This window comes from Sceloporus occidentalis, unplaced genomic scaffold (assembly GCF_023333645.1).
Source record: "Sceloporus occidentalis isolate IW3139 unplaced genomic scaffold, rSceOcc1.0.p SCAF_88, whole genome shotgun sequence".
NCBI classification, from domain to species: domain Eukaryota; kingdom Metazoa; phylum Chordata; class Lepidosauria; order Squamata; family Phrynosomatidae; genus Sceloporus; species Sceloporus occidentalis.
This window is the reverse complement of record NW_028317068.1, coordinates 3462107-3606285: the sequence shown is the minus strand read 5'-3', so window position 1 is coordinate 3606285 and position 144179 is coordinate 3462107. Positions and strand designations below refer to the sequence as shown.

Genomic DNA, 144179 nt, shown 5'->3' with positions numbered 1-144179 from the left:
GTTAATGGCGACAGAAGCAAACAAAGGTGTGTGTTTAGTCAAGTAATTCCTCACAAATGAAGCAGAATAATTTTTATAGGGATTATTTTCTCTTTTCTTGACTGAGTTACCCAATACACCAGTTTGGCAGTCACATATAATATAATCACATTAGAAGTGTGGCAAAAGAAATGCCCAAATGTGTGATCTGGTCCAACCTGTCTAGAAAAACATCTTTTCTTGCTACACGGATGTTAGTATATCAGCCTGTTGAGATCATTCTCCTCCTGATATATTTATATGACATGGCTGCTCACGTGCAAACATTTTCAAGACTGGAAATCATCAAGGGACTTCAAGGTAGCTGATGTAATGCTTCAGAGCCTTCTATGTTCCCTGCCCTGAAGCAGCACAGACATCTGTTTTGCTTTACACATGAAAACAACTTGGTTCAGAATTTAATAAGATGGCTACACGATTTCACATTGAAAATATACTTATATATATATGGTCAGGACACATAAGCTCCGCTGATTGAAAAACTAATTTACAAATTTTCATACCACTTAAAATGTTTTATGATTATATAATGTATTCATCTAGGCTGGAAAAGCTTGTCATGACCAGTGAGCTTCCAAAAACATAAAAGCATTGGATATTTCTATTCCAGGACAAATATTTAAATTTTTCACCATATTTATTTTATAGTAAATTAGATTATATGAACAAAATAATATCTAAAGATAAAACCTATATATTATATATACATACAATTTGTGTGTGGGTACACTAAATGGAAAGAAGAAAATGTTAAAACAGCCTTGGTCACGAGGGGTTAAAGGAGGTGCGGCAGGGGAAGTCTCTGGGTTTCTTCTTCTGGGTCGCGGAAGCAGGGTCCTAAATCCACTCCCATTTCTCCCTCAAATGGGGGTGTGTCCAGCGACATCAGCAGGAACACTGACACACCCACTGTCAGGCCCTGGGCCAGCAGGTCTGGTAGGAGCCCAGTTGCAGGGGATACGAGGGGCTCTGTCTGTACCCCTTGATGCATCATGACTGGTAGGAAGGTACAGACAGAAAAGCAGGACTGGAATCAAAGAATAAAGGGGAACTGTGGCGACGACAGGGGAACTCAGAGTGGCAAGGCACACGGCTTGGAAGCCCTCAGGCAGGGCACACAGCTAGGAAACAGCTGGACAGGTAGTTGAGTCTGGGACACGCCGGGGTCTGGTATACTGCTTCTAGTTATTTAAATGCAAATATTATTTATTAAGCACATTGAGAGGTTAAATTACATTGTTCCCAAAAACGAGACTCCAATTTCTTGTAATGATGTGTCAGTACATTTGTTCCTGAGTCTTGAACCAGGAAGGGGTTCTGAACCTAACATGTATGTGTGCAGCGGTAGTTATTTCTGCATCAGCCTATGCAAATTCCTGTATAGCCATTGTAAAGGTTACCTTCTTCACCCTAATAATTAATACAAAGTTGCACAATAGGAACAAAGACATTAATGTGAATGTGAACAATAGATTGCTATGCAATCGATGGAAAATAGCTCACACTAAAACCAAAATTCTAACTTCTGTGGAATACAGACCTCAAGCCCAAACTTGAATAAAGTATTATGTTGGAATAAAATGTCATTGTCCAGTGGTGTAGATATGCAGAATGCTTCTTTGTCTGGTTCTGATGTGGCTTGCTGTCCAAATTCTTCAGCACAGTTATATCGAGAAAGCAAGAAATATGTAACAGCCTTCTTTATGATAACAGCTGCCAATGTACTGTGCAAGTCTCATATGCTAAACAATAGATATATTCAACAAACCACAGTGAAAGAAATTGGCATCTATGTAACACATTAAGATTCCTTGATATCTCTTTTTTTATTTCATACTTTATTATTAATATTCTTTCCTGTTAATAGATAATACCATGTAAACAGGGAGGTTAAAAAATGTAAATGTTTTGGATCCGAGTCTGCTATATAATTCTGCATGTGCAATTGAATCAATACTTCTGTACCCTTTGGGCATCAGTAACACCCTCTTGTCTGAGGACGCAGGGCCGGCCCTACAATGGAGCCGAGCGGGGCTTGTAATGCTGAGCGCCGGAAGTGACGTCAATTTCCGGCGCTCAGCATTACAAGTCGGCACCGGGGCAGAGCAGGGAGACTCGCCGCAGGACTGTTTAACGGTAAGTTCAAAGGGGGCAGGGTCGATAATGGCGTCAGCGAAGTTTAAAATGCCGCCCCCCCGCGCTTTGGCAGGGGTAGGGGCTCCCTTTTAAACATTAAGCATTAAGTCTTGGGCCGGCCCTGTGAGGACGTATGTGTGTGAGTGGATTTTTTCTTTAGTTAAGTCAATTTAAAACATGTGTGAACTGTGGGCAAGGAATAGACTCTTTTTGGAAGCTGAAGTTTTGTTCTTTCAGTTTGTGCTGCAGTCTTATTTAATGCATATTGAAGTTTATTTTGTATGAACTTCAGTACATTTTAAATATCAAAAAAATACATACATTTGTATGGTATTGGAATTAGAAAATGAGACTTCTGTCTCTTTTTTCCTCGTTTGTGGATGATTTTGCCGCCTGGGCATCTTCCTCAGGTCATTTATTTCTTTAGGATCTGATCAGTCTATGCAACAAGCTCTAGACTCTAGGAAGATGGAATTAAGGGTGTTAATGTGTAGTTTCATAGGTGTCCTTAAAGAGGTGGGTCTTGAGGGACTGAAGGCAGGGGGGGGAAAGACAGATAGGTCGGTGGAGGGCATTCCAGAGGATGGGGCAAGCATGCATGAGAACTAGAAATAAAAAAACAGGAGAGTCGGAAATCATCGGATGAGCAGAGAGATCAGGTAGGAGTGTATTTAGAGATGAGTGAGGAGATGTAAGTAGGTGAACTGTTATTAAGAGCTTTAAGTAAGGGTCAGGGTTTTGAAACGAACCCTGAAGTGCAAGGCATCCAGTAAAGAGACTGACAGTGTGACGAAAATGTGGATTGTAGAGGGGTGAGAGGGGTATTTGGGAGACCAGCTAAGATAGGGTTACAATAGTAAGTAAAAATAAGTGCATGAACAAGAGCCTTAGGAACATCTAGTGTTAGGACGAATGCTGGCAATGTTCTTAAGATCAAGGGTGACACAAAGGTAGGAGGCATGAGTGGTTGGGGAGATGAGCGCACCACTGATATTGACGGGACTGTTGAGGGAATTGAAGGGAGGAAAGATAAGAAGTTTGGTTTTGGACAGATTGAGTCTTAGGAATCGTGCAGACATCCAGTTAAAGCTAGAGGCAAAGCAGTTAGTCACATGATCTAAGAGGGAGGGAGTTTCCCAACTGAGGCAGCATAAAATGAGAACAGAAGGGTTCCTAGACGTAATCCTTGTGATATACCAAGTAAGAGGGGAAGAGGAAGTGTTACTGGAGAGGGAGACACTGAAGGTATGATCAGAAAGGTAGGCTGTGAACCAGGAGAGCAGTGTCAGGGAGACCAAGATCGCAAAGAGTTAGAAGGAGAAAAGGTTGGTTAAAAGCAACAAAAAGGTCCAGTAAGGTTAGCATAGAGTAGTGACCCTTGGATTTAGCAGTGAGTAAGTCATTAGTTACTTTAGTAAGGACGGTCTCACTGGAAAGTAGTTTGCGGAATCCAGATTGAAGAGGGTTTGTTAGAGTTAGTGTGAAGAAACATTTTTGGATGTTGTAAGAGTCTACTCACGTTTTACAAAGTAGAGCCCGGATGAATGAATGAACACACTTGTTGTCATGGAACATACTATGAGAGACTTGGGGTTGGGTAACAGGACACTCTTGTGAGTAGCCATAGGCACGGATGAACAGGAGAGATGGAGAGTAGCTGAGGGCCAAACTCTATAGAGATGAGCACTCTAGGTATTCTCAGTCAGACGTAATACATCCAGAACAGGATATCAGTGTTCGTGGATAGTCACCAGAAATAACCAGGGTCAGGACACTGGAGGTCACGGGTAGTTACTTAACAAAGTCAAGGTCAGGATACAGAGATCATAGATAATATATATCACAGAAAATATCCATGGAAAATGTTCAGTGCTGCAGAGAAGCAGAATAAACTACAGGGGTGCCACAGTACAACTGAGCACCGGCATTAAGGTCGTAATTAGCAGGAGGAAGCGGTCCACCTTATCAATATTCATGGGACAGCCACCGATAAGCAGAAGAGGAGGATGCTTTTGGAGACCTCAGTTTCTTGAAGGTATGTGCCTTAAAGGTGTATACAATTTGTTCAAGAAGCCTGAAGGAGAGAGAAAGTAGAGAGATTGGACGGTCGTTGGACAGACCCGTCAGGTCCAGGGAGGGCTTTATCAAGAGTTATAGTAGCATGCTTGAAGGAGGATAGGACAGATGCAGTAGAAAGGGAGAGGTTGGGGATATGAGCTAATGTAGGGACAGGATTAGATTAACTATTAATTTTTGATTAATAGTTTTCAAAAACGTGCTGTTTTCTTTAAGTTCTACATTTTGCATATTTTCAGACATTGGTATATGTCCTAGCTCTGTACCCTTGGCTCCATCTAAAAGACAATCACTCTGACTCCTTACTATTCTGTTTTGTGGGAAACAAAAGAATGGCGCAGTCTTAATTACCCACTCAGACTAACGAATGTCCGTGAGAGAAACATTTCAATAGACAAGCAAAACACAGGCTAGCTAAGAGGGAGAGGGAAGGGGAGAGAGCCTAGGGTTAGTGTCCCTTTGGAGAGTGAGTGTTTGTGTATGTATGCGTAAGTTTATGGTATAACACTGCATGTTGTTGGAGTTTTCATGTAACCCCTTCACGACAAAGCCCGTACATGCACGTGCTGCTTTCAAATACCTTTGCGGCATCCACGGAACCCTCGCAAGTGAAGCTGTGGATCATGGGAGGAAAGCCCTCCCCCCACAAAAATGCAGCTGCCGGCTAAAACAGAGCTTAGCAAGCGATCAGCACTCGCTTCCTAAGCGTAATTGGTGTTGCTGACAAGTCTCGATATTGAGGCATTCAGCAACACAACCCCCCCTACCCTGATCTACTTGTGATTGCTCCGAAGAGCAACCACAAGTGCCATGGGTGAATGACATTGCTGCCACTCAGAAGATGGAGGCGCCAACTCACACATCAATGAGTTCACATAGAGTACTGCATTCAACCATGCAAGTCAATGGAGCCCAGCTCACTAATCCACATTGTGATTAGTAAAATGAAAAAAAAAAAATATATTTATATAAAAAGTTTTTTTATGAGCAAGTCCTAAAATTAGCGTTATATCACAAATATTGTCACATGGAAAGAGATAAGTGTCACGGACTGGGTCCCAACAGATGACTGAAAGGACCCAGCGCGTCCGAAGATTGTATGCAGGAGTCACAGTGCAGTAGTGGAGATGGACAGGGCCTGGTTGCAGGGCGACCACACTCACCCAGGAGTTGAGCACCTAGGGTTGTGCAGCCAAACACCAGCGCCCTGATATGGCAGCGGATGAAGTCCAGAAAGAAGTGAAGTGATATCCTGCAGGCACCCTGGAGCAGGCATGAAGCAGATCACTAGAATCACGTGCAGGATGCTGCAGGCTGGGAGTATGGAAGCTAAGCAAAGGGTATAGCAGAAACATAACAAGCAAGCGAGAGGGAGACCAGGCACGAAACATAACCAGACAAGACATACATGTTACAGGGCACGACAGTGAACCAGACAAGGAATAAACATTACTAGACAAGATATACATGATACAGGGCACAACAAAGGACAGGGAACAAGGCAAGGAACACAGGGGAAGGAGTGAGGAGCCGGAATCCTCGGACGCTTCTCCTTTAAGCAAGGATAGGCCATATCGACTAGGACAAAGGGAGAGGAGAGAGGAACCAGAATCCTCAGATGATACAAGAAAGAAGGGCAAAGGTTCATAAGAGACAAACAAACATGAATACAGAAACTAGCCTAAGACTGTTTGATAACAATTGGAGATTCCGTCACATGATATGGCCATAGTATGCTTAGCCCACCACTACGCCAAAGTACTCCAATGACGGTGGGTCCTAACGCTAATCCCTGCTGACAGTGGTACGAAACAAACCAAACATGTAAACCAAACACATAGCACTGAGACATACCTTTAGACTGAAGACTGAGATAAACAGAACACACGGGTGGGGCACACCTTATAAAGGAAACAGAGTTGAAGCAAAGAGCTGAAGCAGAAGCAAGGAATGGGAGATCAGAACAGAGCAAAAGGAAATCCAGGAATGGATCGAAGCAAAACAGGGAAACTGAAACAAGACAGATATGCAGCTCCGCAGCCTGGGTAGGATCATGACAATAAGTATTGTCAATTTAAATGCCCTTGGGCTGCCTAGTTTTAAAAAGTGTATGATTTGGTGGGGTAAATCGAATTCGGCGGCTTCAAAGATGTCCCAAATATAGGACATGGGCACAGACTAACCAGATGTCCAAATTCAAAAAAATGCACACCTCACAATGACAGTGACACATACAAGGAACGGAAAATTCATACATGAAGTAAAATGTGTGTGAAAAAAAATATTACGGCAAACTATAACAAAGGCTGGTGGTAAAATGTGTGCATGAAAATAATTAAAATACCAGCATTTGAAATTCCCAGGGGTATATATTTTTTCAAAAATATATGATCCCAAATAGGATTTTAAACATTTTCAAATTTGAAAAATGCACACATCCCAAATGTGGCCTTTAATTCACCAAACAACCCGACAAACACATGCATGGGTGGTTTCACTGTACTCGGGAGATATTGCTGAACAAATATTGGGAAGTTGCTTGACAGTGACTTATACCAGGAGTGGTAAATCCATACCTGAAGTACAATGTGTGTGAATTAAAAAGAAATGTACTACCATAAATCTAACAAAGGCTGGTGGTAGAATACATGGAAAGAGTTAAAATTCTAGTATTTGAAATACCCTGGGGTGTCTAGTTTTCAGAAATACATGCCCCCCCAAATGTCCCCATTTGGACGGGACAGTCCCAATTTTGGGTATCTGTCCCGCATATCCCTACCTTTGTCCCGCTTTGCAGGGGCAGAGGTAGGGTGAGGCGACAGCCGTTCTCACCTCAGGTGCAGCTGCGGGGGGCGCACAGCTGATTGATCAGCAGCTGCAACCCGCAGGACTAGTTGGGAGATCATGATCTCCCTCTAGTCGGCTCAACATTAGGGAGTGCGAGGCCTGTCACTTCAGACCTCGCTTTACTGCTCCCTCATCACTACACGCTGGCAAATAATCCCGAGCGCCGGGATATGACGTCATCCTCTGCAACAATAACCTGCGCGTAGTGATGAGGGAGCAGTAAAGCGAGGTCTGAAGTGACAGGTCTCGCACTCCCACCACAGGATGGAGGATGAAGAATGAAGGATGGTGGAAGAAGTAAGAGATGGGGAGACAGGGGTGTAATATATATATATATATATATATATACACCGTATTTTCCGGCGTATAAGACGATTTTTTAACCCGTGAAAATCTAATTAAAAGTCGGGGGCCGTCTTATACGCCGGGTACTGAAACTTACCGAGCCGGACTGAAGAATAACGAATTTCTAGGGGAGGGGCAAGCGGAGAAGCCGCCTCCCCTGGGCCGGTCTTCAGGGCCACGCCGAGGTAGGTGGAAGATCGTGATCTCCCCAACTAGCCCTGAACTAGCCCCATGAGCAGGGCTGGTTGGGGAGATCACGACCTCCCTCTAACTAGCCCAACATTAGGGAGCTCGAGGTCTGGCACTTCAGACCTCGGCTTCCGTGCTCCCTATTCAGTATGTGCCAGCTATTGATGCCGAGCGTGGGGATGACGTCATGTCCCGGCGCTCGGCATCAATTGCCGGCGCGTAGTGATGAGGGAGCAGTAAAGCAGAGGTCTGAAATGACAGACCTCACGCTCCCACAACTGGATGGAAGATAGAAGATGAGAAAGGTAAGAGATGGGGACAAAGGGGTGTAAGTGCAGTGTATGTGTATATATGTTGGTGTGAGATGGTCAGTGTATGTGTATGGTCAGGTCTGTGTAAGAGCAGTGTAGGTATTTTTGTATTTGTAAGCTGGTGTGTGTGTGTGTGTAGACAACGTCCGCTGCAGCCGGAAGGAGGTGTGGCTAGCAGCGGGGGTTGTCTGCGTCTGTCGCGCATACCTTCCCCGACTGTCAGAGATCAGAGTTCCCCGCACCGGTGCGGGGAACTCTGATCTCTGACAGCCGGGGAAGGTATGCGCGACGGACGTAGACAAACCCCCGCTGCCAACTCCACCTCCTTCCGGCTGCAGCGGAAGGAGACGTCAACCCGCTGCCCCGGCAATACAGCAGGAAATTGGAAGCACCGGTAAGTGTGTGCGTGTTAAATGGGGGCATAGGGCATTTCTGGAATGCCTTATACCCCTATATGCCACTCTGGCACTTAGGGGGTTAAAAGGCATATTATGGGGCAGAGTGGCATATAGGGAGGTATAAGGCATTTCAGGAGGCAGAGTGCTCTATGCAATGCCTTTTAACTCCCTTAATGCCACTCTGCCTCCTGGAATGCCTTATACCGACCTATATTCCACTCTGCCCCATAATATGCATTTTAACCCCCTAAATGCCAGAATGGGATATAGGGGTATAAGGCATTTCTGGAGGCAGAGTGGCACATAGGGGGTCAAAAGGCATACCATGGGGCACAGTGGCATATAGAGGGTTAAAAGGCATTTCATGGGCCACAGTGCCATATTGGTGTGGCAAGCCTGGGGGCAGATGTGCGTAACTGGGGGACAGGTTGGAAAATACAAGGAAATAAAAACTAAAAAAATATTTTTCTCAATCATAGCTTTTATTTAAAAAAATAGTTTACATGAATTAACATTTACTGGTAAAACTTTTTTCCTTTAGGGTCGTCTTATATTCAGGCTTTTTATTTTTTTCCTAAGTTAATATTCAGATTTGGGGGGGGTCGTCTTATAATCGAGCAAATACGGTGTGTGTGTGTGTGTGTGTATATATATATATATATAATGTGTGTGTGTAAAGGCAGGGGTGTGTGTGAGAGGGCAGTGTATAAATGTGTATGTATGGACAGGAGTATGTTAGTATGTGTAGATATATATATATATATATATATATATATATATATATATATATATATATATATATATATATATATGTGTGTGTGTGTGTAAGGGCAGTGTATGTATCCATATGGCTGTGTATGGGCAGTGTATGTGTATATGTGTGTTTGTAAGCTGGTGTGTACGTGTATATCTGTACATCTGTAAAGGTATATCTGTAAAGTGTATATCTGTGTAAAGGAAGGGGTGTGTGAGGGCAGTGTATGTCTATACATGTGTGTGTGGACAGGCATATGTTAGGGAGAGCTGACCCACCCAATCCAAGCAGGCTTTGTATACAACAACCAGCCAATCACCGGTAAAGTACATCTCTTGCCATGATTGGCTGGTTGTTGTATCCTGGGTAGAGGGGTAGTCTTATACGGCGAGTATAGCCCAAGCTCTATATTTTAACTGGAAAAGTTGGGGGTCGTCTTACACGCCGGAAAATACGGTATATATATATATAGACAGTGACCGTGGGGAATTATTTTTACACGTTACCATATTTTTTTTTAAAAATCACACTGATTAGTGAGCTGGGTGCAAGAAGAAAATTACAACTAAACAGCAACACCGGAAAAATGTTAAAACAGCCTTTGTTCCAGAGTGTGTTGTTGTTAAGGGAGGTGGGCTCTTAAAAGTACTGCACAGGACACCAGTAGCGTACCTAGCGGGGGGCGGGGGGGGGCGGTCCGCACCGGGTGCCGCTCATCAGGGGGGTGCCAACTTGCCGGCACCCCTCCAGAGACGGACACTCCCAACCCTTGAACCCGGCTTAAAACCACTCAAGGGAGCCGGAGGTCTGTTAAAGACCTCCGATATCGCTCCCTTGCGATCCGCGCGGCAACAGCTGCTGTGCGCCGGGATTTGTTGTCAGATCCCGGCGCACAACACTGAAGCTGCGCCCCCTGCCGTCCGTGCCCTCTGACTCGGAAGAAGACAGAAGACAGAAGAACTGAAGAAGAGGAGCGAAGAGGAGGAAAAGAAGCTGTAAGGAGAAAAGAGGAAAGGTAGGAAAGCATTCAGTGAGTGAGAGTTGATTGGTATGTGTGTGGATTGGTATGTATGTGTGGATTGGTGTATGTGTGGATTGGTGTATGTGTGGATTGGTATATGTGTGGATTGGTATATGTGTGGATTGGTATATGTGTGGATTGGTATATGTGTGGATTGGTATGTGTGTGGATTGGTATGTGTGTGGATTGGTATATGTGTGTGGATTGGTATATGTGTGTGGATTGGTATATGTGTGGATTAGTATGTCTGGATTGGTGTGTGTGTGGATTGGTATATGTGTGGATTGGTGTATGTGTGTGGATTGGTATGCGTGTGGATTGGTATGTGTGTGGATTGGTGTGTGTGTGTGGATTGGTATATGTGTGGATTGGTATGTCTGGATTGGCATATGTGTGGATTGGTATATGTGTGGATTGGTATGTGTGTGGGTTGGTATATGTGTGGATTGGTGTGTGTGTGGATTGGTATGTGTGTGGATTGGTAAGTGTGTGAGAGTGATGGGTGTTATGCTGTACCATTTCCAATGTATTTTTCATTATATAATTATGCTCTAGTACATCATAACTCCCATCACTCTATACTGTTCCATACAGTGGCAGAGCTGGGAGACAGAGGCCTTGCACCCCCACCGCAGGACTCCTGAAAGGTAAGTGAACTTCAAAGTGGGAGAGGGTAGATAGTTAGGAGGGGGTAGATAGGGAGAAGGAAGTCAGACGGGGGGATAGGGGGTAGATAGGAAGAAGGGAGTGAGAAGGGGTAGGTAGGACAAAAGGGAGTGAGAAGGGGTAGATAGGGCAATCATACTCCTATCATGCCAAGTCTGCGAGTACATCCTGGAATCTGGGTATGCCTGGGCATGATAGAAATGTGATTGCTGTTAACAATTATATATATATATATATATATATATATATATATATTAATATTGTTATTTAATTGTTTTGTCCTATTTTGGTGTGTTACTTACTTGAAATAAAAGTGTTAGAATTTTTTTTATGGTGTGGGGGGTAAATGCTGCATTTTCGGTTTCAGTCCAGAATTCGTTTCGGTGCATCCCTACTACTAATGAAGTGGTAGGCCTACACCACATCAGTGTTTGGCTTAGTATATAGTGATAGGAGGTATGCTGCACTATTGTCAATGTCTGGCTCAATGTATAGTGATAGGGATTACGCTGTACCATCGTCAATGTGTGCCTCAGTATATAGTGATAGGTGTTATGTTGTACCACCGTCATTGTCTGCCTCAGTATATAGTGGTAGGTGTTATGCTGTACAACCGTCAATGTCTGCCTCAGGATATAGTGATAGGTGTTATGCTGTACCACCGTCAATTTCTGCCTCAGTATATAGTGATAAGTGTTATGCTGTACCACCGTCAATGTCTGCCTCAGTATATAATGATAACAGTAAGTGTTATGCTGTACCACCTTCAGTGTCTGCGCCGGTATATAACAGTAGAAGCTATGCAGTTTTAAAGTGGGGGGGGGGGTGCCACATATAGGATCCGCCCCAGGTGCCAAATACTCTAGGTACGCCCCTGCAGGACACCATTATCCCTAGGCTCACCCCTAGGTAGATACAAGCTCCCATGATCTTGATCCTATATGACTACACTAATCCTAACGCTGACTCTCAAGATAAATGTTCGAAAATGTTCTTATCTTTCCCTAACCCAAGCTCTTCCTGCAGCAGAAGTCCCTTGGGGTTCGGACGCACCTTATATAATATATATAGTGAAGTCAAGAACTTGAAACAATTCTCCTGTAAACTTTCCTGTCAACACCCTATTGTCTGTAAATACGTGCACACGAACACTCATGGGGTATTCCGAAGACAAATACATCTTATGATACTTGGTTCATACAATTGTGAAAAAAAAGCTGAGGAAAAAAGAAAGAAAAAAGAGCAGTCACTCAACTCTTTAGTAAACGGGCGAGGCCAACTCGGGCGGACCAAATGTGTTTGAGTGGCAGCTGAATCAGGTAATAACGTCCCCCTCCCCTTTCAGGTACAGACCGTATGTTTATAACACAGACCTGACGGTTCTACGACCAAGTGGAAGCCGGGGGAGCGGAAGGTTGTGGCCGCCGCCGCCAATTGGTAGGCGTGGTTGAAAACTAGTTGGTTAGCCGGCTTGGTGGGAGGGACTTGAAGAGGATGGAGGCGTGGTCACAGTCTCCATCAGTAGTCCCTATTAGCTTGCGTGTCTGAGAATTTAAATAGTAATGGTAAGATTGCTGTCGCTCTGCGGTTGGCGGTTCGAGTGTTGACGGACTGTCCGTTACTTGTCGCGTCACAATTAGTCCACAGACATCAGAAGGGTGGTTTTACGTCACCATCGAGACGTCACAGAGAGAGACGGACGGCGGTAACCGGTTCCTTCACTCTCGGTAAGTGCTTTGGTAGCTGATGTGAGATTTTGAGTGCTATTTATCACCAGGTAATGCGCCTTTCAAACAGCTTTCAGTGGCCAGGCAGGTAGAAGTTATCCCCGGTCTGATTTAATGCAAATTTCGCTGGGGCTGTGGATGGGTTTATCGATATAGCTCTATCTATTCCTCCATTATGCTCGTTTGGCAAGCATGTACCGAGGAGCGATGTGGCGAGTGCGAGCTCTCGAGTTCATGATTTTAGTGAGCATTTTCAAACGTTCGTGACGTGTGGTAAACAAGGCACATGCGATACTATATAGGACCGGGAGGGATTTGTCGCCGGGTGGGGGGAGCTACAGGATCCTTTTAACCATCTCATGCCAGTAAGTCTTCCCTATTCGGTGGACGCATAACATGTTGCAGCCATTAACCTTAGCGGTGCCGGGCTCAGTGCTGCTGTGGCCCTTTTACTTTCACTACTCACTTCATTAATGTGTGGCAGGCTGGGCGTGCGTTCTAGAAGCATACGTTGTAAAGAACACTAACAGTAACTGCTAAGTGGCTGCAGTGTGTGCAAACTATTATTTTTACAAAGTTTATTTGTGTTCGCGAAGGGCAGTTTTTCTTTTTATTTGCGTCTGAAGAAGAGACCTCTGTGGTTAAAGCTTAGCTTCTATGGGGCCAACCTAGAAAGCATATCAGCATCCTTTCATGGACCAATGGATGTTTCTATAACTGCTACAGTTTTTGTTGTTATTATTGTTATGAAGCATTGTATCAATAGTAAAAAAAAAAAATATTCTGTACACCAAAGAGGCTATGGGTGAGAGTTTGCGGTGTTTGGCAGCTGTAACTACCGGTAACATTGTGGACTGTTCTGCATTGTGTTTTGTATAAGATGGCGGAATAGTTTGCTCCTCTTTAGAAACACATTGATGATAATAATAAATATATATATATATATATATATATATATATATATATATGTGTCATCAACATTGTTTCAATGTAATTCACCATGTGTCTTGTAGCCTTATTCTTAGAGGAGCTACTGAATGGTGGCTTTTTCATCATTGATGATGCATCTTGTAGGGCAACCATGGTTGTAATGCAGCAATGTGTCCCTTGAAGAAGAGGTCACTGTAGGCACGCACTACCTTTATCCACACTCCGTGACATGGCCTGGTTTTAGAAACAAGGATCAGGTTGTGTGTTGAGTGTCTCTGGATTAACCCTTGGCATATCACTCACATTCTAATTCCACATCTCTAGTATTGTCAGTGTGTCGCCTGTTGCTTCTTATCATCCTGAAGCATCTCACTGGTTGTTATGACAACAGCTGGCTGTAAGTTTCATTCTAAAAAAAAAAATCTGTAAATTATTATTTGATGTTAAGCCAACCTGTACAGTGCTTGTTTCTTAAGTCATATGGCATTTTTGGAGGCAGTATATGTTTTACGTATGTCCTGTTTATAGGCTCATGCATGTTATTGTGAATTCCCCTTAATGCTAATTAGGTTAAAGCAAATAAAATAACACGTTTTAGTATATTGGCACATAGAGGAAGTGTTTTGGATTGTAATGCTCTCTCCATTTTTCAGTTCATTTTTGGATAGAAAACAAATATGTCGTGAGTTGTGAAAATAAAAGAACTGTTAGCCAAGTCTGAAAGTATTGTGAGATAATCACTTAATGGCTGGACACATTTCTGTAGAAGTTAGGAGCCGTAGGGACAAATCAGGGAGCCAGGTGGACAACAACGTTAGGAATCTAAAAATGTAGGAGCGACGGCTACCTTGGTCCTGGGATTTGTCCTGATCTGCATGTGGTTGGTAAATGCTTATTTCTGTCTCGAGGATTTTTGTGCCGAAAATGTGCCTGTTCCCTGTATTTCCTTACCCTATTCTGTTAGAGGCGCCCCTACATATACTAAGTTTAAATGCTCACAACAACCTGTTCAGAGAAGCATACTATCTATTCTGTCGATACCATGACATTCATCCTGAAAACTAGTGTATCTGTCATCCTCACCTTCAAGATCTCGTTGCCACTGACTTCTCCTCTTGACTCTCGCTTCAATCAAATTGTTCTCACCCAGGCAGTCCCTCACCTTCTGTCTCATTACCCCTCAACCTTCCAATAGATCGTAAACTTGAGAAAGCAGGGCCCTCTTAATGTGTGTAAATGTTGTTGTCGTATGTAATGTATCATTGATTCAAAAAGAACTAGTAATAGTCATGGCCAGTGTGTTAGATCCCTTTTTTTTTTTTTTTTTTTTTTAAGTGTCAAGCTAATTTTGACATTACATTTCCTGGTTAAGCAGGTGGATGTCTTGTAAAACATTTTACTGTCGGTATCTTATTGTCTTGTTCGTGTACATATAAACGTTCCATGCTGCAGATTCTTGTAAACAGTGACTCAAACCACACATCTTGAGGTGCTTGATTTTTCATCTGTTCTTTCATTTATTAAAGAGGAACTCACTTTTTTTCTTCTTCTGCATGCGGTATATTTGTATTGTCGGAAGGGTATCTAGTAACATGTTCTAACCAGAACTGTATGAATTTTTTGCATAGGGTGTCCCTTCATTCTTGTTTTTCCCCCAATATTTACAGGCAGAACATCCATTGTTTTCTACAGTGCTACCGTTCCTAGCTGGACATCAAACATTTGGGTGCAGTAGTAGCCTGAACCTGATGTCATAAGCACTGCTTGTGATGCCACAAATACAGACGCATTTTGCTGTTTTTGCAACCATACCTGGCTGTGTTCTGCTCACCAAGAGGCCTCCAGGTGTCGAGAGCTAGCTTCTCGAATAGAGGATTGTGGGTAGATAAATACTGTCATGAAACGGGAAAAAAATAGTAAATGTACAGCCATAGGACAGTAAGAAAATTGGGGAAAAAAGCATCTCTGAAATCTTTGATTAATTTCAGTCATCAAAGTACAGCAGCTAAAGTATGGAACACACATCTCTGTGATGTCCCTATTGTAATGTAATAAAGCCAAAATGTTTTCAATGTAACTTGCCCCTAATTTCTCTATTTGATTTCCATCTGTTGTCTGTTTTCTCATACACCCATTTATTATAGTATCTAGACAAGCTCTAGACATACAGGGGGAAAATTCCCACCAGGTTCTACTGCTAAGAACCGTTACCTAGCATTAGCTGGCCTGGTAACGTTCTGTTGTTAGGTAAAGCTTACTAATATCTGGGTTGTATGAATGATGTTCTACCAGGAAGGACCATGGTTTGCCATTTAGCTTACTGAGCAGTGCATGTGGGCTCCGATGTGCTGTTGCACAGAGTGAGATTAACTGGTTTGTGTGCATGTGTCTGAGTAGGTTTATTGGCATTTAGCCTGACCGCTTTATAGTGCAGCCAGCTGTGGGAGAATTGTCACTTCCCTTCCCCTCCCCCCTCGTCTTCTCTTCTTTAGGTCCCTCATCCATCATCATCATCCTAACTGCTGCTCCCCAGAGCTTTGGCTGCATCCGGACTGTAAACATCAGCCAGCTTGAGCTTTTGAGAATGGGAGTATGGAGATGTCCTGTTATCTGTGTGAATACAGATCCTGTATCACTAGCATCCCCCAGTTGTGCGGTCTTCCCTTTCTACTTATGGGACAGGAAGAACATTCCGCGTATGTGGCAGTCCCAGAGTCTCCGTCATAGAAAATGTATACATACAGAAGAGATTTGTTTACATATTGAAGTACGGGCAAATAACCGGATGACGTTTAGCGTTCGGTTTAGTTACACGCTTTTATGGTGAACAATACAATTTAATACCTTTAGTACCAATGGATTGCCTGCCCTTCTGGCCCCTTAGCGATCCTAGTGAATTACATCATTTAAAGTGACAGTCTAATGATCCACAAATCCCCACCAACAAAAAATACGTATTAAAGTACTGTATTTGCTCGATTATAAGATGACCCCACAATGCCTTTTAACCCCCTATATGCCACTCTGCCTGCAGAAATGCCTTTTAACCCCCTACATGCCACTCTGCCTCCTGAAATGCCTTATACCCCCTATATGCTACTCTGCCCCATGATATCCCTTTTAACCCCCTATATGCCACTCTGGTATTTCTAGAGGCAGAGTGACAAAAAGGGCCTCCAGAAAAGTCTTATGCCCCCCCCCATATAACACCCCACCCCCCCGACTTATCAGTGCTTCTGACTCCCTGGTGTCTAGTGGGGCAGCGGGTGGAGGCCAGCGTTAGTTCTGGTGGGGCTTCTATGACTGAGCACCCGTGACGCCGGTGCTCCATCATAGAAGCCCTGGCGGAAGTGCCCGCAGCAGCGGGGGTTGTCTGCATCCATTGCTCTGGAAAAAAAACCTGGTTTTATAATCCAGCAAATATGATATGTGTAAGTGCTTTAATATGAATTTCGTTTTGAGGGGGGTTGTAAAATAAACTATAAAGGAAAAAGCACTTTGCTGATTAAAAAAACAGTATCTTTGGTTCTGCTGCCTAGAACCCGCTTTACTACCCGAGTTTTATACCAGCATTGGCTACTTTAGACTGCCTAGAACACCTTTGGGAGCCAGTGCCAGAGCGAATGTAAAGTTATCCCGAAGAATTAGTGTTAAATTAGATGTAAAGAGAAAAAGTTATAATTACTGAGAAGGTAGTAGATAAGTGTAAAAGCCTTCCGGTGGCACTGGTGGAGGTTGCTACCATGGTAGAGTTTATCGGACCTTAGAACCCCCAAACACAGTTTGATTTATGTTTTCTGAGAAAGGGACTCTCCTTGCCCATCTCTTGCTATTGTTATGTCAAAATATCTGGGGGAGTAAGCACATCCTTCCTTTGCCACGCTTTCCTAGTATGTTTAAGTTTTCTGTTCTTTGTAGGAAAGAGCGTGGCTTTCTGTGTTTACATACTGTGCTGTGAATGGAAAATCACAGGGCTGATCAATGCCCTAAAGCAAGCCGCACAATCGCTCGGCTTCCTACGAAGTCTCCACACATTTAAAAAAAATTTGTAAACCGTTTACACATTCTATACTTTCAATGTAAGTCTAGGTAGGGAGTTAACTTCCCACTTTCTGAAGTCCCTCCCAAAGCTAACATTAGTACATGTACATAGTGTTTGTTAGAATGTGTTCTTTTTGTGTTTAAAGTACAAATGTTTGAACAGTGGGCAGCTAAGTTAAACAATGATTGATTACATATGAGCTCGGATATGAACATGTGAACCTTCCTAAACTATTCTTTTATATGCTGAGTGAAAATGTGAACTTTATATTGTTTAGATTCATGTCTACCCTTTATGAGCTATGGCAGGTTTAAGAAAATGGTAATGGTATGGGGGCATTGACCATTAAACATTTGCTTATATGAAGTGTGTATTTCATGTTCCTTTTTTTTGAAAAAAAAACCTATTATACCGGTTTTCAGCATTGTTGTCTCTTTGACGTCCGTGCTGTTTATTCTTTGGGATGCTGTTTACAAAAATAATTAGCAAGAGATGGGAATATTTGTAATCCATGCCTTTGCTCTATATTATTAAGGACCGGCCCAATAAGAAAAATTGTGCTGTCCCGGTGTGTATGATTTGGTATATCCACTCAGGGCCGGCCGAAGACTTAACGCCGCCTGGGGCGAAGTTTAAAATGCCGCCCCCCGCCAACGCCGGGGGGGCGGCATTATCTACCCGCCCCCCACCGGTACTTACCCTTAAACAGTCCTGCGGCGAGTCTCCCTGTGCTGCCACGGTGCCGGCTTGTAATGCTGAGCGCCGGAAATTCACGTCACTTCCGGCGCTCTGCATTACAAGCCGGCACAGAGACCGAACAGGGAAACTCGCAGCAGAGGAGAGAGAGAGAGGGGCGCCGAGCGGGTAAGCGAAAACCACTCAGTGCCCCTCTCTCTCTCCTCCGCCGCTTCAAAAAAAACGAAAAAAAAAACGCTTGGGGCGGCAAAGTGCCGCCCCTTCTGAAGTGCCGCCTGGGGCAATTGCCCCAGTCGGCTCCATTGTAGGGCCGGCCCTGTATCCACTCATTTATTTATCTGCACATTACACAGGGCAGGCTCAGTCATTCTTAAGGGCAGATGCTTTCAAGTATAGCCCTTAAAGCATTTCAGGAAACTCTTGAATGTCACCTTGCAGGTTTTAATGGGATGCTGCATGGGGAAAAAAAAATATTCTCTCCTTGATCATAAAATACAGTGCTGTATATAGTAAATTAAGTTAGCAATGACAAAACCTGGATTATTTCTTTTTGTGCCAATAAACTGGAGACCTGGAGGCTGTCATTCATATCAGTTATATGGTATTTTGGATGACTTTCACTGCTCAAACACCACACTGAGCTAAATCTTTCTGACAGTGCTAATGAAGTCTGTTCCCCCATAGACTTTCATTAGTCAGTGTGTCTGGCTGGGTGGTTAAGACTGAGCCATTGTATTATTTACCACAGGCAGTATAAGTGGTCAGGGTGTTTGTCTAGTAGGTTAGGGATAAGATAACGGATTTGAACACATACATATGGTTAATCTTATTCAAAAACTGTTTAAAAAAAAAAATAAAAAAATAAAAATTACGTAAGGCAACATGACTTTATACAGAAAGACACGTATGTCGTGTTTGTCAGGCAAGTGTCCCCAGGGCACATGGATGCGAGACAGGAGTCTGACCCAGTTACATCAGCAGAGGGTGGAATGTAGCAGCATATACACACGCTGACAATTCTGTAACTCCTTTACAGTTAGAGGAGGCCATAATACTTACAAGGTTACAGATGAATATTATAAGAGTGTCGTGTGATAAGCTGGTTAGTATTCAGGGGTTGAGTACATTTTCTGCCTATTAAGAATATTATATCTATAGCCTGATAGCTCCCAATGCTTGGTGTGTGTATAAGTGTATGGAGGTGTTCCTCAGCCTTAAAGTTTACAATAATATGTATAGAAATGTCTGAAAACTATAATTTTTTTTGTGTAAATAAAACCCCTTGTTCTTCTAAATGCCTTGGTTACCGAAACAGCCAAATACCGTATTTGCTCGATTATAAGACGAGGTTTTTTCCAGAGCAAATGCTCTGAAAAATACCCCTCGTCTTATAATCAGGGTCGTCTTATAATCAGACCTCAAATAGGTCTGATTATGAGACTAAGATCCAGATCCCCCGCAGCGATGCAGAGGACCTGGATCCTCCTGTGTTAACCCCCCCCCCAACTTACCGGTGCTTCTGAGTCCCCGGTGCTTAGTCCGGGCTGCGTGTAGAGCTCTACACGATACAATCGCGTAGAGCTCTACACGCTGCCCGGACTAAGCACTGGGGACTCAGAAGCACCGGTAAGTTGGAGGGGGGGGGGCATAACACAGGAGGATGCAGGGGACCTGCATCCTCCTGTGTTATGCCCCCTCCAACTTACCGGTGCTTCTGAGTCCCCGGTGCTTAGTCCGGGCAGCGTGTAGAGCTCTACGCGATTGTATCGCGTGGAGCTCTACATGCTGCCCGGACTAAGCACCGGGGGCTCAGATGCAGGGGACCTGGATCCTCCTGTGTTATGCGCCCCCCCAACTCAGAAGCACCGGTAAGTTTGGAAGAGGGAGGGGGAGTGTTAAATGGGGGGTGTAAGGCATTTCTGGAGGCAGAGTGCTCTGTGAAATGCTTTTTAACCCCTTTAATGCCACTCTGCCTCCTGAAATGCCTTAAACCTCCCTATATGCCATAATATGCCTTTTAATCCTCAGAGTGGCATATAGGGTTAAAAGGCATATAATGGGGCACAGTGGCATATAGGGTTAAAAGGCATATTATGGGGCACTGTGGCATTTAGAGGGTTAAAAGGCATATCATGGGGCACAGTGGCATATAGGGGGTATAAGGCACTTCTGGGGCAGATGTGCATAACTAGGAGGCAGGTTGGAAAATAGAAGGAAATAAAACCAAAATATTTTTCTCAAGCATAGCTTTTATTAAAAAAAGTGTTTAAATGAATTAAAATTTACTGGTAAAACTTTTTTCCTATAGGGTCGTCTTATATTCAGGCTTTTTCTTTTTTTCCTAAATTAATATTAAGATTTGGGGGGTCGTCTTATAATCAGGATCGTCTTATAATCGAGCAAATACGGTATACTCCGACTATTCCGACTATTTGAAATATTGGAAGGTATGGTACAGTGCAAGTAGGAATAGGTGTGGTTATCTGAATCTATGATATTGTACTACATGTCATAGAACTATGCTAAATTAATGAGTCCTTTTTTATGTACCCATTGTCGATGAAACCCTACAAGGTAACCCATAGAGGACCTAGAGTTCAATATATCGTATCTCATTGTACTCCATAGATAAAGAGCAAGTATATGTCCACTAAGGTTTCAGCCTAGTACATCTGAAATTTGTCCTAGAGATTTGTCATTAAACTGCTATGTTTTGAGGTTTTACTTTTTTCCTAGTTCTTAAATCCAGTCCGATTATCTTTCACCCTGGAGCATTACCCAATCCATTACAAAGGTTTTAAATTATGTAGTTAAAGTGGACCTGTCATTATCCCAGTGGAATCGTTAGCACATGTTTCTATATAAACAGTTATGCATACCTGAACATTGCTGGCACCTGTTCTGGGTCCTGTCTGGCTCTGCATGCGCATGTACCGTAATCTAGACTGCCTTCTATTCTATTTCAGTATTCTGTGATTCTGTGACATACTGCAGATGATTGTGGGCAGCTCACTTAGTGGCCATGTTTGTAGTTCACATGCTTTCATCTGTATGCTTTCATATCAGATAATAGTGGAAAATGTCATCTTTCAATTAACTTTTCACCTATAAATTTGCTAGCACAATGTGTAGGTAGAAAGTTACCCTCTACAAAGTTACACTTAAGTGACAGGTGCATGTAAACAATTGAAAAAACTGGATTTAGATGAATTTGCTGAAACCTTCCAGATACCCTTTTTCTTTAGGAAACGCTTAGACATTGTCTGATGATTATTATGCATACATTTTACTGTGGTCAAACCATTGGAATTTGATGCTAAATTATACTCTTGACTGGATTAGGAAACTTCCTAATGATTCTGACATTATAAGAGCATATAACGTATTGGATCAATATCAATTATCCATTGGAGCTGCTGCAAAACAAGAGGATGTTCATGTGCTGTGTGACCTTTCCATGTGTTCAGAAAGAGCGAAAAAATAACAGGAAGACTAAATGATATCACGCAGAAAGATTTCAAGTTGGTTCCCAGATATTTTGTAAGACACATAAACAGTAATTATTGGTTTGAGTGTTCTCTCCAGTGGACTGTTGCCTGCAAGCAAAGCTGGACAAACCCAGTGGCTCTTGAATTTATTATTACTGATGTCTAACTTTTTTGAGTCATTATATTGACCCCTACAGGTTGTCTCCTTATGATATTTGCCTAACATTTAAGGTCTACGCAAATGTTTTCTGGAGCCACACACTTTTTTGTAGTGTCTCTCCTATTGTCTTGCATGCAGGTATTTCTTTTTTTAATTAGAAATATTATCTTTTATTTACATAGCGCCAACAATTTACGCAGCGCTTCAAAAAATACATCTGATCAAGGGGAATGACATGACTAGAATTGACAGACTAAGACAAACCGATACATTGGGTGGAAAGAGCCCTGCTCGCAAGCTTACAATCTTGAGAATACATTAGTAATTAAGTATTTGTATTTGGTTTTTAGGATGAGCTTCTGAGATAACCAACTTCCCTTTTTTTTTTCCTCCCCAAGAATGAAGCAACAATATAACCATTGATCTGCAAAACAAATTTCTGTTGCAGGTCACAAAGGATGAAAAAAATGAGAAGTGTAAATTATCTTTTAAATAGAGCCTTATATTGCCCATCCTTGATATTTGGTCAGTTGTAATACTGACCGAACCAATTACAAATGTGCACATTTTCTTTATTAGGTCTTGATATCAACATTGTTTTCTAGTATTGCATTTGGAAGGATGTTTTTAACAGATAATGTTTAGTTTGACTATGCAGTAGCTGATGCTGAACAAGTGAATATTTTGCTTGGGGCAATATGGTTGGCATCACAGGCAGCTAAGATTATTAAAAAAAAAAAAATTGGACAAAATGTATTCATAATGCATAAATGAAGTTGATTGTCCACTTCCACTTGTGCAGAAGTTGCAAGTAGTACAGTTTTCTTTCTCTGATTGGTCTGTATAGGCTGTGAAGACACAATCTGGCTCATGGGCCAAAAGGAAAACCAGTATGTTATATTTTGATAATGGGGAAATATAGAAACATATAGTGGCAAAACATTCAGACGATAATGTAGAAAGATTAGACATATCTGAAATACATGCAGCTGTTTACAAATTTTTTCTAAATATTTAGGCCTAATGACTTGACCATCTGAAAGTGTTCAAGATGGTTCTGGCTTTGGTATTGTAGTGTTTTTACAGCAGAATTCAGATTCTGGACAATCTCTGTGAACCCCATGGGAGTGATCATCACATTAAGTTCTCTGGTTTCTGCAGTGATGTTTTTCTTAACATCTTGGCTGTGGTTTTCTCTTTTGTGAATTTAGCTCTTTACTTTGTTATTTTTTCTGACTTTTTATGAATCTCAACAGGGTATTTCTCCTTTCTGGTAGTTGCTTCTGTTAGTATTGCTATCACAGAAATGTTTGTGTATCTCTATAGTTTAATTATGCAAATTTCCATCAGTCTTTACTCTCCCCCTTACCTACTTACTACCATTACGTGCATCACCATTGCACTTGGGTGTTCACATTCAATGTATAAAAGTCAATCAAATCTAATGCTGGAAATTTTTTATTCTATTTAGGGTTGAAAAATATCAGGATTGTCAAATTGATGGTCTGCGGTCAGTGTAGCTGTATATACTGGTTGTGTGAATGTATGTGTGCTTACCACTACGTGTGATATGAATAACATGCAAATATAGAAGGTGAATGATATCAGTGTTATTCGTGCATACTAAAAATAGGATCAAATATGGGTATTACCGTATTTGCTCGATTATAAGACGACCCCCCAAATCTGAATATTAATTTAGGGGGAAAAAAAAGAAAAAGCCTTCATATAAGACGACCCTATAGGAAAAAAGTTTTACCAGTAAATGTTAATTAATGTAAACTATTTTTTTTTAATAAAGGCTATGATTGAGAAAAATATTTTGGTTTTATTTCCTTCTATTTTCCAACCTGCCCCTCCAGTTATGCACATCTGCCCCAGAAATGCCTTATACCCCTATATGCCACTGTGCCCCATGATATGCCTTTTGACCCCCTATGTGCCACTCTGCCTCCAGAAATGCCTTATACCCCTATATGCCACTCTGGCATTAAGGGGGTTAGAAGGCATATTATGGGGCAGAGTGGCATATAGGGAGATTTAAGGCATTTCAGGAGGCAGAGTGGCGTATAGAACGTTACGCTGCACCGGTGCGGGGAACTCTGATCTGGCTACCAAACCAGATTGTGCTGGGAACTGTCTGGTTTGGTAGCCAACCTGTGTTCGCCTCTGATACAATCTTTATAATTATGTCATGGAGTAGAGTATAGTAAAAATGATACAATCCCATTTTCCTCATCACAGTTTACCAACTTTATAATGCATATAGAAAGGCTATACATTATGCAAAGCCAACATACCCCTACATTTAGGGGGACGTCACTTTAATGCATATGCTAGCTGGAAGGTCCCTTTAGATTTTTGTGGTGCCCCCTTTGAAATTCAAGGAATGATTCTGCAGAATCCCCATACACAAATAGACATCTTTGCACATGCTTTGCTTACCACAAGTCAGCTTCAGGGCTGGTTCGATGAATGCTAACAAGACCCTTGCGCTCATGTGCAGAAGGCTCTTGCATTGACGTCGGTGAAAACCTCAAGCCGTGCGGGGGATTGCAGCTCCTCCCTTAGGTAAGGTAGGCTTTTGAAAGTACTTAGAGCAGGGCTTGACAAGTTTGTTTTCAATCTAGGAGCCAGCTAAAAAAGTTAGGAGCCAGGATTTTTTTGCCATGCACCCACACTTTGCCCCCCCCCTGCACCCACAGTCTCACGCTTTGCCCCCTGCACCCACAGTCTCACGCTTTGCCCCCTGCACCCACAGTCTCACGCTTTGCCCCCTGCAATCACACTCCTAGCAGTAATCACACTCCTATTACGCCCAGGCAACCAGTACATGCTGAAACCTGGCTTGCTGCCCCCTTTGTGACTCCTGCTTTCTGTGGCCAGTACAAGAGACGCTGCTCGCACAGTAAGAGCAATACACAGTTAAGCAGTTCGGCCCTGCGGGGATTATTTTCTGCCTTTTTTTTTTTTTTTGGGGCCGATATGTTTCGCTCACCGATATATCAGTACTGGATACAGTGTTCGTTGTTACACCATGGTGAAAACTTTGACCGGCTGACAAACACCTAGGATTTGTTGAGCCCTGACTTAGAAAGTACCTTCATATGTGTTCTTCAGGGGATATGCGCCTTTATTAGACTAGTACATACTGAAGTTGCCAAGTTCAAATGTTTAATTTTTTACAAACAAAAATTCTGTTTCATTAGCAGTACAGCACATCTAAAAATATGCCTTTGACCTGTTTAGGTGAAAATCTCAGTTCTGCTGTCTACCATTTTCAGTTAGTGCTTCTTTTTGCGAGCAGAAATCCCACATTTATATTGTATGCTTCTATTCAGCTGCAGACAGCATTGCAGTATGTTGGTGCTTTGGTTCTCAAGTGTGCTTCTGTCCTTAAATGCCACTAACAGGCCAGGTTTTAGGATATCCTCGTCCGTACACAAATTGGATAATCACCAGCTTAATCAATTAGACTAATTCACCTGTGCACAGACTAGGATTATCCTTACTGCCAGGCCTGTTATAGGGGTACTTGAGGAGAAGGTTGGCTAATAGTGTCCTAAACTAAGAACTTCACTGGCCAACGCTGTATGCAAAACTGTACAGATGCGGTATATAAACAAAAAGTGTAAAACTAATTACTAGTATGGCAGTTTTATTGTAAGAACATTGATATTTAAAAGGGAAATGTCACTGTACAGCTTTTAGCATAACTAAATTCATGAATTAGCTTTAGTTTTGTTTTTGAAGATACTTAGTTTAAAGAGGATCTATCTGGATAGGTATAGTAGTGGGGCAAAAAAAAGTACACCCTCTTTGAATTCTATGGTTTTACATATCAGGAGATGGTAACAATCATCTGCCTTAGCAGGTCTAAAATTGAGTAAATACAACCTCAGATTAGTTCTCTCCAAATGTGGCGCTGTCCATTATGCCCAAACATAATTCCAGAAGTCTTGTGGTTTGTTCAGATGCAATTTGGGAAACCTAAGATGTACTGCCATGTTCTTTTTAGAGAACCGAGGCTTTCTCCTGGCAACCCTTCCCAAGAAACCATACTTGTTCAGTCTTTTTCTGATTGTACTAACTGAGGCCTGTAGAGTCTGAGATGTAGCTCAGTTTTTTTTTGTGTATTTATTTTTTTTTTTTTTGCAATTACTCAGATTGCACGATCTGACTTTGGGGTGAATTTGCTGGAATGTCCACTCCTGAGAACACTGTGGAATGATGGTGTTTTATATAGAGGTGGACTTTGCGGATAATCAATTAATCAAGGTCATTTGATTTGCACCACCTGTATGTTACTTAGCATCTTAATTCCTATTGAAACGGTAAGGATCTACTTAGTTTTTTACACATCTCCATTTTGTGTGTGTTTTGTTTTGTTTTATGAAGCATGACTTGGTGTAATATGTCATGTGGTGGTGTTCACCTGAGTTTGTATTTATAGATTGTCTTTAGACCTGCTAAGGAACAGATGATTGTTATGGCCTGATATGTAAAGCCAGAATTCAAACAGGGTGTACTTTCTTTTTCATGCAAATGATGTATATAATATATATGTGACATATATGAACATATTTGTTTGGTCAGTAATGCATCTACAAATAAACCTAAGGATACATTGACAGATAATTATAACAAAGGCTTACATTTATTTTTAACAAAAAAAATGGGGGGGGGGTTAATTCATTGCAATGTAAAAGAGGAAATGGAGCATTCCCCTGAATAATGCAGCAAATTTCACGTGGCATTTCTGTGCTGACTTGGAGGTTTTCACAAAGTACACAGTCAGCACACGCACACCCAGTCAGCTGAATGTGGTCGGGAAAATCAGCATTGCATAAAGTTTTTTAAATATATCAGCTACCATTAAATCAAAGGATTTTATCATATACAGCATAAATGTAACAAAACCCAACAGCAAGTAATAGTAACGGCAGAGGTTATAATCTAAGTTAGCAAAATACCACTAACCAGAGTCATGTGCCATTTACCAAACTTTTCAGGGTATAATCAATCTTGCAGTCAACACGTTTATACTAGTGTCCCATCAATCAAGCAAATAACCACTGTTTCTATAGTTAGAACAAGAAAAAGAAATCCTTGGATTTGCGGCTTTGTGAGCAGCCGGAGAGAAAGCTGCTGGAGCGAAGGTAAGGGCAGGTGGGGCTATGTATGTATGTATGTATGTATGTATGTATGTTTGTGTGTGTGTGTATATGTGTATGTGAGCTTGGATGTGTAAGTGGTGTGAAAGGAAATGCATGTGTTGGCATAATTGGTGTGAGAGGTAATGTGTGTGTTAAAATGAATCGGTAAGTGTATGTTGGAAGGGGGCAAGGGGCAAAGAAGCCACAGACAAGTTTTTGGGGGCAATGGTGGCACAGACAAGCTGTTTGGGGCCAAGATGGCAGAGATGCTATTTGGGGCACTAACAAGCTAGGTGCATAGATGGCACAGACAGGGTGTTTGAAGGTTAGGATGGCACTGATAAGCTGCTAGGGGACAGAGGCACTCAAGCTGTTTGGGGCAAAGGTGGCACTGTGGGACATGTTGCTTAGTGTCACAATTTGCAGCAGTAATGTTTACATGACTTCATTGCATGCAGCATTGTGTGTGGCATAATTGAAGCTGTATTCTGATCGCCAAGAGGTTTCCAGATAGTGAGAACTAGCTTCTAAAATAGCAGAGGATCATATACTCCTGGATACTACCGTATTTGCTCGATTATAAGACGACCCCCCAAATCTGAATATTAATTTAGGAAAAAAGAAAAAGCCTGACTATAAGAAGACCCTATAGGAAAAAAGTTTTACCAGTAAATGTTAATTCATATAAACTATTTTTTTAATAAAAGCTATGATTGAGAAAAATATTTTGGTTTTATTTCCTTCTATTTTCCAACCTGCCCCCACCCCAGTTATGCACATCTGCCTCAGAAATGCCTTATACTCCCTATATGCCACTGTGCCCCATGATATGCCTTTTAACCCTCTAAAGGCCACTGTGCCCCATGATATGCCTTTTAACCCTATATGCCACTGTACCCCATGATATGACAGGGGGATCTGGATCTTAGTCGTCTCATAGTCAGACCTATTTGAGGTGTGATTTATAAGATGAGGGGTATTTTTCAGAGCATTTTCTCTGAAAAAAACCTCGTCTTATAATCGAGCAAATACGGTATTTTTGAGACTTTACCAATATTACAACCAGGGGTATAGCTAGCGTTTTTGGCAACCGGGGCTGATCCTGTATGTGGCACCCCCCAAAAACAAATTTTTGGCAAGAATATTTATTTCACACACTTTGTAAACTATATGTCAACTGGGAAAAAACTTAGAAATCTGAAAAGAAAATTAAATTGAGTTAAATAAAATGTTTAAATTAAAAATGTAAAAACATCAAATATAAATAAATAACATTTACTGAACAGATATGTTAGAGCATAACTCCTATCATTATATACTGTCCCAGACATTGATATACACTTAGCCAAACATTGACAGTAGTGCAGCATAACCCCTATCACTATAGCCTTAGCCAGCCTCTGCCCCTGAAGCTGCCTACCTGTGCCACCTCTGCCCCCCCATCAGCCTGCCTCTCCCATTTCTGTGCCTAAACACTCACTCACCCTTTTACTCTGCTGCACCCTTTTAATTCTCTTGTAGATTTCATTGGTCCAGGGGCCAGCCAAACATCACTGGGGCCATAGAGACATTTGTGTGGCCTGGTGGCCACCCAACATAAGCCCGCAGCTTACTGCTGTGGCGCCCACGTACTGTGTGAGGAAGCTCTTTTTTCCTCGCACAGTGTGTGAACTCCACAGCAGTAAGCTGTGGGACCGTGTTTGGTGGCCACCAGGCACACCCCTGATTGGCACCCAGGTAGGACCGCCCAATTTAGGTATGCTACTGATGAGATGTTTTACCCAACTATAGCTTTTGGCTTTTGTCCCCAAAAATAGTTATTACAGAACCACCATGAATACATTGGCATATTGTAGTGCCATCCTGGTCTCCGTTGCAATTCCCATTATTTGTAGATGTTTATCACTGTTTGTGTGTGTGGATACATTCTATGAGTTTGATAATGATTTCAGGTTATGGTGTTTCTGATTATGGGTATGTGATGAAAGGAACAGAGAACAGGCATGAATTCCATTTTTGTGTGGGATGTAAATTTTTCAACTTTCAAAATGTTAATACATTTTTGCTATAAGCCAACCATTACTGTGGATAAAGGTGCAAAGAGGAACTGCTGTTTATACTAGACCTGTACATTCAAATTCGCACAAATTGAAAATTTGGAAAATTCAGGGATTTGTACAAACCATCAAAAAAGAGGCCAGACCCCCCACAAATAGGATGAAAGCTAAGCAAAAAGCTCAGAATTTTCATCCGAATTCCGAGGGCTCCATGTTGGCCCGATTATAGGCCGCACTTCGCGCAGATGTTCACCGTCTGCCAGAGCGGAGGATCCCCAGGAGCTGCAGGGGACCTATATCGTCCTCTCTGGCAGCCGGTGAACATCAGTGCGATGCGCGCAGACAACCTCTGCTGCTGCCAACACTTCCACTGGGGCTTCTATGACGGAGCGCCAGCATAAAAGTCCCGGTGACTGGCAAGCAGTAGCAGAGGTTGTCTACACGCATAGCACAGACATCCACTGGCTGCTGCCACTAGACACCAGTGAGTCTGGGTATGCATTGGTAAGTCGGGGTGGGGGGGGGGGGGCGCGACGACGACAGAGTGGTCTGTCTGGGGATATAAAGCATATCGGGAGCAGAGTGGCATATCTATAAGGTGCATTATCAATTAAGGGGAGGACCTTAAAAATGGCTATTGGTTTTCCAAATTTCTGTTTTAACTGCATAATAGATACCAAAAATGTTAAAATTCATGTATTCCTGCTCATTAGATAAAATTAGGGATTAGGGCTGAAACAACGAATCGATAAAATCGATAATAATCGATAACGGAAATCGTTGTCGACGATTTCCGTTATCGATTAATCGAGTGATCGATTCGTTGTTGGAGCACTCGGCTCCTTTTACTTACCTCTGTGAGCGTTCCCCGCTTCTGCTACATGCTCTGCAGTCTCCGCCTTCTTTTAGTTGCGTGACGGATGTGACGCGTTCCGGAGGTAAGTATTCTTCATGTCTGTGTGAATCGCTCTGTGCGAGTGGCTCCATTCGCATAGAGCGGTTCGCTCTGTGCGAGTGGCTCCATTCGCATAGAGCGGTTCACTCTGTGCGAGTGGCTCCATTCGCACAGAGCGGTTCGCTCTGTGCGAGTGGCTCCATTCGCACAGAGCGATTCGCGGGGGTGGGGGTGGGGTTTCAGGGGATGCAGGGCAGAGTGGGGGTGGGGGGGCAGGCCAGGGTAGGAGACTGAGTGCAGGGCAGAGTGGGGGTGGGGATGCAGGGCAGGGTGTGAGTGTGGGGGCAGGGCGGAGTGGGGGTGGGGATGCAGGGCAGGGTGTGAGTGTGGGTGCAGGGCAGGGCAGAGTGGGGGCAGGGTGTGAGTGTGGGGGCAGGGCAGAATGTGGGGGCAGGGCTGGGTGCAGGGCAGAGTTGGAGACTGGGTGCAGGGGCACAGTGCAAAGGGCTGGGTGCAAAGTGCCAGGGCTGGGGCAAAGTGCTGGGTGCAAAGTGCCAATGGCTGGGTGCAAAGTGCTGGGTGCAAAGTGCCAGGGCTGGGTGCAAAGTGCTGGGTGCAAAGTGCCAGGGCTGGGTGCTGGGTGCAAAGTGCCAGGGCTGGGGCAAAGTTTCTTGAACAGTAATAGTCCACCTCTTTTCAGAATGTTTGGGGTTATTTTGTTTCATAAATATTGTGTTTGGGTTCTTGTACTTTGAAAATATTGTTTTTTATTACATCATAACAAAATAAGAATGTTAATGTAAATTTTAAGTTGTTTTTTAACATCCAGTTCATTAAATTATTTTAAATAAACGAAAAATTTGCATATTTTTTTTTTATCCGATTAATCGAAAAAATAATCGGCCAACTAATCGATTATTAAAATAATCGTTAGTTGCAGCCCTATTAGGGATGCACCGATACATCGGTGGCTGAAATATATTGGCCGAAAAGGGCATTATCTGCAAAATGCCAAAACAAAAAAAAAAGTCCAGAAATAATCGTCCGCAGGGGCTGGGATGCTTACTTGTGCGTTGGTCGCACAGTATGCGAGCAGCGTCTCTTGTACCGGCCAGGAAAAGCAGGAACTCAGTGGAGTCATGTGAATGCACATCACATTACTCTGCTCCTTTCTTTCTTCCACTGGGGGCGGGGCCAGAGAAGTTGCTCGTACAGCCGGGACCCTGCAGAAGTCTGCGGGTGACAGATCTGCAGTTCAGGTTAGGGGGTGGGGGAAGGTGTATGAGCAAGTATGTGTGATTAAGGGAATGAAGTAACTGAATGTTTGTGAATGAGTGTGTGTGATAGCATGGATGTGTAAGTGTGGGGGGATAGCATGGCATAGGGAGCCTGTAATCATACTGCTATCATGCCCAGGTTCTAGCATGTACAGGCTGTCTGGGCATGATAGGAGTGTGATTGCTGTTGGCAATTATATATATGATTATTATTTTTTTTATATACAATTTTGGTGTGTTAACCACACTTTTAACCCCTTCGCGACCTTTGCCGGTTCAGGACCGTCATAACAAGAAGGTCACTAAATGACCTTTGACGGTCCTGAACCGTCAAAAAATTAAATAAGCTTAGAAAGTGATCAAGGATCACTTTCTTCGCTTAAACGGCCTTGCTGCAATGCCTCGATGTCGAGGCATTCAGCAAGTCCGAGATCGGCATCGGGGGCCATGTCTGGCCCCTCCCCGGGGCGTCAACAGCCGCCATACATTGTATGGCGGCGGACGCCCGTTTTAAAAGCGTTTAGGAGGCGATCAACGATCGCCTCCTAAACTTAAATGGTGTCGCTGGAATGCCTCGATCAGGAGGCATCCAGCGACACCAAACACTTACCTCTGGGTGGGCTGTGACCTCCAGAAAATGCCTTATACCCCTATATGCCACTCTGGCATTTAGGGGGTTAAAAGGCATATTATGAGGCAGAGTGCTCTATACAATGCCTTTTAACTCCCTTAATGCCACTCTGCCTCATGAAATGCCTTATACCTCCCTATAGGCCACTCTGCCCCATAATATGCCTTTTAACCCCCTAAGTGCCAGAGTGGCATATAGGGGTATAAGGCATTCCAGAAATGCCCTATGCCCCAATTTAACACACACACACACACTTACCGGTACTTCCAATTTCCTGCTGTATTGCCGGGGCAGCGGGTTGACGTCTCCTTCCACTGCAGCCGGAAGGAGATGGAGTTGGCAGCGGGGGTTTGTCTGCGTCCGTCGCAGATACCTTCCCCGGCTGTCAGAGATCAGAGTTCCCCGCACCGGTGCGGGGAACTCTGATCTCTGACAGTCGGGCTGCTAGCCACACCTCCTTCCGGCTGCAGCGGACGTTGTCTACGCGGATCGTCAACCCGCTGCCCCGGCAATACAGCAGGAAGCACCAGTAAGTGTGTGTGTGTGTGGGGGGGGGGGGCAGGAGCATCCAGGTCCCCTGCAGCGGTGCGGGGGATCTGGATCTTAGTCTCATAATCAGACCTCTATTTGAAGTCTGATTAGAAGACGACCCCGATTAGAAGACGAGGGGTATTTTTCAGAGCATTTGCTCTGAAAAAAACCTCGTCTTGTAATCGAGCAAATACGGTACTTTGTTCTAAATATTTCCTTGGAGGAGCCACAGTTTCATGGATCCTGATCCTCCTTACTAGAAAACAGACTATGGTGTAGGGTCCACATTTATACATTAGATATATAAATCTGGCCAGTTGCATAGCCAGAAAACTGAACCAATAAGAAATTGGCAGGCATTGAAAACATGTCCCTGTCCATGCTGTGCACAAGAAATGTGGTTCATTTAGCAAAGGAAAATGGCCACTTGTATCTAATTACATGTTTGTAGATTAATATGTAAGGCTCTGTTTTGGGAATAATTACTTGCCCTGAAAATAGCCAAAGATGTAGTCTGTAATTTTAAATTCTTTCCAGAAGCTCTTTTGAAATAGTTTGAAGACTTGTGACTCTAGGATGGAGACATAACCGAGGTTTGTAGGATTACCCCCACCATCTGTATATTTCTGAGTTGTAAATTGTCTGAAGAAGAGTAATTAGTCCTTAGACTAAGGTACCAGCACAGTAAGTGCTACTATAAGTTTCTGCGTAAGGTATATTTAGGATTGAGCAGTGAATGCATGCCTCTAAAAGGATTGATCGTGATATAGGTTGAGTGTGTATGAAATATTAAGATGGGGTTAGATAGGGCACCCCTACCTAATTCAAGTAATATATGTCCATGTAATGACAAATTGGGTTTCAACTGCTGCGATGATAGAGCAAATAACAAGAATGCCCAGTAGATATTAATAGAAATGTGCAAGAAATTATTTATATTGAGACAATTAACTGTAATTTCAAAGAGTAGTGTTTTGCCTCTGGCAAGGAAGGTAAGGATTATGTTGCTCAGCGCCTCTTGTACCCACGAGGGGGTTCCTTCTGTTACAGCGCTGAAACTATGGGACCTTTTATAACGCATGAATTGCAATTTGCATCTCACATAGGTGCATCCTTAATAGTTAACTTGCTTAGAGGTTGACAGTGGCAGTATAGAGCAGGGCCGCATATTAACACTGACCCTCTCCAGAATTACACTACAGCATATGATGCTATATAAAACAATAAATAATATAATAACCGATATATTTAAGCCCTGACTGTCGCCTTCAGCATTTTGTTTTTTACCTGCTGTTTCATGTTGCTTTCCCTTTTCACCTACATGTTTTGGTGCCCTTTAATGTGCTCCCAGTGTCTGATATTACTTTCATTTGACTCCTGTGTTATAAATTTCATCAATCTCTTACTGTGCCCTTTGTTTTCATTCTCTTACAGTACACAGAGCCTTTATATTGTATTACATGAAAAATGTTAACATTTTTATTGGAGCACTGTTTGGCTATAATTGATATAATATTACTGTTCTGTAGAGCACAGTATCATTATTGTGTCGCTACACCTAAGCCTGTGATCATGGCAGCCAGTCACTTCTGGAAATATCTCTGCTGGATGTAGAACTGTGAGGGTGTGTGTATATGTATGTGTGTGACACACCAAAATTGGACAAAAAAAAAAAATGCAACAACAGTGTGTGTGTGTATATATATGTGTATATATATATATGTTGTTGTTGCATTTTTTTTGTCAAATTTTGGTGTGTTACTTACTTTTAATAAAGTGTGGTTAAGACACCAAAAAAAAAAGCAATCACACTCCTATCATGCACAGGCATACCTAGATTCCAGCATGTACTCTCTGACTTTGCATGATAGGAGTGTGATTGCTAACAATCATGTAAGTAATATTGTTATTGAAATCACACTCCTATCATGCCCATGTACTATAAGAGCCAGATCCCCCGCAGCGCTGCAGGGTACTTGGATCCTCCTCTCTGACAGCTGGCGGGCAATGCGCGCAGACATCCTCCGCTACTATCCTCCACTTCCGCCGGAGCTTCTATGATGGAGCACCAGCGTGACGTGACCTTCCGGTGCTCCACCATAGAAGCCCTGGCTGAAGTATCGGCTAGCACAGCGGAGGCTATCTGCGTGCATTACGCAATGTTCGTCGGCTACCGGAGAGGAGGATCTGGAACTCCTCTCTGGCAGCCAGTGGGCATCGCACAGATGTTCACCGGCTGCTCTTACTAGACACCAAGGAGTCTGGAGCACAGGGGGTAACACTGGGGTGACATATTTGGGATTATGAGGCATATCGGAGGGGCAGAGTGGCATATAGGGGGTTATAAGGCATATCAGGGGGGCAGAGTGGCATATCTGGGGCTATAAGGCATATCAGGGGCTATAAGGCATATCTGGGGGGGCAGAGTGGCATATTGGGGGTTATAAGGCATATCAGGGGCAGAGTGGTATCTGGGGTATAAGGCATATCATAGGGCACTGGCATATGGGGGATATTGTGGTGACATAAGTATTGTTGTCAATGTTTTTGCCAGTTGAACTTTTCCTGTATCACTTGTCTTTTGATATGTTAACGAGGGCACACCTACAGTGATTCAGTATGCCTGTTGAATGCAAAATCTTAGTTCAGTCTCTCTCTGCCCACCATCCTGCATGGATGGGGTAATCAGTGGTGTGCTGGGTTATGTTGGACATTTAGGTTGCAGGTTAGTCTTGGAAAGTGTTGCATTGTATGTTGGGCTGTCACTCATTTATTGTATGTTACAGTGTTTTTGTCTCTTATTAAACATCTGTTAAAGTAGATAAACGTTTGTTATATTTTTATATTTGGTTTAAACACCAGATAAGGCATATCTGGGGGTATAAGGCATATATGGGGGGGGGGCAGAGTGGCATATCTGGGGGGAATAAGCCATACATGAGGTATAATGGGGGGGGGGACAGATCAGGAAATGTTTAAAATAAATAAATAACTTCTGTTTTTAAAAAGTTTGTTTTTAACATCCTGTTTGTTTATTATACACTGCTCAAAATAATAAAGGGAACACTAAGATTACACATCCTAGATCTGAATGAATGAACTAATCGTATGACATACTTTCGTCTTTACATAGTTGAATGTGTTGACAACAAAATCACACAGAAATTCTCAATGGAAATCAAATTTATCAACCCATGGAGGTCTGGATATGGAGTCACACTCAAATTCAAAGTGGAAAACCACACTACAGGCTGATCCAACTTTGATGTAATGTTCTTAAAACAGGTCACAATGAGGCTCAGTAGTGTGTGTGGCCACCACGTGCCTGTATGACCTCCCTACAACGCCTGGGCATGCTCCTGATGAGGTTGCGGATGGTCTCCTGAGGGATGTCCTCCCAGACCTGGACTAAAGCATCCACCAACTCCTGGACAGTCTGTGGTGCAATGTGGCGTTGGTGGATGGAGCAAAACATGATGTCCCAGATGAGCTCAATCGGATTCAGTTCTGGGGAACAGGCGGGCCAGTCCATAGCATCAATGCCTTCATCTTGCAGGAACTGCTGACACACTCCAGCCACATGAGGTCTAGCATTGTCTTGCATTAGGAGGAACCCAGGGCCAACCGCACCAGCATATGGTCTCACAAGGGGTCTGAGGATCTCATCTCGGTACCTAATGGCAGTCAGGCTACCTCTGGCAAGCACATGGAGGGCTGTGCGGCCCCAAAGAAATGCCACACCATTACTGACCCACCGCCAAACCAGTCATGCTGGAGGATGTTGCAGGCAGCAGAACGTTCTCCAAGGCGTCTCCAGACTCTGTCACGTCTTTCACATGTGGTCAGTGTGAACCTCCTTTCATCCGTGAAGAGCACAGGGCGCCAGTGGCGAATATGCCAATCCTTTTGTTCTCTGGCAAATGCCAAACGTCCTGCACGGTGTTGGGCTGTAAGGACAACCCCCACCTGTGGACGTCGGGCCCTCATACCACCCTCATGGAGTCTGTTTCTGACCGTTTGAGTGGACACATGCACATTTGTGGCCTGCTGGAGGTCATTTTGCAGGGCTCTGGCAGTGCTCCTCCTTGCACAAAGGCGGAGGTAGCGGTCCTGCTGCTGGGATGTTGCCCTCCTACGGCCTCCTCCACGTCTCCTGATGTACTGGCCTGTCTCCTGGTATCGCCTCCATGCTCTGGACACTACGCTGACAGACACAGCAAACCACCTTGCCACAGCTCCTGGATGAGCTGCACTACCTGAGCCACTTGTGTGGGTTGTAGACTCCATCTCATGCTACCACTAGAGTGAAAGCACCACCAGGAAGCATAGGAACTGAGAAGTGGTCTGTGGTCACCACCTGCAGAACCACTCCTTTATTGGGGGGGGGTCTTGCTAATTGCCTATAATTTCCACCTGTTGTCTGTTCCATTTGCACAACAGCATGTGAAATTGATTGTCCATCAGTGTTGCTTCCTGAGTGGACAGTGTGATTTCACAGAAGTGTGATTGACTTCGTTACATTGTGTTGTTTAAGTGTTCCCTTTATTATTTTGAGCAGTGTATTATTTTACATAAATTAAAAATGTATTTTTTTGATCCGATTAATCGAAAAGAGTATTGCAGTATGCAGTGATACCTTTTTATTTGATTAACATAATACTTAAAAGACAAGCTTTCAAAAGTTTTCTGTCTTTCTCAGGTATCGCTTCAGACCTGAGAGAGAGGAAAACTATTGAACATTTCTCTTATATAGTTTATATAAGTGCAGACACAGAGCGACAGGCTCTTGCTTTGCCTGGTTGTTGTGAGCAGAGCTGTAGTTACCTCCTTTTGCGCCCCACCAGAAGATTAGAAAATTTTAGTTTTTATTGGCACTGCCCTTATACACTGCCTTTACACATACATGCCCATAAACACACAAACCTGCCTGTAAACACACATATACATATACCATGGCCTTACAAACACCTATCCATGAATACATACATACACACAGCCCTTTCAAATGACTGCCCATACACACACACACACACACACACACACACAGCCCTAAAACATCCCAGCCTTTACCCACACATATACACATACACATTTACCTACACTGATCTTACACACACCTGCCCATAAACATACACTGACCTTACACACCAGCTTACAAACACACACATATCACTATTGATGCAGAGCGCGGGGATGATGTCATATCCCAGCGCTCTGCATCATTTGCCGGTGATTAGGGAGCACAGAAGCTGAGGTCTGAAGGGACAGACCGGTTGAGGAGATCTCAATCTCCCTCTAACCAGCCCTGCTCATCGGGCGCTCGCTGAGCAGGGCTAGTTGGGGAGATGAGACTCTTGCAGCTGCCTCCGTGCGGCCCTGAAGACCGGCCCAGGGGAGGTGGGCTCTTGGCTTGCCACTCCCCTCTAGATATGCTGTTTTTAGGGTGGTTCATCATGGAGCCCCCAGAACGTGTAGGGCACATGGGCAACTGCCCAGTATGCCCATATGTTTAGATGGGGGTTCCAAATTTGGAGGAAGGGGCAAGGAATAATCTCGGGGGGGACATTTATAAAGAACTATAAAGCAAACCATGTTAGTGTTTTGTGGTCCTGGTCCATGAGTTACAGATTTTCATATCTGCACTAGGACTGCTTGCAGTTTGTATTTCTTGCAATCAAGTTTAGCTAGGTCTTTGGAGCATTTAATGTGACCTCTAGAATGACTTGTCTTATCTGATAAGATGTGGACGTTGGCTTTGGTCTGATGAAATACGCTCAGGTGGAAAAGATTTCTTCAAGTTTCCTGTGTCTCTAAGACTAATGTTGTTACTTCAGAAAATGGCATTATAGACATCTGGAAGTAATTCATGTTATTGTATCAGTGATAGCCAGGACAGCCCAACCAAATAATCATCTGCTGAGGTTTTTTTTTTTTTTTTTTTTTAATACTGTACAGTACCAAAGGCCAGGAACGCTTGCTGCAAAGATTCGTATTTAGGGAGGCTTACAATCTACAAAAGAGAACTACTACTACAGCATACACATAGCATGTAAGATAAAAAATAAATTAGAAATGGTTAGAAAATAACTCCATTAACCAGGTTCAGCATTTGGTTTAATAGCATACTATAATCTTTCAGTATTTCTGTATAATACTCATCTAATTTAGATTGAAATATTGTTTGTAAATACAGGTCACCCATGCTTCAGTTTTGAAAACAAATTGAAAGACACATGTATTGTATTTTACCTTTTACTATTATCTAGCCTTTATGCCACCAATTAATTAATCTTTAACTTAATCTATAATCTATAAATAGTGCTGGGCAAAAACAAGATTTTAACTGGCTGATTATAGGCTTTACACCTGGGGTCAACAACTTTGATATGGATATAGGAGCCAGCCAAAAAATGTAGGAGTCTGCTTTTTTTTTTTTTTTTTTTTTTTTTTTTTTTTCTCAATCATGTTTTTATTTTCCTGGTTCCCGGGGTTTGTCAAGCCTTGCCATACAATAACATACATTTACACACACTAACTTACAGTAAGACACATGCTAACATTCTATGCTCATGTACACACATACTAACATAATACAGTGAGACACACACTAACACTATATGCGGACATGCACACTTATGCTAATGTCATACAGTAACATAAACAACACCATAGAGGCTAGCACAACAATCATATGCGTGCGTGCATATACACACCGCCTCCAGCACTAAGCCTATACACACACTGATTCTAGCACTATACATATACATGGACTCTAATACACAACTCCTGTTTCCTCTCTTCACTTCTCACCAGGAGACCAGCCACACCACTGCCTGTTGTGAATCCGGAACCCTATGCTTTCATGCGGGGGCATGATGAGGCGAGTGCCGTGAGGCACCCAGCAGGGTCACATAACGTGCATTAAGTGACCCTGCTGGGAGCCTTACACACCCACTACACCACGGCCTGCAGGGTTCCAGATTCATTTCAGCCCTGCAAAACCCTTAAAAGCCCCTCAATAAAGGGTCAATGTTTAGCAGCCTAGGTTTTAGTATCTTCTGTATTGAAACTTACTATATAGTTACCAGTATAAGAAACATTGACATGATCAAAATCTGAAAAGTTTACAGGCACATCAGCCATTTAGGATTGCCCATGTTACTTTAGAACATCATGTAAGCCTCCATGATCTCGTAGTGCTCTATAGTGACTTCTAGTGGTGAATTATTTTAGTAATGCTACTAATTTCTTGTGTTGCTTAAGTCAAATCAATGCAGTGTCCGAATATATTTATCCCAAACAAATTCCACTTTTGTGGCTATTTTAATTTGAATTAGTTTAGCTGATACATCATTTCTGTGGGCTTTATTCCCAATAATTGTTTTATGAAGTTTTTTTTATTTGTTAAATATTGATAATGTATTTTAGTCACGGGCGCATACAGTGGATTAGCTAAGACTCCTTGCATTGACATGCTTTATGTGACAATATTATTCTTCTGTAAATATTATAGTAGATGCATTTTATTTTCAGTGACGTGTTCCTCAAAGCAAAGATATTTTCCCTTTTTCAGGATCATTCATGTGTGCACATTTTAATTGCTATTGTTGGTGGCTTTGGTGCCAATTTCCCTTCTCCCTCTGTGGATTGTCAAACATTCAAAAGGCGTATGTTTCGCAAACTCTGTTAACTTCACCTTTTTTCGTTCTCCAACAGTTTGTTTTGACTATTAAAATGTTAGGCAATTTAGGAGTAGTGATGTGATTTGAAAACTGTTATATATATATATATATATATATATATATAAAGTTGTCATGGAGGCCCCTACACACAGTAACAGGAGCAGGAATCACTCTCTGCCTTGCTGTCTCTCACTATGACGTTACAGGGACACGGGACTGAAAGAGTAAATGATAAAAACCTGCACGCCCAGGCTCACTTGCCACTCTTCCTGCATGGCCCAGAGTCTGTGCCATGCAGAATGACAACAGCTAGAAGTTTTAGTGGACCGTGGTGGATTCATGGTCTGGTCTAGAGCTCCAAAAGAATCCTGCTGCCCTCTGGTCAGTTATAAATTGCGGTGCCTCGCGATTCCTGACGCCAGCAGGTGGAGCAGGAGTTACAGGGAATTGGGAATAAGGATAAGGACATTGTGGTGGCAGTACACCTGTGGAAAGAATTGATGAGCAAAAGGGGCAAACACATGTATAAAACGCCCACACTTTCCAGGAAAATATGGAGCTAGGTCTAGCCAACGATTTATCAGGCGGGGGGGGGGGGCAAGATGTTGAAGGTGGGTGCAAAGGGTATCTTCACACACCTGATCTACTCAAACTATAGAAAAACTCAATTAAGGCAAAAGTAAATTTAATTTGGTAAAATACAATTTAGAAAATCATGATAACTCAGACTAGACACAAGATATGAGTTCAGAATTGGAGCGCAAAGACATAACTTTCTTTGAGCTTTTCCAAGCCTCACGTTTTAAGCCATTATTACAACTTCAAGCTGACGAGTCCCATTAAGGACGAAACAGCTGTCCATGAGTGGTGATCTGGCTACTGCACCTCTTTACGTAGCTCTAAAGGCTGTGGTACAGCGGACATTTGCTCTCAAGGGATCTATGTATAAAGTGGATATAGAGGCGAAAGTTGATCATTGTTGACCTTATTTGCATACGCCTACCAAGAATCCCTTGTGGTTGCGGCTGCACCACAAGATTTCTGAGGGGAACAAAAAGGTGGATGCGGATTAGTGCTTGATAATGCTTCTGCTATCTCCTTAATTTTAAGTAAATGGGGTTTTCCATCACCTTTAGCCCACCATAAAGTACAAAAGTAGTGATTACAGGGGACATAGAAAAATACATACAAAACACTATGAAAATAAACAAGGATAAAACACAAAAAACAAAGTGAAATAATTTGCAGGAATCTTCAGATGTTGAATTCCCCTGTCAAAAAGGTGTTCAAAGGAAATACAAGTTGTTTTTCTCAGATTCCCATTCCTACAGGAATCTCTCACGTCACGTGTAATGATCGTTGATTGCTTTCTAAGCTTGTATAACCCCATGATGTGCCAGGAACGTATATGTATATATTGTATATATTCCTTCATGATTTGTTCTTTGCCACCGATTGGCTGCTTAAGCGGTCAGTCAGTAAAAGTAAAGTAAATTATGGGAAGACTTATCAGACCCCTGCACATAACATTCATTAGAGCCAATGCTGGATCTGACTAGTGGTGTGTATATCACATGCAGGGAGATACATTTGTTTAAATACATCTCTTAAGGGCATTTAAGCTGGGAGGAGGGGGCAAATACATTTGCCAAACGCTCCACAGGAAAATGTAAGGGTACCCCTTCAAAAATAATATGTAGCTCAATTATGCAGCTTTGTTTTCCCAATATAAACATGTTAAATTATATGGTTGGAACGGTTTATGGACATAAACAGACTCTTTAAAAATGTTACGGCGGTTCTAGAATAATCTTACGTGATAATAAAATGGCAGGTAAACATGGCATATTTAACTACAGTTTTTGATCCCTTATTCTTAGAAATAGATCCAACAAATTTTGTAGGTTTTTTTTGTAATCACACTCCTATCATGCCCAGGCAACCAGTACATGCTGGAATCTGGGTATGCCTTTGATTGCTGTTATATATTATATATATCGTTGATTTTTTTTTTTTGTACATTTTTGGTTTGTTACTTACTTTTATTAAAAGTGTGGTTATTAACAGTGTGGGGGGGGTCATTTTCTTTTTGAGTGAATCCTGAATTTTTGGTTTCGGTCCAGAATTTTCATTTCGGTGCATAAATAGAACTATAGAATAAATTGAACATTTTAATTTTTACTTATCCAGAATCCTGAATTTGTAGTTACTTCAGAGGACAAAACTTTCTAGGCCCCGAAATCAGTGAGAGGAAAAGTAAAGGTTTTGTGTCATTTACTTTATTTCAGTCTGCATATCTTATTAAAGGCCATATTTTCTCTCCGTGAAAAATAAGTGTGGCCCACGCACATATATATTTCTGATGAAGTGGCCCAGTGCAGAAAAATCTTGGACACCCCTGGTATAAAGGATTGCAGTCCAGTAAATTTAATTGAAAAAATAGTCCTGATTCCTGAGACACCCAATATTGTTCATAACTCTGTGGCTTTGTTGACATTCCTTCCAAAATGTGTAGCCAAGAATGAAGAATTCTTTTGTTTTGCTGACCTTTTTGTGCGTCTTTTTTGTTGTGCAAAAGGTCCAGGGTCCAAAGACTATATTGTCCACATCTGTTAGAATTGGTTCAGGGTGCAGCCGATATCACAGAAAACACAGTTCTTGAAAATAATATAAGGTTGTTGTTGTAAAGCTGGAACATTGCCAGAAATGCATATTTAGAAGGGTGTTAAACAAGGTACTTCTTTATATCACTATAGCAAATGCTTTCATTTTTGTATATTCCAATATTTATTTTTGGTTTATTTGTGCAAAGAGTTGTGCTATTTTTAGTAACTTATAATGACCAGTTTGTGTGGTATTTTTATTTCATATTTTATGTAGCGCTGTACAATTGGGGGGTGTGTGTGTTGGTCCCAATGAGATTATATCAACTAAAATCAAACTTAAGTTCACATTCTTATACTCCATTGTTTACTTACAGAGTTAAGTTTTTCTCATAATAATCAGTATAATGTATGTATATTTCCTATTTAAATATATCACTTTTACAAAGGCTATTTTTATACATGTTTAAACCACATACCATCTATAATGAGAACCTGAAAGTACAATTTAAGATGGACATAGATCTTTGGCTTCCCAAGGATCATTGGAGTTACTCCTAATTTATATAGTTTATGATCGCCAGTGACTAAGTTGATAAAAGAAGTTCAGCCTCAGTGGGTCATGCTCACGCTGGCACTGTTGGTTGGAATGCCAGTGAGGTAGAATCACTGGTGAACAAGCATTTCCAATTGGCTTTACTGACCACTTAAAGTAAGCACTATTTTCCTTTTAATTGCAGATATGAAGATAGATTTGTTAATTTTATATATACATGTATGTAAGTGAAGGTGTTTGATCCCCTTTAGTGCACCAAGTATGATGTAGGGTCAAATAAACTGGACTTTCTACTCCTTCTTGGAGAATTCCAATCTATTGAAAAATCAGCTCCCAGGAGTGGAAATTCCACTTACAATTTGTTTTTTTGTATCGTACACTTGAACTCTCTTCTGGAACAGAACATAAAGTATACTAAAAAGGCCTGTTCCTGTGAGATGGGAGGGGATACTTGGGAAAGCAGGTATCCAGCCACATCTGTTCTTTAAATGCATTTACTGAGGCTAGGACCTTTTTATGATTAGTGACTGAGATTAAGTAACCTTTTATGACATTACATATACACCGATCAGCCATAACATTATGATCACCTGCCTTAAATTGTGTAGGTCCCCTTTTGCTGCCAAAACAGCCCTGACCTGTCCTCTAGCCCTCTGAAGGTGTCCGGTGGTATCTGGCACCAAGATGTTGACAGCAGATCTTTTAAGTCCAGCAAGTTGCGAGGTGGGGCCTCTATAGATGCATCCTGGTGCCATGTGTTCTCCAGGTAATGACACACATGCAGCCGGGCATCCACGTGATGTAAAAGAAAACATGATTTATCAGACCAGGCCACCTTTTTCAATTGCTCTGTGGTCCAGTTCTTATGCTCATGTGCCCATTGTGGACAGGGGTCAGCATGGGCACCCTTAATGATCTGCGGCTACGCAGCCCCATACACGACAAACTGCACTGAACCGGCTTTTTTTTTTCCAGTAGTTTAAGCTTTAGTAGATTGACTGTTGGATTTGATTAAAGACAGGTGGACAAGATAACGATTTTAAGATAAAAAGCTGTCTGTCAGGGGACTTGGTCCATGCAGACGACTGTAATGACCCAGAGCGCCCAATGATGGAATTCAGGAGTTATTGCGCAGTAACAGAGTTGGACAGGGTCTGGTTCAGGGCGACTGCTCTCTCCAGGGTGTTGAGCACCTAGGGTTGTGCGGCCACATACCAGGGCCCTGACATAGCAGCAGATGTTGTCCTGCAGGCAACCTGGAGCAGGCATGAGACATGGCTCTAGAGACGAATGTGCAGGATGCTGCAAACTGGGAGTAGGGAAGCAAAGCAGAGTAACAGCAGAACCATAGCAAGCAAGGGGGACAGAGCAAGGAACAGGGAGACCAAGTAAGAAACATAGCCAGACAAAACATACATGGTGCAGGACACAAAAAAGGACAGGGGACAAGGCAAGGAACACAGCGGATGGAGTGAGGAGCCGAGATCCTCAAACGCTTCTCCTTTAAGCAAGGATAGGATATCTTAAACTGTGACATGGGGAGAGGAACCGAGATCCTCAGATGATTCAGGGAAAAGAGGGCAAAGGTGCAAATAAATACAGGACTAGCCTAGGACTATATAATAACAATTGTCGATTTAGTCGCATCTTATGGCCATAGTATGCTTAGCCCACCGCTACGCCAAAGTACTCCAATATTTGGTGGGTCCTAGCACTAAACCCTGACTACTGAATTAGACTGCTGACTGAGACAAACATAACAAACGGGTGGAGCACACCTTATAAAGGAAACAGAAGCTGAAGCTAAGAGCAGGACTGAAACAAAGTATCAGAAGTAAATGGCAGAGCACACGAAAAGCCGGGACTGGATTACAGCAAAAGGGGAACTGTAGCGAGACAGGGGAAACTAGAGAGAAGCAGTCTGAATGGGGCCTGACACTGTCATTGGCAGTTAGCAGATGAGATGGCCCACTAATGCCTTTCTGTGCTTGTTATTGAAGTCTCCAGTGGCCACTGCACTGTTCATGAACTGAATATGGTTGGTTGCGCCAATGATAAGATAAAATGGGGAATTGTGCTTTGACGATAAACAGTGGTGATTGATGGCAATTAATTAGATGATGATCACAGGCCTCATTCTTTCAGTAACTCGGTGTGTACCAAGATGAGGTTTAGCATCTTTTGATAGAAAAATAATTAAGATTCTGTAATGTGTGATGTTTAATGAGATGTGATCTACTGTGGGATATTTTATAAAGATTTTATGGAAATATGTTATTGAATAGTGCAAAAGCCTGGAAAATTATTATTCTTTATTAAGTGGCAACATATTACGCAGTGCTGTACAATTTAAAGATGAGCCAGTTACAAAAATACACAAGGACACAGCAGAAGTTGAGGAGAATGAGCTTGCCAACTAGTCCTATACTTTTCATACACAATCCCTGGCAAGAATGGTAGGTAACGAGGGCCCTGCTCGTGGACTATTACCTAGTAACTCATGGAATGGTCCAATCAGCACTTCACTGCATTGGTTGACAGTGATAAAACAGCTTTTAAAACTTTTCACAACAGCTGCTCTTTATAAATAAGTCCCATTGTGCCTACCATGGTTCTGAAGTAAGACACCCATCATTGGGATTATCAAAAATATCATCTGATGGTGAGGCCCAGTGCATATTCGGATTGATTTCCACCAGATGATTGCATCCAGCTGAGGATATTAAGCTAGGCTCCTGCTTGTTATAGTGCTACATAAATGATATATACAAATAATAATAGTCTTGCTTTATGGATTGCATGGATTTAGATTATAACATTAAAAACTGCAGTATATTTGGTTCATATGAAAACCAATCTCTTGCAGATATGAATGTTGTGTTCTCTTCTGTGGCATGTTGTACGCTCTGAGCCATCAAAGGTATTAATTGCTTCGTACAAAGTCTGTCAATGTTGCTATACAAAGCACCTTACCAAATTAAGGTCAGTATCCTCAAATAGCATTTAAAAAAATCATAGTATGCTCCTATATAAAAAAAAAATAAAAAAAAAATTCTCATGGGTTTAATCAACATGGACTCACTTCCCTTAGATATTGAGTAACACTGCCTTGTCTCTAGGAATTGAAGGCTGGCTTACTTTAAATGACCATGGATACCTATTGTGGTATTTGCTTTACACAAAAAATAATTGTGCTCTTTCTTGGTGCCCATTCTAAAATATGTTGACATTTTGAGTAAGATTTTTTTAAAATTATTTAATGCTATGACTTGCCAATGTTTAATATGGTTGTTTATTGTAATATATCCTTGGTAACACATGGTCAGTAAAGGAGGGTTGACAGAAGAGTTGGTGTTTTGAATACTTGACTTGTATTATGAAAGTCCAACCCCAGTGTACTTCTGCTGCAGAATGAACTTGGTTGCCTAATGTGTAATGCATAGGTATTTCACTGAGATTAGTTTTTGGTCTCCTCATCCATTGAATAATGAATTATACAAAGTCAGTTCATAAACAGTGAACCAAGAGAGTAGCAGTTACAACTCTCCTGCAAACTTTTCCCAACTCTCCCTTCATTCTGTGTGTATTAATAAAGAACTATCAAATATGATGTTTCAATCCCTCCTTAATGGGATTACCTACCAGGATTTATTGCCACTTTGTCTCTGCATATCAGCCAAAAAGTGGACCTTCTGCATTGTGAAATGGTTTAGACATTTTCTTTAAAGAGGTTGGCCAAGCATCAGGCCCAAGCTGGCCATACAGCATGCCAATCAAATGCCCAGTGGGCCACTGCCTAGTGACCCTACCCTCCATCAAGGCTGATGTAACAATATAGCATGTGATCAGACAGCTGCATGCTTGACACCTATAGGCTACTGAGAGTTCTAGTTACACAATTGTACAGAGCTACCTGTGAATAGTCTACACATTTGTTCCTGACTTTGCTGGTTTAGGTTGTGAATGAAAAATCAATCTCTTTAAGATGCGCCCAAACATTTTTTTTAATAACAGAATACTTCAGAACTGTTAAATTACTTGAATTTTGACAGTATGTATATTACCGGTAATTACAATTTTTTTTGTACCTTTAATGGGAAAGGTGTAAATTCAACACATCAGTACAACCTGTCCTGGACTGCTGTTTGTCTCTTGCTGTGTTAACTAAACTTTATTTTTGTACTTGGTTACTAAAAAGTCATTAACATTCCAAAATAATTCAGGCTTCTCTATGGGATGGTATTTTAAATAGTATAAAGATTTACTCAATTTTATGTGCTTGCTGTACCTCAGCTGATGAGCCTGGTTGTTTTTGCTTCAGATCTAGGGTTAAATTGAGTTGTGTAGGTAATAGAATCAGTCTACATCCAGTAATTGCTTTGGCCTCCTCATATACGGTAGTTTGTAGGTTTTGTAGGAATTTTGGACTGGAAGGGTTCTATTATGGTATGCAATCTTCTGGCAACCTATGGAGTTGGCCCTGTTGTTTGGGAGGTGGATGGTTTATTTCCACTCAATCCACCTGTATATTTACCTTTTAGTGAATAATGCCAATGTTTCCTGGAAATTAGGAAAACATGGTGGATATAAATCAGAAGGCTTTGGAGTCTATTCATCAGGGGGGAGTTTTGGTTGTAACTCTCTCACTTCACTATTCATTTTTAAAGGGCCATCCTTGGCAAAGGATTTAAATGGCACTGGATAGTGCGTAATTAAGTGGGTGAGGAGACTTTGGAGAAATGTCCCTGATTTAACTATATGTTAAACAGGGCCAACCAAGCTCTTCCTACAGCTCACTATACGTGGACCTTCAAATGTATTTCCAATTGTATAGTGAAGTATAGCAGCTCATCCACAACTGTCCTGCAAACTCCCTGACCACTATCGCTTTAGTGAGTAGACTCCCTTTCACGAGTCTAAGCTACAGCCTGTGTTGGTTTTATATCATAATATTGGGAACATGGTACCGGTACTTACTTTGCTCTTTGCTGTGTGATGAACATTAGACACTGGAATTGGACCTAATTGAAATGAAATAAATTGGAAATACATTTTATACACATTTGTATAACAAGTAAATTCTGATGCAAAGCTTGAAATGTGATCTTGGCACTATAGTAACTAATGAAAATGTCCTGTATTCTCCATTGGATGCTGCAGATTGCCACATGATATTTTATACATAACCTCGATTTGTGCTATTTGAGTCTCTGTCACACGTGTTGTGTTTTCCGCAATGTTGCTTTTGCAATTTATATAATAAAATGTTTTGTGATTGCCCAGTGTTAAGCATCACTTTATGATGGTGGATTTGTGCACTTACCTTAACATATTAAACAAACTTTAGCAGTTCTAGTTTTATACATACCTTTGATTTGTGTTACATAATTAATCATGAGTACTGTTATATTTTACATGACTAAGAAGTTACTTCTAGAAAGGGTTTTGACATTCAGCTGTACTAAAAGTATTTGTACATAGACATTACGGTCAGTATAATGCACTCAGCCATGGAAAATGAATTCTATGTGCATTATAAAATGTAATGGCCTCAACAATGATTTGGCATCATGACCTCTTTGAAATGTTGATGATACAGTCATAATTAGACCCTTCCTGCTTTGATCACAATCTCTAGATAAGTAATGAATTCACATGATTTTGTACAGATGTCACAAGGGGCAACTGTAATGATGATCCTTGTGATGTTGAGAAGTTAATTTAGGGTGTTATTAACCTTTTGTAATTTCTGTTTTTAAGTTTCTTGGTAATCTGATGAATGCATTTCCTGTTCTCCGATAACTACAAATGATACATTGATACGAATCATACATTGATACAAATACAATTTCTATTGTGTATATTATTTTAAAACATAAATTTTTTTTTTTTTCCTGGTAAAACTTTAAGAAGAATGAAAGTAAAATATGCATTCGTAAGTATTCAACGCCCCATGTTCTGGAAGCTCCCCGTTTGCCGAGAGAAATTATCCATTTGATCACTAATCGGAAAGTGAAAGTTGCATGACACCAACCAAGCGCTTCTAAGTAGTGGTCATCCCCCAAAACTCACTGTTCTATCTTGGGAATTAGCTGTCTCCCTTTTGACATTACTTTTTGGTCTGAGTATTTTATATGCAAACTCTCAAACATTACAGCCTCTTACTCGACAGTTAAAAAAAGACATAAAAGTGTGTCCACTCTTAAAATGGCCTGCTAATAGAGTATTTAATCAAGTTATAATTGTTATTGGTCTAAAAAAGATAATTTATAGGGCCTCACACCTTTCTTTCAATTTACTTTGCAGCACTAATCAAAGTAAATAGTTTCATTTCTAACTTAATTTTCACTAGCAACAGTTCAATAGTATATAATGGATTTCAACCCACTTGTTGCCTTTACTGCACGTTTTCAGCAAAGGCTATGCCTCTTTTACCTACCTATTAAGAATTTTTTATTTATTTATTTGGGGTCAAATAATGAAATGAACAAGGTGGACTTTTGTGCAACATTTACCAGTTAGTAGCTGATTAGTTTTGTTTATTGTGAATAGTTCGATGTCGTTCTGTTACCTTGAACATTGGCATTGATTGTTTTCGGCATCATTTATAGCATAATATAGGATTTAACTGTAGCTATAAATATAAGCGTCCATCTGCATCTTGAGCCTTGAGGTTATTGCCACTCCTGCTTTGGCTGTGGATCATAAAGGGACAACCACAGAAAGTTTCTCCAATAAGAAGGGCTGAGCTGGCCCTCCATAATAAATAATGACACCATTGATATTTTGCTCAAGATATCTCCCAAATCTCCTGTCCCATTAACTATGCATAATATGCATTCCAGCCTCACTGGGCTCACGGTGCTGGGTCCACTCAGTGTATATCATGGAATTGAAATGCTGAACTGTCTTCCAAACTTGTGTTTTAATCTATGGAGTTTCCACCCTTTTTGTAGCACAAGGGTTTTGAATGAGAAAGAATGAAAAAAAAAAAGGGTACAGGAGGATTGTAGAATTCTGATGAAAAATGATTATTTAAAAAATAAATAAATTAATAAGCCTTAAGATGATTTTCATAATTTGCTTACAAAATGCCTTACTAAGATACATGACAGGACGACTCTTTATTGACAGATGCATACATGGGGTGGTTTTACAGTCTTTTACATAACTGCTCTAACTGTCCAAAGTGTTCACTGCCCAAAAAAGTTGACTTAAGGAAGTAAAACAAAGTATAGTTTAAACATGTTGTAAAAGTTCCCAAGATATTATAAATGTACGTGTTTTATTTTTTTGTTTTTTTTTTTAATTAGTGTTCCTTTTAACCTTTCTGATGTTTAATCCTGAGAATCAAATCCATAGTCCAGCTACAGAAGTAGCTTGCGTTATATTCTCGCTGCTTCCAGACCAAAATGTGCTTTTGCTATTTCTGTTCTGAAAAACTTATTCTCATTAATGGGAAATATTTTTCTCCATTAGAATCTGACCCCCCCACACCAAATTATTTTCTTCTATTGAATCATTTCAATGTTCTCCAAGATTCTATCCTCCACCCCTGAATTATTGTGAGTCTAAAGTAATTCTCAGCTGCCCTTTCGAATTTCCATGTTCTCTTCCTCCTCCTCTGTTTCCAGCAATGTCAGTGTTTGGGTGGGGTCTGTCTTGTTCACTAAGCATCCCATTCAGCCTCTATGGGATTTGCTTTGCTTAGCCACAGACATCTAATTACTGTGACAGTGTTCAGCAGGCTGCAAAGTACAGAATACGGATAAAGCTGACTTCTGTGGGCCAGCAAATTGTCGAATGCAATAGGTAGAATTATCTTATTGTGTGCTCTACGATTTCTTATACGTAATTTGCTGTCTTGTAAATACCAATATGTTTCTTGTCACACATTTAATTGATTCTAATATTTTTTCTAAGCTCCTGTATACTATGGTCAAGTGTAATTAACCAGTATACCTTCTCCTTCTGGTAACATTGCTTTTAATAGTTTTTGCGTTGATTGCCTGAATGTTTATGTATGAATGGAATCTGTTTAATTTTATTTATTGGGTGTGTGAATGTTAAGTTGCCATAGATCCTATAGTGTGTGCTTATTTGTGCTTTTTCTGGATCACCCAATAATCTGCACTTTGACCCATGGGTGAGCGGATTTTTTTTTTTTATGCATCCCTTTGTTTTTTGTTATTTATTAGATATACTTAGTGGTGTTTATGTACTTCTTCAAGTCAAATATAGGTTATTAAGAGAATTGACCTTTTTAATGGCTTTGCATATTTTTTTCTATGCATTATGTCTATGCTATATAAATGTTGCCAGATCAGTTTAGTTTTAAAACGGTTCCTAGTTTTGGGAGAATGGAAGTTTTGTGAGTTTGCATTATTTTACTGTGATTCTGCCAGAGAATATTTATTTGTTTAGGATTTTTTTTTCATTTCACTGACAAAATAATTCACGTATTGAATCATTGGTGATCCTTCTATATAGTAGTCTTTGCATTTTTTTATTTTTCCCCACAAATGTTCATGTAATGAGTTTTTTTTATTTTTCTTATTTGGAACTACTAAGGTAGATTTAGTGAGGCAGGCGTTAAATCAAACCGCTAAACATATTTTGACAGTGTTTTGTATCTTTTCATAAGTACCTCTGTCTTTTCATGTGGTGCACATTTATTAATAATTTAATATAGATGAGAAGCTGTTCTCTGACATGACAGAGGCCATGGAAAGGAATGAATGTCCACAGAGCGTCTGTTGAATAGAATTTGTGCAATTCAAGCTAACAAGGTTTAAACCAAAATTACAAATATGCAGTGTTTTTAGCCAATCCACATACTCAAGCATTGATTACTTACTTTTTCCTGATCTATACTCTTCCACCCATTATTTGTGTGGTCTACTTTTCTCTTGTCTCTCTCCTTTTTGTTCACATTCTGTGGTACAGTCCCTTTGGGACGAAACCTGGGTCATTTTCTCCTTTTAATAATTATATTCTGTATTGGTTCACCATATTGTTGCAATCTTTGTTGAGTTTCCTTCGTTGTGAGCTCTATGTTGGTCTTTACTCTCCTACCGTCACTTGGTGTCTCTGGTTTCATCCAGTGATTTCCCATCCTGTCTGAGACGTTGTGAAACATTTCTCATGTTCTGTTTTGGTAGCATCTCCTAAAAGAATTGCACTTCAGTGGCCATCAAAGCCCCTTCCTCAACATTGGTCAATTGTTTGAGGCCCTTTACTTATCCAAAGCCTCCTGGGTCTTCATGTAAGCCCTCCTATTGTGATCTCCCAGGCCTTGCCCTCTAAAGACAAACATGAAGACCGTGAGAAGAAAAATTATACAAGACTAGCAGGATCTTCAAAGCTTGTGTGACCTCTGCAATTGAGAATGTAGAATGTATGTTGCATCTTGAGATACCCATTTATCTCAGTGAGCTACTTATGCTGTAGTTGAAGATGTCTCTTCACAGAACCTATTTGTATACCTGTGTACTGTTCCATGGAAATGCTTGGTTTACTTACATTATTTCTCTGTATCTTTAAGGGTTTTTTTTTAATTTGGTAGTTGTATATTCTGTTCTATATAATCTTCATTAGCGTTTTTCCTTTTTTTTTTGTATACAATGGTCTTCAACATTTATTGTATAAAATTGATAGAATTGTTCTAGTGAGAGAAACTGATTGACTTTGGCATGTGTCTTTTTATGGCTTACATTGTAAGAATAACAATAACAGATCCAGGCTGTAGCCGGAAAAAAAACTTTGCTCAATTAACTTTGGAAGTGTTATTATTTTGACTATGGGAAAAAGTACTACAGACAGTGCACAGTAGCCATTAAATAAATATTTCTGCTGCCATTGATGTTGATTGACGTTTCATCTCTGTGTATCATCAGTAGTGTCACGTTACCCATTTCAGGCTTTAGCATAATGTGTGCCAGAAGTTCTTGTTTGAAACATTTTGTACAGGGAAATCCCTTTAGATAGGTATAGAACCTCAAGGACCATGTCCCTTATGTGTCCCTTTGCTTACCCATTCTACCATTATGCAATAACCAATGTTGAGATTCACCTTGAACAGCCTCTAGTTGTCCACAACTTGAGAACTGGCGCATGCATTTAATACATATTTATTTTATGTTTATTACCTTACCTAAAAATGTTTTCCACTGGGGCTGGAGATTCAGTTTCCTTTACGTACCTCCATGGGTTTACAAATGGGGATTCTTTTCCCCAAAGAGGGACCTTTTGATGAGTGTGAACTGCAGTTGTACAGAAAGTCCCACTGAGGCAAATCCAGACTGACCACACCCAGCCACACTGATGCACACGTTATTATTGGCCAAATAAAAAGCACTCTAAAATACACCTCACATTGAACCACAAACACATCTTAGTTTGTAGAACACATATTTACCAGACTCTTGGATCATAGAACACTCCCTCTTGCAGTTGGTCCCATCTACCTTGTTAGTAGCACAGGGTCATGTGCACCTGAATATTGATGCAATAGTAATCATGTACAGCAATTCATTCTCAATGCAAGTATGTGTATATGTGTGTGTATGTATATATATAATTTTCTCCCCATACCATTCGGTGGATCTTGCTACTCTATTTAATTACTTTTAATTTCCCACTAACTTGATCTGAAGTATTATATCAAATTCTAGTAGTGGTTTTCATATATATATATTGATTGTCTATAATATGCTCCTGGCTATACTATTTTATTCAACAAGTTTGTGGTGCTACAACATCATAGTGGAGTTATAGTTTGATAACATAAAGGATACAAATAGTAATAGTAGCATAAGCAATTCTGAATTTATTGTATACATGTTATTGTAGGTGTGGACAATTGAGTTTACTTCAAGAGCTGAATGCATCTTAAGTTATAGTGGTCTAGCTCAACATATACAACTATGGCTGTTGAGGCAAAATAATTAGTGTATGTGCAAGTTCTACATTCTTATATTCTACATTATATTTATATATATCTTTTTTATATTTGACAACAGAAATATTCAAAATCTGCAACCCATATGCATATTCTCACAGGCTTGAAACAGACTTGGGCTGGATGCTGTGTTCCTTTTGTGGTGTGTGTGTGTGTGTATGTATGTATGTATGTATGTATGTATAATATATATAACAAAAGATATGGTATGTAACACTCACTTGACTGGAGACAGTTGTAATATGCCGGGTGCTAACAATCCAAAAAGTATATACAGCATGCAAATAAAGTTGATGCACTCAGCGGGTCTTCTTCTTATAAAGTTTATTAAGGCTTAGTGAAGGTCCAACGTTTCGGCTCTCACTGAGTGGCAAATACTGTATTTGCTCGATTATAAGACAGGGGGTTTTTTTTTTTAGGTTTTTTTTTAGCGCAATCGCTTATATTCAAGGTTCTCTTATAAACAGACCTCAAATAGAGGTCTGACTATAAGACTAAGATCCAGGCTTCTGAGGCTTCTATGATGGAGCGCCGGCGTGGCATGACCTTCCGGTGTTCCACCATAGAAGCGCCGGCGTAAGTGTCGGGTAGCAGCGAAGGTTGTCTACGCGCATCGCGCAGACGTTCACCAGCTGTCAGAGAGGAGGATCCCCTAAAAAGGCTGCAGGAGACCTGGATCCTCCTCTCTGGCAGCCAGTGAATGTCTGCGCGATGCGCGCAGACAACCTCCGCTGCTACTCGACACTTCCGCCGGGGCTTCTATGAAGGAACACCGGCATGACGTGACCTTCCTGTGCTAGGTGGAAGCCCACTGGCTGCCCCACTTGACCCTAGGGAGTCTGGAGCACGGGGGACAAGTTTACGGATGCATCGGTAAGTTGGGGGGGCATATCACGGTATAAGGCATATCTGGGGGGCAAAGTAGCAAGCCGTGGGGCAGATGTGCATAACTGGGGGGGCACGTTGGCAAATTAAAAAAAAAAACAAAAAAAAAAAACAAATGCATTTTTCTCATCATAGTTTTTATTAAATATGAAAAGTTAGTTTGCATGTGAATTAATATTTTACCAATAAAACATTTTTCCTATAGGGTAGTCTTATATTCAGGCTTTTTCTTTTTTTCTAAATGTTCAGATTTTTGGGGGGGTCATCTTATAATCGAGCAGATATGGTAATTTCAAGGGAACTCCAACCATCATATACACTTTAATACATATAATTTATTATATATCCTTTTAAATAATTTCCCTATAGCAAATGCATAGAATGATTCTACAGAAACCCCCAGGCATATGCAGAAAGGACTCCCATTATTCAACACTACGGGTTATGATACATAATGAAGTACTTACAAATTATTTACCTTTCATTCTTTGGTTGAGCTGGAGGGTCCCTTGAAGTAGAGGACTGCATTGCGGGCGGTCTTGCTGGCACAGGCGGTCAGACACTGTACCTGCGGGTCCCGGTAATCCCGCGCAGTCCCACGAGGCTGCCTTTGCGCTGCTCCCTCACAGCATCTCTTCTCTTGCTCCGCCCAGGAACAGAGCTGAGTCACATGATGTGAACGGGATTAAAAAAGCAGTCCCGCGCAGGGCTCTACTTTGAAGGCAAACTCAACCTAAGTTCACAGTGTAACTTGTTGTCTACCTTCATGTTAATTGCATAAAGTAGTCTTAAAAGGTAGAATTTTTTGAACTGACCAAACAATTTTTTAACTGGGTACATCTGTAACTAGTTATATCTGTAAATGCCTTGACATTCCCATTAAAATTTCAAGCTTTGAAGCATGTGTTTTAATCTCAGATGGTTCCTGCTGTGAACCTTTCAGAATGTCATCATGGGGGAATATTACCTTTCATGCTTCACTAAGCATTACTATGTAGCCATGCCAGACTCTGGTCTATGAGCAAAAGTTATCTATATGTCCATATCCTTTTCTTTTTTTCTATTTTTTTTTATATATAGAGAAAGTCTCCATTAGCTTGGCGTGAGGCAAATGTGATTTATTTAAGGTTACCTTCAGACATTCACAATGACTGCTAAGTCGCCTCTGTACGCACCGGATTAGTACCCCTACTATGAATGTACCCTTAGCAGTTGTGCACAAAGGACCCTCATCGGTTTTATTGGTAGGAAAGTACAAGGAAGGTGATTTTAACATAATCATATTATGGGGATCAGATACTTAAAAAAAAAAAAAAAAAGAAACAAAAAAAAAAATTATTGCATAAGCAGCTTCCAAAAATAGATTACACGGGGTATATTCTTGAGCGTGATGGCAGACATGCTGGTAGGAGAGTTGCGCTTTACTATCTCTAACATCACTATATTCTTAGAATCTAACCTATTTGAGCTTCTCCTGATCCTTCGTGAAAGTCACGGTTAAAGTATGTATTATGCAGGGCCAGATCAGTCTTTATAGGAGATGTTTTATACATCTTTTTATATAAGCAGCCCTTTACCATGCTTAACAAATTCAGTGAATTATAACTAAAACGTTCCTATCCAGGGCAGAGCCTAGGCCCAGCTACACCATGAATATACAGTAGAAACTATAAAAGATTGGCCCTTCAGAGTGTGCAATTAATAAGAACATGAACATTCATCACAGATCAATAAATTATAATTTTTTTATGTTAGAATAAAAAGTGCAATCAAGTGAAAAATGCACATATATATTCATTGACCCACATAGCAGGCATAGATCACAGGTTGCATGCCCCAAAGGCAAGCCCAGCGCCCAGATTACACAAAGTGGATTTGTCCATTCTTGTTATCTATCCCTACCCTTTTCTTAATCACTTACCTTGCTGAAGTCCTGTGGTGGGAGTGCAAGGCCTCTGTCTGACTGCTTCGACACGGCGCTGGCGCTTGATGCTGAGTGCCGAGATATGTTGTTGTGTTCCGGCACTTGGCATCAAGTGCCAGAGGTGCGATGGAGCTGTGAGACAGAGGCCCTCCGCTTCCACCACCGCATTTGGTGCCACACCGAAGCGTGTGGAGGAGAGAGACGAGCACGAAACGGTTGCTAACATGGCTCGGCGTGGCCCATTTAGTGTATAAACCTTTATGTCTTATTGGGCATTTTAAGTCAAAATAAGACTTTGTTATATAAGCTTGAAAATGGTTAGCCGACTGACCCTTTATTAAATATTAATGGAACTTTTCCACTTTCAAATGTATCTTAATATACAGAAAACTAAACACTGCTTATAAATCACACACACACACACATATATATATATATATATATATATATATATATATATATATATATATATATATATATGTGTGTGTGTGATTTATAAGCAGTGTTTAGTTTTCTGTATATTAAGATACATTTGAAAGTGGAAAAGTTCATGTTGGGTCATTTCTCTTTTAGATTACGCTAGTATTAAAAATTAAAATTATTGAACTAATAACCTAACCAGCCTGAAAGGCCAGCATATGAAGTGTGACAATGACTTTCTTTAATTGCTGAATAGGGCTGTGTCTAGATGCCCAATGATGCATGGTATGCTCTCCTGTGGTGCCGTTACTAATGAGGACTGCTCTAATCACTCAGGAAGCCTGCCAAGATTGTAATTGGGCAGTAGTCACGTGACCCTGGATAGGATGTTGTGTTTGCTTAGATTTTCACCATAGAGAGAAGCTTTAGAATACTAAAGCCTTAATGATAACACTCATTTTTATATTACAATAATACAGATGTAGTGTTTTCCTTTATTTAAAAAAAAAATCTAGTTTGAACAGATCAAGACAAGTTAAGCAATCGGAGCCCTCGATCACATGTTATAATATTAAAACAAGTTTATAATTATTCAGCTGTATATGCAAAACCAAATCTAAAAAGTAACAAAAATATTTTTTTTTGTGTAAAACCCTCATCCCCTTAAAAAATGTACTCAACGAATGTTCTTATACATACACACATACACACACACACACACACACACACATACACACACACACACACACATAGACCTTGCATACCAGCCCATGTAGGTGGAAGTACATAATATGACAAAAAAGGAGGGGTTCATGTGAGACTCTCCAGGCATCAAGTTTCTTTTCCCTGCATGCTAGCTGTCGGGTCCATAGGCCAATCAAAATTAGGTGTATTTTTATTAATGGGAGTCTTGTCTGTACACCTAAACACACAACTCTTCTGCTGGGCAGGCAAATAAAAGCTGCTATCAACTCCAAAGCTGATGGTCAATCCCAAGACAATATTAAAAGGATTACTATGTAGAGCATACGCAATGCATGTAGTTATCCAGGGGCGTAACTAGAAACCGCAGGCCCTGGTGCGTGAACACACAAATTACACACACACTTACTCATGCTCACACACACAATTATAGACCTCTGCTGTGTTTTTTCAGTCATGATATGGCTAAATTGCATAAGGTAAAATGTATGGGATGATGTTATATATCTAAGATTAACATTGTATCTTATGTTTCTAGCATCATCTGCGACCATGACGACTGAAGCTCCCCTGGAGGTTGAAGTAAATGAGAATGAACAGCCTAAAGTCCAAAATGAGCACGTAGGGACCTCTATTGAGCAGGATCAACAGGGAGAAGAAATCACAGCAGAAAAAAACGAAAGCCCAGAAAACAAAAACCCTGAAGAAACTGTAACAAAGTCACCCTCGTCCCCATCCAGTGTAGGAGAGAGAAGCCCTGGAAAACAGAAGAAAGAGAGAGAGGCATCTGAAGGCAAAGGGATCTCTCGTTTTTTACCACCATGGCTTAAGAAGCAAAAGTCACAAAGCTTTTCTGAGCCTCAGGAGGATGATGGCAAGAGCAAAGCAGAAGAAACAGTAGAGCCAGCTAAAGAAGATGACAGTGAAGGTGTTAAGTCAGGTGAAGATCAGCCTGTTGAGACAAAGTTGGAAGAGAAGGAAGAGAAGCGATCTGTTAGCAGTGCAGAGACACAGGTAATATTAATATATACTATTCTTATATGACAGGTAACAAGTGACTGGTTTAAAAGCCGTTTTTACAAAGATATAATCTGGGTAACAAGTGGCGAGCATGGTGTGAGTTAACGATTTGCTGGGCAAATCACAAAGGTCAATGCATGCTTAATTCATATCTGGGAAACTCCCTCTACCTGACTTCATTTTATTTTTTCCATGTTGAGAATGTAATAAAAAGGTTTCTAACTTTTTGTAAGGACCCCTGGCAAGTATCTTACCTGAGTTTGGTTGTGCTGGGCTTGACGTAAGTTTGGCAGATACACAGATTTGGCAAAGGTGGTAATAAAACAAATATATTTTACCACTAAATAGTTACCACTGGGGTAACTCAGCAGCTGCCATTGTATTGTTAGGTTGTAAAGAGACATACATTAAGGCTTTTGTACATGTTTATTTTTGAGATTAGTGCTTCTTTTGAAGCATGTCATCTTAAAATGAGACTTATTTTGAAGCTCACTTCATTTGTGTAATTGTGTCTGTCTCACATATACACCAGTACACCTTCTATAGAGAATGAAGTATGTTTCATTGTTGTGTACAAGTTTTTGATCTATTGCCATATATTAATTTTGCAGTTGTTCAGTAACTTTTATATCTATATTTTCCTTTGTAACATCTTGAAATACACACACCCTCCTGTTTTTATTGACCAGGCAATTGTATTAGACTAGATTTGTTGTCAAAAGACAAACAGATGAGGTAACAGGTTACCAGCTGTGACATCATGGCTCTAGAAAATTCCTTGAGAAAATATTTACTGTATATGATAAGCACTCCTTTTATAATACAAGTAACAATCTTTTTAGATGTATTAAGACATATTTTTTTTTCCTGTCAGTTTTATGTTTAAGGATACTGTGATCCTATGTTTGTAGGTGAATGTATCCTTTTCCCTTAGAAGCTTAAAAATTTACTATTTGAAGACGCAATAAGAACAATTCGGTCCATCTCGTCTGCCCCACCTCCCGCTGTAAAAAAATACTTAATTTGGTCATTGGTCTGTTCCTACAGACCTCTGTTTTAGCCATCTCTCACAGTGTCTGCATATACGGTATTAAGTGCTGAGATACGGGGGAGCACTGAAACAGAGTTTTGTATGAGCAGAGCTTTTGATGTTCCCAACCGGCCCTGCTCCTCCACTGGTGGGCAGGAGAGAGCCGGCAAGGTGTCTATCATTAGTGACGGGGTGGTACACTGTATTGTTGCATATCAAAAAAGCCCTGTCTTCACTAACATCAAAAGGGGGGGGTGGTGTACATAAACGCGCGCAGTGGATTTTAAATACACAATTTAAAATAAATCATGTGTATTAGAACTATACAGCTACAACCGGAATTTGAAAGGTTACTAAATGTTTAAGGAAGGTGTAAACAAATGCTGTAGCTAAGAATGCTTTAAAAAATGGACATGTTAATAGTTTTTTTTTTTTAACTAAACAAAATGCTAAGTGATTGAACAGAAGAAAAATCTAAATTAAATCATAATTTTGTGTTACCATCCTTTGCCTTCAAAACAGCATCAATTCTATGTAAGCTTGCACACAGTTTAACGAACTCAGCAGGTAGATAGTTCTAACCATCTTGTAGAACTAACCACAGTTCTGTTGATTTAGGCAACCTCAGTTCCCTCTCTCTCTCTTCGTGTAATCCCTTGATGATGTTAAGATCAGGGATATATGGGGCCATGCCATCACTTCAGGACGCCTTGTTCTTCTTTACATTGAAGGTAGTTCTTAATGACTCTGGCTGTATGTTTGGGGTAGTTGATTAATTCTAACCAAATCCTCAAGTCCATTTGAGGAAATGCAGCCCCAAACATCAAAGGAACCTCCTCCATGCTTCACTGTTGCCTGCAAAAACGCATTCTTATACAGCTCTCCAGTCCTTTGGGAATACACTACCTTTTGCTACATCAGTGTAGAGCACTTGTTGCCATTTTCTGCACCTCAGCTGTATTTTTTCCATGAATAGTTGAGGCGCTTGGCATTGTTTGCATGTCAGAAGTATGGTCTTTTTTGTAGCAAGTATTCCATGAAGATCACATCTGACCAGACTTCTCCAGATGGTAGATGGTAGTTTCCCACTGCGTTCTGCAAATGCTGATGGTACTGCTGAAAATCTTCCAATTGCCAAGGAAAGGAAGCATGATTTGTGTGTTTCATCTACTGAATTAAGTTTCCATGGACGCGACCACTGCGTTTACACTTCTCAACATTGCCTTTTTTTGTGCTTCTTTAAAAGATCTTAGACAAAATCCCTATCCACCTGGAGATGTCTGTATGGGAGAGACTTTGCTGCTGCAGTATAAGTACCTTGTGTCTTGTTGCTGTGCTTAGTCTTCCCATCGTGTATGACTTTGACATTAAAATGTGTTCAGCAACCTCACCTTTTTTAGTGAGTTCAGCTATTCCTCACCCAGTTTTATTCCTTATACACAGCTGTTTCTGTTTATGATTGTGTTTCAACCTACATATTAAATTGATGGTCACCACCACCTGTTGTATGTGTTGTTTAATCATATACCTAATTATACACAAAATCCTTGACTTTGTGCAAGTATACTTAGAATTGATGCTGTTTTGAAGGCATAGGCCACACCTACTATTAATTTGATTTAGATTTTTCTTGTGTTCATTTACTTATATATAAAAATGTCTATTTTAGAAATCATTCTTAAATTACAGCACTTTCTCTCATCTGCTTAAAACTTTTGCACAGTACTGTATATAATATAACACATTTTAAGCAGAGTTTGTTTTTTTTTGCTTTATAGCCTGCTAAAGAAGAAAACAAAGAGGAAGAGACACAAACTGTAGTTGAAGACAAAGTAGAAAATGAAGGTGATGTTGGAAAGGAAGAACATGTTCCCAAGCCTGCAGAACCAAAGAAAGAGATTCCTCTCAAATCCCCCAAAAAGTTGAAGACTGTGCCATGTAAGGTGACCTTATTAGATGGAACTGAATACAGCTGTGATCTGGTGGTAAGCTTGCATTTAAATACTTCTGCATCATAACAAAGGTGTTTATTGATCTGCTCCTGGAATACATCATGTGCTATTGAATGCAAGTTTGCAATAATCATCGTAGTCACCTACAGTTTAGTGACCTGTTTTCGTTTTATTATGAGTCCTGATGGGGTTAGATTATAATGACTAACTTTCCTGTGTGACTGACTGCACCTGTGCATGCTATTTGTACACACACAAACGGAAATTCTGCTGCAACGTAGAACATTTCACAGAAACAGGCCATTACCTGCTTACAGCAACTGCTCCAGAACAGTTTTTCCCTTTTCCCAGTGATGAGTTTTGGTAAGAGCCTATTTGTTCTATATGTCCTATTTTGTATTTTGCAAAGACATATACACTGGCTTTTGTAGGCAGGGGTGATCATGGTCCTGTTAGGGAGATTGCAGTACTTACCCTGACCGCATATGTAGCTGGAAAATAAATCAGGGTCTGCGCTTTTGCACCAAATACCTCAATCACAGTTTACATGCTGTCACCTTGTGAAGTATTGAAATAAAGAGTTGCATTATGATGTCCTGTCTTGGTGTTCTACTTCAAGTGGTACTTGTCTACTTGCGTGGTTGCTGAATGGGTAAGGTGGTGAGCTGGCCCGGACTGGGACAAAAAATAGGCCTGGCATTTAAGCCCGAGCAGCCCATATTTATTTATTGTTAAAGCCCACCCTTCATGTACCATCTTTGCATTAACTCATTCACACAAATCATTAACACATTCATTAATGCAGTCTCACAAATCATCCACACATTTATTAATTCATTCATTCTAATACGCATTCACACTACCCCCTCTCCCCATCTTATCTGCCCCTTCTCACTGTTCCCCATTTCTCACTATCTAACCCCCCTCTGCCCCTTCTCACTGCACCCCCCTCCCTCACCCTACTTACCTTGTTGCCGGAGCAAGCAGCAACTGCGGCCGGGCCCGCGGCAGGACCGGACTAACTGGGCCTATGCGGCCTCTACGGCCGCATTAACGCAGGGCATAAGGGGCACCTGCCCCTTAAGCCCGCCGCAACTGCGACCGCCACTCTAAGGGGCCGGGAAGCCCCCACCAGGGCCGGCCTTAGGGGTCTGCGGCCGCACAGGGCTTACATTAAAACATCGGGGGGTTTTTTTAACTTTATTTAACATCCTCCATGTTAAAGTTAACAAAAACTTTATTTAACATGGAGGATGTTAAATAAAGTAAAAAAAACAACAAAAAAACCCCCGATGTTTTAATTTAAACCCTGTGCGGCCGCAGACCCGTAAGGCCGGCCCTGGTGGGGGCTTCCCGACTCCTAAGAGTGGCGGACCCCGTCGCAGTTGGGGCGGGCTTAAGGGGCAGATGCGGTCCTGACTGGGCCTATTTTAAGGTAGGGGCCTGGAGCTGCAGCTCCATCAGCCCCTAAGTCAATCCGGCCCGGCCCCCCGGGCAAACGGTGGTGAGTATTAATGCCCCTGGCACAGCTTCCCCCATGCCCTGGCCCTGCCTCAAATTAGGCATCAACGGTTTTGCCTAATTTCTAACTGTTGCCGGGCACTTAAATGTCATATGACATGAGCAGGCATTGATGGGTTGTCGCTATAGAAACCCGCTAAGGTTAACATGCTGGACAACTTATCTGTAATAGTATTTCATAGGGAGCAGACCCCCACAGCTGTACCCTTCTTTTGTATTGACAGTAATGGTTGTTCTTTATAAATCACTGTTGATCTGGGACCCGAAAAATTAAAATATGCTTATGATACATAAGAGAAACTTACGCTTACTGTGTAAGTGCATTAAAGATGCTCGGTCAGTGGCCTTGACCTTCAAGCACATAGATCTGTGTCTTCTTATATCTGCTTCATTGTAACTTTATCCGTTCTAGATGTCACGTGTTACAAATAAGATCTTTTTCGTTCAGCTGTTTTTCTGTTTTGCCTAAATAACCAAGGGATCGCTGGCCAATTCAAAAAGCAGTTACGTATGCAAATAGTAATAGCTTTTCAATGAAGTAATTTCCTGCTGCTTTTTACTCTTAATGTGATTTATGTGATTATTACATCTTTGCCTGAGGCTGCACAGCACTGCTATGAGTTGGAAATTCAGTTTTCCAGCAAAGCCAAGTGTATTTACATTTCAATACTGGACATATGCCACTACATTTCATTAATATGACCATATTACCCAAGTTGCAATAATAAACTGAATTCTGGAGTGCTATTAATCCTATTTCCACGTTTACCACCGTACTATTTTGAGTTGTATTTTATGTAAAGTGAGAACCTTTTTGTTATACTGTTATCCTGTATTGTCAATTCAAGTAAACTGCACAGTACATATATTTCAGCAAAAGGACCTAAGATGTCGTCACTCTTAGTGCTAATTTAAGAGTTTCTTTAACAAAAGTATATTGAGTAGAAGAAGGAAATATCCCATCAAAAGAATTATTTGTTTTGGGTATATGAAACACCTGCCACTGCTGTTATTGTTTGGGATTTTCACATTGGCTTAATACCCAACTAAGGCATGTGTGCAGCACAGTATTTAAATATACAAAAGGTGTAGGATTTGGCCTTACCTTATGTAGTATTCCCTTATTTTGGCTGAAATATATGTCAAACTCCCTATTCAGCTTCTTTATATTGTTTTAAGAGATGGAGGCTGATGCATAGGATTGTAGCACGAGTTTGTAATGTGTAAAGTCCCCAGTGAATTGTCTTAGCTTGTGTCTTTTTTTATGTTCAAAATATTGTAACGTCCATCCTGTGCCAGATACACGAACCATGTAATAGGTGTTTCAGATAACATCATGCTGTGGACCACAAAGGCTGCATTGTTTCCCACCTGCTGAATTGCCAGCAGTCCTGCATTTCTTCGGACATTCCTGACACATGAAATTTGTACTGGCAATTGTCTTCAGTTCTCTTGACTTCTGGCAAGTGTGTATGAGCAGTGTCCAAATTAGCTGCTTCTTCCAGAATCTCAGAATACATGAACTATGCTTATTTGTGCTTCCACCTACTACCTGTGGTGTGTGTATCTTCATTGCTGCCCTACATACTGTGCCCCACTTTTTAAGGACACAAGGTGCCAGACAGAGGGAGTTGGTACAACTCACTATAGTGTCTCCCTTTTTAACTGGCCATCTGAGCAGTGGTTCTGCAGGAGGCCTGATCACTCAGTATTGCAGTTGGTTCCATATTTATTTGGCAAAGGGGCTTCCTAAGACTTAGGCCAGAATAAGCCTACGCTGCTGAATTGAACATTGCCAGTAGCATCCAATGTCCAAACCTGTCAAATCAATAACTGACAATTCTGCCTTATAATTCTGCCACGTCAGCGACATATTTGAGACGTTTCTGGCCCTGGCTACCCCCTTGTGTGATGCGATTGGGCAATCCCTGTGCCCTCATGGGACACGTTATTTTTAATGGGGATGTGGGTGGGGAGTGAGGCATGCCGCTCCCGCAACCCGGAGAAGCGGCAATTCCCAGGTATGGTAAGGAGGAACTAACGGAAACTGTTTCTTAAAATTATTTGCATATATTTTATGTAATTAACTTTTCAGGGGAGATGATAAAACAGATCTGCTAAATTTGACATGCATTAACGTTGCCTTATATGGAGTTTATTTGCAGTCTGTACTTTATAATCAGGAACAGGATAACACCTGAGCAATAAGCCTATAACTCGCATAACTGCTCTAGTAGTAGCATCTCTTTTAAATCAGGACAGGAGGATTGCCTCTTTTTAAATGCATTTTCATGTCCCCCTTGTTTGATAATTGACTCCCATGAACTTGCACCTGTTTTTCTATGTAATATGAAATGCAATTTCTGCTTTGGTATTGACAAAGCTTCATTTTGCCAAAAATGCAACAAAAAAGAGAAAAGCAGAGTATTGTCAAGGAGACACTGCCTGACCTATTTTTATAAAGCCCTTGAAAAGCTTTTAAATGCGGTGCATCCACCTGGAAACAGCCAATTGTGCAATCTCATTATGAGACAAAGTGCTGGCTTACTAATGACCGCTGATTGCTCTGAAGTCTGCTTGGTTTTCTTTTTCCTTTCCCTCCACTTTATGCTCATACATTGCTGAGATAAATATTTTATTGAAGAAAGCATTAAAAGGGCTGCCTTGCATGATCATGTTTTAGGCACGTCTGAGCAACTGATGCATATTGAAGCTGACACTAGCTTCTTCGCAGCTTACAGTTCAAGAGCATTTGTTGTGTCCCCCAAGGAAATAGCTACCCTCTGAACAATTTCTTTTAGGAGGAGCTAGCTAAGTTTCACCGTGTATATCAAGTAAGGATAGTACACTGCTTTTATATTTTATTTTAACCATGTAGTGCTTACACACATGGAAATCTCCGATTTGATGGTATCAATAAATCTAGAGCCCTTTGCCAACAACACCATTTCTGATCTGAACTTCTAGCAGACTTTCTGTTTTGGGGACCATATACCATTTGAAAAATATTTATTGTATACACATTGTATAATATATTGTTACTTCGAACAGTTATTCCATGTTTAAATGTTAACTGTATATGATGGTAAGATGCTTTGGGTCTTTATATTGTAGGTATATGTTGCTGACAGTTCAGGCTTTGGCAGCACCTATAATGTGATGTTGGTTTCTCACGACTAGCTCTGTCCACAGAGAGGTGACACACTGGAGAAATTTAGTTGGATAATGTTACTCCTTTATAATGATGATTTAGCAAACCTTTTCATATAAGGTTTGTCTAAAACATTACCCACACTTTAAGGGTGTTGATATGTGGATTGGTGAAAAAGAATTATGTTGGGCTCCTTAATTCTACATGATTGTTGCCTTCACACATTCTCCATGTCTCCATGTGGTAAATGTTTAAATCTTTTTGAAACACATGTACATCTGTGAATGATTTCCACCTGAATTTCTCTGCAGATGCCAGTGTTTCTTTTGACAAGCCGCTGCCAACAAAAATAAATTATACAAACGTTTAAAAATGTATGAGATTCCCCATATGGTGAACTCCTGTTTAGAGAATAGTATAAAGATATAGTGGTTTTATCTTTAACTTATCTTTTAGGTACAAGTGGAGAGACACTATTAGTTTATGTAATTTTGAAATTTTCCACATTCAATTCTAAATTCTCATAAAGGATTTGTATTATGCCCAACAGGTAACTGTCCAGGCTATTGGAGCTCATGTGTTACTCACTCAGACTTTGGTGGGGTAACCTGAGTGTTACAATTTACACTTTGGCGTTCCAGCTCATTCCATAATTATTAAACCTTTGTATAACTTATTAATTATAGCTTTTGACTTAAGTCTTTTTTCTTTTTTTGTAGTCGTGTGTGGAAGTTGCCGTCTTGCCACCACATCCTGTTTTTCAGCTGCTTCCTTGTCATGAGATGTTTGTAGTTATAACTTTAGAGGGGCTGTGATAGAGGATCATACAGTCTTCTAAAATAATGCAGCCAGGAAACATGTTACAATGTCTTACTGGGGTGTGAAATATTTTATAATGTAATATTTCCTGAGGGTTCATTTGAAATTAGGGATAATTAGGATGTTTTATTATTGAATACATGTCTTTTAGTGGTTTGCGAGTCAAGCCTGATCAGTGCCTGTTACTGATTCGGGTAAAACGGACACCTGTATTCCTATAACTGAATATGTGAAACACAGCTCCTTTATTGTACTTTTTAAAGCCATTTCTGTGTTGTAATGTTAATGCACCTACTTTAGTCTTCTGTTGTCCGCAAGTCTTCTAATTCATGTATTCTATTCATTCTTCTATTGTCTTCAATATTCAGATTTATTTAAGACCCTTTTTCCTTTGTGCTATCTATCTTTGGCATCTAACTATGTGGCTGCATCTAACTTTTATGTTTTCCCTTTGTATTAGAAGATATGTTGGCACACCACAGCCCAAAAGGCATGAAACACGTATTTAATGTGGAATGCTTTGTTTGTTCCATTGCAGCTTTTTCATCTCTGTCAGCTAAGAGCACAATAACTTTAGTGTCAGGATGGCCTACACATACACAGAGTGCAATGTTTTCTTGGAATGACACTGTCTCCTGAAATCAGTTCAGAACAGCAGACTAAGCATCTAAATTAATACTTTACCACAAAGTGTTGTATTTTTGGGCGAAATTTTGAATGCTGCAAATAGCAAGACAGACATGTAGGATTCCACAGGAGTCTGCATTACTTCTGTTTCAGACAGAATTGTTTGTAGAATGCAAATGCTTGGCACTGTCATTAGCTGAACTCGGTTCTATTCCTAATGGGGTTTTTTTAACCCATAGTTATGTCATGTTTAAAGACGCTGTTCATCCTGCTGAATTTAACGTTTTGAAGCAGGCAATCGGTGGCAGAAAAGTTCTACCATAAAAGTTAATGGGAGCACTTTCCTCGCACGTGTCCAGACATCTCTGCAACGTTAGACGAGCCAGCACTCAAGCTGGTTGGAGCCAAGTATGTAATGTGCATGGGTTTGTGTTCAGGATGAACACATCTCCTGCACAACTCATAGCGGTGGGTGACGAAAGGGGAAAATACGTACATATTAGGGGATTCTCTAGAAAATGTAAATGAAATGCCCCACAGTGCTATCATATGCATTAAAGTGCATATTAAGTCTGGAGTGCCCCTTTTAATCTGTATGATTTCTTCAACGTCATCTGACCGGTTCAGCTAAGCTTTATGAAGGGCTAACAAAGCCCATACCTTACTGACTAAACCCTGGAGAGTCCACTTCTTAAAAACCTCAATGTACCTATATTTTGAATCCAAATTCCCTAACATGCTTACTGTTTATTTTATAAAACTCTGCCGTAACTATGTATTTTGGTGTATTTATTTTAAAGCAGGGGATGAGTATAGGGATTGATCTATTGGGTAATAAGCAACCATTCTGTCCCTTAAAGTTTATTTTGTGATCACGTCTTTTATCCTGTTCATACTGTTGTAATTTACGAGTACTTGTACTTGAGTATGTTAGATGGAATTGTGGCATTCAAAATTCAGTCCTTTTTAAACAAGGTTTCCCAGGGATTGTTCATGCTACATACAGACAAGTATATTCCCAGCCATTGCTTTACCACCAATCAATCATTTATTAAATTGTATTATTGAATATGTTTGTTTTTCTCATTTCCATGTAACCTTTTCTCATTTGTGTTAAAAAGCCACATTATTCTGTAGTCTTTAGTATTCTTCTCATTTAGGAATTTCCATTCTTGAGACTTGACTAGACTGCTCTTGTCTTAACAAAAAGTTCAGTTTGTATTACTTTTATAATACCTCTTTAAAACATTTCTGAGTAATAGTTATAAATAGCTAGACTTAACAGATGAAACACTATTATTTTTACTCATTATTTGTTCACTCGTATTGATGGAGCAGATGTTTCTGTCAGGGGCACTTTCTCGCTCTGTGTAAATAAAGATGTACTTATACTGTACAAGTCAGCCAGTACATGCTGGTACAGGGTGGCTGTAAGTGATGTGCAGACCCCATACTGCTGGCAGCATCAATGCACAAGGGGGGCAGCTAGCTAGGTTTCAGCATGTACTGGCTGACTTGGCATGATAGGAGTGTGATTGCTAACAGCAATCACAGTCCCATCATGCCTAGGTTCCAGCACTTACACATCCACTCATTCATTCATATACTCATTCATTCCCTCAATCATGCATACTCATTCAAACACCCTCCCCACCCCCTTACCTGCACTGCAGCTCCTCGATGCCGCTCACAGACTTCAGCAAGGGGGCGCGGCCTCCCTCTGCGTTCTCTGGTTCTGCACAGAGGAAGCAGGACTGGAGCAGAGTCATGTGATGTCAGGTGAACTCTGCTGGGTTCCGCTTCCTCTATGCAGTACAAAAGACCCTCCCACAGGTAAGTAACAGGGCTCTTGTTGTAGCAGGGCTCGAGGTGCGGCCCGCGTAAGATCGGTTGCCCTTGCTGCCGATCTTACGCGGGCCGCACCTCGAGGACTCGTGGGCCGCATTTGGGCCGCGGGCCGCATGCTGGACGCCTCTGGCTTAGGTTGTTATATTGGCCGATGTGTAATCAGTTAGATTTTTGGGTTTAAAGATAGAGTAGAGGACAGAACTAGTTATAAATGACAGTTTTCACAAAGGTTTATATAAGACGGCAATTTTAATTGCATAATGATTCGCTTATCAATAATTTATTGATTTGTTCTAAAGTATTGTGCCTTATGCATGCAAGAAGTACTTTCGTTTTATGTCGCAAAATTGCTGCAATACAAGGTTAGAGGGAAATTTCTTCCTTGGGTTCTCTGATTTGAAGATTTTGGGTCACTGTCGGAACCATTTTTGCATGTTTAGGCAACTTTAACACCCTGCCTGTTTTTATTGATTTTCAATATTTTTCCTTGAGGCAGATATGTGTTGGACAGCATATAACATGTTTAATTAAATGTTGAGGGACACTACTGCTAATCACCTGAAACAGGGCATACTTCATTGTAGTTTTTCACCTTGTGTCTATAATGAATGGCTGCAGTGAAAGTGATGTCTTATCTCTTCTTTTATCAGAAACGGGCAAAAGGACAAGTGTTGTTTGACAAAGTCTGCGACCATCTCAACTTACTGGAAACTGACTACTTTGGATTGACCTACCGAGATAACGCTGATCAGAAGGTAAACTATGATTAATTCATATAGCACAATCGTATTCTTCAGCAGTTTTGGTTGATACAACTAGAATGCCAACATAAGAATATAGTAATTTAGGTTAAAAAAAATAAAATAAAAAAAATATTCAATAAAGTTCTGCCTTGCTGTGGATCGAAAAGAAGGCAAAGACTTCACATTGAAGGAATTTCCAATTGTGCCTCCAAAATGGCAATCTAGTTTCTCACTGGATCAGCAAGTTATAACCCTGCATATTCTTCTTTGCTAAAAATTAATCCCCCCCCAACTTTTTTTTTGCCATTTTCTATGTTTAGTGTACTAGACAAATTATACATTGTTTTTTCAAACATTGATATGGCTTTTTTCTTAAAACCACGTTGTTTGTATAGTCTGTCCATTTTAATATGTAAAAAAAACAAAAAAAAAACTTACGCATCTCTGAGATATATAATCTGTAAAATTTCAAGTTTGCTGACTGCATTTATAACTAGGCTTCTCAAGGATACGTTTGCCTTCTCACCAGAGAGATGTTTTTAATATTTGAAATGCAGTTGTTCATTTCAGTTAAAGATCAGTGTTCTCCAATATTTATCTAAATATTAACATTGCATGTACAGAGTGAAATGTCTTTCTATTAATTGATTTTGACACATGCTCCTCGAACAGATCAAAACAACTCTGCAGGTTAGTTAGTTCCTCCTAGTACATCCAAGGCAAAGTCTCTCTAGATGTGAAGACCTCGCTGTCTGCATGAGTAAAAGCAGGAATGGGCAGCTTCTAGCTTATTTCTTTTGCTGTTATATGCTTTTATACAACCTACAGCATTTCTGTTCATGTTGCTCAAATAGCGATTTTAATTTTTATTTTTTATTTTTTTTTTATTACTTTGCCAGGGGAAGCTGCAAACTATTTCACATTTGAATATGACACATTTTAATGCTTCAGTGCTTTTTTGTGTGAGATGACAGAATGCCGCTTGACATTTTTTTATTTGTTTTATTTATATTTATCATAAGATGAACCAAATAACACATCCCCTTATACTGGCCTTTCCCCAATAACATTCTTTTGGCACCAGTTCACTCTGATTCAAATTTTCCTGTTCTGGCTGTTCTTTTGTAGATTAAAATGTCTTCGTTTTGTGACCTCGTGTCCAAGTTGTATTGAACGCTGAAAGATGTTTTTTTCGTTCTCTGTTCAGCCAGTACAGTGACCCATTTATGAGCCAGCTGTTGTGTTAGATTGCAGCTGCAGTGCGTATTAGCTGAATGCCAGGCACTCTTGTGTGTACGTAGCCATAGGAGTCCCCCACCCGAGACACAATGCCAAATGTACCAGAAGATGGGGTTCCAAGCAAACATTGACATCCGTATTATGAAAATAATTCTTAGCCACGTCACAGCCATCCCAGCATTCCTGCTATATTTATATATATATATATATATATATATGTTGCCTATGTCACTAATGGACAAAGCATTTTTGGGGGAATTATGTAAGCATAGGGCAGATTAGGGTTGTAGGATTAAATTTTTGTCAGTAGTCATGTAGCAAAGATTTATGTGACATGCTGTATAGAGTGAGACTTTTTCGTAAATTGGGATACAAGTATTATCAAACGAGGTGTGATTACCCCTATAAATTGTGGTGTACTTGTGCCTACATAGGGGTCCTGAGTAATGTAGAGGAATATTTATAAAGCACATATACCCAGTTGCTGCACTGTCTGAGTGGTGTTCTTTCTGCTTTTCATCTCATTGCAGAACTGGCTGGATCCTGCAAAAGAAATCAAGAGGCAAATTAGAAGTAAGTACTTCCTCACGCCTTATCTCTGCATCCTAAAGCTATGAAGGTTTGTGATTGTTATTAATTTACCAATCAAGGAACACTTGTAAATTAGGAACAGATGTAGACCAGTTCAGGATGTCTGAATTTTCCCCTCTTACTTGAGGCAGGATGCAGTAGGTTTGATAATAGGATGTAAATTGAGCAGGACAGACTTTCATTGTGTGAAAGGGAAGTAATTTTATTCAGTATTAAGAAAATGCCCCCTCTCCCAAGAACTAAAAACACACAAGCATGTAATATTAATTACAGCTATGTGGTTTATTCTGAATGGTACAAGGTTCTGCATACACATTATATTAACTCATTGATTCTGACATTACACCAAGTGGATTAAACATGTATCTCCACAACCCCATTGATGCTTACCATTCTAAGCACAGGAATTCGATAATTACTGGAAAGGTACCTGTTTGCTACCCCTGCTTTATTCACATGCCATTTGTATGTCCTCCTTTGACTTTCTCATGAAAAATGTTTGTGTAGAATAAGTTCAAAAGTGTCCGTATTATACAGTTGTGTGAAAAAAGTACACCCTACTAAGTTCATTTCAATGATTTTACATATTATGACATAACAATCATCTGTTTCTTAGCAGGTCTAAAAATTAGGTAAATACAACTTCAGATGAACAACACATGACATATTACAATTATTCAACAAAAATAAAGCAAAAGTGGGGAAGCCATGTGTAAAAAACTAGTTACACTGTATAATTTGATAGCTTGTAGAACCACCTTCAGCAGCAATAACTTGAAGTAATTGTTCTCTATGTGACTATCAGTCTTTCGCATTGTTGTAGAGGACGTTGTTGCTTCAGTTTATTGAGGTTTGCGGGCATTTGTTTATCTCTGTTAAGGTCCCACCACAGCATTTCAGTTGAATTGAGATCTGGACTTTGACTGGGCTAATGAAACACCTGGATTATTTTCTTTCAGCCATTCTGTTGTAGATTTGCTGGTGTGCTTGGAATCATTGTCCTGTTGCATGACCCAGTTTCTGCCAAGCTTTAGCTGTTGGACATATGGCCTCCCAATTGACTCTAGAATACTTTGATATATATAGAGGAGTTCCTGGTCGACTCGATGACTGCAAGGTTCCCAGGTCCTGTGGCTGCAAAACAGCCCAAATTATCACCCCTCCACCATTGTGCTTGACAGTTGGTATGAGGTGTTTCCTGCTAAGAAACAGATGATTGTTATTTTGTCCTGATATATAAAACCAAAGAATTTAAAGAGGGTGTACTTTTTTTTTCACACGACTGTAAATGGTCTCGGCTATATAATAAGGTATTCAGTTATGTATTCAGTAGTTTGTTTATATATTCAAAAAATTCGCTGGAATGCTTAAGGTGGCACAGAAACCTCTACTGGATTTTTTGACAAAGCTATTTGTGAGGAATCCAGTGATATTGGTCTCGGGGACAATTATTTCCCCCATCATTTGTGAAGTAATCATAGGGAATCTGAGACAATAACAGGGAAACTGGCAGAATAATCTGTACAATAAATTTAAGTTTTTATTTATTATTTTCACCTAGTAATGGGTTTCAATTTGTAACAAGGAAGTTTTTTGGAGGAAAAGTCAGAATATTTACACGTTACTAGTCAGTGTTTTTTGGTTCTCATAAGAAACTATAGCTTCCTCCAATTTGTACACATGGATAGGTGTCAGCTGTGTCAGGCCCCCCCAAAAAATAATGAAGGTGGGGTGGTTTTGTACTAACCTATTTTATATCCTAGCTTTATTTCATATATTGTATATTCCCATTATAGTCCTTTGTTGGCAATCTATATACTGTAGATTCTTATTTTTTGTCGTCACTAAATGTTTGAAACTCCTTGGCTCCTACTCCATCTGAACAGAAAAAAAAGAATAAAGACAATGGAATGAGTCATCATGGGACCATGTGGTATATTTTAAAATGTGAATTTGCTATCCTAGGGTTTGTTTGAAATGTCCATTATAATCTATTGCACGTCTTGTTTTGGTTGTGTGGGCAAGATATGTTTTCAAAGAGAGGTGAAAAGTAGAATAAGGCAGTGCCTCTTTTGTACTTTGAGTAGACTCTTTTCCTACATACCCTATTCTTTATACACAGACAGTGTGGTGGAACCATGCCAGATTCACATACTCTCATCTGGAAGAAATTTGGGAACAGACTTCATATCTGGCTTGTGGGGCTGAACTTATGTTATTTCAAACAAGGCAGAGTAAACAAACTATAAGCGAATTGTTCACACAGCCTTTTTTCTTGCTGTATATAGTAATCATCAGGATGTCAAAATTTGTAAAGACTTTCTTGCCTAGAAGAATACATATTTTGCTACATACATAGTAAACAAATGTTGCCATTTTGCAGCTGCTGACAATTCTGTACACTACCTTTCAAACGTTTGGGGTCACTTTATGGAAAACATGGAAATCTCTAGTTGTGTAACATAATTGCACAAAAGTTTTCTAATGATCAATTAGCCTTTTAATCTTAAACATGGATTAGCGAACACAACGTGCCATTGAAGCACATGAGTGATGGCTGTTGAAAAAGGGCCTCTGTATGCCTGTGAAGATATTCCATTAAAAATAAACAGTAGCCATTTACAACATTCATCTACACTGTATTTCTGACACATTTGATACTTTAAGGGACAAAAATTTAGCTTGTCTTTCAAAAACAATGACATCTTCAAATGACCCAAAAGTCTTGAACGTTAGAATTTTTGTAAATTTTTGCTATGGCTAATACAGCCACATTGTAGCATATTTTTGCTGTCTACAATTTCCTATGCCTGTATGTACTGTTTGATTTTTGTTTTGACCCCTTTGTCAAAAGCAATGACATCAACGTGTGAAATTTTAGCTTCATCTGTTCTCCCTTATCCTATGTATTTTCAGACTTCTTTAATCTTACAAATGAAATTGCATTTATGACGGTTTTTTAAACATTCAATGTAAGTGGTAAATGTTGTTCCTACGTTCAGTTGTCTCTCTCTTGTTCCATACTTTTGCTGTTACCGATTCAAAGTCAGGGCTTTTACAAATACTGGCAGATATGCAGTAAGTGATATTGTACTCATTTATTCCCATGGTGTTATACCATTATCTTCCCTGTAATCCAAATCTATTTACTCACAAAATCCTGCCACTTTAACTGGTGAAGCATTTCAACCTCCATATGTGGTAAATGTATATTGTCAGTGGGTTACCTAGCTATACGTGCTTAGTATATTTTGTGATGGAAGATATGTGATGAAAGAGTGGGAAAACGTAACAATGTAAAGTTTTTATTTAGCAACTACATGGCTGGCGTAAGGGTGCTTTGATGCCATTTGTAATATCAATATTTAAATTATTACCTTGCATGCTGTGCCACAGGACTTCATGGTTGCTTCCACTTGTTGAGAATTAGTTTTTCAAGTAGCATATAGGATCATTGGTAGTTTAGTAATTGGGAGAAAAGTAGAAATACATAATAAAATTGGATTTCTGTGACAAGTATTTCATACATATCCCAAGCAACCATATGACTATAATGGTCATTCATGATTGTTTCAAACGTTCATCAGTTTTTGTCAGAATTAAAGACCCAAAGTACCCATCTGTTCAGAGAATTGTTTAACGTACCCCTTAATGTTTTGCAACTGACCCTGTAAAATAGGACCTTATTTCCATCCCATCTTTCCATTTTTTTCTGTGAGTTTTGGCCAGTTGATGTTCTTTACAATCATTTCCCACCTTGTAATTACTCTATGGAATAGGCAAGCATGATTTGTGATGTCGGAAATATTGAATTTGATGGGGGAATGATTTGGCCCATCTAGTCCACCCAATTGTTCATGTGATATTCTAAAACCCACTGGTAAAAGGTAAATGAACATTTTGGTTTGCTTTATGGATTTCTGTACACCGGTACCACAATATCTCTGAACCCTAAACAAATGTTGACCTTTGGCCTGTAGATCCTTTGTGTTTTTTAGCTAATGATATTGTACAAGACCTTCTAAGGGCTACATCTATCCCAAGAACTGACCGTTAGCAAGCCTCAATTAGAATCGTTATGAACAAGTTATGTTATCACCAAATAGAATTAACATTGTATTTAGTAACGCATGTTATGATGTGTTCATTTAAACACCTTAAAACCGCTCCTAACCCAGGTGTCTTAGTACCGTATTAGCTCGAAAAATACCCCTCGTCTTATAATCGGGGTCGTCTTATAATCAGACCTCAAATAGGTCTGACTATGAGACTAAGATCCAGATCCCCCGCAACGCTGCAGGGGACCTGGATCCTCCTGTCTCTGCCCCCCCCCCCCAACTTACCGGTGCTTCTGAGTCCCGGGTGTGTAGCCGGGGCAGCGTGTAGACGTCTATGCGATTCGCGTAGACCACTTCCGCTGCAGCCGGAAGGAGGTGCAGACCTTCCCCGGCTGTCAGAGTTCCCCTCACCGGGGCTGATCTCTGACAGCCGGGGAAGGTCTGCGCGAGAGTGGCATATAGGGGTATAAGGCATTTCTGGAGGCAGAGTGGCACATAGGGGGTCAAAAGGCATATCATGGGGCACAGTGGCATATAGAGGGTTAAAAGGGTGCAAACTTTCCCTTATTTTGCTACTAAAATACCAAAATGTATAGTTATGTTTTTCCCCACAAAGCCTGTGAGTTTTTTGGATGTCATAGACATCTGTTTTTGTTCATTGTATTTATGGCTTTGTGAGGCATTATTTGGGCCCTGAATGTAACATTGCAGTAGAGCTTCAACAGTAAGGGATTGTCCGTACTTGGGGGTAAAGCATTATGTTCCATAGTGTGTTGGCCATGAATCGTATTGATTGTTTACTGTTTTAGCGCTTGCATTCCTGCCATTTGAGAATGCAATCTAATACTATTTCTTGTGCTGTCTGGACAAATTCTTGACATTTTCTTCATTACTTTAAACAGCAGATGACCTTAAAGGCTATAAATACTTTCAAACTAAATGAGTTCCGCACCTTCATTGCCCTTATTTTAACTGGTTCTATGGACAAAGAGTGTATTGATGGTGGTTTTTATGAAGACCTTCTTTTCATTCACTTATCAATGGTTTCCCTTTAAGCTAACCATATACTGATGTGTTGTGTTATGAAAGTTGCTAACATACTTTCAGTAGGAAGTTCTGCTGATGTTTTTGTCCATAAAACGTATGTTTCATATGTCTTGGCTTGTGTTTCTAACTATAAATATGGCCATTTTTAGTGGATAAACAAAAGTTTCTTCAGAAAAATCAAACTGGAGTAAACACTGCATTAAGATATGCAATATATTAGTACAAGAACCAAAAGTAATTTATATTGTTAGATTTACTACAGTGACCACTTTTGGTTCACATAATACTGGTGTTTGAAACGATGTATGACTAAAGTAAGAAAGAACCGAGAAAGGAGCCCCAGCATTTGGTGTTTCGCCTTGGGCCTGTTGTTTTTGATATTTTTTTTTGTTTTTAGGATTTTGGAAGATGTTCGGTAATATTGATATTTCCAAGTTTGTATGTTATAAAAGCATTTATTTTGTCACATTGAGATTGTTAGTACAAGAGCAGGTCAGGATGGTCGAGTGGTCTAAGAGATTGTTAGTAGAAAATTACTTTAAAATTTTTGCAGACACTTGGCAGCTTTTTACATACAATTTTTTACAAATTGTGTTCTCCTGAACCATCGACAAAAAAAGTGAACTTCTTTAAAATTTCAACTTTTGTATTTTAGGCTCTCCGTGGTTATTTTCCTTTAACGTGAAGTTCTATCCTCCTGATCCTTCTCAGTTAACAGAAGACATAACAAGGTAACTTGTGACATTATTGTATGTGACCACACAACTGAACCCTGTTTAAAATATCTAGATCATTTAGCTCACCGCCTAGGGCTGAGTATCTTGTTCTGGTTCTACCCTATCATAAATACTGGCGTACTCCAAGTGGAGAAAGTAGGGATGGGAGAGATATGTTTCTAATAGTACTGACCCTTCAACGAAATACAATTGAATAATAAACACATTCTTAAACCTTGAAATTATGTACAGTATTTTTATTACAAAAAAGCTCTTGAGGAGAGGATAGAAACTAATTTTGATATCTTGAAATGGCACAACATCATTGCTATGCTTCAGGATAAAACTATTGCATATTGTTGATTTTAATGTAACACTATTATCTTCTGGTGCTTTATAAATAAACATGACAGCTCAGTATTCAATTACCTAGTTCTCTGTTGTGAAAAAGTACCCTGCATTCTGGTACAGAGTGAGAATAGGGCCCTGCTCTTGCAAGCTCATGATCAATTGAAGAGGAAATAAGACAGTAAGTGAGCACTGCGTGAGTGAGTAAGATGTGAGCACCTCTGTGTTGGTCCAGCAAGTGTCACTGGCAGATTCTTTAGACATAGTTCAGGGCATTGGGAGACAAGGTTGTATGCTCCCCTGGATAGGGGGTTTTAACCCCTTCAGGACCGGGATTTTGATACTAAGGTGTCGCTAAAGGACCGGAGCCGTTTTTGTGTTTTTGCTATGTCTTTCTTCAACTGTAATTTCTCTCTTATCAATTAGTGCACCCACACAAATCATATATTGTTTTTTTCAGCACAAGTAGGGCTTTCATTTGAAACCATATTAAGCTGGGTAGTACATTGTTTTGTTTGAAATAAACTGGAAAAAGTGGAGAAAAAAATGAAAACAGTTTTGTATACATACAAATTGTACACACATTGAACCAATGGGAAAAAATTATCCCAAATATATTCATTAACTTGTCCTTATTTGGAAACCACCCAATAAAGCCAAGATTTTCATCTGTTTTGACCAGTATAGGGCAAATATTGCAAGGCATGCATCACGTTTTTAAAATTTTATTTTTTTCAAATTTGGCATGGTAGTCTAATAACTGCAATAGTTGTCACTGATACTCATTATCCCCCCAAAATTATATGTTTATGAATAGTAGATAAGTCAAGGAGTACAACTAGAGTCATTTTGACACTTTTCAAACAGGGATTTTATCGCCAATTGCTGCCAAATTTTGAGGTATTTTTATATTTTTGGGGTTTTTTTTTTGCATATGTTGCAATGTTGCTTTAGATTTCATATTATATTTTGTATAGAATAGGTGCAACTGCAGAAAAAAACACCAAATTGTGTTCACCAACAAGGCCTCACATGCATGGTTCATGCATTTTTTGAGGAAGCTATGAGGGCAAAACAGGAACATGCGCATTTTAGTTTTCAAATTTGGAATTTTCAGAAATTGGTTTACTGGGCCCATATCCCATTTGGGAGATTTTGGAAGTCCCCCACTATAAATTACCCTATAAAAGTATATATTTATGAACAGCAGACAAGTCAAGGTATTCAACTAGGGTAATTTTGACAGTTTTCAGGCAGCCATTTCTTCATTGATATCTGCCAAAGTTCACAGAAAATTTATTTTATTGCGTTTTTAACGAATACATTTCAATGTTGCAATTTATTTCTTGCACAGCATAAGTGCAACAATGGAAGAAAACACCACATTTTGTTTACCAACATCCCCCGGTTCCAACAAGGCCTCACATGCATGGTTCATGCATTTTTTGAGGAAGCTATGAGGGCAAAACTGGAACATGCGCATTTCAATTTTTAAACATTTTAAACTTTTTTAAATATTTTTTTTTTTTATCAGATTACTTGTAAGTGACAGGTTTAGGCTGCTGACATCAATCAGGGAGACCGATCAGTAATCAGTGACTTAAAATGTCACTGACGAGTGATCGGGTAATAATTATGGTTTTTTTTATTATTAATAATTTGTGTTTTTTCATAATTACCCTAGATGACCCTTCTCTCTTTGTAGGGCAGGGTCATCCATGGGCTGCCACAATGATCTGATCACTCCTATTGGCCAGGAGTGATCTGATCATCATCAGCCCAGCATTTGACCTGGAAGCACCCTGGACTTTCAGGTCAGTGCTGTTATTTTTTTAATTTATTTATTTTATAATTTTTTAATTTTATTTATATATATTTTTTTTACTTTTTTTTTAACTCTTTAAATGCTGATGCTCCATTGAAGCACAGCATTGACTGATATTTAGCCCCTAATATTAACCCCTGCAATGCTGCGATGGAGGTCATACACAATCGCAGCATTGAAGGGGTTAATTGAGCAAGAGGGGGGGGTAGGGGTTAATTGAGCAAGGGAGGGGTTGGGGGCTGGTCTCCACACTCATGTGGAGACCAAAGAACCCTGTCTCCCTGTCCCTGAAGCTGCCTCTGGCAGCTGGGACACAATCTCCCATAGACTGGAGATTGCAGGGGAGGAGTCTCTTTGATCAGTCCTACAGGACTGATCAAAGGGCTTGTGGGGGCTCGTTTTTGCTGTTGCTGGTCTGCCTGGGCTTCCATAAAAAACGAGAATTTAACCCTTCAATGCCGCGATCGCATTGCGCTAATGCTGCACTGACACTCTCATGGAGCGATCAGGCAGCAGGGGGGTGTTGTGTCAGGTCCCCACACTTGTGTGGGGACCCAATCAACACACCTCCCCCTTCCCTGAAGCTGCCTGTGGCAGCTGAAAACGTGATTGCAGGTTTTTCTGCAATCGCGGGTTCAGCCTACAGAATCACTCCGTGGGAGTGATCGTAGGCTTGGGGGCGGGCTTAGAGAGGCTGTGCTGGTCTGCCCAGACTCCTGGGCAGACAGCAGCAGCAGTGCCCCGCGATCACCGCGATTGTGGCGATGTGGGGGCAGTTTTTGGGGATGACGTACCTGGTACGTCCCGGTCTACCTGTGACCTGTGACCTGTGACCAGGAAGTACCAGGTACGTCCCGGACCTGAAGGGGTTAAAGTGACTGTTAGTTTAAAATAGGAGAAAGTATGACAATACTCCATAATTCCAGAAAAGTGGTGAAATACTGAATACGCAAGTGGAAAGAAGTAATGTCAGTAGAAGATAGAATCAAGGCACAGGATTAATGAAGGAGACGGTTATAAGAGCATGGATTGAGGGAGGGGGTTCAAACCTATTATGGGCTCTATAGATCAGATTAGGGAGTTTGTATTTTACTCTGGAGGGTATAGGGAGCCAATGGAGTGACTGGCACAGTCAGTTGAAGAGCAGGAAAACTGGCAGCAAAAAGGCTCAATAAGAATACCGAACAATTTTTTAATAGAAACTCCTTATCTTATATTTCTAACAAACTGTCCTAATATTTAGGAAGATATTTGCTAAAATAATTATTTTGACAGAGGGTTTAACCATGTTAGTGTTACAGTGTCACACCCTCAAGGGTCAATATTTTGACAATTTATTATGGGCTGTGCAAAAATGAGAGGAACTCCTACAATAGGTATTTGTGAAATGCTCTTGTATCGTTTTTACTGGATTTTTAGAAATGTTTGAGCAGTTGCGTTTGGTCTTTATGTAAGCCTGACAAAAGCTTAAATTAGAATTGAGAATGAAATATTTTAAGTGAATACCAGTAGTGTCTCATTTTGCCGTTACATGCATCTGGATTAATCCATGGACAGATACTCTAAGTAGGTTTTTGTTTTGTGTTTTAATGGTTTTGGATCAGAAGAGGCACAGCCATACTGAGGCAACCGTAGCATGTTTTTTCTTTATTTTTTATGTAGTACTGTAGCATCAAGGACATTTTTTTCAGATACCTTGTTGATTCATAATAGGACTTACTGTTAGCTCCCTCTTGCTCACTGGCCCGGAAGCAGTAATAAAGTTGCCTAAAACACTATGGAAGATGACATGTTCTAAGTGCGCTGTCCAAAAAGCTTTTACAAATGTAGAATATATAGATGACACGTGCAGAAAATGCAATTTGTACTCAATACATCCATAGTTGCTATATGCACAACAGTCCAAAAAGTCAGTCGCCCAAATTTGTTAAATCAGACCAGCCCTTTGTGCCCTTGCCCCAGGCCCACTTTACAAGTCCTACCCTGTCCATCTCAATAAATAATGGGGTATATTTTTCACAATAGGTCAAGGAAGTCCACTCTGTGCTGTCATGGTCTTAGTCCACAATTTATGAAATCCTAACTGTAGTTTGCATAAACCTTGGGTTTACGGTCAGAGACCTAGACAAGCAAGTCACTATAGTGGCTATATAGATGATAGCATACTTCCTCTTTTTTTTCCATAAAGATAATAACACTTCTGCACCATGTAGGGATGAGGTGTTAATATTTTCATTGGCTACCCTTGGTTTGGATTTGTTGCATTTACCATATCAACACTCATGAATATCCAAGTTTTTTAAAATGCTTGTTTTGATCTGACACAGGGAATGTAAATCAATCAACAGTGTGTAAAAATATGGCCAATTGTTATTCTCAGTTACAGCACATTCAGATCCATGGAAACTTAATGGTGCGTTGGAATCTACAATTGTTTTATATTCAAATAACCTTTTACCCAGGGGCGTACCTAGAGTATTTGGCACCCGGGGCGGATCCTGTAAGTGGCACCCCCCCACCAAATGTAAAGACATCTACAAAATTATGTTAAGAATATTTATTGCACCAATTTGTAAACTGTATGTCAACTGTAAACAACAAGAAATCTGAAAAAATAAATTAATAACTTATAAGTAAAATAAATAAGTTTAAATAACATTTACTGAACATATAATAGTGCTTTCTTTAATAACCCTCCAAAAAAACAGCGTCCACATTGCCCACATAGAACCTGACCAGCACCCAAATTACACACACATAGGACGTGCCATCTTTGCCCCCAAACAGCCCAGCATGAGTTAGCATTGTTCCCAAACAGCCGAGTGTACGCCATCTTTGTCCCATAAACACGCTGCCTGTGCCATCTTTGTCCCATAAAAAGCCTGCCTGTGCCATTTTTGTCCCATAAACACCCTGCTTATACCATCTTTGCCTTTTTGACAAATCAACTATACACCTATGATTAACACAAACACTTTTACAGTCACTCACTAATTCACTTTCATTCACACAATTCATTCACACAATCATTTATTCTTTCACACAAATTATTTACACATATTCATTGATGCATTCTCACAAATTCATTAATTCTCTCACTCATTCAAACAATTCATCCACACATTAATCCATTCATTTTCACTCTCTCATTCTGACTCTTTATTTCAATATTCTTGCTACCCTCCTTTCTCCCTATCTACCCATTCTCACCCCCTTCTGCCCTATCTACCCCTTCTCACTCCCTTCTCCCTATCTACCCTCTCCCCCCTTTGAAGTTCACTTACCTTTCAGGAGTCCTGCGGTGGGGGTGCAAGGCCTCTGTCTCCCAGCTCTGCCACTGTATGGAACAGTATAGAGTGATGGGAGTTATGATGTACTTTAGAGCATAATTATATAATGAAAAAGACACTGGAAATGGTACAGCATAACACCCATCACTCTCACACATTTACCAATCCACATTTACCAATCCACAGATTCCACACATACCAATCCACAGATTCCACATTTACCAATCCACAGTTACCAATCCACAGATTCCACACATACCAATCCACATTTACCAATCCACAGATTCCACACATACCAATCCACTCACTGTCACTCTCACTGAATGATTTCCTACCTTTTCTCTTTTCTTCTTACAGCAGTAAGCGCCTTTTCTTCCTCTTCTTCTGTCTTCTTCGCTCCTCTTCTGTCTTCTTCCGGTTCAGAGGGCACGGACGGCGGTGGGCGCGGCTTCAGTGTTGTGCGCCGGGATCTGACAACCAACCCCGGCGCACAGCAGCAGTTGCCGCATGGATCGCGAGGGAGCGGTATCGGAGGTGTTTAACAGACCTCCGGCTCCCTTGAGTGATTTTAAGCCGGTTCAAGGCCTCCGATACCGCTCCCTTGCGAGCCTTCTCCTCCAGCGGCGGACATTACTGTCCGTCTCTGGAGGGGTGCCGGCAAGTTGGCACCCCCCTGATGAGCGGCACCCGGTGCGGACCGCCCCGCCCCCCGCTAGGTACGCTACTGCTTTTACCTTTATTTTGCATTTTAGTTTCAGTTTGTAAATAACACTCTAATTCTGGAGCTTATTTTCCAAATTAACCTTTTTGCAGATATTTCCTGTGCCTTCAGCTCCGTCAGGATATCGCATCTGGCCGTCTACCGTGCTCTTTTGTGACTCATGCACTGCTTGGATCCTACACTTTGCAAGCTGAGCTTGGAGATTATGATGCAGATGAGCACAGCATTGATTATATCAGCGACTTTCAGTTTGCACCCAATCAGACAAAGGAAATGGAAGACAAGGTTGTGGAGCTGCACAAAACACACAGGTCTGATGTAGCGAAAATATTGGATTGTTTAAAGCTTCAACATAGTTTGGTTATTCTTTGCTTAATTGTATGCAGCCAGTTGGAGTTGGGCTGCCATCAGAACTTTTGTTAATCTATGGTGAGTTAAGGCATCCCTCACACCTGCATAACCTTCTCAATTTTTAACATGCCCCCTGCTTATTTTGTGTTTCTTTTATCTCACCATTTGTAACTTTCAGGCCTAATTATCTTTTATTGCCAGTTCCTTTTTTAATTCCCATTTTCTTTCATCCAGTTACTATTACCATTTCATCCATTAGGCTCAATTTACTTAGCTCCCTGTGAAAGACTTGTAGCACACGCAATAGTTTCCAAGCAGGGGGAGAGCATCAGAGGTTGATACCTTCACGTGCTTGTCTTTTGTTATCTTTCAAAGATGTTGCTGCACAATGTGCTACTGACCCAAGATCACCATTAGGTCAAGGGCAATTTGAGTGAAAGTACCACCCTTTAAGTAAACTTGGATTGGCTTCACATGTTGGCTTGTAATGTGTTATTAAAGATATAATCAGATACACACTTTTAACAATGTCTGTGTATATGTCTCTATATGAATGTGTTTATATATTGATAGTTTAAAATATAAAGGTGAATTCGCTGTAGTAGTATTTCAAAACTTGTTGCCAGAGACATGCATTTAATGCAATAAAACAGTTGTGAACCTGTGTGCCAGATGTAGATTGAGAGGCATATTTAGTATGATGAAAGTTACAAGATACAACTGCTGTTGTACCCAGACTAATATCTGTAATATAATCATTAATACTTTCTATGGCGTTACTGTTTGTTTCCAATACAGAGGCCTGACTCCAGCCCAAGCTGATATCCAGTTTCTAGAAAATGCCAAGAAGCTGTCAATGTATGGTGTGGATCTGCACCATGCCAAGGTATGTGCATCAGTCATTATTGATGTGTCTAATGTTTGTTTGTAACATATTGTATACATATTTAAAGAAAAAGCCCTGTCAGTGATTTGCCCTTGGCTTTCCTAGCACCTTAGGTAAACTGGTTCCAATGGCCCCTCTTGCACGTACATAATGCTATTAGGTTAGTATTGGTGGCCATAGTTGCCTTTAATATATAACTGTCTTTGTCGGTAAAAGTTGAGCAACAAACTGACACTTTTCAAAGCACTTCTGACTTCCTACACACTATAGACTGATAATTTCGATTGCTGTTAATGTACAACGAAATGGAATATTCTTTATTTTTAGGACTCTGAAGCTGTGGATATCATGCTTGGTGTATGTGCAAATGGGCTTCTTATTTATAAGGATAGACTCAGAATAAACCGTTTTGCTTGGCCTAAGATCCTGAAAATCTCCTACAAACGCAGCAACTTTTACATTAAAGTGAGACCTGGAGAGGTAAGAATAAAAGCATTGCTAAAAAACCAGATTTTTCTATGTATATATCTCTCTGTACATATAAAGAACTTATAAATGTGAAAATTGTTGATCTCGCTGCATAATCTTAAAGTAAAGTCCAGGAGGATTAGACCTGTGCTGAAAGTGTTTGGTGTGGATAGTGTTTTATGGTAGGGTGGTTTGAGGGGCTATTGGATAATGTTAACTGCGTGGGGATAAGACTATGCGAGAGAGGATAGAGGAAAAAAAAAAGACTTTATTTAAGAGAGGATAAAACAAAAGAGGGGATAGAAGACAAAAATATCCATGCACATTATTTCAATTACGAGAGAGACTGCACATGAGCTAGTAGTTCAATAACTACCAGCCTTGAGTCCACTAAGCATAACTATTGCAGCTTTTATTGACATAACCTATGCTCGTGGTGTAAAAACATGCATTATATAATGAAATATATATGATGAGCAGCCCAGCTATTCTATTGTTTTCATGCAGAATTGATTTTATACATGAAAACAATCTTTGGAAGCCAATTGAAAAAACACATTTTATTTCAAGGCTTTCTTTTAACAAAAATATGCAATCTGCCCCCCCCCCCCCAAAAAAGGAAATACTGTGAGATCATTTTTTTTCATGTTCATATGGAAAATTACTTAGTGAACCCAACCAGAAGTTTCCACTAGCCTAGCTTTCATATGTCAACTTTGCTTTTCCTTTCTTAATCCGTATCTGGACCTTTTGGGTGTTAAAATTACTTTTGTTTGTCTCCATAGCAACATATTTTTCCCTCAGGCTGACATTTTCTATGTTAAACCACTAGGGGACGACATATGCTATGTTTATATAATGAAAATAGTTCACTCTACATGGGATGTAGATTCTAATTTCAGTTCGCAAACGGGGGGAAAAAAAAGTTACTTTCCCATTCACGGCATCTAAAATGTTTAAATATATATATATATATATATATATATATATGTATATATATATATGTATATGTATGGACATTTCATAAACTGGTGTTAGTAGCTCTTACTGAGTATGTTCTTGGTTTGGTTGGTATTGTTCATTATATTATTAGTGTGAGGTATTACTATTTTGGAGCAGTAAAGTTTCCATCCCTACTTTTAAAGTGAACTTGTGGATTCATTGGTAGGTTTGTTCGATACCCCCTAGAAAATCATTCTTTGTTTTGTAGTAGCATAATGACTTATTGTATAGGTAGTGGGCATCTATCCCTATCACATATCCAGATGTTTACTCTCTGTAGCATCTGCAGATAAGTTTTTTTAGGTTGTTCCTGCATACAGAACAACCTAGAACTGGAAGAGGATACATGTTGTTGGCCTTATATGTGTTTCATCTAATAGTATGGAGTAATAACATTGTAGCAGAATTACCACATAATTACCTTAGTTAATATGGACATGTATGTGAGAATTTGAGTGTCTAGGGTAAATCCTTATGTCCAACCACATAGTATTTCAACACTGGACTGAACTTCCTGTGCATGACTATTAAGCATTTCTTATAGGAAGTGATAATATAGAAATTATGGTTAAGACAATATTATGCTGGAACTCTAAGCAACGAAAGATTATTTAGTGATACAGATTCAGTGTGTTAACACGGCATGTTAGACATCTGAAATGTGTCCAACAATTAACTAGTTCAGGAACACTTGATTTGTTTTTTTGGGTCTTTTTTCAGCTGGAACAGTTTGAGAGCACTATTGGGTTTAAACTGCCAAACCATCGAGCTGCAAAGAGGCTGTGGAAAGTGTGTGTGGAACATCATACATTTTATAGGTAACTCTCGGTAGCCCTGTGTGCCATCTTGTATATTATAAAAATGCTCTCTGTTTAAAATTAACATCAAGAGAATGGAGACCAGATTTTTCTTTGAGACAAATACAAAACTGTTTTATGGAGGGCAGAAATTATGGTAATGTTTATATGGTAATGTATGGTAGCAATAATAAAGATAATATAATAATAATAGCATGCATTTTCTATTTACTTCACAAATCACAAATGAAGGAGAACAACTAAACTGAGAACACAGACGCTCAATAGCCTGCCGTATGGTGCGTCTCTGCTCAGTCAGGGCATTTGCCTTGCATTTTGGTTGTGCAGAGGCTGTGTGGATGTCAGAGATTTTTCCTCTGTAATGGCACAACTAAGCTAAAACTTGAAACGAGCAGAGATGCACCATAGGGTAGACTATTAAGCTGCTGTCCGTTTCTCCGTTGAGATATTTTCATCATACGTTTCACATGGTTTTCTTTTTAAAATGCATCCAAAACACCCAATTTACATATCATGGGGTATATTCAGTAAACCTCAAATGCAGTCAACTTAAGTTTTCAGAGCGAACGAGTTAGCAAAAAAGTCCAACTTGCATATTAACTAATACAACCTAATTCTCCTGCTTCACATTAACCTCTTCACAACCGTTGGCAAACCTGATTAAAAACACTCCCACCTCACCACAGTTGCTGACCACTCCATGACTGGACAGGTGAGTCTCCACTTCCATGCCTGTGATTGCTTCTACAGCCAATGAAAGGAAGGGATACAGTCAGGCAGGGACAGATCCAGAACCTGGCCTTGTGAGGGGCACTCACCCTAACACACCCCAAGACACATGCACATCCAGACACTCCCACTAATATATACGCAGACAGACACTGCACACTAACACACATGTCCAAACACTACCAACCAGACACACTTCATAGAACTTTAATAAAGTAACTGTCTATGGGGGGGGCAACCAGCAACATATATTAAAGGCAATTTCTTTTGGTTTATTTCTGTTCTTGTTTTGTAGACTGTCCTCTCCAGAGCAACCTCCAAAGGCCAGGTTCTTGACCTTGGGCTCCAAATTCCGTTACAGCGGCCGCACACAGGCCCAGACACGAGAGGCTAGCACAAGGATAGACAGACCTGCTCCCTATTTTGAACGCACCTCCAGCAAACGTGTCTCCAGAAGCCTGGATGGAGGTAACAACAATTAAGAGGGCTACTGATTTAGATAGATTTAAGATTTGGTTAGTGCAAAATAAAGATAATGGTAAACAATACATGCTATTTATGGTATAATGATGGAAGTAGCATCTGAGTTAAGCAATACATGAAATAAACTTCACTGGTTTTCAGTTTTTGTTTTACTCCTTTACTGATTTTAATCAATGTATTGGCCCATAATTTGAATAGCATGACAATCTAAAACACACTAGGGTAGAAGCTAGATAAAAGATATTTATTGAAACTATGCATGTAGAATTTGTTTAGCCTCTGATGAAATTATGAGCACATAGAGCGTTTTTTATTGAAATTCTCCACTTATATTTGCCTACAAACACATCTTTCCTCCTGCAATATTGTTCAGCAAAGGATAAGTAAGCTTTAAGTTGTCCTTTGTAGTGTTAATATTTTATTGTGTTGCTCTTCTCCAACAAAAAAAGACTGGGATTATGTGTACTTTGGTGCCCCTTTCTGGACAATTATTGTTACTGAAAGACTGTTAGAGCCATTTTTACTGCTACTCTAGACCGGTGATGCGTATATTTGTCATAACTTCCAACCTCTTAAACATATTCAATTTGCATAAGTTTAGGAACAGTGCAAGTCCGGTCAGCAGGAATTTTTGTCTGCATTTCTAGATGTGTGCTAAAAATTAAATGGGACTTGGAATTATAAAAAATAAAGTCTTAAAATTTACAAACACTTATACAGTGTAGTGACAGCTTGGATGCAGGAAACTAAGGCCTCTCACAGTTGAAAAGTACCGTATTTGCTCGATTATGAGACACGTTTTTTTCCAGAACAAATGCTCTGAAAAATACCCCTCGTCTTATATTCAAGGTCGTCCTTCTAATCAGACCTCACATAGAGGTCTGACTACAAGACCAAGATCCACATCCCCCACAGTGCTGCAGGGGACCTGGATCCTCCTCTCTGGCAGCTGGTGGAGGTCTTTGCCATAAGCACAGACAACCTCCCGTGCTGCCGGCACTTCTGCCTGCGTCACATGACCTTCCGGTACCGGTAAGTGCCAGCAGCAGCGGATGTTGTCTGTGCGCATTGCACAGAGGTTCACCGGCTGCCACCACTACACACCAAGGAATCTGAAGCACAGGGAGAAGTCTAGGGAAGCACTGGTAAGTCGGGGGAGGGTAAGAGTGGCATATGGGGGGATAGGTCTTTCTGGAGGCAAAGTGGCGTATCGTGGATTAAAAGGAATATCGGCGAGGCAGAGTGGCGTATAGGGGGTTAAAAGGAATATCAGGGAGGCAGAGTGGCATATAGGGGGTTAAAAGGAATATCAGGGGGGCAGAGTGGCATATAGGGGGTATAAGGCATAACTGGGGGCAGGTTGGCAAATAAAGGGAAATAAAAACAAAAAAATGCATTTTTCTCAATCCAGTTTTTATTAAATATGAAAAATTTACATGTGAATTACCGTATTTGCTCGATTATAAGACGACCCCCCCCCCAAAAATCTGAATATTAATTTAGGAAAAAAAGAAAAAGCCTGAACATAAGACGACACTATAGGAAAAAAGTTTTACTAGTAAATATGAATTCATGTTTTTTTCATATTTAACAAAAGCTATAATTGAAAAAAAAAAATAAAATAAAAAATAAAATGCACATCGGCCCCCAAGCTTGCCACTCTGCCCCCAGAAATGCCTTATACCCCTATATGCCACTCTGGGATATAGGGGTTAAAAGTAGGGATGCACCAAAATGAAAATTATGGACCGAAACTGATAATTCAGGATTCACTTGGCCGAAACCAAACCGAAAATGACCCCCCCCTCCTTAAAAAAAAAAATCAATACTTTTAATAAAAGTAAGTAACACGCCAAAATGGGACAAAAAATGCAATAACAATATTAATTATTAATATATATATATATATATATATAATTAACAGCAATCGCACTGCTATCATGCCCAGGCAACCAGTACATGCTAGAACCTGGGCATGATAGGAGTGTGATTTCAATAACAATATTATTTATATGATTGTTAGCAGCAATCACAGTCCTATCATGAAAAGTCAGCCAGTACATGTTGGAATCTAGATATGCCTGTGCATGATAGGAGTGTGATTGCTGTTAATTATATATATATATATATGTATATATATATATTGTTGTTGTGTTTTTTTTTCTCCAATTTTGGTGTGTCACTTTTTGGTGGGATTAACACACCAAAAAAATCATTAACAATAACAAATATTATATATACCGTATATCTGAACTGCAGATCTCTCAATCACAGTAGTGGGGTACCTTAGGGATCTGTACTCTGATCTATCCTCCTTTTATAATTTTATTAGTGATAGTGCTGAAGGTCTTGATGGGAAGGTATTTTGCAACAGGGTTGATGTTACTAGAGGGATAAGCCAAATGGCAAATGACTTGGGTAAATTATAAAAAAACAATCAGAGCTGATGGTTAATGTGTAAGATAATGCACCTAGGCCATAAAAGCTCAAGGGCAGAGTATAGAATATTCAATACTGTCCTAACCTCAACATCTGAGGAAAGGAATTTAGGGTATTAGCAGTAGAAAGACCTCTCACTTGCTACTGTTTAGGGTCCGGGGTAAAGAGGCAGATTCTCAGGGTCACACATTAGGGAACTGACTCCTATTCTACACTGCTTTGATTATGTACAAGTTTCCCAATTGATGATATTGGTATCAGTGTGTTATGGTTGATATCTCTGCTGGGATACATGTGACTCAAGTGTATCTCAAAATAACGACAGGTAAAGGTTTCCATGAGGACCGGTATTAGAATCTTTTAGTTAACACATTTGGCGAGTGAATACAGAGAATGTTGACTATGGGAAATCACAGGGTTAGTATTTCAAGAGTCTCAGGGTCAACTCATTTAGGCAATTTCCAGGTATGATTAAAGTTATTTCTGTTCTGTCACCAGCTCCTATTGGTAACATCTCAGACCAGAGCCTGCTAAAAGAGCCCCAGGTCATTGAGGCAGGTAGTGCTGTTGATGGAAGGATTTTGAGCACAGAAGCTTTTGTGCAAGAAAGCATGAATGGTGCTTCATCTCCAGAGTCTGAGGAGGCACAACTGAAAGATACAAAGGTAAGGAGAAAGTGCAAGTCAGAAGTGATTGTCATATGAAATTTATATTGCGTTTGAGGAATTCTCGATCCCCATGTTGGATGTAATGGCTGCTTTACTGTTTTGTCTGATGTGCTATATGCTGAAATATGTTTCCATTACAGATCGCCAAGCTGTTTCTAGAGCTCTTAATAAGTCAATGTAACCCTTCTATGTATATGTTTATATCAGTTGCATTAGTGTGGGGAAGAAGGGTATTTGATATGAGGGTGCATATAATAAATGAAATCCAAAACCATTATATTATTAATAAAACCACATACTTTATGTATGTATACATTTGTATTATAATATTAGATACACAATTAACTGATCTTTACTGCTGTACATGTTTTCCACTACATGTAGCAGAGTTATGCAATAGTAAAATACTGCAAATCAAATATTTAAAAACATATTTTAAAATATTTAAAACTTTTTAGGAAACGCTTAATTCCACTCTAAATAGCTTAACTTTAATGAGCATATTGTTAAAATGAACAAAAACACAGAGAAAAAAAATCTCATCTTATTGTTTGAATTGATTTTACAACTACCAAATTACTTCTCCTCTTACCGTACCTTTTTTATAAATAAATATGTAGATGGATGTCATAAATAAGTCCTGCCCAATAGCTGTAAGTTTTACAAAGCATCCAGTTGTGGAATTCTATTGCAAGTGATAGTGATGCTATGTGGCTGCTGAGCTACTATGTTCATGTCCAAAGTCTGCATTTACTGTGCCTCGCATAGCATGGCTTCGGAATCTCTCTGTTTACCTATATCTGTCTTTGAAAGATAAATACATTTGCATTCTGAACATTAGGATTATATCAGATTCACAATAGTGTCACATTAAAGGTATTTTGACCCCATTTTCATTGTGCTAAGCTTTTTTGAGAAACCATAAACTGCTTTGTGTTATGCTAATTGACTCCCCTCTGTGTAATTTTTCTGCCTTTTTTCCTGATGTTGGTGTGGCTTGCAGTGATTCAGTCTTAGATCCAGTGGCAGCAGCCTTATTTTTCCACTTTGTCATATAAACTGACTATAGTTTAGTGGCTCAGGTTCACAGTGTAGTCTTACGTTATATGGGCATTTTCAGTTCTGGATTTGTGTTTGCATTGATAGTGTTAGCACTGCCTAAATGTATCTCTGACTAACATTGTTTTCTCTATCTTTTTTTTCTTTCTCTGTTCCTGTTGCGTGCACATTCTTCTCACAATTTGGGTTTAAACTATATTTTAATGCACTTTCATTCCACCTGCTGCTGGATTGGTTGGTATAGCTCAGTCACCCATTCTCACCCATTCACGGCTCTCATACCATTATGGCAAGCCTGCCAGTCATTCCAGAGATGGACATTTATTCAGATACTTCAGAGGAAGACACGGGAGAGGAGCAGTGTCAGTTATCTTTCAGTGCACTAGACATTAGTTTGAATGAGTGTAAAAGGAGCGTGTCTCAGGATGGGTCCCCCACAAAATTACCTGATTCCACTTGTGATTTAGGTAGCCACTCTTCTGCCCCGGCTGTTCACGCTAAACATATGCCTTTTAAATGTAGAACAATGGGGTGTGGCTTTTTTTCATTCAGTTTTTGTAAGTTATTTCCATTTAAGGTTCCTTCAGTGCTTGATGAGGATGGATACATTAGTTTCCCCAGTCTGCCAGAGGTTTGCATCTCTTTCCTTCCCCCAGGTCTCCAACAATATGTTCCTCTCACATCTCCTTCATTCATCCCTTCCCTTCTCCTCATCTTTGTGTTGCTGCTCTCTGCTTCCCAGTGTCTACCATTTGCATTAACCATTTCCCCTCCTCTTGCTCTGTCTCTCTGCTTCCTGGAGCCTAAGACGTCTTCATTGGGCTCCTTTAATGACTATGACCCGAGTGACAAAGCAGAGGAAGAGGAGGTGTGTAATACTGTTAAAGATGCCACTTGCACCTAGATTTCACTTCTGTATCTTGGTTTAAATTTACTTTAAGAGACTTTTCGTGTAATGTCTTCTACAAGTTCAAACCCAACCTAGATTAAGTTAGCCTTGTTACCAGGAAATCTATGCATTCTCAGATCTGAATACAATGTTAATACCTCTGTGTATAGATGGAGCTTCTAGCAGTTTATAATGAGCAGCTTTGGATAAAAATGTAATTATTTTATTTAAAAAATTACTTACTGTTAACTAGTAATGTTAAAATTACTATTAACATAGTAAAAGAGTATCTTAACCTTTTATACTACTTTATTCCTAGGTTTGATTCAAATGCTCATACCTTACCTTGTATTTATATAGTTATATTGTCTTGCTTTTTTTTTTAGTAAAAAGTCCTGTTCTTCGTGTGTGAAATTAAATTTATTCATACCAGAAGACAGCATTAAGGGACACAAACTCCAATAAATATATGGTGTAATCTAGCTTGTTACATAGAAATCTAATGTGCTAACACATAAGTGTAGGCTGCACTCAACATTTATCATAGTTTATATTGGTTCTATCAGTTCCTAAATGCATATTCAAAAAGATCCAAATAAAAACCTGCACTCATATGTAATTCATATAGAATACTTATACACTGTGCAAGTGTACGAAAGGGCATCTATTGCAGCCCAATTATGCAAAAGATGCACATTTACAATAGATTTCAAAACAAATCTGCTATGAAATATATATTGATAATGAGCAGTTCTTTTACAATGGTTAAAAGAAGTCTTATTACCAAAGAAATCACTGGAAACTTCCATTGTGTTAACAAAGTGTTCTAATGCTGCTATACATAGTAGTACTTTATACACAAGCTTTAATTGCTTATATTCTCTCTTTAAGATATTCATATTAAAATATCAGATTTAGTTTGTAAATGTTATAATGTACAATGTCACATAGGGAAAAAAATTATTTACATTTGTATTAGTACCGGTATTTTTATTATTTATATATATATAACAAGCGGGATTTCAATAAAATAAATAGTAAGTAATAGCCCTTAATGTGCCATACATATTTCTCCCTGGAATTAAGTTGGCGCTTATTTACATATGTTTTCACATCCCCCTTTCCTTCTGCACTAACTAGTTTTTATTTTGTTATTGACTAATATACATGGTTCCAGATGGATAAAGAAGAGGATGAAATGCAAGGCCAACAGGTGTTGAGTGCTATTACTACTCAATGTAATCTGCATCCCATGTTGTCTTATTGGAAAAAGTTTTTAAGAAACAATAGTGGTCTCCTAACTTGCATTTGATTTTTGACTGTGCTTTTTTCATGCTTCAGATAACATGTGATAGATAGATATATTATTGAATCATAGCACAATGTAATAAAAAAAAAAAAAATAAGAAAAATAAAAAAAAATATTTGGTTTTGTAATTTGTCCGAAACGCTTCACAGTTTATCTGAAGCTTATCAGTTCTATATACCTAAGTTTGCTTGCTTCAAGTCGTGTGTTTTATTTTGCTCATTTTCCCCCCATTGTTGATTTAAATTTCACAGAGCAAGTCCTTGAGAATAGAAGGAGCGAATATTTATGTGAGGCATAGCAATTTAATGTTGGAGGTTTGTATAACTGCATTCTGTTCCCATGGGCTGCCAAGGCTGCAAGGGTCAGCATGTCACTCGCAGGCTCATAAGGATAAAGCGCATGAGATGCATGTGGGTCGGCGGGAAGAGTCTGCCAAAAAAAGACTGCATGGTGTAAAGTGTATGTAACCGCTTTTCTGAAGCTTTGACTTTGAGATTGTTTGCTTATTCTGTTTCAAATGTGGCAACAGGGAGTAAGCAACCCTGTAGTGACCTCAAACAAATTGATCTGTTAGTGTTTCCTAAACCATACCTTTGCTGAACTATCTTTAGACATTTTTCTTGAACTCAAATCAGGACAAAGGAGACTTACAGATACTAACATTCCAGGTCAGGAACCGGTCAAGCTTATTGAGATTTAGCTTGTGTGCAAGTTTACAACACAAAAAAAGTTCTACAGAGTAGTCATAGCTTAAATACTGAGAAGATCTACCTCCATTAACTTTCCCTTGAGGGAAAAGGTCAAGCTGGCCCTGCATAACACATTTCTAAATCTGTGAGATGAATTAGGCTCTTCTAAGCGTTATGCAGGGCCAACTACATGCAGAGACTTGATTGGATAACCAACCTTCATACTGACGTATTAGTGAATAAACATCATTATTATCCCCGATAACCTGTTGTTCAGGTTTTAATTCATAATTCACCACAACTGCTGCATCTTCAACTCATTTTGTGTTAGAAAAAGGCATTAGTTTCTAGTGATCTTTGCCTTATGTTACACTGTGGTAATATATTCAAAGAGATGGAAAGTTGTGAAACCTCATAAGATATGGAATGAGTTGACAGGGCTGGCCACAATCCTTGTGTCACAGTAAAAGTACAGCAGTTTAAGTCTTATTTTTCTCTTTTTTCTTTTTTTTTTCTCTCATCTTTGTGCCATTTTATTAGTCATGCAGTCTTACAGGTCCTGATAACCTGACTAATCCATTACACTGCTGTTTGCAGCTTTAGCAATGCATTCACAGTTTTGATCTGTAACCTACTAAAACAAGGTTTAATGGATTGGCTTTCTGCCCTAGCTTTGCACCAACTGAAACAGTTTTCCTCACGATTAAAGAGGAGAATATTAACAACTATTTGGTAGTGCAAAGCTCGAGATAACCATTATAATATTTTATGTAAATTGTGTTTAACTTCCAGGCAAGTGTCTGATCTGAAGTTCTTGCAAAATTCTTTGAATCTGTGTAAATGTTTCCCTACTGAATATGTATGACTTTTAACAGATATTGGATAACCCGTTAAATCTCAGGAAATTAAGAGGTTCAGGTTAACACAAAAAAACATGCATTATTTCCTTTCAGGAATCTAATGTAATGGATCTTGAGCGCATTCCCGCTTGGCCTTAACCGATGAGGAAAACAGTCCGTAATTTGGACTGACTACATTAAGTGAAATATATATTACTTTATTTAAGAAGGCTTTTCCTTATATTTCAGTGTATTTTCTGTTCATTTTCAAAAGGAAGTCCAAGAAATACAATGAAGTCCTGCATGTACTTTCTTGTTTGATGTTGAAGTGTGGCCTTATGCTCACGAAGTCCAGGAAGAAAGTCCAATTTAAAATGGCTTCCTCCTGTGCTGGGAAGGCGTAAAGGTTTCATACCTTTTTATAGTCAGAAAATGCCCTTTTTGTCATGTCTGATGTTATAGTAATAAGCTATAAACATCAGCTTTGCACAAATATTTCAGATCAGACGTTTGTCTTTTCATCTGCTCCGTCTCTAAGGGGCTCGGTTTTGTATAAAAGCCTCCATTGTGTTAGTGTCGAGCAATGTCCTGCTTGTTCATTGCTAGGATCTGGATAAGTCACAGGATGAATTATTGAAACATCAGGCTAGCATTAGTGAGCTCAAGCGCAGTTTCATGGAATCTACACCTGAGCCACGCCCAAACGAATGGGAAAAGCGATGTATCACTCCCTTATCTCTACAGACGCACGGGGTATGTCACCACCTTTTCTCATGCATGCAAAGTGAACACAATTTTTGTTTTATAAAATATATTTGGTTAAGAACCCTTTCTATTAGATTTTGTATCGGAGGCAAGCTAATCTTATTAATGGTAATATTTTAACAATGTAACCCTATTATCAGTGTACTAAACATCACCATGGGTGGTCAGTTGTCTACCCTCTTGAATGATACATTATTTGTTCACTTTTTTCCTCATTTGCTATCTGCACATTCAGATATGGTATAGTTTTGAGTGCTTCAGTTTTAATATAATTGTATTTAAGCATCATGTGTTTTATGCCTTGACTTTCACGTAGATGGTGATATGCATAAAATTAAATGTCTATCGGAGGTTATATAGTTTTCCACTTTCCTGAGTTGCCAAAAAGTACTGTTGCAGCATTATTCCGCTTATAAACGTATGCATTATTATGAGGCGAATAGAGAGGAATATAAAGAATAAATATTTAGGTGTTCCTAATCAGAATGGACCTGGCAGAAATGTGAAATATGTTTATATATTTAATTGTACAAAATGTAGATCAATTTAGGTAAGTAAGTTTTTTGTTTTTTTTCCATGTGCCACATTTTACAGTCATTTTAGTAAATGGATTGGCCATTAAATTTCAAGGCAACCAAGTCAAGGACCGTTTAAATCTGAGTTGTCATTTAGTGCATACTGGTTTTATACATTATAGAATATATTTCTGTGTTCAGCAATTATATAACACTATAATTAAAGTCAATCATGCAAACAGAATGAAAATAAGCATCCAGGAAAAGTGATTTTTCTTATTATATACTTTTTTATTTGGAATTTGGAGGACCTAGAAATACAGGAGCTGAGACGCTACTGAATCCACACTAGCTGCAGCCTTCATCACTGCCCTAGGCTGAATGCAGGGCAGTGCCACCAGTTGCCACCTCTGCCCTGCTGTCCATACTGTTGAGGGCCTTGATATGTTTTCATATCCTGGATCTCTGCATTTTAAGAATGTGCAGCTCCAGGCAGAAATTATCTATGGAAGCTGTGCCAACTTGGCAATGTCTTCCATGGCGTTAGTCAGACCGGTTGGCGGGATCATTGAACTTCCTTTTAAGCAGCCAATAGAGCAGTGAAGCTCCCATCCAATACCTATTTTGCCTGGGCCAGAATACGCCTACAGCCTTGGTTAATGTACACAGAAGGGAAGGTGGGTTATATATTATACTGCTGTTATAGACAAACGTGCAATAATTGGAGTATTTTTTTTTAAGTATATGATGCAGTGTATGACGGGACCCTCTGTACCCCGACTGGGTACCTACGTCAATTGCTGCTTCTTAGCTCTTCCAAGAACTGTATACAGGCACACTCTCCAGTCACCCAAATCACTAGCACAGTTTATTTAGAGTGACACACAGGGTTTTAATACGGACATGAATTTTGAACATCGTGGAATACAAAAGGGGGGGTGGAGAAATACTGACTTAAACAACATATTAGTGCACAATGGGGGGGCATCAGACATTAAACAGATTAATTGAAACAATGGCTTGTCACTGGTTGCATATCCTGGCTGTCTGCAAGAGTTAATCCCCTCAGCAAGTGATGGGATAATATACTGCTGGGGGTAGCTGAAAACATAGGGAGACACAGGGAAAAATTATAATACACAAATAAATGTAAAGCATCATCTGTGTTGGCAAAATACAGGACCAGTTCCAAATCAATATCAGGTCCACGGTCCTCGGTCTCCAATATTTAGGAAATATGGTAAAACCTGTACCAGAGGGAAAATCAGTTTAAACTGTACCTAAACACATAAGCCTTTACAAAGCCAGGGACAGTAGTCTGTAGGGAGGAGGCTGCATCTCAGGCCTCTCCAGGGGCCACAGTGATGGAAGGTTCCATCATAGATTGATATTTATACCTATGAATTTCCCTGGACCTCCTCTTCTCCTGGGTGTGGTTGTGATCAAGGGGTGGGGCTAGCCCCGATTAGACTTTAATTAAAAGGGTTGAGAGTGGGTAGAACCCAGCAGGCAGTGGGTGTGGCCGAACACCAATATTTGGAGACTCTGGTTGAAACCTAGAAACTGCAGCGATAAGGTAATATGACATTTTAAGGCCATTTTTGTTTACATGCATTCTAGAAAATTCTCTACCCCTCCATTTCAGGCTTTGATATCTCTTTAGGTATCAAACGAGGACCAATCCAACAAGATAATAAAAGTAAACAATTTCAAAAATGTAAAGGTTGAAATTTGTATGTTCTTTACATACTACTTTTTTGTTAATATTTATGAGAAAAGACTTATGAGTCCCAGTATGTAAAGCATTCACATCCATGACTTAATAGAGTACATGATGGAAGTATATATCAAAGGAACACATGAAGTCATTTAAAATTAGAAGAGGAATACATGTAATGCGAGGAGGTTTTACTTTACTTGCCTTACAGCATAAGTGGCAGTGAGGGTATTTAAACACACATGGGTAGAAATAAGACTATCCTGAATGTAAGAGAAAACCATGGACCAAATGAGGTTTTGATCATAGCCATTCCTATAGGAGACCTTTGCTGAAGTTGACTAACCATAACAAATAATTGGCTAATGGCTGGGGTGTAGTGCTTCAGTTATCTGGCTAGTCTGGTTCCTCCTTAACCACCAAGTAGATTGTAAGGTCGCAAGAGCAGGGCGCACTTCTTTTTCGGTACACGTATGTTTAACATCCGTTAAGTTCTAATTTACTTTAACTGTACCCTATTGTAACGGCGATACAGAATCTGCTTGCGATGTAGAAACAAATGTAATGTAGTTTGCCTATTGATCACAAGCGTTTCCTTCAATTATCATGCTAGCTTTACATTATATGTGGGTTAATGGAAAAAATAACATAATACTGAGATTTGAGGTATGCATCAACTATGTATCATATCATATATCATCATATTTGTAAATGTGAAATAGATTGTCATTTTATTGTTTCTGTATGTACATACATTGTAGCAGGAACAGTAGAATTTTTAATGTGTACATAATATAATTAATAAAACATCATTTTAGTTGGTTACATTTGTAACCACTATTAAGACAAGGCAAATGTTTATAACTATTATACACTATTGAATTATAGCACCATTATATTGTGCAGCACTGTACAATGGGGAAACAGGACATGAGAGGTAGTGCAAAGTTGTAAGAAGGCCCTGGTGTACTGAGCTTGCAATCTAGAACTAGTTAAGGTATACTACACAAGAGGTAAAAGTGCCACTCTTTGTGATGGACCATCCAGTGTATCGCATTGAAAACACTAGTTAACAAACATTGCTGGACTCAATTACAGTCCAAATTCAAGAGAGGGACTAAGAAAGGTAAACTAAAGGTAGTCGGGAGGAAGGGAGTTAACCTCCTGTTTGAAGGCGTTCATAAACAAGTGCATCTTTAGAAGACTTATTGAATTGCTTGCGTTTAGCAAGTGCATGTGAAGCTTTGTAATTTAGGCAATAAGATATTGTCAACTATTGCCAGCCACTTTTTTGCTCTGAAGCTACAATCCAACAGACAAGTGTTCTTTCTCCATCCACAAAGGAGCTTCTCAACTAGGGTATAAGGCTGTAAATAATAAAATGGTTTAGTCTTAATCACCCACCTGTACACATGACTAATAACTAGGGTCTAGGGTAGGAATGGACCTCATAGCATTGCCATAACAAATCATCTCAGTGTACTGTTGCAGCAGGGAAAGCCACCCAAAATATCACAACGTAACAATGGCAGTCACCAGGTCTGCAGGTAAAATGAGATAAAAACTGGTTATTGTCAATGCTCATTTGCATTACGGTATACAGCACTGTATAGAGCAAGTACAAATATTTTTTTTCTCCATGGGATGTCCCCTTTAAACTCATATTGTAATGATCAAAGGAAACTGTAAATAATTTATTAAAGACAACCTTTCAAACAGTGTGGCTCTTCTATGTACAACTGCACTTCTTTTTTGTTTTTAGATGTCTTTTTTTTAGCTTATTGTAAAATGGGAGGAAAATATGAAAATGTATTAACTGTATGGTCCTGTAGAACATTGTTCAGCAAGGTGTAATATTAGACCTCGTAAACTTATATATATATATATATATATATATATGTTTTCATGAAAAATGAAGGTGAAGGAAACTAATATTTCGCATGAATCAGTCCCATCACATGTACTTAAGACAATTCTTTTACTTACAGAGGAGGCCCATTAATATAGTGGTTACATTTATTTACTCGGAGATTATTAATGTGTGGCTTACAATTAGCGCAGTCATTCGAGTTAAGTAGTCTCCATCCCCTGTAGAGCTTACAGTGTAAGTAGTTACTAATTTTAACATTCATTAGTGTCCAAAGGTATTCTACAGTGAGAGCATTGACAAAACCCAGTATTGGTTTGCAAACCCTGGTTTACCAAGTTTGGAGAACCCTGGACAGATCTACCTAGACTTATTTAAGATCACTTTTCATTGTATTTTTTTCTCTCTCATAACATCTCCTCTTTTTCTTGTAGGTTACTGCTGTACTTTCCGTTTCTTCTTTGCCTTTTACCTTTTAACACTGTGCTCTCTAACTTGTTTAGAGCCTAGAAGAAGAGATTACTTCAATTTTGTTTAGTAGCTTTGCTAGCATGAAATCCAACTTCACTCCATCTTCCCAACGGACAGCAGAGGGCAGTGTTGTGAAAGATAGCTTAACTGCTGACTTACTTCCTGACTCTCATTCCCAACAGCTGCATGAGGTGCTTTTTAATTTTGTCTTCGTCTTTCCATACTTTTCATTGTTTTTTGTTTTTTTTTTGGGGGGGGGGGGTTTGCGGTTGCAATCATAACCTTAATAATTATATAAAGCTTTACCTTATTCATGGTTTAATCTGGCTCTGAAACCCTGAAACAATTCTAATTTCAACTGCTACAATAAACTAAAAGTTACTCAGATGAGATACTCTGAGAGGATCTCCTTTCATTGGTTTTCCATCTATCATAATTAAACAATAATAAAACACAGGGAAAACAAATGTTTAGTAAAATAACAATATTGGTTTGTAGTCTTCATCTTACTCTTTATAATGCCTGTGCATGAAGTGCATTGGCAGGTGCAAATGCTTTATTTAGGTTTTACATTTAATATGCTGAGAGCTTTTAAACTTTTATTATAGCTCTATTGAGTATTGTTAAAGTGCCATTGACAAGGTTCCCGAATTGAGGCAGTTAAGAGATCAGCACATTCAAAGCCGTGGGGCACCTGTGATTCATCTTGTTTGCCATCAATACCGCAAATAAATATGAAACACAAGATGCAATAATGTACATAACTTTGTAGATGTGTGAGCTGTCAATGTCCCATAACCATTTCAGTGCATCATTACTGAAATCCCTGCTGCTAAGACAGACAGTGAGTTGGCTGTTCATATTGTTCAGAAGACTGCAGTAACTGAAAAATTGTCAGTCTACCGGGGCTTTGCATTACAGAATTACTGCTTTCTACTGATGTATCGCTCAACAGAGCGATTTTAGAAGAAGAAGAAAAACTTTGCCAGCTCTGACAGTTTTCCAAAAAGTTAAGTTTAGGCATGTACAGTCAACTTTCAGTGAATCAAAGTGTCTTTTAATGTATTCCCGGTTCAGAAAGTAGTTGACTCGGCATTGCAAAACTATTGCTTTATGCTATTGAAGGGCTAACTTTTTTTCTGAGTTGCCTATCTGCATTTTTTGTGAACTTAAAGCTGAACTATTGAGCATCAATATTTAACGAAAAGTACTCTTGGTGTGACTTTTGATTTCGTACCTGTACACTATACAGTGCTGTAAAAAAGTATTTCCCCATCCTGATTACTTCTGTTTTTGCTTTTCACATTGAAATGTTTTAGATCATTCGACTATTTTAAAAAAGAAAGATTTAAAAATTGCATTTTGTCTTGACACGGGTTATGTCTATTATTTAGAATTAATTTGATGTGTTATAAAAATACAAAAATAGAAGAAAATGGCAAGGGGCAAATACTCTTTCATGGCACTGTATATAAAGCTTAAAAAAGGCACAACTTGTATTTGCATATTAAAAATTGGATAAGTAGTGCAGATAAACAAAATGGCTAAATATTTCTGGTGCAATAAGGTCATCTCTCAATATCTTTATACATCATGTGTGGCAGAAAACATAATACTAGACATGTTTCTAATTTGGAACAGTAGACACAGGCTTTATTTCTTATATAAGCAATGACTATATATATTGTATATACATTCATATATCAATATTTTTGAGGTTGGTAAGTTTGTTTTGCAAACTTATGTTTAAATGTTTATTTTTCCAAACTGTAACACATCTAGATATCACAATTGCAATACGGTGGTTACGTGACATCCCCTGAAAATCAGATGCATAGAGCTAGCCAGCAAAGAAACAAGCGTTGTTTTAGCACCCCCTCTCCGCCATGACCCACTTTTCTTCCAGAATGCTGAGGCTGTGTCTATGACAAAAACTATGCCCTATATTAGGGCCAAAATAAAAAAAAAAACAAAAAACCCTGTCCATAAAGAACAGAATAAATGTAAACATGTCATGTGAGTTTTTGATTGAATAGACAGTCATTCCACATGACATAAAGTAACACATTAGTTTTGAGTCAAGAAGGGCAAGGAGCTAAAACAGAATCCTTTTGCGACATCTATTAACTCTCCCTTTAGTGAATAAAATCCCTTTTACAAGGTACTCTAGGTCTTATTAAATTTTTGTGCATTTACCTTTAGATTCTTCAAGTATTATTAACCTTGAAGTGTGGATTTTTTTTGTTTGCTTAGTTCATACTTCCAGTATCCTAAATGTCCGTGACATGTAAGACTAAATTAAATTTTGTTTTCTGCTAGCTAGTTACATTTTCTGATATATATATTAGCCTAACCTATGTTTAGGTGCTGAATCCTAGGAATCACAAATTGGATGTTGCGGTGTTAATCTCACCCAAATCCAATAATTCTTTTCTCTTTACCTTGTGTTTAAATGGAACATTTTAGTGTTGTCCATTATTTGGTTTGAGACCTGATGTATGGATCATAAAACCAATTTATTTAGCATGGCAAAAGAAACCAAAAAATATACATGGTTAACATCATTGTTTGTTTGTAGCCAGCATCTAACTTATTTTGGAATGTGTGAAACAGGTCTTTTTGCAGTGTTTTATGTCCCAGGGCCCTGGCAGAGTGTGTTAAATTATGCAACACATTAAGTAGCACATGATGTAAACAGAAAAAGAAGCAGCAAAATGTTCATATAAAAGCTAGAAATTGTGCTGATCAAACATAATGTTTTTGTGTATAGGTTATGTGGAATTTATGCAGATATGCATTCAGTACATTTTAGTGGTGTTTTTCACATAAATTATGTTTATTTTACAATTGTTTTATGTTTTGGGTTTTTTTTATTTTTTTTTGTTGCAACCATGATAGTTGTGAGCTGTTGTAAATTGTCTGTATGTTATGTCAGTGTTTGTGTCCTGTATTGACCCTTTCCCTTCTGGTTACTTTCTGTCTCACAGAAACTTTTACCCAGAACAAGAGGGATGCGCACTGGACTGAGTGATGCTCTTGAGGTGCTCAGATTGTTCTAAGTACCAATTTGTCCATCTTAATCACCATCACATTTTCCACTTTTCAGTTGACATTATCATTTTTTTATGACAACCAGTTTAATTTAATTTTGTTTTGCTTTGATTATTCATTTATTTTTGTTTTCCTCATCCATTTTTTTACATGTAGAGTTCAGATGAGATTCAGAACATAGTGGAGGTGAAAAAACAGTCAGAATGTGATAATAAAGAAACACCTCTTACAGAAGATATAAAAACAGAAGAAAACAAAGAAGTTAACTTTCCAAGAGAAGCCAATGGAGAGGTCCAAGAAGTAAAACAGTTGGATAAGAAAGAAACAGATTCTGTGTCTTCATCAGACAGTAGCAGTGATAGCGAGAATGAAGAAGCAGAGTACCAAGCTGAAAGCAGGTTATCTGAAAGTGTCCTCAAGGAGGAACTAGAAGAAAGTGCAGAAGATGTCCAGGAAAGCCAGCCAGAAGATGAATCTAATGTCATTCTAGTTGAAGACCATACCATGACAGTGAAAGTTACACATTCTGAAGAGATGACAACCCTCATGACCCAAGAAGTCACTTACAAAGTTGGTGAGAACATTTTTACAGAAGGCCATGAAGCTGTTGAAGAAGAGCACAACAAAATCAATGGAGATTTATCTCCTGTTGATGAGGCATCTGCTCAAATTATTTGTTGTTCTGAGGTAAATGGGCCATACTCAGTCAATATTAGACTATGTGGTGCTTTCTGTTCATTCTTCTGTGGTGGACATCTTCCTTTTAACTCTTTCTTGCTATATATGCACTCTTCTGGGAAAAAAGAGATTTGAACCATTTCAGTGATGAAAAGGAGAAACAAACATTAGTGAGCAAGTAATCTTCACTTTCTTTCCTAGTGCCGCAGTACTCTTTAGCTGCATACACTTTCTTCCATCTCTTTATTTTATCACATTTTTTACATTTCATATATGAGGTCTTCATAGTCAAATCCAATGCAAAAAAATCTTTTATCAAATGTCTTATTGTACTGTTGTTGACATGCGTGTACACAAGTCCAGTCACTTAATGTTACTAACACTGTTTTTATTGTATATTCTTTCAGAAGCTTTTTTCCTGTGTATATTATAAATCAGAATTTGGAAATACTGCTGTGTAACCTTATGTCATATTCTAGTAAATCTTATTTTTTTAATTATACAATATAAATGTAGGAGGAGGAAAATGGCAGCTACTTGAGTTGGCTCTGGAGTGTAGGTAGTTTCTACGTTAATTTTATATTCCAGATAATAACTCATTGTGTGGTATATTTCAGATATTGGGTTTCAGATAGATAGATAGAGATATGACATTATGAATCAGTTACCTTTATTGCCCCACCCCCACACACTGTTCAGTAATGGGTAGTTTTCAGTGTTAAGACATGTCATTTATAAAGGTGTTATATATCCTTTTATTTAATCACACTTACCTTATTTCATCAACGCTTACCTTGAAAAAGAAAATAAAGAGTTGGTGGAAACCAAGTAAAAATAAAGTTTGAGTGTAAACTACTACAAATATATTGTGTCTACTCTTTAGGAATATGTTGCACTATTTTCTGTGTGAATAACAATAATTTTCCTTCAGCCTCCTGTGGTCAAAACAGAGATGGTCACCATTTCTGATGCCACACAAAGAACTGAAATTTCTACAAAGGAAGTACCTATTGTCCAAACAGAAACTAAAACAATCACCTTCGAGTCTCCACAGGTAGATACTTCTATTTGTATGTAGAGTAAATTTGGTTACAGTGTTGGCCATGGAGTACCTGCTGTCTCTTTTGTAATAGTTATGTTATATGCTTATCTCCTGTAATATAGTCTGCATGCATATTCTTATTTTGCATTACTTTATCAATTTTATAACTATCATCAGCATAGCAATTGGTGACAAACCTATTCAAATTTCTTTCTTATTGCAGTATATGAAGTACATGCTCCCCAGCTTGGTTTCCAGAGATAAGCATCATGAAAAAAAACACAAATTTATTTTAACTTTAATTCATAGCTTTTTTTTTTTACTGTAAAATGTCATGCGCATTATCATCAGCAGCTTGAATCTTAAAAACAATTTACCCGCTTCACTGCTGTGACATAGTTGTAATATTTCCTGCTGCAAATACAAAGAAGGAGGTTGGTTAATTGATCAAAGGAACACTTCAGTTAGCATATGGATTGATGTGCGCATATGCGCCAAGTGTACTTTATTTCAGTAGGAGCACTTTCCTGCCACTGATAGGGTGCTTCAACCAGCCAATCAGTGGCAAGGAATGTCTGACCACGGAGGTGGAGGGCTCATGTGGCTACAGGGCTACAACTTTTAGGTCAGGTATTTTTTTTTTTTTTTTTGAAGAAGAATGCATATTAAAGTACTCACAGAGGCAGTAAAGGCCTCACTTACACAGTTTAGAATATAATAATGGGGTATCGTAATAAGTACTCAGACATTTTGACTGGGATACAGTAAGTATTATTGCAAGTAACCTGTGTGTTTGTCCATATGTTGTTTTAATGAACCTCCCATGATTCTCACCTGAATTTCCTTGAATTACTGTTCATTGATGAACAGGTGGAATGCTACAGGTTGGTTAGGTAAATGAGTTTCATTAGTTACTTTTAAAAAATAATTATTTATTAAAGTATTTACTTGATTATACGATGACCCTGAAGGTGAGTTTATTTCACACAGGCAACATTTCGAAACACAGGTCTTTCTCAAGCCTTTCTCAAGACCTGTGTGTCGAAACGTTGCCTGTGTGAAATAAACTCACCTTACCGTTTGAGTGCTGAGCCTCTGCTTCTTTATTTTGGATTTATTGAAGGACTTGGTGGTACCCTGGCTCGTGCACCATCTCACAACTGTGCTATATTCCAACCTTTGTTCCTGATTATAAGACAACCCCTCCCCCAAAAATTTTAATATTAATTTATGAAAAAAGAAAAAGCCTGAATATAAGACTACCCTATAAGAAAAAAGTTTTACTACTAAATAGTCACATCTAAAGTATTTTTCATATTCACCGGCTGCCAAGGAGAAGCAGATGCACGCAGACGGCACTTCGGCTGGGGCACCGAAAGGTCATGTCACGCCGGAGCTCCGTCATGGAAGCCCCCAGAGGAAGTGCCGGCAGCAGCGGAGGCAGCTTAAGGAGTTTTTAAATGAGATTTGACCTGTGTGATAGAAGGTTTTAAAGATATTGAAGCTATTAGTCAGGGACTATTTTTGCCTTTCAAACCTTACTTACTGAGAGAATGGTAAATAAGTGCAACAACATCCTAGAAGATGTAGAGGTTAACACAGTAAGGGAATGTCAATATGGATGGCATAGACCATATGTCTATCCTGAATCTGACAAGACCAAGACTGATTAAGTTAGGGAGGCATGGACGAGAACATACAAATCAGAATGCATACGTCTAGTAGCAACTCTGTACATGTATGACTGAATGAACATTTAACTGTACCTCATCCATAGTTTAAAACAAGGAATTCTCTTGTTTGTGCCTGGAAAAAGCCTTAAAATTATCACTTGTTTCTGTCTTTCCAACCAGCTGGATGGAACCAGAGATGGTGAGCCTGGTGTGTTACTGAGTGCTCAGACCATTACATCAGATTCCATTCTCACTACAACAACTACACACATAACCAAGGTACTCATGGCCTGCAATGTGTTTTATATGTGAGACTGTCTCTTCTGAAAGAGGGGAGGATGTTCCTGCTGTTGGCTTTTTGCTTATGAATGACACTGAGACATCTTCAAGGCTGTCCTGTTGGAGGACTAGTAACATTAAAAGGAATACTTTGTGATGAATTCCAGAACACTGTCTTTAATACTCTTTAAGCATTACTTAACTTAGTAAGTTACTGATATTTCTAGGCCCAACAATGTTCAGATTTATTTTATACATTTACCATTATAGTTTTTAAATTATATATACTGTAAATGTCATATTTATTTAAAAAAATACGTTTTGTTATGTTACATCATTGGAGCACTGCCTGCATGAAATGTCAGTTATCCATTCCCTAGCAATGGATTTATTGGTTCTAAATACCTTAAGACAGCAGCCATTTTTAATAACGCATTCTAATTATAGCCATCTGTCAGTTTCAACTTCAATATCATTACATTCATTTTCATTATTGCAACTTTTGAATGCAGTTAATATGTTTGTTGGACCTGAATGTATACATGTCTGGTTTTTGTACCTTGGTGCACAGCATATATCTGATGATCAGTTTGCTTTCTTTAGACAGGGAAAGGCGGAATATCTGAAACCAGAATTGAGAAGCGTATTGTTATCAGTGGAGATGCAGATATTGACCATGATGAGGTGAGCTGATTCTCAGACTGAGTGTGCTCATGTGTTTAAACCAATATATAGAAGACATGAAGCAGACACTAAGGTGCAACTATCATGGAAAACACTGTATTGAAATATGGTAATATTTATATAAAGCAATTTAACAAAGCTTGCAGTTTGCTCCAAATATAAAGAGAAACATTAATATAATTTTTCCTAAACCATGCACTTGTCATATTCCTTGTGTAAGATAAATATCTATATTTATATAGAGGTGCATACACACATTTAGGCTGCATAGCTAAATAAATAGAAATGCAATGCTTTCATCTCCTGTGAGTTCAACTGATCAAGTGTATAAATGAAATTGGGATTGCTATTTAAACTGCGCCTCATTTCTATGTAGGGTTTATGTTTCTTCTCACATGATAAACTCTAAGGCAAATAAATCAGATTTGCACCTTATGCCCAGATATGTGCTATGGCACTCTGCATGGGGAGTATAGGTACTGCAAAATGCATGTGGGAGCACAAATTCCCCAAATTGCTGCTCCATACACCTATCACTACTATAGGAAAGTCTGTGATTGGCTCACAGTCTGCCTTAGTACTTTTATTAAAATATTTTAGACCCATTTTCTGATTTTGTTATATATATATATATATATATATATATATATACATACATACACACACTGACTCAAGCTATGCAACTAACTTATAATTTTGGCAGATTTATAATCCTATCAGAGTAATAGGTAAAATGACAACAAATACAAAGAAAGTGTGGCAAAGTAATGTCACCGCTAGAGCAAGTGAGACTCTTTGCTGTACAAATGATCTGAGAATCACTATTTTATATATATATAAAAAAATATATTGGATCCAAGCAGAACAGCCTGGCTCCAAAGCCAGCAAATAAAACAAGTTATTAGCAAAAATTGATTCATGCAGGCAAGTGTAATATTACAAAAACATCATAATACAAAGCAAAATATATTCAATAGTAATGTCCAATCGATATTGAATCAATCAATTCACGCTATAAATGCGTATATTGACAAACCTGTTAAAACTAGCAAATTCTCATGTGTGCTCATCACTTTAAAATTTCAAACAGGAACTGAAAGAAAATTCAGTCCTTCCCCTAGTCCTCATGGTTAATCCCTTGCATGCTTCTCTGTGTGCGACCACCTATAGCGTAAGCAATAACACACACGCTCATAGCGTAATCACATCGATATAACTTTATTATGTACCAAAAAAACATACTTACAAACAACAATGTGGATATGTGTATCAAAGGTGAAGTCTTCAGCACTACACGGAAGAAAATGGGGGGTCTTCGGATCACTCCCTCTTAAGTAACAAGAAAGACAAAAAAAAAATTCCGCCCTACGTGTTTTATCACAACAGCCTCTTGCTCAGAGACTTTTATATTCTCATATTTAAAATGCTTTAATTTTACAGGAGAAAATAACCCACTTCCTAAAGAACTTGATCATCAGATATTCTCAACAATTCTGAAATGTCTCAGTATATTTCCCCAGTAAAAGTATTTATAGCCAAACACTTGAACCAGAGAGTTTTTGACACTAGTGCCATGATGTTTTTATAAAGACCATAATAAATAGCTGCATATTTTTAGCCTTAGTTTTTTTCTTATCTTTACCAAAAAAAAAATACAATAAACATTATATTCTTTCAAGTAAAGATGTTTAGAACAAGAAGAAACCCTCCCATTTAAGTGGATAATATTTATGCAGACAACTTGAAGCATGCCAATACTCTTCCACAGTTTGCATATATTCTGGACCATAGGAGAGAGTCTTTTATGGTATGTGCATCACAAATTATGTGGAAATTACCTGGGCAGATCCCTGTACAGGAAGGGTACTTGATCTTTTTGATAGAGAGTACATGACACATACCAAGTAAGAAGACAGGGACGCTTAAAATGATAAGACTAATGGCTACAGGCTTAACACTTCACTGGCCTTTCTACTGTTAATTTGGGTTACCGTATAACGATCAATTCTCTAGCCTGTTAAGCATCAAAGTATCTTTCTATCTGCAATATGTCCACTTGTCCCAGAAAAAGATTCGCTATATGGAAAAGTGGGAGGAGAATATGTAGAGATTTCTCGAGGGATAGATGGGAACAAGCAATTTTTTATAAATTCGAGGCAACAAGATGTATGTCTCACAGGGAAATGCTAGTCAAACTGATCTTCCAGTCGTATTTGAGCTCGCAGAATCTGCCAGCTTTAATTTATATTGAAGAAACTGTGAGGCGTTGGCACTTTATAGCATATGTGGTAGACATGCCATGTAATCCATGCACTACAGTTCCAACTCTTTGTACAATTCATAATTCAACACGAGAGAAGACGACAGAAGAAATGTCACGGACTTAACTATGCTTTATACATATTGGCCAGGGCCAGGAGAAATCCATTAGGTTGGCCCTTCATAACGAATAGTGAAGTAAGTGTGTTGAAACCACAACTCCCCCTTTAGTGAAACTTCTATCAAATTTACAAAACAGTATCTGGTACATGTATAGGTTCTCCTGTACATGTTGGGAAGGTGTATAATCATCCTGTGCACTTGCTAGATGTCCTGCTCTGTGTGTTCAATGTTACACGTGACCTGCATTTGTGCTGAGGTTTATTGACTCTAAAGAGACACTCCAGCCATCATAGGCACTTAAATGCATATGATAGCTGACCCCCCCCCCCCCTTGCAAATGGATGGATCATGCAGGATCTTATTGCATACATTTGCCTCTTTCCCCAACTCCCAGCTCCTAGGTTTGCAGGAGTGACATTTTCAGGGATGTCCAATGATACTTTATATATTATGTTGTCACGTTAGCTTGGTCTGATTGTGTTTAATTGTTTTAATAGGCATTAGCACAAGCAATAAAGGAAGCCAAAGAACAACACCCAGACATGTCTATTACACGTGTAGTTGTCCACAAGGAGACTGAAGTTACTGAAGAAGGAGAGGACTAAACTCTAGGTAAGGTGTAGATGGAAATTCTGACATTCCTTTTGCAAGGGAGACTTTATAACTGCTGTCACTAGGTGGCACCAGAATACATCATTTTCAGCCTCCTGTAAAAATAAGATTGATGTTTTGGCATTTTGTCATTTTAACCCCTTCGTGACAAAGGCTGATTTTACTTTTTTTACTTTGGGACAGTGGCCGTTTTAACATTTCTGCGCTGCTCGTGTTTAGCTGTAATTTTCTTCTTTCCCCACACAAGTTATATATTGTTTTTTTCGGGACAAGAAGGGCTTTCTTTAGATTACATTGTTTTGATTGTATCATGTTATTTACTATTAAAAAAGTATAAAATATGGTGAAAAATGTAGAAAAAAATGACTTTTTCTAAGTTTTAGTTGAAAAATCTTTTACTCATCTATAAAAGGTAATGAAAAAACCTGCTAAATAGATTCTACTATTTGTCCTGAGTTTAGAAATACCCAATGTTTTTATGTTTTTTTTGCTTTTTTCTACATGTTATGGGGCAATAAGTACAGGTAGCGTTTTGCTATTTCAAAGCCATTTTTTCCAAATCTGGTAATTTTTTCCCCCATGTGCCATTTTGGGTATCTTTGAAGCTGGCCAATGCAATTTACCCCATCAAATCATATATTTTTGAAAACTACACAGCCCATGGTATTCCAAATGCTAGTATTTTAACTCTTTCCATGCATCATATCTACCACCAGTCTTTGTCAAACTTTGTGGTAGTCATTTTTTTGTATTTGTTTTTTCACACACATTTTACTTCAGGTATGAATAAACAGGTTCTGGTATATGTCACTATCATAAAACACCCCAATATGTGTTCAGCAACATCTCCTGAGTACAGCGATACCTCACATGAATGATTTTGCCTGGCTGTTTGGGGGCAAAAGGGCCACATTTGGGGCATGCGCATTTTTCAATGTTGAACTTTGGCATTTGGGGATCCACTGCCCATGCCCTATTTGGTACATGTTTGAGCCGGGCCATTTCAGTGTACCCAATAAAACCATATATTTTTGAAAACTAGACACCCCAGGGTATTTTAAATGCTGGTATTTTAACTCTTTGCATGCACACATTTTACCACCAGCATTTTTTCAAAGTTGCAGTAGTATTTTTTTGTGTGTATTTTTCCCCCACACACCTACTTTATGTATGAATTTACAGCTCCTGGTATATGTGTTCAGCAACATCTCCTGAGTACAATAATACCCCACATGCATGGGTTTGTCATTTTTTGGGGGAACTAAAAGGCCACATTTGGGACGTGTGCATTTTTCTAAATGAAAAAATTAGATGTGTGGCCATCCTTCCCCCCCCCCGTGTTAATTGGGACATTGTTGAACCTGGCCAATTCAATTTACCCCATCAGATCATACATTTTTTAAAAGTAGACACCCCATGGGCATTTAATATGCTAGTATTTTAAATCTTTCCATGCGAGAATTGATTTTAACTCTTTCCATGCGAGCTAATGTGCTAATTTTAGGACTTGCTCACAAAAATATATTTTATTTTTTTTGCCTTTTTAAAAAAAAAAATTTAAATTTTTTTCAACTTGAAGGTTCCCTTGATAGTGACATCAGTGGGAAATAATTTTTACATTTTACTGTTTTTTTAACAATTTTTTTCAAATTTTTATTTTATTTTTTAATTTATTTTTACTAATCACACTGTGATTAGAAAGCTGGGCTCCATTGACTTGCATGGTTGAATGCAGTACCTGTATTCAACCTGCAAGTGGAGCCAGAGTTCTCTAGAGGGTCTGGAGACCATCTAGCGAATTTTTTCATCTTTATTATTTTTTTTCCCGGGCCGCAGCCATCTTGCGGATGGTGAAGATTACTTGCAGAAATTTTCAGTAATGCAGATTTGTTATAGATTATGATTAAAATGTTTCCATAAAAAAAATATATATATATATGCGTGTGTGTGTTTATATGTATACATACGCACAGGGGCATAACTACAAACTACCGGGCCCTAGTGCGAAAATTGCCCTGGGCCCCCCAACAGCTGGTATGTGCCATCATTGTCACCACTTATCTGTGCCTTTTTTGCTGCCCCCCTTCCAACATACACTCTGGCTCACACATGCAAACACACCTATGCAAATAACACACACTCATACTCACTAACGCACACTCCATTTCATCACACTTACACATACATTCACACACACACAATTACACATTCATGCTCTCTCTCACACACACACACACACACATGCAATTAGACATGCTTGCTCACGCACATGCAATTAGACATGCTTGCTCACACGCACATGCAATTAGACATGCTTGCTCACACGCACATGCAATTAGACATGCTTGCTCACACGCACATGCAATTAGACATGCTTGCTCACACGCACATGCAATTAGACATGCTTGCTCACACGCACATGCAATTAGACATCCATGCTCAAACAGACACATGTAATAAGAGATCAGTGCTCCCTCACACACACACAAGACATCAGTGCTCCCTCACACACACACACGCACAATAAGATATCTGTGCTCCCTCACACACACGCACAATAAGATATCTGTGATCCCTCACACACACACGCACAATAAGATATCTGTGATCCCTCACACGCACAATAAGATATCTGTGCTCCCTCACACACACGCACGCACAATAAGATATCTGTGCTCCCTCACACACACACACGCACAATAAGATATCTGTGCTCCCTCACACACACACAATAAGACATCCATGCTAACAATCGTACATACCCCACCCCCGCTTAACTCTCATCGCTCCTGCAGTTTGCTATCCGGCGGGGTTACTTGACCCTCATACGTTCCTGTCTCCCTGTGCTTGTTCAAAATAGTTTAGAAGGGGTCCTTTCTAAACTATTTTGAATCGGCATGATGAGACCGTAACAAGGGATCGCATGCATTGCACTGGGTCCCTTAGAGGCGCGGGCCCCATTGCAGTTGCGACCTCTACAGTTACGGTAGTGTGTATATAACACACATCCCAGAGTAGTGGAAGCTGTTATAGTTGTCTATGTATTTAGCATTCAATGTCATAAAAGTCCATGTGGGTGTAAAGATCAGATTTTGTGTATTGTGTATAAAGTATGTATGTGTGTATCACTCTCCCACTCTCCATATACACATGATCATACTCTTTTTATACCGTAGTATAATAATGTTCTGGATTACAAGTTTCTAAGATGTGTGCTCTCCTAAAAATGACTGGCGAATTTTCTTGAGTGCTTGTCATAAAAGTCGTTGCTTATATTTTAAGCTTTGTTTGCTTCCTGACCTCAAGGCCCTGTCTTACTTAATTAACAAACTAACAGAAAATCCCTTAGTTAAGATCTTGGCAAATACCAAATTTGTTCAATTTGTTTAAATTTGATGACGGCTTGTTTACCGTCATTGAAAGGACATTTTGTTCCAGCAGCTTTAAAACTGCGAGTACACACAACCATAGTTATTCTATGACTTAAATGATGTCCCCAACAGCTAATTACCATCTCAATCTCAAGTCCCATATCCAAATCGCCCTCTGTCCCCTCTCATTTTAACAGTTGCTTGCTGTAGTATTTCCAATAAACTGACAGCTTGTTATAAAGTTGTCAAGGCTGCATAAGTTGCAGCTACAACTGGTCATTTAAAAGCTAAACCTTTATTATGCAACTGACTGCACAAATACAAAACAAGTCATTTGGCAAATGTTGGCACATAATTAGGGATTAATCTAGCCTTGGTGCAGAATTAATCAAAATTAAGGCAAGGATTTTGCATATCCTTGTTTACTGATTAACCTCCAGCAGCAAAGGCGTTAACAAGAAGAAACAACCAATCAAAAACAAGCATCCAATTTATCAGTCCCAGAGCCCAGCCACTCCTCTTTCTTTGCAGGTAAGCAGAACAAGAACGGAACTGCCATGGAATTGAGGAAGGCGTGAAACAGCAGGGATAGGACCAGGACTGGAGCACCTCACAGAGCCGAAGAACGACCTGAAAGAGTTAAAACAATGTGGCGCTACCAGGCGAGAAATATGAACACCTGGCAACAATAAACAACTGCTCATAGGAGACAGCAACATAACAATTGACAATAGAAAACAGCCCAGGGAGGGAAAATACTTGCCTGTCTTTAATAAAATGTAAATTAATTCTGCACCAAGGCTAGATTAATCCCTAATTTTATAGCAGGAGGCTTCATATTTTGCAATTTTAACGCCGTCCTAGAAGCGCCTGAGGATGAGGACGAAAAAAAAGGGTCAGAAAAGTAGATTCCCGAGACCAATCTGCTGCGGATATAATGTCGAAAGGGAGCTCCCCGAGAAGAAAGCCGCCAAAGCCGCGGCGCCCCGCACCAAATGAGCTCCGAAAAATTCCTCAATCCTAACCAAGGTAGGGACGGAAACAGGTCTGAACGGATGGACATAAGAAATAAAGAGGCCCAGACGAAGAAGCGCTAAATTGACGTGAAACTGCAAGATAGGAGTGCACACAGCGCGCCACACAGAGCCTAGGCCGATTAGGGAAATAGGGGTAGGATACTGAAACGGAGTGAGACTTGGTCCTACGAGAGACAGAAAAAGAGACACCCTTGGGAGAAAAAGAATTGACGTCAGAGACATGGCGAAAAAGAGAGAAGGCACAGGAGAAGCGCAGCCTTCGCGGATAACTGGCTAAAAGACAGGCGGTCGTTGTACGGCCATGCTTCCACAAAACTAAGGACCCGAGAGACGTCCCAAAAGACCGTATAGCAGACAGATGGAGCATGCGCAGAACCGAATGCCACGCAGAAGACGACAAGCGAAGGATCTTTCCCGACTCCCGGTCCCTCTACTGGAACGTGGGCCGTCAAGATAGCGGAACGGAACAAGTTAATTGTCCAATAGGACTTGCCCTGAGAATAAAGATGGGTGAAAAAATTTGTGTTCCAAACACCCCAAGCCTGGAGATAGGATTTTTGAGTGCCAGGAGCCCAGGATCCCCAGAGTAAATCTCTAGCCGTAGCTGATAGTCCTGACACATTCCAGGATATCTGAAACAGTCCAGGCCACCAGCGATAGCCGATCCTGGAGAATGAAGGGATGAGAATTCCCCTCCGGATCAAGAAGCAGATCCTGAGACAACGGGAGGACCAACGGATCCTCGTACGACATCTAGGAGAAGTGGGAACCACGGCCGAGTCCTCCATAGGGGGGCGATCATGAGAACCGCAACACCCTGTCTGCCGAGACAATGGAGAGTCCGCAGAATCATGGAAAAAGGAGGGAAGGTGTAGGCACCCCTGGGTGGCCACGTCTGCAGGAAATCATCCACCGTCGGGGATAGTGGGTCCGGCAGCCATCTGAAGAAGGCGCCAGTCTGGCAATCCGACCTGGATGTGAAGAGGTCCAAATGAAGAGGATCCCGATGGTGGTCGAGGACCAGAAATATGTTCGGAATGAGGCGCCAGTTGCTCGAGTGGCAGGAGTCCGTCCTTCTTTCCCGGGAAGGTATTCCGCCTGAATGGACAGATTGTCCAGGCAGTACAGATCTTTGGTAAGTTCCGTTAAAAGTCTCGACCGCGAACCTCCCAGGTGGTTGATACAGCGCACATGTCGTCCATGTGAAGCACCAGCGAGCAGTGGGTGATATATTTTGTGAAGCTGCAAAGGATCCCGTGATGAGTGCTAAACAATTCAAGATTTTCATAGCCCCTTGTGCCTGAAAATATAGATTTTATAAAAGACAGGAGGCGAGTATTATGCAATAGTCTTTCTTTACTACTGGACAGCAGCAAGGGTTAACCAAACAATATATGTTGAGAAAAAACAAAGAATCAATCAAACATGCTAGGTATGCAGGTAATAACCAATCAGAGCATATCACAGATAATATAACAGGTAACTTCCTTAGACTCCTCCTCTTTCGAGCTGTAGAAGTCATAAAACATAAGTCCAATATAAGGAACAGAAGAAACGTTCAGGAATAATAACTTGGGAAACTGTGTCAAGATGAGACCGAAGATGAGGAATCCATGGAGATTCAAACTGAAAAATATGAGAGAAGAACCAAAGGGAGGGTTAAATGGGTGGGATAATACTCGCCTCCTGTCTTTTATAAAATCTATATTTTCAGGCACAAGGGGCTATGAAAATCTTGAATTTTATGGCAGACAGGAGGCTCGTATTATGCAAGTTTAAAGCTAAATAAGCATAATAGTTATAATATTACTGCGGAGACATGAGGTTCTGGTCTAAAATAGAAAGTTTTGAACATGGATTCCGATGACCAGTCGGCCGCCTTAAGAATTTCTGCCAGAGAGCCACCAGATTGCAGTACTTTAGTAGACATTGCTCCCCTGGTGGAATGAGCCCCAAATTTTGAGATGTCAATGTTAGCCATGGACATGGTTAGTTTAACCCATCTCGCCAAAGTGGGTGAAGAGACAGGAAGATGGGGTTTACGAAATGAAATGAGTAATTGATGATAGGACGGGTTTCTAAAATCCGATGTCTGGAGTTCATAAGCTTTAAGGCAACGAACTACGCATAGGGAGGGATTATGAGGGAAAGCAGGATAGAAAATAAAAATGTATATATAGATAGTTACAGTAACGGAATTCAGGATGCACGGCAAACAGTGTTTCAATTCTGAGGTAAATCCTCAGACTGAAATATTCCCGCCCACACAAACAGCTGAGCACCAGCTGGCGGAGCCTCGTGGGCAGCGAAGGGAAGCCGCGTCCCACGAGGCGGGGCAGGGGAAAGGCTTCCACAAAAGGAGACCTCTCAAAATGTCTGCCGTGCAAAATGCACAAGCGACTCCAGTGTCCGTTTGAACCAAAGAAACAAACAACAGAGTGCACAGGAGGGCTGAAGAAGGTTTCAGGTGAGCGAAACCACAGCCCTAGAAACAAATATCTGAAAGGAAAGCGGTCCAAACGTTGAAAATGCGGCCGCAGAGATAAAATAAAATGTATGTAAAATGAGTTAATGAAACCCCTGGAAAGGGGTAGGAAGGTGAAAAGAAATGAACACACAAAGGTGCATGTAACTTTGCAGTATATGTAAAAGATATATATTAACGATAAGCAACAATAAATCTGCTACTGTGAGAGAGAAAAATATATAGGTGTATACTTAACTGTCGCAGCAGCGAGAAAGAGGAGGAGTCTAAGGAAGTTACCTGTTATATTACCTGTGATATGCTCTGATTGGTTATTACCTGCATACCTAGCATGTTTGATTGATTCTTTGTTTTTTCTCAACATATATTGTTTGGTTAACCATTGCTGCTGTCCAGTAGTAAAGAAAGACTATTGCATAATACGAGCCTCCTCTCTGCCATAAAATTGATGTGCAACTCCCGTTCCTCGCTGGTCCACATGCCCCCTGTTGCAATCTCTCCGCACACTGCCCCCCAGCCACCTAGGCTGGCATCTGAATCCAGGACAAACTCTGGAACTTAACCGAAAAAGGCTCGGCTGTTCCACGCAGCCACCAGCGAAGTTCCAATTGCGCCTCATCTGAAAGAGGGATAAAATGGTCATACGAGCCTGACACCTGGAGATGACGGGTCTTCAACCTTTGTAGTGCCCTGTAGTGCAGGGGTCCTGGCTAATAGCCTGAATGGAGGCTGACAGAAGGCCGATAATCCTGAGGGGAACGAACAAACTGACTGAGTAGTCTCCGAATCTCCTTATTGATGGATGTCACCTTGGTAGGAGGCAACCGGAGAACCACTGCCAAGGAGTCCACCGTAAAGCCGAGAAACTGATGAAACCGAGATCCTGGAAAAGGCACACCATGAGGGACGTATGTCGGAGTAGAGTCTCCCTGTGGTGCCCCGATTTCTTGCGCACCAAGAAAATGTTGCTCAGGAAACGAGGACCTGCAAAGCATTGGATTGTCTCCTTTTCGCGCAGAGAGGATAGTTCCAAATGGACTAGGGCCCTGTCGCCACACACTAGATGAGGAGGAAAAGGCGTAGCCCCTGCTCAATACCCTTCCTGGGATCCTTCCTGTCTTTAGTGAGGAAGGTCATGAAGGATTGATCGAACTCCGGGGTGGTAATGTGGGGCGTAGGCATTCAGACCTCACCCGTTGACGGACCTCCTTGTCTAAGGGGCGACACAGCCAGAATTAAAGGAACTCCGCAATATGGTCAGATGGAGTCCACTCTGCAGAGCATGGGTGACGAAGAGCCCTCGGGTCAAATATGGGAATGTCCAATTCATCCGTAATTTTAAACGGCTAATCTGGCCTGGTGGCCGTAGATTTGAGATTTTCCGAAACAACATTGTGCCCAATTTCTGCAAGGGGTGGCGAGCCAAGCCCTGAAGAGCTAGCGTGATATTCGTCCAGCACCTTGTACTCGGCCGCAAAACCTGTAGTCGCAGAGGTGGTAGGTTCTGGAACAGCCGGAAGGGAGACAGCCCTAGGTCTGTTTAGAGGACCTTTTCCTTTGCCAGCAACAGAGGGAACATCTCCCCAGGGCCGCTTGAGAGGATTCTCTGGATCCGTCGAGGGAAAAAGAGCCACCTGCCTCTGAATCCTCGCCACTAGCCGGGGACATGGACATAAAAGCCTGTGTAGGGCGAGACAGTTGGGCCTCCTCTAGTGCGGCAAGTAGAGATGCCGCTAAAGTGGACCGCAGCCAGGCTTGGAATGCGGCAGGGATTGGAGTCTCAGATTCATCTGCCAGCCTATCTCCAATGTGTTTCTGTTCCAGGAAACGGGGGTCAACCATGAGTCAAGCGTTGGGGTCACCCACTAATATAACATCGGCAAGTCAGTAAGGGGGGTCACCCCTGATGCCCAGATTGAGGGCACAGCAAATGGGAGGAGGGGGTCACCCTCAGAGCCAACACAGAGCAGCAACAGGGGTAGCCTGTAGCTTTATATGTGGACCAAGGCCCTAATTAGGGAGGATATGTAAGGGGAATCACCCCCAATATAGAGGCTCCTAGGGGTACACTAGATGGCAGGGTTTGAGGAATGGACAGAGGAACACCTCTGATAATAAAGGCCAAATGGGGAGAGGCCTACATAGAAAGGGGGGTCACCCCAATATAACTGTAAAATCCTGTGACAAAATCTTTTAATAAAACAAAATATACCTGGAAAATAAAATGAGGGCAAAAAGGAAGCAATAGTGCACAGGCAATAACAAACGCTCCACTGGAGTAGAGTAGAAAAAAAACACACAAGGAAATAAAAGCCAATAAAAGGAAGACGATAACCTAAAAACAACGAAAATACCTAAATTGCGCGGTGCTTAGCGCATCCGAACCGCGCGAGCCAGGACAGCAGGCCATGACACGTGGTCGGAGCTGACACCGCGCCATGAGAGCACCACGCGGCAGGTCTCTGAAATAGAAAACGCTGTGCTGTGCGAGAAAAACCAGACCATCAGTGCCGCACGGTCCAGAAAAACAAAGACCATGCGGCATGACGAAGAGATGAAAGATCCATCTGCACGGAGAGGAAAAAACCTCACCATGCGTGAGCAGGCGAAAAAGAGAGAGGCCGAAACCCTGAGGACAGGCACGAATATGAGGTAACAGAAACACAATAGGAACAATACACCAAACAGCACAAAATGAGCAAACCGAAATAATGGAAAATAAAGGTGGAAGTACGTGAAAGACTAAATAAATGGAGAAAATAGGTCAAAATAAGCGATAATATAACCAAATAAAAGTCAATAAATACCAAATAGAATAATAATAAAATGCCAAAGACAAATTTAAGTATGTAATTGGAAGGTTCTCACCTGCAGGCTAAGCAGCAAAGAAAGAGGTGTGGCTGGGCTCTGGGACTGATACAGTGTGCTGCTTGTTTTTGATTGATTGTTTGTTTATTCTTGTTATTGTTAACTCCTTTGCTGCTGGAGGTTAATCAGTAAAGAGGGATATACAAAATATGAAGCTTCCTGTCTTGCTATAAAATTGCAGTTATGTTTACCTAAGCTCCCTTAAATGATGGACCAGGATAAAATTGATTAAATCACACAGATTCCAGAACCTTTGATCTTGAGATTGACAATTTAAAAAAAAAAAAATCCTAGCAAAGGCCATTTCTATTTCACACAATAAAGCTTCAGCACAGTCTATAGAACTATTTTCATTGAGAATGACAGGAAATGTGAAAAATTACTTTTTTTTTTTTTACCTATTAACCCATTTTTTCCAAGTGTCTCTTGAAACTGGTCAAATGCTACTTGCCCTCCCATTTTAATAAAGAGTAAGTATTTGTAGGCATGACTATAGCTCAGCATTCTCCATTTCTCTTACACGGGAATCTGACCCTGGTTTCTACTCTGCCATCCCTCTTTTCAATGAACTGGCCCATTGGATGTTGCAGTGCTTCACATAAATCACACCCATATTGTGTGTTTATGCTGCAGTAAATGTGTTTATAAATTAGCTTGTGTAAGTAACGTACCTACCTACATATTACTTTCATCAAATAGGAAATACATCTTTCACTTTGAGCATCTGAAATTTTGGGGGGCAACACAGGAAGGAGTAAGAAAAGAGGCACTGATTTTGTATGAGCAGAACTGACAATGTTCATCAAACATCTTTTATTCTATTTGCTTACAGAAGGAACCAAGAACAATTCCAACATATGATGGACCCTGAACCATACCAAGTGGGTCCTGCTGCTAATGTTGCTATGAATTGACCTTGACTGGCATGACTGGACACCTGAAGGCTAGGATGCCAACATACAACTGCAGCTCAACATCTCCGACCTATACTGTTCCATTTCTATCTGTTTGTTTCATTCTTAAAACCACTTAACATGTGTAGCTTGTTAGTAGAGTTTTGTTTGCACAACTACTTGCCATTTTTTAATTTTGTCATATGTTGGGAAATAATACTCTTCTGCAAAATAAACCTCTGAGGAAATGATGATAAATCATTGTGACTAACTTAGCTTTTTTAATATTATTTTCAACCAAACTCTCTTATTGGGGGTTATTTTCCAGACTATTCAGGTATATATGTATATGTTTAGAGTAATTTAAGGGGGGAGAAAAGACAAAAAAAAACAACATTTTTACACATTTCTTACATTTTCAATACCTGTTTCAATTTCATTGGTGTTTTTCTACCAATGCTTGTACTTTTAAACCTTTGTGTACTTCTGGTTAAAAAAACTCAAGATGTTAAAGTTGTTATAATACAGTGTATTTTTTGCCCTTTCAATGACAGAGGGGTGGCAAATTTTTGATAAATCAATACTTTGCACATTCCTCTTGCACCTGAACAGTTTGGTTTCCTGACAGGGCTTGATTATGGCAGTTTTTACATTTAGGATTAGGCTTTTACTGCTGCATATTAGGGAGTAGTACAGTTGCAGTTCAGTCTAGTTATTGTGTGTAAATTTAAAACCACAGAGGTACTGAACATCCTCTGCCACAAACGTATATAAAAATATTAAAACATTCCAAGAAATATGATACAAAAATGTGTCTATTTCCAAAAAAAGAAGCAAATTATCTGGTTTTGGCAGCTCAAAACGACCTGCTGCATTTTTTTTCATGTCCATGAATAGACTAGTTGTTAAAATTCACATGTGTAAAGCACTTGCTTTCAGTCCTGTTCTCATAATAATGATCATGCCCATAGTTAAGCATATTTTATAAGTACACAATGAAACGTTTCATGTAGGATCTATGATGTTGAAAAGAGGGGCATTTCTTTGTGAACTACAGTTTGTTTTCATTACCACTAGGAAATACTGTAGGTATTTGACTTCTATTTCCCTCTCTCTCTTTGTTAGCCCGATTTATCCGTTGACCTTGTGTATAGTTAAAATGCCAAATTAGATTTATAGCAGCTTCAAGTTGTATTAAGGATATTTTGCTTTCTGTAATACTGTTAAAAATAAAGTTTGTTTGTTCTATTCACTGTATCGGTTCTAATCTTTTTCACTACTTTTGTCATGCATACATATGTATCTTCAAACATACAAATATGAAATGCCAGTTTTAGGCTTGTGAAATGTTCTGTAGGACAGGACACTTAAAAATAAAGTGCAAATAGTTCACCCTTTCAAGGGTCCTATGGAATGTAAAGCAGAAACTGCAATGAGAAAAGCCTTTGCGGCAAGCACAGAATCGTGCTGGAATCGCTTCAGCATCAGTTTCCAGAGAGGTTACAGCATGGCTAGCACAAGTATATGACGACCTTGCAGCCAAAGCTCCAAAAAAAAACCACATCTCTTTGGTGAAGCTGGCAGTTGCATTTGTAGAATGCCTCAGTAGAAAGTATAGAAGTATCTCCATATACTATTTCTCAGTCTTTCCAGATGTACCTGCAAATAGACATTCCCTCAGGGGCCAGTATCCATTATTTTCAATTTCAAGCCTATGGCTACATCATGGGCAGAAGTTTATCTGGCATCTCCAAATGTGATCTGTAAGGTGGCAACTTGGAGCAGTTTACACACACACGCCACAACTCTACTGTCTGGGTGACCTGGGTAAGAAAAAACTTTCCTTCGGTAGAAGTGTCACGAGCAAGGGCTATAGGTTCGGCTGAGAGTGGGGAGAGTGTGGAAGTGTACGGGTTAACAACACAAGATCTCTGGTTACCTGTTACTTTTCCCAGTAACCACCAAATTAACCCCCAAAAATCTTACCTACACCATCACCCCAGTGCCACTTTATATCTGGGCATCTTATGGTACCCCAAACAAAACAAAAATGACAGTATAAAAACTTAAGACGTAAATTACCATATGTGCCCGAGGTTTAGCGCAGGAATGCGCAATTCGTATCGCCTGATGCCCGGGACATGCAGTTCCGGGCACCGGGGAGGCAGCAGAGTTAGGATACAGATCCCCCGCAGCTCTGTAGGGGACCTGCATCCTACTCTCTGATACGCTCAGATAGCCTCCCCTGCCAGCACTTTCCACGGGGGGGAGTGCCGGCACGGGAGATTGTTAAAGCACATCGCGCAGACGTTCACCGGCGAGCGTAAACAATCTGCGCTGCCGGCACGTCTGCTCGATGTGCTTTAACAATCTCCCTTGCCGGGAATTCCCACAGGGGGAAGTTGTATACGCGTATTGCGTAGATGTCCCCCGCCGGTCCCGCAAGACACCCGTGAGTCTGCACTGATAAGTCTAGGGGAGGGGGGGGCACATCTTGGGGGCAGAGTGGCAGCATATCTCGGGGGGGGCACAGAGTGGCAGCAAATCTCGGGGGAGGGCAGAGTGGCAGCATATCTATTACACTTTGAATTAAAATTCTTCTTTAAAAAAAAAAAAAGCACCTAACTTTTAGGGTGTGGGCCTATACATGGGTGCGGCCTATAATCGAGCCAATACGGTAATTCTTCTGGAAAAAGAAGCCAGCATCGGGCATTCCCTATCCATTGTTGACGCCAACCAGAAAGCCAGCAGAGTATATCCCTACTGGCTGATCGCGTGCGTTGCAATCCCCAATGCAAGTTTATAAAGACTTCTTTGGTGATCACTGCCTGATTAGTGCAGGGGGATCACAGGGCAAAAAAACCTTTTCATAAAAATAAAAAAAACACTAAAAATAATATAATCGGGCAAATACGGTATTTTAAGACGACCCTGATTACCTGATTATAAAATGACACCCCAAAATCTGAATACTAGTTTAGGGAAAAAAAAGCCTAAATATAAGACTAGCCTATAAGAAAAAAGTTTTACAAGTAAATATTAATTCACATGTAAATCTCCCTTTCCACCCGAGTGGTAATTTGAGTTACTGTTGCCTTTCTGTCATCTCAAACCAGTCTGTCATCTCAAACCATTCTCCTCTGACTGCTGACATCAACAAGGCATTTTCATCCACACAACTACTGCTCACTGGATATTTTCTCTTTTTGGACCATTCTCTGTAAACCCTAGACATGGTTATGTGTGAAAATCCCAGTAAATCAGCAGTTTCTGAAATACTCAGACCAGCCTGCCTGGCACCAACAACCATGCCACGTTCAAAGTTACTTAAATCCCCTTTGTTCCCCATTCTGATGCTCGGTTTAGCTGATTAGCTATTTGTATTAACAAGCAACTGAACAGAGTGTATATACAATTCGTACCCTCTTACACAAAGATTAGATACCTTTTTACGTTTGATGATCATATTGTGTCCTATTATTGTGGTAAATTTGAGTTTTATTGAGTATCTACATGCAGTATTCTACTTTTTTCTTTGTCAACAGTGTCAACAGTGAGTGTCTAACAAAGCATAGGCAAGCTGTTCATTGGATGGATTTTTAACAGATGACAATGTTTAATTTTCAGATTTAAAGCCTTTTCTATTCTACAGTGATTTTCTTATAAATGGTAACCAAATATAGACAAAAAACACCTCTGAGACTAAAGGGTAAGTTGGAAAAAATGGAGTGTGGTAAAATAAAATGAATTCCGTGCCATTATCTTTTCTTGTGAAACTAAGACTAAAAAAGTGTTCTTACAATGCCAAAGTACAGAGACAAGGCTGTATAAAACTTCTCCCAAGATCAAACTGTTGCAGTGAAGTAATTAAATACGTACTTGCATATCTCACTAAGAGCCCCAATTGGCATTCTGTTGATATGCTAATTTTATCGCTACTTAACCCCCTTAAGGACCTGGGTTATTTTACAATGTTTTGCCAAAACTACCAGAGCAACTGTATATTTTGTTTTCTTCAGTTATATAATTGTTATATCTTTTAGTATGAAAACATTCTGAAAAAGTCGAAAAACTAAGAAAAAAACTAAACAAAGCCATTGCAAATGAGTAAGAAATAAAACAAAATGTACAAAAGTATTTGTCACGGAACACCTCATATGCCTGGTATTTTCATTTATTTTTCGTAGTTACAAACCTAAAATGTGAATGACATACATCAGTGCTTCAAAACTAGATTAAAAAAAAAATGTGATAAACTGGGAGTTGGTAGACCCACCCTGGGTATTTACCTTAACTCAGTTCCATAGATTAACATATATTACTATGCAGATTACATATTTTGGAAAGCCTTCTAACGAGTAATTTACAAGGTCCCTTAATGTCATGCAGAAACTGTTTAAAACACCTACTTTCATTTAAGAAATAGTTTTTCATAAATAAGTGTTACTTTTAAATGAATTGTATATAAAATATTTTGGAAAGTACTAGACTTTGAGCCAAAAGGCACTGGCAGAATTCTTAAGAACTTGGAGCAAAACTATTATAAATTACCACACGCACACATTCCAAAATGAGTTAATAGACAAAAAGACAAAATGGTCTCTTAACCAAGCTTTCCCGAGATGGCCCCACAGTCTGTATCTTTTACAATTTATATTTAACAACCCCCTCCTCCGACTACAGACACAGTAAAGGTCCTACATTTCAATTTAACCCAATAAGGCTTTATATTCCCTAAAACCACACCCCTTGTAGATTTCAAAGACTTCCTATCACTTTACTTCGGGATGGATCTAGTAGTAATAATTATTAGACTTGTGCATTCGTCTTTGGGCGAACATGCAAACGAACACGAAGAGTGCGTTTTTATGTTCGTCCCGAAGAAGCGAAGATCACGGCAGTAAAACGTACATGAAGACGAAGACACACAACACGAAGAATCTTCGTGTTAGTCTTGGTCTTTGTCTACTAATCTCCCTGGTCTCTTCCCCATCAAGCCTACCTTATCTCCTCGCAGCAGGGGTTGTCGGAAGCGGAAATCTGTAGGTCCGCCGTCAGGGGTTAAGGGGCCGTGCGAGTGAGCCCATTGGTCGCCTGCAGGGTCTTTCCCTGGCATCAACCAATTGGTTGATGCCAGAGGAAGACCCTGCAGGCGACCAATGGGCTCACTCGTACAGCCTTTTTAACTCCTGACAGCGAACCTACGGATTTCTGCTCCCGTTAACCCCTGCAATGCTGTGGAGATAACGGGAGCGGAAATCCATAGGTTCGCTGTCAGGGGTTAACCTGGCCGGCAGACCACTGGTCTCCCTGCTATAACAGTTAAAGGTCTGCACAAGCGACTTTAGTGGTTGTTCGTACGGACTATTAACTGTTGTAGTAGGGAGACCAGTGGTCTCTGCTGGCCAAGTTGCTGGGAAAGTACCGTATTTGCTCGATTATAAGACGACCCCCCAAAATCTAAATATTAATTTAGGAAAAACACAAAAAGCCTGAATATAAGACTACCCTATAGGAAAAAAACTTTTACTAGTAAATATTAATTCATGTAAACAATTTTTTCATATTTAATAAAAGCTATGATTGAGAAAAATATATATTTTTTAATTTCCTTTTATTTGCCAACCTGCCCCCCAGTTATGCACATCTGCCCCCAGGGTTGCCACTCTGCCCCCAGAAATGCCTTATATCCCCTATTTGCCACTCTGCCCCATGATGTGCCTTTTAACCCTCTATATGCCACTCTGGCTCCAGAAATGTCTTATACCCTCCTATATGCCACTCTGCCCCATGATATGCCTTTTAACCCCCTATATGCCAGAGTGGCATATAGGGGGTTAAAAGGCATATCATGGGGCAGAGTGGCATATAGGGGGTTAAAAGGCATTTCTGGAGATTATATATATATATATATATATATATATATATATATATATATAAACTGCTAACAGCAATCACACTCCTATCAAGCCAAGGCAGCTAGTACATGCTGGAACCTGGGGATGATGGAAGTGTGAGTACAGCCTCCCTATGCCATGCTACCACCCCCCCTTACACATCCATGCTATCACACACACTCATTCACAAAAACATTTAAATACTCATTCATTCCATTAATCACACATACTTCACACATTAATCACAAAAACCCTCCCCCACCCCCCTTACCTAAACTACAGATCTCTCACTCTAAGACTTCTGCAGGGGCCCGGCTGTGCCAGCAACTTCTCTGGCCCCGCCCCCAGAGGAAGGAGGGGGGAGGCAGAATTATGTGACACTCTGCTAGCTTCCTGTTCTCCTGCTGCTAGAAGAGACGCTGCTCGCGACCAAAGCACCGGTAAGCAGCCTGGCCCCAGCGGACATTTTTTTTGAGGTCTGATTAGAAGACGACCTCGATTATAAGACGAGGGGTATTTTTCAAAGCATTTGCTCTGAAAAAAACCTCGTCTTATAATCGAGCAAATACGGTATTTTAAAAGTCTGTACGAGCGACCCTATTGGTCGCCAGCAGAGGCACGTCTGCCAGAGGAGGCCCCTGCAGGCGACCAGTAGAGTTGCTCGTACGGACATTTAAACTCCTGGCGCCAAAGCTGAAGCGTAGTCTGTACTGCGTTAACCCCGTATCAACCCCTTCAAAAAAAATTGAAAAAACACGGAAAAAAACGAAAGAAAAAAAACCGAACACGAAGAACGCACACAAATATTCGCCTGATCAGAAGACAGGAACGGGCGAATATTTGTGGAATACAAAGATTTTTTCCCCCACGAAGATGAACACAAAGAGTTGGCCAGCGCCCAAGTCTAATAATTATGCATTAAAAGAAAATAATGAAATATTTATTTTTTATTAATATTAGTGTGTGTTATTTTTCATCTTGGATGACCTCTGTCTATCTCTCTCTTTAGGGCAGCTGTTACTAATATGAAGGGTTATCCTACTGGTCACTCACACTCTCATTCTCATTCACTCTCTTGTGCTCTCTAAATGTTCCCCTACCTTATCTGCCAGCCACGCCTTCTTCATCATTTATCTGTTATCTTAAAGACAGAAACATAGAAAGTGACAGCAGATAAGAAGCATTAGGCCCATCCAGATTGCCCAACCTCTGAGTACCTGGCCTTTTATCCTATATCTAGCTTGGCCTTATGCCTATTCCATGCTTGATTAAATGTCTTTACTATATTAACATCTACCACTTCTGCTAGAAGGCTATTCTGTGCATCCACTACCCTTTCGTAAAGTAATATTTCCTGATGTTACCTTTAAACCTTTGCCCCTCTAACTTATGACTATGTCCTCTTGTTGTGGTAGTATTTCTCCTTTTAAAGTAAACCCTCTTCCTTTAAGTATTTAAATGTTTCTATCATATCCCCCCTGTCATGTCCTTCTTCCCAGGCTATATATGTTAGGATCATTTAACCTGTCCTGGTAAGTTTTGTCTTCTCTCTTCTCTTCTATCTTCAGTCTGCAATCTTCAATCTTCTGGTGATGCTTGGTGACGTCTTCTCCTCAATTGGAGGATCAGGGAAGGGATGTCACCGGATGTGCCACCATATTGGCCTGATGGCAAGTTAAGCCAAAATGATGGTGCTTTTGGTGATGTCCTCTTCCCCGATTGGAGGATCAGGGAGAGGATATCTCTACAAGCGTTATCATTTTGGTGGAAGTTCCTGTGGTGTTACTTCCACAGAGCTGCAGCCTGAGATAGCAGATTGAAGAGAGAAGATAAAAGATAGTAGATGAGGATGAAGAAGATCTAGAATTGGTTGCCAGAAGCAGACGTGGTTGGCAGAGAAGGTAGGGAAAAGGCAGAAAAGAATGAACATGTGAAAGTAAATATGGGCACTGGGAAATGCATTTTGTTCCCAAATGAAAAATGCCCCCAAAATTTTGGCTAAATCGAATGGGCAAGGAATAAAACTGACCCAGAAATTTGTCCAAATCGTTTTTTCCTATTTGCACATATCTACTCTGTAGTGACAATGGGAGCAGCAGCAGCCAATTGCATGCATAGTAGTAGCACAACAGCAAAAATTGCCCTAGGGCCCCAATTTTAACAACTTGTCTGATGCCTTCTTTGCCCCCCTTCCAACATACACTTTGGCATGCACACACTTACTCATACTCACTAACACACACTCCATTTCACCTACTTACACATACATGCTTATACACAAACACCTAAACATCCATGCTCACACACAGGCCCGGACTGGGACAAAAAATAGGCCCGGGCATTTAATCCTGAGCAGCCCATATTTATTTATTTATTTATTGTTAAAGCCCACCCTTCATGTACCATCTTTGCATTTAATCATTCACACAAATCATTAACACATTCATTAATGCAGTCTCACAAATCATTCAAGCAATTCATCCACACATGAATTCATTAATTGTCATACGCATTCACACAATTCATCCACACATTTATTCATTCATTCTCATACGCATTCACACTACCCCCTCTCATCATCTTATCTGCCCCTTTTCACTATGTTCCCCCTTTTCACTATGTAACCCCCTTCCCCACTTCTCAATATGTACCGCCTCTATCTATCCCCTCTCCCCCTTTCTCACTACCTAACCCCCCTCTGCCCCTTCTCACTGCAGCCCCTTCCCTCACCCTATTTACCTTGTTGCCAGAGCAAGCAGCAACTGCGACCGCGCCCGTGGCAGGGCAGGATTGACTTAGGGGCTGATGGAGCTGCAGCTCCAGGCTCCTACCTTAAAATAGGCCCAGTCAGGACTGGACTGACTGGGCCTATATGGCCGCATTAAGGCAGAGCCCCTTAAGCCCGCCGCAACTGCAACCGGGTCCGCCACTCTAAGGCAGAGCCGGCCTTAGGTGTTCTGGCGCCCTGTGCGGACTACTCCTCTGGTGCCCCCCATCCCCAAAAAAGAAAGGAATAAAAACTTGTAACAAAACTCCCCTTTCTCACTATCTATCCCCCTGTATCACTATCTACCACCTCTGCCTCTTCTCACTGTTATCATTATATACTGAGGCAGACATTGACGGTGGTACAGCATAATACTTATCACTATATACTGAGGCAGAAATTGACGGTGGTACAGCATAACACCTACCACTATATACTGAGGCAGACAATGACGGTGGTACAGCATAACACCTATCACTATATACTGAGGCACACATTGACAGTGGTACAGCGTAATCCCTATCACTATACATTGAGCCAGACATTGACAATAGTGCAGCATAACCCCAATCACTATATACTACGCCAAACATTGTTGTGGTGTAGGCCTACCACTTCATTGTCTGGCTTAGTAGTAGGGATGCACCGAAACGAATTCTGGACTGAAACCGAAAATGCAGCATTTACCTGTCCGAAACCGAATATGACCTCCCCACACCATAAAAAAAACTCTTTTATTTAAAGTAAGTAACACACCAAAATAGGACAAAACAATTAAAAAACAATATTATATGTATATATATATGATTGTTAACAGCAATCACATTCCTATCATGCCCAGGCATACCCAGATTCCAGGATGTACTCGCAGACTTGGCATGATAGGAGTATGATTGCCCTATCTACCCCTTCTCACTCCCTTCTGCCCCATCTACCCCTTCTCACTCCCTTCTCCCCTATCTACCCCCTTTCCCCCTATCTACCCCCTTTCCCCCTATCTACCCCCTTTCCCCCGTCTCATGCCCTTCTCCCTATCTACCCCCTCCTAACTATCTACCCTCTCCCTCTTTGAAGTTCACTTACCTTTCAGGAGTCCTGCGGTGAGGGTGCAAGGCCTCTGCCTCCCAGCTCTGCCACTGTATGGAACAGTATAGAGTGATGGGAGTTATGATGTACTTTTAGAGCATAATTAGATCATGAAAAAGACATTGGAAATGGTACAGCATAACACCCATCACTCTCACACACTTACCAATCCACACATATATACCAATCCACACCTATATACCAATCCACACCTATATACCAATCCACACGTATATACCAATCCACACGTATATACCAATCCACACGTATATACCAATCCACACGTACACACCAATCCACACATACACCAATCCACACATATACCAATCCACACATATATACCAATCCACACATATATACCAATCCACACATATATACCAATCCACACATATATACCAATCCACACATATATACCAATCAACACATATATACCAATCCACACATACACCAATCCACACATATATACCAATCCACACATATATACCAATCCACTCTCACTGAATATTTTCCTACCTTTCCTCTTTTCTCCTTACAGCTCCTTTTCCTCCTCTTCGCTCCTCTTCTTCAGTTCTTCTGTCTTCTCTCGGTTCAGAGGGCACGGACAGCGGTGGGCGCGGCTTCAGTGTTGTGCGCCGGGATCTAACAACAAACCCCGGCGCACAGCAGCTGTTGCCGCGCGGATCACAAGGGAGCGGTATCGGAGGTCTTTAGCAGACCTCCGGCTCCCTTGAGTGATTTTAAGCCGGGTTGAACCCGGCTTAAAATCACTCAAGGGAACCGGAGGTCTGTTAAAGACCTCCGATACCGCTCCCTTGCGAGCCTGCTCCTCCAGCGGCGGACATTACTGTCCGTCTCTGGAGGGGTGCCGGGTGCCGCAAGTTGGCACCCGCTGATGAGCGGCACCCGGTGCGGACCGCCCCCTAGAGTGTGACGCCCTGTGCGGTCGCACACCCCAAAGGCCGGTCCTGCTCTAAGGGGCCGGGAAGCCCCCACCAGGGCCGGCCTTAGGGGTTTGCGGCCGCACAGGGTTTAAATTAAAACATCGGGGTTTTTTTTCAACTTTATTTAACATCCTCCATGTTAAATAAAGTTAAAAAAAAACTTTATTTAACATGGAGGATGTTAAATAAAGTTAAAAAACCCCCCGATGTTTTAATTTAAACCCTGTGCGGCCGCGTTAATGCGGCCGTAGGTAGGGTAGGGGCCTGGAGCTGCAGCTCCATCAGCCCCTAAGTCAATGCGGCCCGGCCCACCGGGCAAACGCCCGGTGTGCCCGATGGCCAGTCCGGGCCTGCTCACACACACAATTATACATTCATGCTCACACACATAATTCCACATCCATGCTCACTCATACACACAATTACACATCCATAATTTCACATCCAGGTCGGAAGGACCCTTTGTACACTATTTTGAGGAAGGTTGTGAAGAATGTTTATATATATATATATATATATATATATATATATATATTAAACTTGCTTTTTCAGTCTTTCTCTATGACATTTATGTTGTAAAAAACCCTAAATCCCATTTTGAAAAACATGCATTTACCACCACTCCAGGCACTTGACCCCCCACACACACATTTCAAGTGCAGTAGAGTGTGTATGCACTCATTCCCACGTAGGGGCTCCCAATTGAATCTATAGTGACAAATAGCAAGTCAATTTTAGAGCTCACCCTAAGTGTCCACTAAAATTGTTGATTTTAATATTTTTCTTCCACAACTACAGGGGACTCTACTGACTCTAATACAGTACTAACTTAACTCACATTATGAGACGGCTGTTTTTTATTAAACCAACTTCTACCAAAACAGATGGCTCTCATCTTTTCTGAAGAAAAGCACACTACATACCTTTATATAGATATTTTACTATACCAGTTCGGTAGGCGGTGAACAAAAGGTTAAAAATGTAGTGCGCCCCAATGAAAAAAATGACACACATTCTACCACAATTCTAAATTGACAGAAAGCATAGGTTAATAATAGAGGGAGTGTATATATTCCCTTATATTTTGAGGGGTGGCTACACTGCCCCAGGGAGATGTTTGGAATTATGCTTCCATGATAAATTGTGTGTGAACTTGGAGAGTAGGGCAGTTTATGAGCAGCACAAACCGAGCAGCAGAGGTACAGTGTGATGGGACGCCCTGTGGGTACCTCCGTCAATAGCTGCTTTCTAGTTCCTACAAGAACTGTATACGAGCACACTCCAGCACTCTCCAGTCACCCAAATCACTAGCCAAAGCTTAATGCAGGGTGAAGTACAAGAACTGTTTATTCAGAGTGACACACAGGGTTTTTATATTGACATACCGTATTGGCCCGAATATAGGCCGCACTTCCCCCCCACCACTTTAAGGCCTATTTTCGGGGTCTAGCGCCCGACGCCCGGTACATGCAGTTCCGGGCGCCGGGCAGGCAGCAGGGTTAGGATACAGATCCCCGCAGCGGTGTAGGGGACCTGCATCCTACTCTCCGATGCGCTCTGACAGCCTCCCCTGTCGGCACTTTCCACGGGGGGAGTGCCGGCATGGGAGATTGTCTAAGCGCAGGTGTTTGCCGGCTGCGGTGACACCCGCGTGAACGACCTCTGCTCGATGTGCTTTAACAATCCCATGAGGGGAGTCCCGGCAAGGGAGATTGTTAAAGCACATCGTGCAGACATGCCGGCAGCGGAAGTCGTTTACGCGCATCGCCGCAGCTGGTGAACGTCTGCACGAAGTGCCGGCACCGGAAGTTGTCTACGCGTATTGCGTAGGTGTCCCCTGCCGGCCCCGCAAGACACACGGGAGTCTGCTTTGGTAAGTCGTGGGGGGGGCACATCTTGGGGGCAGAGTGGCAGCGTATCTCGGGGGGGGCAGAGTGGCAGCATATATCGGGTGGAGGGCAGAGTGGCTGTATGTATGTATGTTAACTAAGAAATTTTTTTCCCTTAAAAAAGCACCTAACTTTAAGGGTGCGGCCTATATCCGAGCCAATACGGTAAATGAATACAATGGGGGGAGGGATGGGGAAAGACTGCTTTAAACAACATCTTAGTGCATCATTGGTCAGACATTAACCAGACTAACTGAAACAATGGCTTGTCACTTCCTGGTTGCATCCTGGCAGTGACATAATCCCCTCAGCAAGTGATAAGACAATATATTTCTGGGGTAGCTGAAAATAGGGGGTGACACAGGGAAAAGTTATGACATACAATAAATAATTGCAAAACCATCATCTGTGTTGGCAAAGTACAGGACCAATCCCAAATCAATATCAGCGCTTCACAGTCCTCAGAGCCAGGGCCCATAGTCCATGGGGAGGAGGCTGGCTCTCAGGCCTCTCCAGGGGCCCCAGTGATGGAGGGTTCTGTCACATACAGCATATGAGCAGCAGAGGTACAGCAGGTGGGAATCCAGTAGACTCTCCGGAGCGGTCACAGTCCATCCAGATCAATTTTTTTCACCCGTTTTGACAAATGACGGTCCTGGCACGTCATTTGTCGTAAACGACTTGTTTTTCCGTGACGTGCCCGGACCGGCAATTGTCATCAAGGGGTTAATAAAAGCTATGATTGAGAAAAATATTTTGGTTTTATTTCCTTCTATTTTCCAACCTGCCCCCCAGTTATGCACATCTGCCCCAGAAATGCCTTATACCCCCTATATGCCACAGTGCCCCATGATATGCCTTTTAACCCTCTAAATGCCACTGTGCCCAATGATATGCCTTTTAACCCTACATGCCACTGTGCCCCATGATATGCCTTTTGACCCCCTATGTGCCACTCTGCCTCCAGAAATGCCTTATACCCCTATATGCCACTCTGGCATTTAGAGGGTTAAAAGACATATTATGGGGAAGAGTGGCATATAGGGAGGTTTAAGGCATTCAGGAGGCAGAGTGGCGTATAGAGGGTTAAAAAGGCATTTCTGGAGGCAGAGTGGCATTAAGGGGGTTAAAAGGCATTTCACAGAGCACTCTGCCTCCAGAAATGCCCTATGCCCCCCATTTAACACTCCCCCGCCCCCCCAACTTACCGGTGCTTCTGACTTCCCTGTCATGTAGCCGGGGCAGCGTGTAGATCCCATGCACTTACGCTGCAGCCGGAAGGAGGCGTGGCTAGCAGCTGGGGTTTTCTGCGTCCATCGCACAGACCTTCCCCAACTGTCAGAGATCAGAGTTCCCGGCACCGGTGCGGAGAACTCTGATCTCTGACAGCCGGGGAAGGTCTGCGCGATGGACGTAGACAACCCCCGCTGCTAGCCACACCTCCTTTCTGCTGCAGGGGAAGTTGTCTACGCGAATCGCGTAGACATCTACACGCTGCCCCAGCTACACACCGGGGGACTCAGAGGTACCGGTAAGTGGGGCGGGGGGGGGGGACAGGAGGATCCAGGTCCCCTGCAGCTGTGGGGTATCTGGATCTTAGTCGTCTCATAGTCAGACCTATTTGAGGTCTGATTATAAGACGACCCCGAGCATCTGCTCTGGAAAAAACCTTGTCTTATAATCGAACAAATACGGTAATACTATACATGAAAAGGCACTCTCTGTACAGCAGGAGAATATCACTGCACTCAGGGGTGGGCTGGGCAGGGGCCAATTTCCCCCAGGCCGCCCTAAATCTAAATAATGCAGGGTAAAAGCCTGCAGCAACTGTGATTGCAGGGGTCACAACCCCCACGATCACCTCCGCAGGGGCCCTGCTGCTAACCTGTACGTTTCTTGTACACACTGTGTGAGCAACATCTCTTGTTCAGCACAGGGGAAGCAGGAACCCAGCGGAGCCATATGACTTTAAGTCACGTCACATGACCCTGCTCCATTCCTGCTTCCCCTGGGGGAACCAAGAGATGTTGTTCGCACAGAGTACAAGCAACGCAGGGGGAAGTCTGTGAGCGGCACCAATCGCTGCAGTTCAGATAACCAAACACACATACCAGGACAGGCTCTGCCACACTGACAGGGAAGCTAGAAAAACAGACCCTGAAAAACAGACCTAGACCATCATCTCTCCTCCACCAAACCCTACACTAGGCACCATGCATTCTGGTAGGTAGCGCTCTCCTGGCATACACCAAACCCAACGCTAGGCATTGTGCATATTGATCTTTGACTTGTGTGCAGCTGCTGAGCCATTTTATGATCTCCTGATGCACAGTGCTTGTGCTGATATTGCTTCCAGAGGCAGTTTTGGAACACTGTAGATTCTACAAAGAACAGGTGATTTTTACGTACTACACAGCACCCAATAGGCCCTATTTGCGAGTGTGTGTCTGAGTTGTTGTTACTCCTAGACACTTCACAATAACAGTGGACCTGGGCAGATCTTGTAGGGCCAAACTGAGTTGAGGGATGGCATTGCATGACAGTGCTACATTTAAAGTCACTGAGCTCTTCCGTATGACCCATTCTATTGACTTTCTTTGTCTATAGTGATTGCTGCATTTGTGCTTTATTTATACACCTGTTAGCAATGCGTATGGCTGAAACACGTAAACTCAACAATTATGAGGGGTTTTCAAGTATGTTTGGCCATATACTGAATCATTTCCTCGCATTACATTTATAACCAATATAACATTTCAAAATAACTAGATTGTAAGCTTGTTAGGAGGACCCTCTTTACTTAATGTAATGTTCGGCCTTACTCTGCCAATTTTAGTTTTGTCATACCCTTTGAATATATAACTGTAGTTATATGTTCTTTGATCTTGAAAATCAGTTGTGGAAACCAGCATATTACATTTCAGTTGAATAACTTGTAATGTGAAGAAGCAGGCACACACAACATCTTATTTTATAGGTGTATTCATTGGAATCAACTAATGTACATCAAAACAACATTTATGAAGACCTATTAAGATGATTAGTGTATGTATATATATGTAACTATTGTAGTGCTATTGATATTGCGATGATGTGCAGGGCTTCTTTAACTAAATATATTCAAGGGGTAAGACAAAAGTAGAACTGACTCACTAAGACAAAGCTATACTCAAAGTAAAGACTAGCCTTCTCTTTAAAAAGAAAATCACAGACAAGAAAAGGCCATTTTCTGCCAGCAATCAATAAAAATAAAAGTGTGAATATTCGAAAAGCAAAGTGTAAATGTATCAAGTTTCTAAGTACAACAATCACTGACTTAAATCGAATGGTTTTAGCAAAACACATTATAACACAAGCCCAGGATACTATTATCAAATGCATTAAACCAATTTTTTCCATCATAACATCAGTATCCTGTTTGTCTTTGAAATAATTCCTTGGCTGTTAAAATACTTATTTCAACTCTACTTCACAAAGGAGATTGACATTTATGCCATAATGGCTTTGTTATATTCAAATCACTTTTACCTGTAAGATCCTATTATAACAAATTTAGAGACAGTGTACCATTAGTTTTTTTTTCTTTCTGGTAGAGTGCTTTTTATTACATATATTTGTTTTGACCTATTATTTTGCTAAGGAGAGCAGCCATCTAGTCATGTATTAGCCCTGCAGGTGAACACTGAATTAATTTCTCTATATTATAATCTTTAGAAGCCAAATATTACAAAACTATCATAAAATGCTCTATACCTGATATACACTGATAATTATTCTCTTCTCAAACAGACTGTGGGTTTTTATTTAGACATAATCACTGTTACTGGCACCTTCATGTTGTTTGAAGAAAGAAATCAGTGATTCAACAGCTCAGTACTCTTTGTTCAAAATATTTTGTCTCAGTAGACATTTTAAAAAGGTGATAATATAATGTATTTTCTTCCTAAATGAATGGCTATGTTACAGCATCATACACAGGGGCGTAACCAGAAACCAAAGGGCTCTGGTGTGAAAATTACCCAGGGGCCCCTTCAAAAGCTGGTCTGTGCCATCATTGGCATTTGTCTGTGCCTTCTTTGCCCCCCCTCCAACGTACACCCTGGCACACATCCATGCTCAAATACATACATAAATACAAACACATATACATACATCCCACATTCTTCCCACCCATGCTTACCTCTCACCACTACTGAAGCTTTCTCTCATGAGAACCTGATACATTCATGTCTTCCTGTGGCGGTTCAAAATAGTTTAAAATTGGGCCCTTTCTAACTATTTTGAATCTGTACGAGGAGACAGGAACAAAGGGTTGCAGGTGTCGCACTGGGCCCCTAGAACCCTGTAGTTACGGCATTGATCATACACACAGGGCCCTAATGATGCTCATACATGTCCTTTTTGGGTTTTTTTCCCCCCCGATAGGTTATGTCTAAACTACTGTTAAAATGTGTCTTAATAAAAACATCCGTGACTTGCAACTGCTTTCAGTTTAGACATTTCTGCTTCTACTGCTGTCTTTCAGTTCTGGGGCTCAGGGCACATTTTTCTTCACTTTGTTATAGTTAGATTTAGGTGGAAACCATATACCGTATTTGCCCGAACATAAGCCGCAAGAAAGACTTAAAGTGGGGGTGCGGCCTATAATCGTGGTTTAGCACAGGGATGCGCAATTTGTATCACCAGACGCCCGGGAGATGCAGTTCCGGGTGGGTGTTTTTCATTTAGCCCTGCTGTGGGTGATACAAATTGCTCCATCATAGAAGCCCCAGCGGAAGTGCCGGATGTGGAGGTTGTCTGCGCGCATCGCACAGATGTCCACCGGCCGGCCCAGCTAAACACTAGGGAGTCTGGTGGGGGTGCATTGGTAAGTTGGAGGGGGGCATATATAGGGAGCAGAGTGGCATTTCTAGGGGGCATAAAGCATATCTGGTGGGGCAAAGTGGCATATCTGGGGGGCAGAGTTGCATTTCTAGGGGGCATAAAGCATATCTGTGGGGAGAGTGGCATATCAGGGGAGCAGTATATTTATAAGTAAGGTGCATTATGAATTAAGGGGGGGGGTAAAATGGCTATTGGTTTTCCAAATTTCTGTTTGTATGTAACCTATGTTGACTAACTGCGTAATAAATACCAAAATGTTAAAATACATGTATTCCTGTTCATTAGATAAAATACTGTAGCACCAAAGTTGTAGGGTGCGGCCTATAATCGAGCCAATACAGTAAATGGATTATACCTAGGAAAACATATTTTTATATATATATATATATAAACATTTATGGCATGTTAAGCTATTCACAGATACCTAGATTAAGGCAATTAGAGCATCTGATCACATGATACATTAGTAAAACACACAAAAATACACTAAGAGCATATCCTCCCATATTATTTCACCATAAATTGCAAAACAAATAATAAAAGTTACAGAAACAAATTATTTTTTTAAAGCTCCCTAATAAATATATCCAATAGATAATTGGTATCTACACACAGATTGTACACAGAGTAATATAATTACACAATATAGTGTAATTTAGGGACACATTTGAAGAGGTTAAATCCCAGAATCATTCTTAAAACACAAAAAGGAAGTATAAAATGTACATGTCCCCCAGTATGTCAACCTTTTTTCACCTCTGGTGCACCAACTTTATAGCCCCTTTATGACTGTTTTTGAATTTTTGTACGTGCTATAAAATTTCTTCTTTCTAATTTACTGTGCCCACACAAATTGTATATTGTTTTTTTTTCAGGACAAGGAGGACTTTCTTTAGATATTATAATTTTGATCTTATCATCTAATTCTGTGATACCTACCATGTCCGCCGCAGTCCCTCGCCGGTCTGCCACTGGTAGGTGGCGCTCTCGCGGTGACGCGCACACTTCCTCTCAGTGTATCGTGCGCGCGGCACATACACAGAAAGGACGTGCCGCGCACACTTCCTCTCAGTGTACCGTGCGCGCGGCACGTACACAGAGAGATGTGTGCGTCGACACGGCAAGCCACCGCGACGAGTCGGCCGGCACTCGCAGAGTTGTGAGCGGGCTGCCGTGGGTGTAGCACACTCAGATGCCGTTTTTTGTATATGGCGCCGATGCCATTCGTGTGCGCCGGTCACGCGGACGTCATACACGTTGCTATTGGCTAATTGTTTATTTTCCCGCCCTTGTTCTTATTTAAACCTCCTGTCCCATTAGTGCAGTGCCCGTTCAAAGAGTCACTTGCGTGTAGCTCTGGGTTATAGCTCATTCGTTCGTTCCTGCTCCTGATTGACTTATACGTGTAACCGACCTTGGCTTTGTTTCCCGACTTCGATCCTGTGCTGCCTGCCCTGACCTTGGCTTTGTTTATCGACTTTGATCCTGTTCTGCCTGCCCCGACTTGGCTTTGTGTACTGACTTTGATACTGTGCTGCCTGCCCCGACCATGAAATTACTTGATTGTGTTCTCTTTGCCGCTGACCCTGTACCACCTGTTTGCCTTGGACTTACTGCCTAACCCTTCGTGCTTTTCTATGCTACCGTCTCTGCATAGTGGGTGCATCACCTGTGTTGTCCTTGGTCCTGCATAACAAATTCATAAAAATATGGTAAAAATGAAAAATGTTTGTTCTGAATTTTATTTGAAAAATATTTTATTCATCTACAAAAGTTAATACACTGGGTTTTTTTTGTAAGTTATGGGTCAATCAGTACAACTACTGCTATTTCAACACCATTTTTTTCAGATCTGGTCATCTTGTGCCCATGTGCTATTTGGGACATCTTTGAAGCTGGCCAATTTAATTTACCCCATCAATTCATATAATTTATGGTTATAAATGGTCGATTTGGCAATGATACTGTCCTTCTGGTTCTGACCCGGCCTGTCTGACCACATCTACTCTGTTTGAGGGCTTCCTAGCCGTGTGCCCTGCCTGAAGGCTTCCAAGCTGTGTGCCCTGCCTGAGCGCTTCCAAGCCGTGTGCCTTGCCACTCTGGTTTCTCCTCGCTACAGTTCCCCTGTCCTCACTACAGTCCTGCTTTTCTGTCTGTTGTGTGCCTGTCTGTACCCCTTGATGCATCATGACTAGTATCCCCTGCAAATGGGCTCCTACCCGACCTGCTGGCCCGGGTCCTGACAAAAATGTACATGTCCTCAAGTATGCTAACCTTTTTGCATACTCTGGTGCACCTCCTTTTTAAGTTTTCAGCTCCCATCACACTTTCAATTGTATTGATTGAGGGTGATGAGAGTTGTCCACAGAAGCTTATCACAAAAAATGATTGTTTTTATGACATTTATTTTTTTTATTGCGTGGAAGGTTTTTTTTTTTTTTTATTTTTTTTTTTTTTTAGAGTGTGGGGGCTCCAGTGAATATATGTATTACTTAATACACAACATGTTGATTATCTCAGATTTTTTAGTTAGTTTGCCCATTGCACTTTATTTTTACTTACAAACGGATATGGAAGTGGAAGGATTTGTGTTCTTCCGCAATTATTTGCTAGCTCTGTCTAGTCAATGGATTTCAATTACACGCTATCTGACAAAACAAATACCTTGAAGAGGAAAAATGGTTTATTTTACAAGAAACACGATTTAATTGGTAATTCGACACCAGGAATTACCTATCAGCAAAGACATATTTCATTTTAAATCTATACCATCCATTATTTTTTGTTTAAAATTTCAAAACAGGGTCAAGACACCTCTCTGTTGGAAAATACTTAAACCTGTTAATGAGGAATACTAGCCGGTGTCAATATAATGACTTGCCTTTATTGCCACATTCAAAAAACATGCTGATGTGTCTTATTAATGCATTCAAAACGCCCACACACAAGTCAGGTAATATCCTTGAATCTATTGCCTGTTCCCACTGCTATGAAATGTCAGCCCCTACATTACTTCAGAAGTAATAAAGTTTACAGTAATGAAATT

The 144179-nt window shown here is 40.3% G+C and overlaps 1 protein-coding gene across 1 annotated transcript; it reads left to right on the top strand.

Moving 5' to 3' along the window:
- The first annotated feature begins 58656 nt into the window (after positions 1–58656).
- On the top strand, positions 58657–113008 carry LOC149284805 (protein 4.1-like). The gene is made up of 19 exons (XM_089496218.1): positions 58657–59118; positions 61933–62139; positions 70723–70827; positions 72585–72627; positions 78406–78481; positions 84743–84961; positions 85800–85887; positions 86215–86367; positions 88078–88175; positions 89200–89372; positions 92325–92491; positions 94296–94421; positions 96003–96065; positions 97886–98032; positions 105822–106352; positions 107275–107397; positions 109239–109337; positions 109941–110021; positions 112901–113008. The coding sequence occupies exons 1-19, from the start codon at positions 58657–58659 to the stop codon at positions 113006–113008; spliced, it is 3069 nt and encodes a 1022-aa protein (XP_089352344.1).
- The last annotated feature ends 31171 nt before the right edge of the window (positions 113009–144179 follow it).

Coding starts and splice junctions, on each gene's coding strand:
- LOC149284805 (XM_089496218.1), top strand. CDS start 58,657: ATGACGACTGAAGCTCCCCTGGAGGTTGAAGTAAATGAGAATGAACAG. Junction 88,176..89,199: donor GAACATCATACATTTTATAG/GTAACTCTCGGT, acceptor CTTGTTTTGTAG/ACTGTCCTCTCCAGAGCAAC. Junction 107,398..109,238: donor TCACCTTCGAGTCTCCACAG/GTAGATACTTCT, acceptor CTTTCCAACCAG/CTGGATGGAACCAGAGATGG.